Consider the following 121,896-nt stretch of genomic DNA (forward strand, 5'->3'; position numbering starts at 1 on the left):
CTTGCTGGGCCGTGAGCGCGCCCGCCCCTCCGCTCGTAGCACCAGCGGCGTGCGTTCGGTCGCCCGGGCAGGTCGGTGAACTCGGTGCGACGAACAACCAGACCGCCACCGCGCCGCCTTCCCCACCCGATGTAACCGTGGCCTTTCGCCCGTGAAAAAAAATCGCGTATAATACGCGCGTACGTGCGAATACGGAGGACGAAGGCAAGGAAGAATATAATATATATATATATAAAGAAAAATATTATACCGTCGTGTTCGCACGCTCGGCTCGGCCGCAAATATTATTAGGTATACCGCGGTGTATCTGGTTCGTTTCGCATCTCCACCCGTCGCGGCATCTCTCACATCGCAAATTCGTATGTCACCCTCGTATCGGAATCGAAAAAGACACCGATCATGGACAGTTATAATACCACTGCTGCAAATGTGTTCTTATATCCTCTTTGAAGCCGTCTACGAATCCGTTTGATATTAAATATATTTACTGTAAATTAAGTGTTAGAACTGAAGAGAAACGCGGAACAACGTAATGATCTTTTATTGAAAAAAATATGCATTCTTCCTAATTGCATCCAAGTCAAAAAGACTTGAAAGAAATACAACTTAAAAGTTCTGGTTAGGTTAGGTACAGGAACCGATATAGGTGCAACTCGTTCATTTGCCGGCGGCGTGACAATGATGTCGTGTTGTGGCGCGGCGGCCGCCGCCGCCGTGACCTCGTCCATTTTGTATATTATTATCGTCGTCCCACGTATTTAATAATAATAATAATAATGATATCATATTGTAATATAATATATGTATGTATATCTCATCTGGTTTGTGCGGGTTTGTTTACATCGTCAACTCGCCTGTCGTGCGCGTTACCTCAAGCCGGAACGCGTTGTTGATGGCTAGCGAGCTTGCGTCATCCGTTCATATATACAGCAGGCGTATCATAAAAAAATTATATTTTATTACAATGTTCTTAATCCAACAACGTACGCGTACCATCGAATATAATATGATGACGGAACTGCTGTCGGTAAAACGATTGCGTTGCCTAAAACTTATTGAATTTTATTATTGAAAACCGTTTGAAGGCTTTGGACGTTTTGGCTCACTGTACGATTAAATATATTAATTATAATATTATGTCTACTGAGTGATTGCCATGTCACTAAGTTTTTATAGAAATTCCTCATCGCTCGATCTCGAGCAGCGCAGCCGCTAATGGGGAAACAGGTAACGAAACTGGGAGTCGATGTCAACAGTGGCGTGCGCAGGAATTTGGTATGGGGGGGGGATGTCATAAATAAAAATGTATTATGTTTATGTTGATGAACTAGAGATCCAAAATCCACTCGTTAGAAGACTAAAAAAAAGCCCATGGGGGGGATATATCCCCCATCATCCCCCCCTGCGCACGCCACTGGATGTCAATATATACAACAATATAATGACAATATTATTATTATTATATTAATGGTATTATGTATTGAAGTATTAACGACAACGAATGACGATATGGTAAATCGAAATGAGATATCTGGAATGTCACTGCGGAATTAATTCGCTGGATAAACAATTGATATTTTACGTCATCGGTTTATATATATTTATGGGTAGTTTTTTCATCCACCGATGTTGCTGTTCACACGGCACAATAATTAATAATCATAATTTTATGTGTACCGTTGTATTTTATATTATGTTACGTAATTAACGCACGCGAAGTAAACTCAGTCATGGAAATCATTGTATACAGTTTTTCCGATTTTCATATCTACATAATATTATGGTATATATTATTATAATGAGGACGTGTCTTAATAATTTCGCATTGGATTGTAGGATAAACGTAATAAATTACTCTACACAATATTACGTTTTAGACGAAAAAATTAATAATCTAAACGACTAACTAACGACGACAATCGTAGGCACCGGCCGTAAAAATTGTATAATATTTAGGTGCGCCGCGCGTTCGTTTTTCGGTCCGTATATACGCACGCATTGTTGTTATACGCATTTTTATATATTATATTTTCACGAGTTAAACGCCTCCGTTACGGGTGTTTGTATAATTAAAATATTATATATGTACAATATAATGTTATTTACACGTCGGCGCGGTGATGGCGTAGGAAACGTGGCCGTATGCGCGTATTGGGCGTGTTTGGAATCGCGAGGATTCGGCGAGGTCGTTGATCGCGAGCCCGCGCGGAATGCTGAAAATGAGAGGAGAACGAAAAAAGATTGGACACGCGTTTGATGCTGCGCGCCGCGTATAGTGTCGCGGCCGTATACCCGATGTTCGCGAGTGACGAGATGACGTTCGGTGTCGTCACCGTCGTCCGTCGGCTGGCTAAATGTGCGCCAAGTTCATTGGCCTGTTCGCGGCGGCGCGGAGGCCGTCCACGACTCTTGCGTCGCTCCATTATGCGTGCGTGCCCGCGTGTATGTGCACAGATATGTAAATAATATATAAATAATTATACGCGCGCGTGTGCGATTGTCTGCAGTGGTTTGGGCGCGGACAAGGTTGCAGTTGTGTGGAACAATTAACGCGCACAATTTAATATGATATAAAATATATTATTATAATTTGCTAGACGTGTTCCCGGAATCGCGAACTCTGTTATTATAGGCGAACGCCCGAGCCACCACTGCCCCCCCACCGCTCGACTACTGCCCCACGGACCGCAACCGCCGCTGTACCCTGCTTAGTGCGCACCCATCGGGTGAGATCACGAGATAAATCTTCATTATGGCTATATAATAATATAATGTAACGCCCCCCCCCCGCCCCCACACCTTATTTCGAGGCCGAAATCTTCGCGGACGAAGTCCGAAATCGAACGACTCGTTGCGGTGATGGACGAGCGCGCGTTTTAGTTACAATATAATCATCTATAATATAACCGCAACGAACGCACACCATAAAACGCTCACCGCCATAGCCATTCACTGCCGGTCAACGACCTATGGAGGACGTGCGGTTTTTTGCGATTTTCGATGGTTGTTTTTTTTTCGATTTCGTCCTGTCCGTTCCTCCTCCTCCGCTCGGCCGCGCGTTTCGAGATTTACACGTAACCACATCACAACTACGCACGCTCATTTACATAATATTATTAATCGTTTGGGAGCACCGAACATTTTTTAAATTTTGAATAGGTACCATTTTTTTTCTTTTTGACGTATCCTTGGTGATCGTCGACGGTGGCCCACGGGTAACGATTTTCAGCAGCTGTGCGACGCATCGCCGAGAACGATTAGTTTTGCATTGATGCCGCAGTAACTTGCGGATATTTTGGGGCTTATCTCGATCATATTACAATATTTTATCTCATCATTAATATACCGCAGTAATCGTGATGTCGATTTGCACATAATTGATTAAATAATAAATCTTTGCCGTTGCGTTAAGTTCCGAAAAAATTATATATTTATTTGAGAAATTCTGGCGCGTCAAGTGGCAAATTCCCACGTGACGTGTTACGATCATAATATCTATAATATTATGAACATTGGTGCTTCTTCTCAGTGCCTATGGACGGTTCACTGTATATATCGTCTGAGTAATGCGTATATTGTGTATTATTTCGTCGGCATTTCTCAATTCTCGGGAATGACCGTTCCTTGCAGTAAACCTATATCCTTTGTGTGATTGTATCTTTGTGCGAAGATCTAACGAGAAGCCGACTACATTTTTTGGAATTACGCAATATAGACCTATAGTACAAATAATACTGTGCGTGTGTCTGTCCGAAAAGAACAAAAATGATTCGACCGCACTATATTATGTATTATATTGGTAACTTTCTATTACACCCCTACGCACACACTGCACCCTCATCAACTCGGAACATTATTGTTGTTATTGTTGTTGTTGTTCTAGCAGGTAGTCGTTTTAGGTTTTCATTTGAAACATGACATTGTACCGTAATATTATATTATGATATTTTACGAGCACCAAAGTCACCAGATTGCGTAGGTACAGCCACAAGAATAACCACTACATGCAGTGGCGTACATTTAAATTTGCTCTGGGAGGGGTTTAAAAAAAAATTATTAACACTAAAACCTACCTTCTCTTTAAAACTGTCTATCTGTAGTTGAAGATGAGTACTGAGTGATAGGTGTATCTGATTCAGATAATACAGTTAATGATGAACTAGAGGAACTCATAACTGTTTGAGTTGGATTCAATGAATTCATTATTGAGGATGGTTTTGAAAAAAAATATTGAATTTTCGATTGTTTTTTTTCAGGCAAGATATATAACTATTTATTTTACCTTCAAAACCTAAAATACGAGTATATCGAATGATAATGACAATAAAACATTATTGCCCATATATTAATATATTATGCTATAATATTATTGTTATCGACGATCGACGATGCACAACGTCGTCGTTTCGGGAAAAAATAAATACCAATACTAAAATCTAAAACTTCTGTACTTAAAAATACAATATGTACTATATTATGTAAAAAATCATTAACTCACCCAGTCTTGTGTGTTTATAATTCATTTTAATATTTTAAAAGTTTAATGTTTTGTTAATAAACAATTTTAATGTTACAAACTCTAACTTACTAATCTTATTTAAATACTTACCTATGGTTTATGGAGTTCAATGAATAGTTATTAGTTTTTCACATAAACTTCTCCAACGGCAGAATATAACAGAATGAACGAAAAATTCATAATATTATTTAACGAAAATGTTTAACATGATCATTTACGTAGTGCTATAAAAATAGAATCCATTTCACCGCATTATTGTTTACGCGAAATTCAATGATTATAACGTAATCGGTTTTTTCACCGTTGTCCAATCGAGTCGGCCGAGATAAGGACAATATTAATATGTATTTTTGTCCGCAATCAACTAACTGATTGTGTACGACCAAAATTTGATGACATTTAATGTCTATTTTGATTGATAATATACGGTACCCATAATTTCGTAATGAAATCTTTTTTCGTTATTGGTAAAGTATAGTGTATACTCAATAATATGATGAATTGATGACGTATGTTTATGTGTACACGGATGAATAATAATAAAAAGTTAATTAATAATATCAATTTTTTTTTGGTCCTGAGAGGGGTGTGAACCCGACCCCCCCCCCCCTTATATACGCCACTGACTACATGCAATATACGTAGGTCGATACCAATGATATCGCCTGACTGTAATGTGTAAAAAAAATTAAAATTATCAATTTTTCTGCCGATCGATACATGTAATATTATAGAATTACGAAATACAAGACATTATATTATTACATTATTTTGCCCACGGCGATACGTTTGTATATTATATGCGTGGATATAGATAACAGCCACATTGGAGGAAGTGTAAACAAATTTTTATGAATTCATAGGTATTTCGTTACGATTAGATAGCACGCCGGTTTCAGCTGCAAGGTCACACATGCAACTTTTTTTTCACATATCGTAAAAAAAAATGCGTGAAGTGCACGCACAATAAATGCATTAATATATTAAGGTATATTTATATATTATATATTGTGTCATTATTGCATATTGTATATTATCTCGTATCATAATTGTTCATTGCGTTATTTTACATTTTATTGTGGGAATCGAATATCAACAACAGACGTGACCTTCCGTACGTTATTATAAAATGCGCTCCTTCCTCCTACTTCTCCTTGATTATAGTATTGCGGCGTGTACACGAAAAAAAATTAATCTTTTCTAATATAAATCTATACCGAAGACGACGATGACGCCGATGACGGTCTCAGTTCGACATGCACTGTCGTCGTCTTTTACATTTTTGTGAGCTGGACCGCACCCCGTGGCGTAACCCACTGTCCTTCGGGTGAACGATATCCTTGTCCTTGGAAGTACCGTTTCCGAAAGAAAATCATGGCTAGGGTGGTTTTAACGGTATTGAAGGTCAATAGACACATTTATGTATTTATTATCATTATATTATAGGGTATATAATATAGCTGTATAGAGATACCCATAAAATAACGCGTATCTTTGACATTTTGTCGAGGTCAACGTGTACGCGCGTGTTACATATTATTATTATTATTATTATTATTATATTGTCGTGATTTTATGGTCAGTATATATCGTTGCGTTGGGGTGTCGTACACACAAAAAGACGCCGTCAATAACGGTCATATAATATATTATTATAACGTCCCGGGAGGTATACGCGCACACATGTAGCATGTTTTTGTACTTTTGTGTTTATATATAATATGTACTCGTGTATACATTATACATGCGTGTAACGATATGTTGACTGTGGGAATAGAAAATTTACCGTCGTGTCTATATCATATATTAATATCGTTATACATGCCACAGCGCCGGTGTAGGCTGCAGACGATGGGTTCGCAGAGACGGGGGAAAAAAATTGTCCGCTCAAAGCTTCGGTTCGTCGAAAAGAAGAGTGTCTGCGTTGTCGCGTCCGGTTTGTTCCACTTACAAGGAGGTCATTAGTCCAGGCGTCGGATTCCCGTCGCGCGCGCGAGCGCATCGCTTTTTCTTTCGTTCGACGTTCGCGAGCGTCTTGCCTCAATTTTTTGGCAATTTTACAAATATTATCCTCCCCCTCCCCTCTTTAGCACATGCCCGTACACGTCGGGCACCACAGTTTTTTAACGCGGCGATTACACACGGTATCCCGTCGGCCGGGGGGGGGGCATTTATTGCAATTTTGGAAAACTCATCCGCTGCCGTCGCGGTCACTGTACCTATATATGGCTAAATTATACTCGTTACTCGTATATATATATACATATAATAATAATAATAATAATAATATACATTGTTATGTACGGCTGCCGCGCATAAGAGTTCAACGACCGGTCACCGCTGTGGCTCTGGTGCAGTGTTGCCCGTAAAAGTCGTCCGCGTCGGGAAGGGAAGAACTACGACGATGATGATGCGTGGCGGGGAGTGCTGCAAAACGACATAAGAAATTGTTACTCATACAATTTTTTTTCTACCTAAGTTTTTTGCAATCAATTTAGTACTCACTCGAATTAATTAACACACATGCATCGTTATTACAGTTGATATAAAGGTATATAGCATACATATTATAAACGCTTGGTGTAGATATATTTTGTTGTTTTTTTTTTTATTTCGAAGCTACAAATCCATCGACCGCGGATGTACCCATATATAAATATATATTTATACTTTTTTACTGCTGCAGGCAGCAATCCTTAAATTGAAAATGTCACTGTGCACAGACATTATAAGCAGTTTTGTGCGCTTATAGAGTATATTATTATTATTATTATTAGGTACAGATCAATCGTTGTCGTATTGGATAATTTTTCAGTTTTTAATTATAATTTATCATTAGACAAACTACATATACATGTATATTTCATTGAGTAGGTGCAATGTCTAAAATGAACATTGTTGGATAATCGCATTTATTTAACTATTTTAAAATCATTTTTGGACGCCCTTTATGTACTATGCGTAAAAACAAATAACACGTTTGTTAGAATTGAATGAATTTTGAACGATAAAAAAAAATATGATTGTATTATAATAGGTGTTTATTAATATTGTTTAACGTGTTACATTTTATAGATATAACTTAAATATCAAGATCAATTTAAAAAAATTCTATCGAGTATACATACTCTGTATAGGATAACATTTACTCATTTTAATATTCTATCATGAGATTCGCAATATTATTATTATTATTCCGTTTTGATTCAATTGAAAGTGTTCAGAAATCAGAAGTGCTTGACATTTCATTTGGAGAATAATAATTTATACCTAATATATACAAAAATTATAGGTACATTATGGGTGGTCACAATATTTTAAATCTTATCTTAATTATTAATGTACTTTAATTAATATTATTTTTCATAATCAGTGCGCGTTTATAAATCAGATAATGTTCCACCTGCAATCTAGAAGATTAGATGAGTAATGAAGTACATATACATTATAACATTTATAACTATATACACAATACATAGTACGCGTGTGTTACACCGCAGCCGGATCTCAAAGCATGTTGAAAAGTGTGAACGACAACAAATCACAAAAAAAACATTTATTTAACTTAAAAATAACTCTTGTATATTATGCTATTAAAACTGTCGTAAATTTTTTTGATGATAATATGTTGTTTTACGACTATATAATAATTACATTTTCGTCCATATTATCTATTCATCACCACAGTCGCTTCCGCTACGATCCTGCCTCGAATCGGTGCGACAGTCAGTGTATAGTAATAATAATAATAATAATATGAATCGATCGTGTTAATCACCACGGGAGACACTTGATGCGGCGTTTGCGCGTAAGTAAATTATAATTATCTGTGTATATAGGTGGTGTACTTATATTATATTATATATGTATTTTATTATTATTATGTGCGAACTCCCGTGGTAAGGTCAATGAGCCGATAAATAAATTATTGATGAGAATCGACAAAAGAATCGAAAAATAAAATGCGTCAAGATTGAGGTTATGTTACCGTTACCGGCGAGTGAGCGCCGCACGCGCACGCGTGTGTGTGTGCAAGTTGGTCATTGACCCGGGGCAAGCCGACGGCGGTGGCGTCGGCGACGGTGGCTGGCGGGTTTTGTCATGTCTTTTCACGTCGCGAAAATCGTTTTCCGTCTGGGCGGCCGAAAACTATAATAATATAATAATGCTGCGCTCACAGCTTTGCAGCTTTATAAAGCTGCTAATGATTATGCGAGAAAGGGGAACGGAAAAATAAAAATATACAGTGCGGAAACCATAACAAACCCTTCAAACTCGCTGTATCGATGGTGACGGGGGCGGAAGGAAGTACGAAACGTTGCAGCGGCGCCGGCGCATTAACTAAGTGCAATACAAATGTAGTGTGTTGTATAGGTATATACTCGTGTAGTCGTGTATATCTTCTAGACAGACGCGAAATGTATAATAATAATAATAACACTCCCGTTACGTCAAAACGAGCGGGAGATATGTATAACGCGAATATTCTGAAGAGAAAGGAGGCGGCGGCGGTGAAACCCCTACGGCTGCCTGACCGACTCTTTCGTGGTCGGGGAAGGAGTGTGTTGCCACTGCTGCTGCTGCTTCTGCTCCTGCAGCAGTTTTACTGCGTCGCCAACACTGTGCACATTATATATATATATATATATATATAGTATATTATATTATTATACTATATTATATATACTTCCGATTTTCATTCGCTTATACCACGGCCTCCACTAGGTCACGCCCACTGACCGAACGTCCTCAATATTACGCGCTGTCGTTCATCGCCGCCGCTATCTCGGTGACCTGATGAACTTTTGTCCGCTATATTCCTGGCTGGGAGGGTATTCTCACTATATGCACTAGAACTACACTGCCGTTCCCGCTCCCGTTACGCTTTCCTGGTCGATTTCTGTTTTTCTTCCGTTATACACAAGCGTATTATTTTCCGTTCGTTTGTTATTGTTGTTGTTTTCCTAAAAATGTCCACATAATCACGACCACCTTCACATTATTTCACACCCCCTCTTCGGGCGAACGACAACCATCCGTACCCGACTACTCAACCCCCTCGTCATATTCGCTTACGCTTCGAGCTCCGTTGCAGCGACCCGCAACACTCGCTCAGAGCGTCGGTGCCCGTCGCCGACGCAGTTGCAGTGCTACGTATTGAAAATCAACGTAAACGATTACTAATTTGTTATTTATTTCGCGTTATATTTACAAGTTGCGATAGTGATTGACCCAGTTATCGTGTGCAATTCGCGCGCGCGCCGTCAACAAGCGCATTACGTGATGACCTTGATGCACATTCAGATACATCGAATACACCGCGCGACACTATTGAAAACCCACGCACATTGCGATTACACGGTTTTTCGTTGTGTTCATAATAATACAATGTACTCCCACTCCGAGTGCATATAATATTATAATGCATGTATACGCGTATCACTTACGCGCGTATTGCACTCTATTGCATTTATTACGACAATAAAAAAAACTCGACTTTAATAAGATCGTACCACTGCCACTGACAGCCACCTTGGATACGTCGAGTTAGATTTCATTCGAATTATATTTGATTGATTGCAATTCATAATATACAATAATATGTACCATGGAGGAACGTATTGATTTATTTTTATAATTCTCCAGTATATTGTACTGTTGACGGACGCGTACATCAAACATGCACTACGTTTTTATCCGCAACGTTAAACAACCTAAATATAGAATCGCAATGTTGTGATGTATATGTCTATTCCAATGATATATACCTTGGTATTGCTGCCTATATATAATCATTGTAGTCTTTGTTTTACAATCCGTATGAAATGCACGCGCGCTCGCTCGTCAGTTACAGTTGGTCGACATTTTTAAAAGTAAATGGGGTACATAAATAATAATCGAAAATTCATATTGAGCGTCGTTCTTTAAGTTATTATGGGCCACAGGTTATGTTAGGTATACAACTTGAAATATGAATTTCGGAACTATTGGAAAACGCGTCGTATACACACACTGCTCTTGCATAATACAAGTGTAACGCCAAATTGCCGTTGACCGTTGACCGAATTTTCATGTGTGTGTGTGTGTTTCTGTGTGTGTGTGTGCACGTATGTGTGAGCTTGTGTGTGTGTCGTCGCTGTCGGTTTGTATATTATAATATGCGCTGGCGAAAAAGCGAGAGTGTGTCCCGCCACCGCTGCCGCCGACGCTGACGCTGACGCCGACACTGCTATGGTGCTGCTGCTCCGCGTCGGCGTGCGCTTGCGTCGTCGTCCTGATGCACCAAGGCGCATGCGGAAATGCACTCGACGACCATCCGCGCGTTTCGTTTGGCTTGCGTGCGGAGAGGGAGTGATGTGCAGCGGGTAAACGAGCAAAGCGCGCGCGCCAGGGACCAGACGTCGGCGTCGTCGACTACGGGATAATAGCTGAGTATGGTGGGTAGGGTGGTGTGGCAGTGGGGGAGCAGAGCGCATCCTCGTCGTGCAAGCCAGAATTCGTTGCACACAGACCGTTATGTTGCCTTAGGTCAGTACAACGCCTGATTGCTTAGAACATACTTTTTGTTTATCAAGCTCCACACTTTTCGTTTTCGTTTTCAATCGCAGAAACAGTCCAGGCCCGCCGGTCGTCTGGGTAAGCATGGTTTGCGCATATTATTACTTTAGATAGGTACACGTTTAAATATTTTAACATTTTTAAAATTATTTTTTACCCTTTACGGATTTTTACATGTTGTGCGTAATATTACCAAAAAATCAGAATTAAAACATTTCTCGAAGGACTAATAATTAAATTACAATAATTATATCATAGTATTAACCAAGTTTAAATTGTACGATATTTATTATTATTATCACATAATCTGGTATAGAACGAACAGATCGTTATAATGAAATCACGAGCCGCACGTTTTCGTGTAGTTCAATTAATATAACGTGTAGAATATTAGTTTCTTGGCTATCGGTATAACGCATACTTGTGAATCGTTTCCTTGTCATTTACATTTTACAACTCACACGTTTACATTACGATAATAATATGTCATAATTATTATTATTATTACGTTGGGACACACACGGAGATCGAATTTTGATTGCATTAAAGCGCATAATATGTGCAACGGAAAAAACGCGAGACCCAAGGCTGCGGCCATGAACATCATTAATCTAGTAATTGTGTATGCCTCGTGAGCTTTTTCGTGTATTTCCACGAAACACGTTCTCGATAGTTTTTTCCGGTAGATCGTTGATAAAATATTACATAATTCTAATTGAGTAAGAGTAGTCTTACCAACGCGTACTAGTAAACGATTATCACTAAAATAAATTTGATTATTGTTTGTTATATTGTTCAAAAATCAATATTATGTATTGATACAAAGTGTTGTAATAGGTTCTAATCAGTTGTGTCTAATATAATAATAATAAAAAAAATGTGCTCACTAATGATATTTCGGCACTATATCGAATAAGTTATTCGATCAAGAACACGTTCTGTTATTATATACAATGATCTAAAATTATGTAGATACGCTGTCCTAAAGAAAAATAAATTTTTTATCGAAACAGCTTTATTTTAATATGGATAATGTATTATACCTGTAATATAAACTACTACTATATTTTATTTATTAAGATAAGCTAAATGTTTGTATTGTTAAGAGAATTTGTCTTTTGAATATTGAAAAAAATAATGTATTAAGTATACCTACCCAATTGTAGATATAAATAAATGAATCACGAGACTATTTTTGCTCAGTTTTTATTAGATTAACACGGTTTTTTTTATTTGATAGTGTTAATCAATACTAGAGATTATAGGATATAGATTAACTATTTTTAAAAAAACCGTACACAAATAAAAACAATATCATTCATAAATCATAAGTGTCTTATGTTTTCTTAAAAATCATTAGAATCTCTAAAGATAATCTAATTTTACAATCACTATTTAATCATATTTTGTTTATATTATATACATTTCTAAAAATGTATTGTTTATAGCATATATAACTGTTCAAGTATATTTTTTAAAAACACTTGTTGAATTTTTTTAATCTAGCATTTGGTATATCCATAATTTAGGTATATATGAATATAATATATCATATTTAAAAGTGAAATTTGATAAAAATAAAATTCATTTTATTCTGATCACTCTTTTACCGGCTGTTTTATGGCAAATTGTATTATAATAACAGTTTCCAATTCCGTATTACATATACATCAATTTTCATGCACCCTTTGTCGCTTTTTTTAATAATTTCACATAACAAAGGTGTTACAAATTTCAAGATTTATAACCGTAGTTTTATGAACACATAATAATTGAACACGTACCTATTTACTCCATTCTTTTCCAATTCATTATTATTATTATTGTTAAAATTATTCGTAATTTTTCAAGTAAAATTAATTTTCGATAGGCGCACACCATTAGTTTGTGTTTTTGTATACTTTTAAGTGTCAGATGCCTGTGCGCGTTATATATATATGTGTGTGTTCTTGTACAAATACTAGGATACACCAGAGCAGCTGTTTCAATGCAAAATTACAATTTGTTTTTGTTTAGCATTAAATATTTGTGCAATTTGTTAGGTATTATGGAGGGGGGAGGGTTAAAACACAAAGAGCGCTTATGTGTTTATACACAGCAGTGACCTGGTAGTATATACAAGAAACCTCTGCTGCTGTAGCGTAAAAAGTAATAATTATTAAATTACGCATTGCATAAACTATAGGTACCTATAATAATAGTACCTATCTATATTTTTGTACAGTACAATATATAAGTCATCTATATATTATTAATCCTAAATCATGCTCCGTCAATCCCGTTCCGACATCAGATCTGAAAATAATTTACTGATGAGTATGAAATGTCGAAACTTAATTTCGTTGCATAGTATTCCAATGGCCAAGTCTCCAATTGAATGCATGAACGTAACATTATACCCGATAACGCGAGTTATTAACGAGTGTTTTTTTTTTTAATATATATTATTTTAAATTCTTATTACTACCTTGACTCTGATAACAAGATGAAGGACACTTAACTATTATGGTTGTGCAAATCTTTCGTATATTATTTGTGTACAGTGTACACACGACAACAACAATAAAATTGAGTTATTGAAAACTGAAAGAACCAATAAAACTAGATTAATTTTATTTACTTTATAATATTATACGATAAACTCGTATTTACTGACGTGGTTCACGGAATGGAGCGATGTATGATATAGAAGAGGCATTGCATGCATTTGTGCGATAATCGCTAATACGTCCTTGACCAAAATGCACAATGCACTTCTTATCAGTTAGGTACATTTGATAAATATACATATTATAAACGCGTAAGGACGATACAAATTATTATGATGCAATTAAATATTAACTATATAGGTTTTATGGTATTTGACATCAATAACAGTAATTACTTATATACGAACATTTTGAATGCACATAATTATTGGCTTGTTTTTTATTTGTTAATTGAATAATAAACGTTCGATTCTAATTCGTTAAATCGATCAAATTTTTGCTATTATTAGAACTGCAGTAAAATACTTAAAATTTTAATAATTAATAATATGTAATGTAACTGAATACAATTATGCAAATGTATTACAAACATTAAAAACGTGTCATTAGATAAAAAAATATTCATTGACAAAATCTTAATATAGTATACATTATTATAGTACCTACCTATTATATAGTCAAACGAAATGCGTTTAATTTAAATCTCAATGTTATTGAGGGAAAAAAATATTAATTTAACTACCTATTGATATACTTTTATTTATAGTTTCTCCGAATAATTTAAAAATATGGGAGTACACCGTTGATTTTATAACTAGGATATATCGATTAAGTTGAAGTAATGACTATTATTGAACATTATAATAGAAGTTTAAAATATATAATGTAGGTAATAACTTACTTAGTGGTTAGTTTCCATTTCAGATTTTTTTTAACAAAGCTATTGCAGTATAGGAACTATATAATATAGTTCATGATTTTTAGCAAAAAACAACGTAATATCATCTGAGTTATTTTTTTTATCCAACTATACAGCTCTTGTGAATTTATTTTAAGAACAATTAGACAAAAGTATATGTTACAAAATATGTATTATGTTTAATGTCTGCAAATTTTAAGTATAACACAATGATCCCAGAGAGAAAAATTAAATTTAAGTCATTAAAAAATGTCTTTCGATATTATTAAACATTGTAAAATTATACGTAAATCAATGAAAAAACAATTATGATAAAATGTATGATTCCAAATTCTAATTTATATTATAGTTATCTGTTTAATATTTCTTCATAATCATTTTAGTTAAAGGTTTCATTCATTTCCTTATCATTTTGCTAACAAGTTGTATTAAAAGATGTACACAATACACAAGCATTGACAATAATTTACGTAATTAAAGAAATTTATGTTTATTTCAGTAAATAATTATCATGAAATATAAATACAACAAGGGTTTTTGTGCTGACTGCATTAAATTTTAGCAAAATAATATTGAAATTTTGAAACTTTTACATACCTATAACTGCTTATCATATTGTGCAATAAATATAAAATTGTAAAAGACTTATCTAACCGTTACATTTTACGTTTTGTTTGGTAAAAAAATTCAATTTAAAGAACCTTATCTTTTATTATTATATTATTAATTACTTTAACAAAGAAAAAAAACATATTAATTGCATAATTAAATTTAAAATATGGCCATTTGTTGTTTTAATTTTTGTTGGTATTCTGCATTTACCTGTACCGATAATCATTTTTCTTTAGAATAAAATTCAAGCAATATTTAGTATATTCAAGAAAAACGCATCCGTGAGATATGTAATTTAAAAAATAAAAAACAATTTTTTAAATATAGTAAAACGCTTATAATAACGCACATAAATAAACATATAGCTATAATTGTCTCGATCTTATCAGTGTTATTAATTTATTAAATGATATATTATACCTACCTCATAGAATGCTCAACCCATCGGCTAGTTGTGTTCAATCGAGCTGATAACAATATAATATTAGTCATTTTTTACTCAACATATTAATTATATTACTATCTATAACTGTGTAGGTTATATACCTACACACACACACATATATATATATAACATATAATATTATGTGCTCGTTAACGAACAACATTTGCATTTGTTCAGGTGGTACATAAACGAGTACATTTATCTAGGTATTATTTATACACTTGAAAAGTGTCGATGTTTGATTTGAAAGATCGCGAGAACCACTTCAGTATCAGTATATGCAAATATTTTTGGAATTTCATGTGCGTGTATAAATAATTTGAATGGAGAAAAGGGACAAAGTGAACTTCGATCGTCGGTCGTCTTAAAATAAGCCGAGACATGTGTTATACATATACCCATATATTGAACGAATTTATTCGCTGTTTAATTTGAATGGCAAACAAAACTCTGTGTATTGTAGATTTTAATTTATATTTTTTTCTCTTTATAGGTTATACAATTTCAGAGGATCTATGGAGGACTAGTAAATCATTAAAAATCACAATGAGACAGGTAAATTTAATACATTTTAATAATTTAATAATTGTATAAGTGCAATTCAGAAAGCACGCAATTTTTTTTCACACATTCAATAATTGAGCATATAGACATGTGTGTTATACTGTTATCCCTACAACTGTAATATAATATTATTATTTTATAAATAAGACGTGAAATAAAACACACATTTTAATATTTTTTTTAGTAGGTATTGTTTTGACATTAATAATTGTGGAATGTGCGAACATACATATTAAAAAAATATATATACAAACATCTATAGAATTGCAATCATATTTGGTTTTATATCAATACAGCATAAAATATAAACAGAATCATTGTATGCATAAATAATATTATGTACCTACCTATACTTCAATAATTCTATTTACTTAAATAACGTCCTCAAATTATTCATACAAATTCAATTTTGCACGGTTTATTATATTTGTTAAAAGTTTGTTCGAGTTCAAACGCCAGACGAACTTTTTTTTCAGTCTACAATTCTCCAGACATTACACCATATATATTGTATAGTGCTATCGATCCTGTCTGGTCTGTTGGCGGTTACCACGGACCTCCGACAATTATTTGGTTATTCAGTTTTCTCGAGTCGTTAATTTTTTTTTTTACTATTATGTTTGTCTACATCAACATTGGCTCAGTATTTTCTTTGGTTCGCTACCCCTCCTTTACTGTGAAGCCGCCGCCAATCGATTGCTTTCGCAGCCGTCTAGAACTGCGTTATCGAACTTTCCGGTCCGCCATTTTGTCGGGACGGATTTACACTAGACAGCAGCCGTAATCGGATACTGCTCCGGGGCAAAAGTTCAACAACCTTTTATTGAAATGCTTTAAACATTTTTTTTTATCTTCTGTAATTTACTTGAGATTTACACTAGTATAATAATCTCTATAAGTTCGTTAAGACTCGTAGGATAAAACAAAATGATTTTAGTTTTTACTTTCAATTTGATTTTAATACGTTTTTATTGATCTAAAAAAAATTATTATTTTAAGTTATATGATATTAAAAAACTTGGGTTGTTTTGGTACTTATATTGTATGATTACATTACAGTTTTTTCGAATGTGTTAAATTAAAATGCAATATTAATTTAAAATTACGAATGATAAAATCATTTAAGGCTATGATGGGCACATATTATTGTATCCACGTGACTATACATTGGTATTTGGCAAACACTATATGATTCGGTTTCATTATTGCTATTTTATTGTGTCAAGTTATTCATAATATTAGCCTTCCAGTTGTTCTAATAATACAAATCTTAAGGTCACCACTTGCAATCTATATTTAATTTCATTTGGGTTTATAAATACAGAACTGCTTCAAAGTTCACACATTTTTTCATTTCATTTTCTTTGTTTAAAATTACATGTTTGATAAGTAAATGAGAGTATAAATGGGCTTCTATGATAAACAAAATATATTTTTACTGACAACATGAACTGCATTTTTATTTGGCTAACTCGTCATAATGAAATACTGGCACACTGAGAGTAAATATATATGAATTCATCAGTACGATCGATAGTGCAGTTTGCAGGGCTCTCAGTTGGCACTAGTGACCCATATTTTAACTCCTCCTTGCCTCTATCCTAAGATACTACTCATACTCAGCCCTAAATGCACAGCGCCTGACCTCGATGAGCATCGGGACGTGTGCTTTAAACCGCTGTAGTTATCTTTTTGGCCATGTGATACGAATGAAATGCGCACATCTAGCTAAAAATATATCCGTCTCAGAAGGTGAAATCAATAGACCAACATGACCCTGAATAATCATAAATATTTGATTCTATTTGTGAACGTGTTAATTTTAAACCATAATATTTTTGTCCATTCAGGAAACACCTCCGATGGAATCCGATTTGCCTTTTGATTTCAACTCAATCAAAGAAGAAGAATTTGACAAATTTGTCGACTACATTGTATTAGACCAACCAGCAGATCCGAATAACCCAAATCGAGCAGAGAGTTCATTACCCAGAAATCTCAAATTGAAAAAAATTGGAAAAAAAGTATGCATTTATAATAATATCTAATTTAGGCGTTTATAGATATATGTTATTTTCTAACTGATTTTTATTATTTTTATTTACGCAGATCATTGGCGTAAAAAGTGCCATATACATTCCATTAGGCACAAGGTTCGGCCCATTAGTGGGAGAAGTGTGCGTTAAAGAGCACGCGCCAAACGGAAAGCGGAAATACTTCTGGAGGGTAAGTTTTGTTAATAATCACTACAGCTCTTTCATAATGCTTCTAAAGTAACTAACTATCCGGTTTAATGATGCTTTCTTATCTACAACTCTGTCCGTACTTTTTTATTAGGTCCAACTCATGCTAGGTCAAGATAATTTCTGGCGGAAAATGCGCCAACAGGTAAATTTGCTTTGGCTACTTAGATAATACCTTTCTTCTAAACTATCAAAAGCTAATATTTTAATTCTTTCCTTCCATTTTTTTCATTTACTTAATATCGTGTACCGTTACAGATTTATAAAGAAAACAAACCATTCTATTACATAAACACTTACGATGAAACGAAATCCAATTGGATGCGGTACGTGAGTGCCCCGTATTCACCACAATCACAGAATTTGATCGCTTGTCAATGCGGAGTGAGTGAAAATTATAATTTAAAAAGTTATCTGATAAATGTATTATATACATTTAAAATATGAACACAAAAGTCAAAAACCGCATTTGTTTATTTATTATTTTATTTTTATAGACTGATATATTTTTTTACACTATTCGACCAATTTTTCCAAATGAAGAACTTCTTGTTTGGTATTGTCGTGAATTTGCTGAAAGGCTTAACTACCCATCAAGCGTTGATCAGATGATACAACGAATGCAAGGAAGTAAGTGAAACAAAAAATATATAATGGACACGAGATTAACTTTACTTTAATAATATTACGTTATACACGCAAGTGTCTTGCCTATCTAATACGCCGTGTTATATGATTATAACAAATATTGTATTGTACACAATAATAATAGTGATCAACTGATAACCAACCAACGCCGTACGAACTCTACGTAGATTAAATAAAACGTAAAATAATTTAAGAATATTTTGTATTTTATTAAGTACCTATTAAAACTTTAATACCATTTAACAATTTTTGAAAATTCGTTTTATTATTAAAACTGTACAACAATAAATTAATTTAAAAAACAGGTTTTATATTTTGTTTTTACAATTTTAACTAAAATGCAAAGTTAATTTTTAATTTTTAACTTTATTTTACAGAAATACAAACGTCCACGTCTCCTACGCTACCCATGCTAACCGACGGTGCAGATACAGTATCATCATCTTCGACTCCTTCAACACCTCCACCACTGGCTGCAGATAGTGGTGATGTCACACTCAAAACCGGAAATCGAGTACATTGGCAGGATGATGATATACGTAATGAGTTTGATAAAGCAATGACTAACAATGCGACATCAATGCGCCGTGTAGTGATGAGTCCGGTCAAAGAGTACATAGACAATGGAAATGCTGACGTTTTGCGTTTAGATGGATTACGACTAAGACCTGTAGATGACGAAGGAAAAGCCCAAGGGTACGCTCAATCTCATTCAGTACGGTCTGACGAAGGATATCACAGCCACACTTACCACGACGATGCACCCACACCACCTGAACATCTATCCGACTCTGATGATAGTTCCAACTGCATTTTGGACTACAGGTAAGATATTTCAAACAATTTTCTATCAGGTTCGCATCACAAAATACAACTTTCCTAGTTACGTTAATTATTGTGTATTATTCAACTAAAATAAAAAATGATTTGTTTGTTTAGTAAAAAATCGAAATTACCGAAACCCGACGAGGAAGCAGTTGAAGTGGAGACTAACGAGTTTCTCAAAGTGAAAATTAAATTACGCAAAGCATCCCAGTACAGAAAGGAATCGGATCAACCACCAAAAGAGCAAACTCCGCCACCGATCTTGGTCGCCGAGCCAGTGATCGTCGTCCGTTCTCAGTCACCCAAACGATACGCAGAACCGTCGTCGTCCAGTGCGCCATGCAGCAGTGACACGGTCGAGTCGCTGCCGAAAAAACTCAAGCTCGATGCACCCGTCGTGCCACCAACGCCTTCGGTCATCTATCAGTATCCCAGAGACCAAAAGTCGCTGTTGGAGAACCTTTTGCTGCAAAACAAAGATTCGGGCCCACCAGCCGCCCCTGCGCCAATCACCCCGTCGATGACGCCTCCACCGCAAATGCCGGTCGTCGACCCAACGTACATACAACGCAGTTATGTCAACGCGTCCGTCAGTCCAGATTCGTCTACCAAGGTACTGTCGCCGTTGCACCAGATGCACCGCAGCCCACCACCGCCGGCAATACTCGTCTACCCGACTCCCGCTGGCCAACAGATGCAATACATGCCGTACCACCACCACCAGACGCATTTATTCCCGCCGCAGAATGGTGGCTACCAGTGCCACTACTCCGGTAACCATCCGGTGGAATCCAGCGCCAGTCCACCGGCAGGCTCCATGTCACCGGATGACGTGTCACCGTGTGGAAGTCCCGGCAGCACCAGCAACTCGCGCGGGTATAGATCCCTGCCCTATCCGATCAGCAAGAAAAACGGAAAAATGCACTACGAGTGCAATGTGTGCCGCAAGACGTTCGGTCAGCTGTCCAACTTGAAAGTGCATCTGAGAACGCACTCCGGCGAAAGGCCGTTCAAATGTAAGACGTGCGGCAAGAGTTTCACGCAGTTGGCCCATCTGCAAAAACACAACTACGTACATACCGGTAAGCGAATTCACCGCGTTTTGAGTGCATAATGCATAAAATTGTACGATGATAATAGTGATAACAATAGCTAATTGTACTGTCTGTTTAATTTTACAGGAGAACGTCCGCACGAATGTGATGTGTGTCAAAAGCGGTTTAGCTCCACTTCTAACCTTAAAACTCACTCGAGGCTACATACCGGTGACAAACCGTTTGTTTGCGAGATATGTTCGTCAACGTTCACTCAACTGGTGCATTTAAAATTGCACAAGCGCATCCATACCAACGAGCGACCGTTCACCTGTCACTGTTGCCAAAAATCGTACATTAGCGCCAGCGGATTGAGGTCAGTGCTCATTTTTAATGCCAATTATTTCCGTGACGGTGTTTTAACGCGGAAATAGTCACTAACGGTGCATTTTATTTTTTTTGCCGACTTTAGGACCCACTGGAAGACCACTTCTTGTAGGCCACCGTACACGGGTGGCAAGGAAGACGCAGCCGAACAGCAGATTTCTAGTCCCGATTACCAGACGTATCATCAAAACAATTACTCTAACGGTATGATGGAACACGCTGACGACACGAATCAAAACATTTACGGTGGACCACACGTTGGTGATAAACACGACGACGACGATGACGACATGTACGCTCATCTGCGACCACATCATCATCAACCGACAATAACGCCCGTCCAACCGGAAGAGGTTCAACGACCATCGGTTATCGAACAGAGGCACTTTATCGAATGCACATAAAGTTAACAGACAATTATTGCATTCTCTGACTAAGGATATTAACTGTGTAATATATGATTAATTGCAATGGCCGCAACAAAAGAATTCGACCACCATTATCATTAGTGGGCCCCCTCTCACTCACACAAACTTAAAAGGCTAATTATTAAAGACGTAATTTATTTTCTGACGAAAATTGATAAGCTCAATGAAGCCAAATATTTATTAATATGAAATTTTTTCTATATAAAAAAGAAATTCTTTTCTTAGAGCAGAAAAAAAACTGCATTTGAATTTTTTTTTTTATTTTAGCGGTCAATTTATAGACTTAGCGAAATGTACTGATTGTTAATTTTGTATAGATGTTTAGTTTTGTACTTCTAAAACAGATATTATTAATATGTTCCTAATTATGTTTCGAGTTTTTTTCTATTTATGTAGACTGTAAAATGTAAAAATATAAATAAATATATACATAATACATATATTATATAATAATTAATTAAATTAATACTATTTAGCTATATTATTGTATGGTATGAATGATGTTTTGTTGATCTCAGTTATGTTTTGTAGATAACGATTGTGTTGAATATTGGGAAGGAATATTTTGGTTGTAATATTTTTCTTTGTGATTTGATAATGAGGGCACTAATTTTTCAAGGTTATGTTTTTTTCGTTTTAGTTATGCAAAAATAAAAAATAAATCACAGTTAAAAATAATATTATCATTATGCCTACATTATAAAATCGTAATTTTCTAATACTATTATGTGAACTGTTATTTTACCTTTTACTATATAAATACAATATAATATAATATAAATTATTATGTTGAATAAAATACATAATGTGTTTTATTTTATTTTGTTTACTTTTTTATGTTTAATATAAATTTCTAAAACGGATACTACCAAACAGAAGTTATGTTGTCCGTTTTAAATTCATAAGCAATAATGAATAATTTCACTCCAAAAAATGATTTGAAGTAAAGATAATTTTGCCAAAATGTTTTCATAAAAAAAACACACACACACAAATAGATGCATGCACTTATAATTCAAACTTTATTTTAGTTAAATTATTTTTGAAAACTTAGAAAATGTTGAAAAATACCATTTCAAGTAATTTCATAAATACGTATATTTTTTTGTTGCAATTTTTTGGTACAAATTAAATATTGTAACCATCCCATGATACCATCCACTTAGAATCTACAAATTACATTTGTATTTTAAGTAATGGAACGTTTAACAACATTGATTATACAGACAAAACAAAATATGCTACGTGGTACATAGACAATATCATTGAATCGATGCTGTGATAAACATATTATATGAGTACTTTATTTTCAGAAACTGTTTTTATTTACTGTACAATACCATAAATTGAAAAACGTTTTACTCGACTTAATAAAGTTTATGTAGTGGGGATAAAACTATATAACGTAAAATATGTTAATTAGACATGCACTTGCGTTATAAATTGTCAAAAACTTATTATATTAAATAATAATTATCAAAAATTGTATATGTTATAATAATAAATTGGAGTAACCAGGTACTTATTAATACCTACTCTAAAATGTTTCATTTAAAAAATAATAATAAAATATTTGACTTTTATGAATGTAGAAGATAATTTTAAAAGTACCTATAAATACAATATGAACAAGATAATTTTAATTCGAAATTCGTATTTATGCATATATATTATATACATGCAGTACAAAGCGGACATTATATAACATATATAACGATAAACAATATATTATTACTTTCATTTCAAGTTTCAACAGTTAGTATTGACGATCTGGTTAAAATTAAACTTTGAACGTTCATTATTTCACTTTTATAATACTATATATAGATTATTTATTTGTAATATTTTATCGTTTATGTAATATGCACTATTCAATTATAATAAAACCAAACAATTTTGTAAAATTATTACCAATAGCTGTTAAACAAAATTAACGCAAATTAATGAAAATAAAACCTATACAATTTGAATATCTAATAATGTAATATTTTAGTGAATATCCAATAAGTTATGTAATTTTATAGGTTTAATATAATGTGTGGCAATTGTATTTTATTTCAAAAACAGTGAACTTGCGCTAATTCTATTTTCCATATAATAAGTTATTGGTTTTAAAAATTACCTTTTTTCGTATTACTATTATATTAGTTTATAATCAATACACATACTTATTCATATTCATACCTACTATGTGTAGAATGTGGGCAGTGTGGCTAAGATAGAAATATAATCAAAATAAAAACTTTTAAATCTATGCGAGTAAAATATTTAATAAGGAACATAGTCGCGCATATATAGACACCTATTTATAACCTATTAGTTATAATTTAAACTAAGATTTTAGACAATTTAAAATGTCCAGTTGTGTAACGACGGATCACTATATATGTAATACTGTAATAGGTACCTATACTTAGTCGTAATATGATATACGAAATAAAATATAAGCATGATATCCAATAGCAAAAAAATAAAACGAGTTAAACATAATTTAATTTACAAAATTTACACACATAACATAATCGTTTTCTTTGTTGCTGAACACACAAGGTTTTTGTGCGCGTTTATTTGAGGGTGGATGCGGGGTCTTGACACAATAATGGACGTTTATTTTGTAACGTAATAATTGTGAAAATTATGTGTAGCGGACCTATCCTCCGGGGCGTTTTTATTCCTTCTCATTCCAGGTCCACCCGAACACCATTGTTGAAGCGGTGGACCACTTTCTAATTCGTGTTCGATTCGACTTCGCGGGGACGGCCGACTGCAGACGTCGGAAGGTGGGAATACAAAGTCGTGAACATTCGATCGACGGGCCGCGCAGACCGCCGCGAGTCGCAACCGCATACCTATATAAATTGGAGGACCCGTCGTCAGAGGACCATTCACTCACTGCCACCGCACCTCCGCACAGTGCGACGACAATATTGTTGTTATTATAGTGTGCGCAAAATCGTTTAGCAATAGAGATAAGTTTTCTTCAAGATTTTGTTCGCAAATTCCGTTTCGCGTCTACCCTGTTGTTTCTGCACAATCGACCGCGTCCATATAAAATGATGATCGCACAGGCAAGTGATTTAATATTTTTTTATTTTATCGTTTAATATTAGGTGCCTGCGTGTTAGGCACTGAGTTAGGCACATTCCCATTATGCATTCCAATAAACTAACGAAAATTCTATGTACTGAATTGCATCTTGTCTACGGTGCAGTAATCGATACTGCACTCTCTTTTGCTGCGGTTTCTATACGTTTTAGCTTCCTCAGGCTTGTTCTCGCACCCTCAATTCCAGTCGTCTGCCTCGCGTATAATGTATATTTTAATTAATCATATATTAATCACTTTACAGTGTCTTCTGTTGGCCGGAATCGTGGCAGTGGCTGTATCCGTGCCAGTCACCCAGGAAGAGTACGCCAGGTACATATCTCAACAACAGGCTGAAAAGGGCCAACCGATCCGCAGACCTGTTCTTCTGCAGGTTGTCCCTGCTGGTGGTGCAGCTTACCAACAACCGGCGACGGCGTCACCTCGACCAGCTTACCAACAATCTGCCGCTTACCAACCACAACCCGCCGCTTACCAGCCACAACCCGCCGCGTACCAGCCACAACCCGCCGCGTACCAGCCACAACCCGCTGCGTACCAGCCATCATCCTACCAGTCACCCCAGACCTACCAGCAACCAGAAGAATACCAACAACCAGAACAACAGTACCAGCCATCTCCCAGACCACAAGCACTGCGCCCAAAGGCTCCGCCCAAACCAAAATCTCAAAACAGGCCCGAAAAACCGGAAGACGAAGAGAACGACAACAACGTAAGTGGTTTTATTTTTTGATATTATATGGCTTAAAATATATTATTACATATGAAAGAGACGTCACATTAACCCAGAGGTATTCAAACTGTGCGTCGCGGCTCCCATGGGCGTCGCGAGAGTTTGCCAAGGGAGCCACGCGTCAAAGCACCAAAAACCAATATCATACCTAGGTCTTGTATAATTATTATAAATATTATTTGCAATCATTATGGAAATTAAAACGACACACCTTACGATTCGACCATTTGAAGTCTTATTTCTAGTCACTGTTATTATCACCCATATAGCATATTTCCCATATTGTATCCGTGTTTTGTTTTAATTTTTTCATAATAATTTGGGAGCCGTAAAAATATTGTGAACACCCAAAGGAGCCGCGTGCTGAAAAAGTTTGAATACCTCTGCATTAACCTATAAATACTAGCTGGTAGATAACAAATTTCAACATGAATGGGAATGTAAAAATAGTTTTGACACATGAATTATATTGAACTAGTTCCCATATAATAATTTATAAAATATCTTCAATTTTAAACTGCATTTATTATTCTACTTCGATGGATAAATTTAAAATTTGAAATCTAATAATCTTACAAAAAAGTAAATTTTAAGTTTTTTATCAATTGACTTTGGGTATCTTTTATACCTTATGAATGTTTGAATTCCTATATATTTAAATTGTATGTTTTTTATAAGGATAATAATATGAAGATTATTGGTTTTAGTGAATCATAAAATTCTTATATTTATATAACAAATATAAATAATTTAATATAAAAGTGTAAATCATAGATTAATAAATGTATAAATATAGAATATGATCTAATACATTAGTAAGCCAATAGGTAATATCATATGCGCGTAGTAATGTATACATAATATTATTGTAGATGAATAATTTAAACTTTTTTTCCTAGGCAGTGATATAATTCTAAGAAAGTTATGCTGATGTTATTTTTTAAAATAGAATCTCCATAATCATTATATTGATAATATAGACGGTTATTCAATCGGCTGTAGGTACTATAGTCACTTATATAACTTTCTTTCGTTATTATGCGGGGATACAATATATAGGTAACATAATAATAATAATAATATATTATACCACACACAGGAAAGCAAAATACGTAGTTTGTAACGCGTTATTCGAAAGTGGTGTAACTTGCGGGGGCGATTGGGTCGAAAAAACTTGATCCAGTTACGATGCAACAAAAATTAAAAAACAAATAAATAACGTATCGTTATTAGAAAGTAGTTATATTTATACGTATATAGGGGAGATCATAATGTTGTGGACTTATTATTTAATAGATTAATGTAGGTATAAGAGAGTTATGAAATATTGCATAGGGTTTATTATAACACCGATGTGTGTATTATATTTATATACCTATAGGCGCATGTGAAATATGTTATAAAGAAATATTGAAATAATAAAATTTAAATTATTACCGGACATGTGCACGGGAGTGCAGTTGTCACGACTTAACCCGACCGTATCGGTTGCATAACATCAAAGCTAAGCAGTGCCTCTGGATCTAGACGATCATTAAATCCGTACCGTGCGTGCAGCAAATGGGAAGACGTTCACTTTTGTTTCACAACAGACAAATTGTAACAACCGATGTATATAGACAATGAAAAAACTTGAGAAACGCTTACGTGTATAATATAATAAATGTGACCCAACAGATAATGTTACTACCATTATCGGGATGAAAAGTTGATAGTAATTTTAAAATTGTCCTTATTTCATTAATGCAAAGACTTTTAATCGTAATGGTTAGTAACTATTACTGCTGTGTTTGTGGGTGTTCGTATAATATAATTGGATGACTATAAATCTAATTTTAACAAAATAAAAATATCAATTTATTATTAATATTGTCATTATAGGTAATTAATAAAAATTAGTTGGTACTCATATACATACAAATCATGACGTATTAGTATCGATCGTGAAGCATTTTTGAAATATTACAACTTATACCTTTAATTTTTAAATGAAATTTAAAAACATGTCATAAAGATTATAGGCTTTTAGATACTTAATAGGATTTTTACTTTACACGATGGACTAGTAGAATATATTTAAACATAAGAATATTAGATTATATCCAATGAAATGATTACCGATCACTTATTAGACTTCAGCATGTACATAAATTATTTTTAGTTTTATTCTGAGGATATCATAGACAAAGCTTGAAATTCATCTATATAAATAGGTATTTATGTAACTATGTTGAACTAATAAAATTGAACTAAGATAATTTAATCATATTATAATATATAATATTACGTTTATTAATTTATCTTATTATTCTTGTTTGTAATATTTCTATTATTCCTATGTATTAATGGTACTCATGTTTTTGTGAATATGAAATACAATCAGGAAACATTAAAAAAATAAATAATTTAAATAATCGTACGTAATATATTATGCACAATGTACATCAACAATTAATCTCAATTTTGAAAATAATAACGAATAATTATGCATTTTAAAATTATATTAATTTTATTATAGCCTAATGCTCAATACCAGTTTTCATTTGACATCAGTGACGACGAGTCAACCAACTACCATAACCGCAAAGAGCAGAGAGATGGTGAAAAGATTTCTGGAAGTTACAGCGTCGTCGATTCAGATGGATTTATTCGTACAGTCACATATACTGCCGATCCTGAAGAGGTATGTATGACAATCGACAAGTAAACGCGTACTACCAACACGTTTTTCGGTTTATTGAAAATTCAACATATTTGAATTTAAATGAGCTTGATTTAAATAATGAATATTGGTGAGAAATTAATTTTTGATTTTTTTGAGAATGTTATCTTTTCGTTACGAAATCGTAATGACATAATGAGAGTCCATAGTAAATTTACTAAATTTACTATATATTTATATGCACGGTTTATTATAATTATCTAAATAAGCTTATATTTAATTCTGTGATTATATCTAAAATCAATAAAAAGTCTTTATCCTTTTCTCGTTTCGAATTCGTTCGTGTTTATTAAATATAATTTGCATATTCTATTTAACATTATTAATAATTAATTAAATATTACAATTTATGTTTAAATGTATCATATTATTATAAAGAAAACTATGTTTATAAAAAGAATGATAAAATTATTTTTAGGGATTAAATTTAAGAGTTTTAGGGACTGGGGAAATTCAGTAGCCTCTATAAACGTGCACTTTTATAATATATACCTGAGTTTATTCTAAGCTATCACATTGTATAGACATTCGACATTAAATTTTCTCACTTAAACTAAAAGATATTTAGTATAAACATTTTTTAAACATATATTAATTGTATGTATAATATGATAAAATTATCATACATATTTTAAACGTATTATACAATGGTGTGATTATTCAATAACTTGTCGATTAAACATACTTTTTATACCTCATGAAATACGACACGTACATTATATCAACTAAATCAATCATATCGGACGTACGACGTAATTAATGTATAAATATTAAATAATAATATTATGTTATTTTATTTTTAATTATAATTATTAATATCGTACTTAATTAATACAGGGATTCAAGGCTGAAGTAAGCCGAGAGCCAACCAACATACATGTAAAGATTCCCACCCCTGCACCACAAACGTCGCCAGCACCACAATACAGATTGCCGGAAAGAAAGCCACAGCAACCGCAATACATCACAGTCCAGGTACGTGATAGAAATACAATATCAAGGAATAGGAAACAAAAAATTGACTAAATAAAAAACCGTTATGCATACTAATATTATTCATTGGTATAACTCGATAATTTAATGGTCGGTGTGATTAAAATTGATCAATATAATTTTTTTGATACGGAGACTAACCCAAAATGAATCGATTTCTTGTATTTTTATTTTTTAAATAATTATTTTATTTTTATTCTATATACAATGCTTTAATCTTACAATTTTATAAATATATAATCATAAATAATAATCATACATAGTTATCAGATCCTGCAAGTAGTTATTATTCACCCTCTCATCCTGCAACATACACATCACTGCATATAACAATATCCGATTAAAAAATGTTTTTCTTTTAAACACCATAAAAACGATATATATCTATAAAATATAATGATAATAATACTATGAATGATACTATAACAATAATATATACTACAACAATTAACGGTTATCACTCATTTATCAGCCGCGCGAGTCAGATCGCGATGTCGATAATAATATAAACATTGACGATTTGTGCTATCTTTCCCGCACAGGCCAGCGAACCCGAGTCCGCGGTGCAACCAGCCGACCCGATTTCCGGTTACTACCGCAGTCCGGCGCCGCAGCAACAGGTCAAGCAGGCGCCGGCGTTGCACCGATTCGCCGCGCCCAGGCCACAGTCAGCTGGCCACAAAGCTAGCGCATTGGGATATGCCTCGGTACCGACCAACCCTTCGCCGATCATCTATCAGGCGTACGATCAGTAATAACAAATGCACAACAACAACAACAACATCAACAACAACAACAATTGTTATGTCGCAGCGGACGAGCGGCTAAATCATCTCATACCCGGAACACGCGCGCCTCGGCGTCCCAACCGCAGTCGGCCATCAATCCGTCCTGGTCAGCACTCATGTCCAGTCCGTACACGTAGTCGGAATGGTTTTGATGGCTCTCCTGGGGTTCCGACGACACACTGTAATCCCATATCCTATACATAATAATTATTGAGATAAATTTAACGCACGAAATATCATTAGTACAATATATTATTAGTATTATTGTGAAAATAATTATAATGTAAGTTGAAACATGTGATGTAGCAGCATATCATAGTAAAATTGCATTTGTTTTTATTTCATACATTTACCGTATTATTATAAGTATTTGTCTTTAAAAAAAAATTAAATATGTAATTTTTGTGTATACATACTTTGTTGTGCAATCAAATGAAGCCGAAACCAGCGAGGACCAGTGGTGAGGAGAACACTGTACTCGCTTCACTGCGTCCTGGCAACCCTGTGGTTAGAAAAACATTTTTCAAAAATCTGTTCTAATCGTTACGAATTCACGACGTTTATTGTCGTAAATAAATCGTCTATATTAAATCGGAAGTATATAATGACCTCGAGCTGGAATATCGGCGTCAACAGTTTCCGTATGTCCCATATTCTGATCAACCCTTCCGCACCGCCGGTGGCCAATACGAACGGGTAAAACTGGTTCCACGAACAGCTCAATATCTCCGCTTGGTGTGCATTTATTTTGACACTCGGCCGCAGCGGTGACGAACAGTCCCAGATGTCCAACATCCCGTCGCCTTTAGGTATATACATTTAGTCAAAATTACAAAACAAAAAAAATAATAATCGATTTCGTAATCGTAAATATAACGTATAATATATATTATTATATATATAATTTAATATTCCGATTAATGGCCCATTTTGTTAGGGATGTTTTAATTGTATACTAAAATATAACTTATGGGGAGGCTTTATATGCACTCTATACTATTGTTCAGTCATTAACCACCATAATCTTCGTATTAATGAATAACACAAAATTTGAAATAAAACACCCATAACATGCATTATGACAATACATATTATATTTTGTAGAAATCTGAAGCATAATTAAACTTATTAAACAATAAATAAATACGATCGATGGGAGATAAGGATCATTTATCACCTAAAACAACCCCATCCCTGCTATGCCACTTGATCCTATATCTATATGACAAAACGATATTCATATATGCACACGACTGCACCGTTTTACGACCGATAGCGTATCATTTTGCACTGCATATACCTGAAACTGACGCAAAACAGGAAGACAAGAACGGAGACCACTTTGCTTCGTAAACCAGTCTGTCGTGTCCCTTGTACGTCGTCAGCGAACAATACTTGTTGGGGTCCCACTGGAAGAAAAAAAATAAAACAATTATTATAACACTAACACCATCATTGTTGCACCGAAAACGATTATGGTAGTAATATTTATATGTTTTGTTTTATTCACGTACAAGCTTTACCGAACAGTCCCACGACGCGGACAACAAAAAATCGTCTACGGAGTTTTGACACCAATCTACGCCGCATACTTCTTTCTTGTGTTCGTCGAACGTTCTGACAGGTTTCTGCCGGACAACCGCGATACGATATTAGTGTTATACTTAAAATTATCTTTGATTATATTATATTATGTTTATGATATTATATTATGCATTACTTGTGATGGATATTTATAATTCCACATCTGCACGCTTCCGTCTCCGCTGCCGGTCACCAGTAAACTGTACACCGATCTGCTCCACACTACGTCGAACAGACCGTCTTCCCAATGCATTTCATATTTTTTGGTTATCAGACATCTATCCTCGTCATACGTCACCAAAAACAAAGTTCCACCCCCTTTAAAACCGTAATATTGTGACGTGGCTATGGCTAGGAGGTTTGATCGATTCGGTGAAAATTTTACCGAATAGCCGTGACGGTTTTCAGTCTTAAAAGTGGACATTGGAAACTTGAATCTAAAATCATTTCAACATTACCTTAATATCGATCGATTATAATTAAATGTTATACATTATCAGCATATTTCATTGATAGGTATAACTATATTTAAAAGCAGTGATTTGTATTATTTTATTCGCGTGCCGCCGTGCCGGGCGTGCAGCTAAATAATTATACGATTCACTATTCATTAGCTTCGTTTCAATTGTATAATAAATACTTCAAAATGAAACGAAATCGAAAATGATAATATTAGGACTACAATTTATATCACATAATCACATTCATCATCAACTAATTATGATCAATGGATTATAACGTCTCACGTGTGTAATACTCTCAAACAGCTCTAGGAGTAAATGTTTGTCTAATGTTTGTAATTGTAATATTAATAAATAGATATGCTCAAATGCTCAATAGCTATTACTCAATATAATAATGTGTAATAATACAGTAACAGTGACTTATGAAGAATATTGAATTGAATAGACAAGTGTGAAGTGGGCTAAAAATCTAACCGGCTAAACGTAATTATACAGTTGACGAAATCGTGATAGTTAAACAATCTATGAAAAAATACTACATCATAATGTAATGTCAAATAGTTGTGAGCACATAAGTCTTACATTATTGGCTACCTACATAGTTAATTAATAATTTAAATACTTTATATTTAAGATAATTTCATTGTACATTAATGGTTAAACAACAAAAATCATGTTGATTAGCATAGTCATAATCATGACTACACATAATTGTTTATTTTATGTTTTGCTTTGTAATATATTAATGATAGTATATGATACCAATACGACGTGTATAATTATTCATAGTTAATAAATTATATGATAATAATAATAATAATAATATATAATAAGATAAAAATATAAAATAATTTTTTTAACATTTATTAGAAAAATATATTTTGGCAATTAATACTTAACAGTAACACTCGACTAATATTTTAATTAATTGATCCAAAAACTGGTAGGACTTTTTATAAATGAATTTCTATTAAGATCGGATAAGGTGATGATTTTTTTCGCTTTGTATCAATTACACACCTCAGAAACAGAGCATATACATATCATTTTTAAAAAACATTTGACAATAATACATTTTAATACAATATATTATACATATTAAACCATATTATTAAAAATTACTCACAATCATTGATACAGGTACTCAAGTATTAAAAGAAATGAACATTGTTTTTAATAATTTAATATATCAAAGTTTGCAGGATTTATCTAGTTAAAACATACATAATTAAACCACATACAACCGATACCTAGTAATATGTACTTATATCTATACATGGCTAAATAATATACTATATATATTACAGTGGCGTATTTATGGGGGGAGGGGGGTCCCCCCCTAAAGAATTATTGAATGCGTTTGGAGACCTTAAATTTTAAATATTTAAATATTATAATAATAATTATATTTATAAATTATTGTATTGTGATATGACACCCCCCCCCCTAATCAAAAATTGTAAATACGCCACTGATATATTATAGATTATTTGAAAATTTAAATGCTTTGATCATATTTTTATCTTATTCTAATGTTTTATGAAAACTTTTGTATGAAATCGAATATTTTAAGATGTATGTATACAATTTATATCTCATACATTAAAATTACAAGCGAACTGATTATAAACGTAAAAATAATTTAAAACGCACGTCATGTATTCGTATTATGAAAGAAGCCACATATTTGCGACACTTGGTAAGTCCTTTGGCACATCCGGCAATTATTTTTTCAACATGTAGACGTCATTCCCTTTAAATATCTGATGAGGATTTCCCAGTAGAATTAATTTAAATAAGTATGTAATAATATAATGATGACCCGGTATTGATTATGATATTATATAGATATTGAGTCAACTACACACGAACATGAATACGCAACAATACTAGACTGAAAGAAAATTATATTAGTAAATAGTAATATACCAATCATTTAAATACAACTATATTTAAGACAAAACCTATGTTTGTATCGAAACATCAATGATTTTACAATTACTTTTTTTTCATTAAATTCTTTCATGTGCGCTTTTTTGAATTGAAGGTTGCATAAAAAATATTCGAATGATCAATTAAAAATATTTAATATGCTAAAAGGGACAGCTTGTATTTTTAATCAATATTATTTTTGGAGTAGAAATTAAAGTCTATAATGTCTAAGTTCTATTACTGCACTTCTACAGGATTAAAAGTTTATGTCTATCAGTGATACTTTGAATAGCCTATTCACCATTCTTCAAATTGCTCAGAAACATCAATGTAATCTAAGCATGCATTTGATTTTAATAAAATATTATTCACTATTTTTAGATAAGCTATCAAACGTGCTTCGTCATCACATTTGAATTTTGAAATTATTTTATAAAATTGTTACCATACACATTCAAAATAAAAATATACAAATACATAAAAAGGCTTGTATCGGAATGAGCTAAGTGATATAAAAATATAATGATAATATGTAATTTATTCTGTACCCGTTGGAATGTTAACAGTTTTTATTAAGTACTCGATTTTATTTACATATTGTTTAAAAATAATTTATTATTGGTATCTTGGACTTTAGTTTAGTTTGTTAAATACCTTCCTAATTAATTTATAACAAATGATTTATGGCTTCGTAACATATTTTTCGTTGAGAATATTTCATTAGTTATTAAACTAACTATAAACAACCAAATAGATTTTTTAAATTACAATTCAATTAGGCTTATTAGTTATTAAAGTGTTTTACATAAATATTTTTTTAAACGTATATTAAATCTTGTGAAAAATATTTTAAAAATTTCGTGCTTTAAACATTGGTTTGTTTTAATAAAATAAATCAAATGTTGAAATTAAGTTTAAAAAAAAAAAAAAAACTATGTAGTAAGGAATAAATTATAATATGCATCAATATTTTAGAAATCAAGAAAATAATAACATATATCAGGTTAACAGTTGTATGTAAAGTAGTTTAAAATGGCTTCTTGAATAGGATAAGAAATCGATGGTTTTTAGAAAAACTTTACGTGTTTGAAATTTTAACGAAGACATTATTTTTTTTTTTGCAGTGACAAAATATCAAAGAAGTTCCGGGTCTTCATTTAATCCAATTATCATATGACGATATAATTGTAAAAAAGAAACCCTATGCGGGAGTTTGAGTAACATCGATCAACTGTTTAGTCCGACATTAGACGGGTCACATTCAACCAGACCCTCGATTCAAGTGTTTTGTATTTTGTCCATCATAAATTATGATACCTTTATTATTTCTTTATTTTATAGCAACGCTAAAAGTTTTTAAAAAAACTACACCAAATGGTAATTCAATGTCAACCAAAAGTAACGAATGAATATTTGATTCGAACACTTGATATTTACTTTTAGGAAAAGTTACTATATACATCAGTAAACGAGATTTCATTGACCATTTGGACAGTGTAGATCCAATTGATGGAGTTGTCGTAGTTGAAAATGACTATTTACAAGGACGAAAAGTGTTTGGAATGGTAAAAGCTTATTTAACAAGTCTTATTGTAATCTGCATAATGCTTTTTCAGGTTTCTACGACTTATAGGTACGGTCGCGATGAAGATGAGGTAATGGGTGTAAAATTTAGTAAAGAAATGGTGTTAGCGTGTAATCAAATCGTCCCACCAATAAAAGATATCACAGAATTAAGTCCTATTCAAAAAAAATTGGTCAAAAAATTTGGTAACACTAATGCATTTCCATTTGTATTCAATTTCCCTCCAAATTCCCCATCTTCGGTGACTTTGCAGCCGGGTGACGACGATAGTGGAAAACCTCTCGGAGTTGAATACAATATTCGAACTTATGTGTCAGACAGAGAAGATGATAAAGGAAATCAAAGATCATCCGTCGTCCTTGCTATTAAAAAGGTATGTATCTTTCAAAAGTAGTCAATTTAACATATAAATATGTAAATACTCAGTTACAATACGCTCCATCAACAAGAGGTCAAAGACTACCAAGTTCGCTAATTAGCAAGGGATTCACGTTTTCTCATGGAAAAATTAGTTTGGAAGTCACACTGGATAGAGAAATTTACTATCATGGAGAAAAAGTTGTTGCAACAATAATCATAAGTAATAGCTCGAGAAAGTCCGTAAAAAATATTAAGGTATGACGAATATATCTCATTACGTTTACACGCAGTAATTAGTAAAAATGTATTATCAGTGGGTATCTAACCACAATATTGCCTAATTATAATTATAATTTAATTTAATTTTACTAATACAAATAACTAATAATATTGATTTGCATTTTGTATTTATAATCAATGCTTACCTATATTAATAAATATTATTTTTATAATTATTCCTATAGGTGTATGTTGTTCAGCACACCGAAATTACAATGGTCAACGCGCAGTTTTCGAAATTCGTCGCCAGTTTGGAAACCCGAGAAGGTTGTCCCATAACACCGGGAGCCGCATTTACTAAACAATTCTATTTAGTTCCACTGGCCTCCAGTAATAAAGACAGGAGGGGCATTGCATTAGACGGACATCTTAAGGTATCAACAATTTTCGGCACGTTGTCGTACCTACATTGAATTAAATGCATGTGCAATATATACTACAGGACGACGACGTAAATTTGGCATCGTCTACACTGATATCGGGAGGTAAAGGTCCTAGTGACCAAACTGGTATCGTCATTTCGTATTCGGTCAGGGTAAAGTTGAACTGCGGTACTCTGGGAGGCGAACTCGTGACCGACGTGCCATTCAAACTTATGCATCCGAATCCAAGTAAATAAATCGTCATACGTTTGTTTCACATGTTAAAATAAAAATAATTTTCAACTTCAGCATCCGAAGACTGGACTGCGCCGCCCAAACAACCACAAAAAGGAGTATTGAAGAAGACCAAGAGCTCGGATAGAATGAAGTATCAAAAGAGCTTTGGGGACGACGACGAAGACAATATTGTTTTTGAAGACTTTGCAAGACTTAGGTTGGCCGACGAATAAATAAAATCCATTTGGAAAATTGGAAATTGTATAATGTCTAAAAATTGTTTTGAAATGTGTTCTTTGCTTAACTCGCATTGGTAGGAAAACCGGGGTATGTTTAAACTAAAAATTATTACTATTATTATTGCAAGATTATATTAAATCAGTTTATCGCCGTCTTCTATATAATATACAATATATAATATGTATTCGATATTTAAACTATATTCCGATAGCGTACTAATATAACCTGAAATACAGGATTCGATTCCCAGCCGAATATCCCTCATAACAATGACGTCGAACGATTTTAGGGAGAATACGTCATCGGCAATAACCATTACCGACAATCCTGAACCGGAATATTCAGTACTGGTTCGATTTCCGTTTTTCACACCTTTGACCCCTCGTAGCTAATATTCACATACATATCCTGTTTGACCGATACCTCACACGACTATACGAGGGATTCAATAATATCGCATGCATGTAAGTTTGGTACTATAGATGTTTTTAATTCAGAATATAATGCTCTGTATTACTTCCGATTTAGAAAAAAAAAACACTCGTAAAACATGTTTATGTAACCTATACACTATACAATGTAATTTAATAACTGCTATCGACGGGCAACAGAATACAACCAGAGTAAATATCCTCACTTAATGTTATAAAAAATTCATTCTTATTATTTGCCTAAAAAACCGAATATAATATTAATTTATATAAGTAGATATTAATATTATTTAAAGTGACGGTATTATTTGAAATTGTATATTATGTGTTTAATTTATATTAATAATTATAATGTACTAAGTACATGTTATGTAAATAACATAAATTAAAAAAAAATAACCATTTTATAATTAATTTATAACACAATATTAATATAATATATAATTATCCATAATATCATAACAAATAAAATATATTATGTTAAAATCCATTAAAACAATAATATAATATGCATATTAATCATACATTCATAACAATAAACCGTTAATACTTAAAATAATATTATGTTTTATACTAATAAATTTTATTATTCAAATAATAAAGTTAGATCCCAAACAATATCCTTATGCGTATTAACTAAACAATCTTTTCTATCATATGTAAGTAGTACATACATAGGTGATTAATATAGTTGTAGTTATGTAAAATAGATTTAAACTATTTGTTGAAAAATTAAACCACCGCAGTTCATTTCATAAATTTACAAAAATAATAAGTATACTGTATACTTGAATTAATAATAATAATAATAATAATAACAATAATAATATTATTATTAATGATAAACGTATATACTATCTAGTATTTATATCTAATAAATATATATTCCCCCAACTATAAGCACATTTACACCGATGCATCAAAAACTGACCAAAACGTAGGAATATCTATAGTAACCGAAGATTCCACAAATACCTACAAACTTCCTCCCAAATGCTCAATGCTCTATATATACAATCGAAGCAATATATACAAATCAATAGTACAAAATAAGATCATAAACAAAGATTCGTTGCATAATAAATATATCATACTAAGTGACTCTCTTAGCAGCCTAACAGGCAAAAATAACCTGATAAATCCAACAGACATATCCATACTAATTCAAGAAAAAACCGACGAACTCAACGAAGCACGTCAAAAAGGAATAGAGATTTACTTTCTATATTATAGTTTTAAATTTATCATATCTGTCCATTATCGCGTCGATGGAAACATTTTTCTAGTTTGTATTCTGAGAAGTATCCTACTCGTATTTAGTAGTTAGTAATTCAATTATAAACGAACATATTCGTAAACGTATTGTTTCCAACGCAGTTGAATTATAAAATGTCTCGATAAACGTAATTACAGTGCATCAAAATCCAAACAAGCTAAAGTAACTGATTTTTTATATAATTTTAAATAATAATATGTATAGGTACCATTAATATTTGCATTATAAAATAATAGAAATATTGAAATATTATTGATTATAAATATTATATAAATAATAAATGTTGTAAATATGTAATTATTAATTTCTCAGAGTTATTTTCGAAAATTTACCCCCCCCCCCCACCACCTTCTGAATATCGGGCATCTCTAAATCACAGACAAAATTACGGCAACCAAGCGTGTACGGTATTTAGAGTTTTCACTGTACATACTTATAATAGTAAATTCCTATAAAGACATCATTTTATTTAAATCCATCACATATACTTAGGTTAGGTTTATATGTTACACATAGGTCCTTAATAGTTTAAACATAGTTTGCCATTAATAAATTTTACACTCACAATACTCACATGCAAGTATTAAAAATAAACGATACATTAAAAGTAAAAACAATGATAAATGCGATAAAATTTACCTAAATGTAAGTAAATTTTATCTATCCTATAATTTCCCGAGACAAATATCTGGTATCCGATACTGTTTAAGGTCATTTGGTAGAACTAAAAGTGGTTATTTATCAAAAGGTTGTACTACTAAAAAAATCAGCTGTTATAATACCTACTATTACAGTCTACAGTATGCAAATTACAAAGTGATCCATTTAATTATTTAAGTGTATACACTCATTAATTATATATTTGAATAATTCGAAAAGTTTATCTTTTAAAATATATTACTTAGATAATTTGATGTCATTATAATATATTAAATTATAATAATATTGTATATAAATTTACCACTCAAAATATTGGTTCATTAGGTACTTCACTTATCTAAAGTTTGAAAACTTTTAACAAATTAACTATCAACTCGCTCGGAATTTTATTTTTATGTATCGAAGTACTCCAAACAATATTAGGTTTTGGAATATGAAATTAAAAATGTATATAATCGTTAAAAAAAGAGTAATAAAAAAACTATAACTTTGAAGACTGTAAAACATATATTTTTCCTAAAAATGTAAACAATGATGGATCACTTTGTAAATATTAAATATTTGAAATTTAAACTTTTAATGCTATAATAATTATTCCCTTGAAAATTAATACAATAATTATTACTTACTTTAAAAGGGAACTCCAAGTGTGCTCCTAGGCCTGTTATTGAAAACTGTTGATTTCTTAAAAGGTGTGGTCTCAAAAGTACTGTAAAATGAATCCCCACCTAAAAAGGGTTAGCGTTGTGTTGACCCAATGACCAAAGGCGGCCGGCTCTTCTGTTAGGGTTGGGATCCCCCCAATGCCTGCGCCCCGTAATTTTAAATTTATGCTTGTGGGCATTTTTATAATTATGATTTACTGTTGCGTAAACCCATCAATCACCCAAGAAAACGGCCGGTGATATTTTAATGTTTATACAGCCGGACATATCTTTACCTCTCTCTGTTTTTTTTAACCACCGTGTGATATCATCATTTTTATTGAAAAAAAATTCTCACAGAAATGTGTTGAGTCATGTAAATTATGCGAATTGATAATAATTTCATTAAAAGTTTAAAATGATAAATATACAAATACTAAATGATCAAAATGGCTTCAAGGTGATATTATACTTTTATCATGAATCTTAATAAAAGACAACTATATATAGGCTTTGTATACACATCTAGAACTAACAACTCCAAGAAATAGAAAATAGTACAGATTTTTCCAAAAATGCATTTTTAAAAAGTTATTATTAGTTGAAAATTCCTGCAGTTAAAAAATACAACATAACAATGTGGTTTTTACTTTTTAGTCACTTTTCGATATTGTACAACATATCTGCATAATAAAGGAACGTTATTGCGATCTATGAGCTGTCGAGCTGTCTATACTACTGTAGATTTTTTTCTATTTGAAGAAGTTATCATTAAACATTTCATACACAGATGCGATCGTATGTAAATTTACTTGCTATATATGATTAAAAAAAACAGGTATTTGCGTGGTACACAAATAATAATATTTATTATTAACTATTTATATAATGAGAACTATAAAAACCAAAAAATAAAAATAAATTCGGGAATTATAAATTCAGTAAAGGTTTTGCAGTAAGGATCAATAATAGGAAAGTAATTATCATAGTAAATATATAAAAATGAAAATATTTAGCAAAAAAATAAAATACAGGAATTATTAAATATGACAATACATACATCAGGTGAAAATTTTCCCTAACCTTTACCCGGTTTACAGTGGTTTAGCACTTCAAATAATAAATTTCTCAAGCCCCCTTATATATACCATAAAAAAAACTAAAATTGTAATGTTATTTATTATTTTATAGCATGCGTGGTATGTAATATTTAAAATATTTGTAATTATTTAAAGATGTGTTTTTGATCTGTTTTTTAAGACAATTTAGTTACCTATTATGCGTTTTGGACAGCTTGTTAAAAATAAAAATAAAGTTATTCTATAAAGGCTAAGTGTATTCAATATAAATCAAAATAATCAGCATATTTTTGATTTTTCACTGTTTTCAAAATTGTTCATTTATATAATTATTACATGTTTAATACTTGTGAGCACAGTGCACTTATTGTTTTTTTGATTTTACATAAATACAGAGATTTTTGATTAAAGAAACTAAATATATAATATATTAAAAACATATTGGTAGGGTTGTATTTGGTTATGCAATCTTGTTAGTTGTTTCCCTCTTAAATGTAATAGATATTAAAAACAGAATCGACTAATCTCCGTCTATGCGACTATACTTTGCAGTAGACTGAGGCGTATAGTTTCAGTTTTCCTCCCTCTTAATAACTCCGACTATGTCGATAATCCGCCTGCTTCCCAAATAACGAATAAATGTGTTTTTATGACACAGCATTTTCTGATAACTCTCTACACCTACTACATGCATTATACGTCTGTACGTATAAATGTATCGTAGATATTATAACATGTTATAATACTGAAACAGTAAAACAGCTATATCACAAACTAAAATATAAAATAATAAATACTACGACAGTGCCGTTGCGTGTGTTCGCGGTGTAAACGGAGAGAAAATAAGACGTGAGGTGTAACAAAAAATTACGACGATATTATAATATGTTGACGGTGTAGGACATACAATATTATTATATTATTATTATTGTCCTGCAATAGCCACTATCGTCATCGTCGTGCTGCGCAGTGTCTGATGACACTCGATTAGGTACCGCACGTCCTGCAAGTCGGAATCGGACACCCCACACACACAAACCCACACGCTCACGAACCCTTTTCTATTCTAATTATGCAAAGTCGAAATAAAGCGCAAAAGGGGGAGCCGCCGCAAGTATAATAGTGTTACGGTTCCAGTGCCGAGGCCGTTGTTTGGTGATTTATTACAGTGGCCGTAAACATTGAGGCTTCACGCGTTTCTCTGCATACACGGAAACCGGTTTCCGGTGTTTTCCGCGACGGTCGGCCGGTGCCGTCCGCGGAAGGAAACGCTGCTCACCATATTTTTTGTCGTTGAACCAGTACTGTGTGTGCACGCACAATACCCTCCACGCGGACTCGCGTGTGACCAACGGTCGCGCAAAACAAGGGCCGTAAGTGCATTGTAATCTACGAGGGAATTACCTAAGCTAGCGTAAACATTGAAAGGATTTACAAAACGATTTTTTTATTCTTCCTCCTCTTTTCCTGTTGCACTCTCTGTCTGTCCCATGTACGGCCGACGGTCTTACTGCCACAGCGGTGGAAATAATAATAATAATGATAATAATTGTCGCGTTAAAAAATAGCGGGCAGCCGGATCAAGGACTTTATTTGGGGATTAAAATGAGACGAAAATAACCGAATAGGTACGTGATGTTTTACGGCTGAGCTGGATATGCTTTGAGAAATCAACACGTGTTAGCATCACAATGATACCAGGTAATCAATGTGTGCAACCACAGTGCCTGTGGCGGTAACGTCGAGAGGATGAACTACATTGCAAAATCCGATTCGTACAATCCACCAACGCGCAAACAATTTCCCTAGGTTATTGATTATAAATATGTATATACATTATACCTGCAACGTGATGCAACCCACAAATGACGATGTACCCGGGGATTTTTATTCCGCTTACAGGCTATATAGAATTACAGCAAAAATTAATTCAATGCTACAATACTGCATTTGATTAAAACGATATATATATATATAGGTGTTTATTCAAATATAACCTACGCAAACACTAAATGCAGCAACTACCTAAACCAAATAATCAATATTTACAATATATTTTTTTTCCTTGTACTACAGAATTAACTCTATAAGTGTTGAAAGCAGTGCACACGAATTGCGTCCCAATGTAAAAACATTTTTTTTCTTCCCATTTTATACAGACTTGTGAATGTCGGTAGCAAATTATTACTATGGGTATAGGTTAAAAATAATGAATTTTGTCATTGTTAAGCAATTAAAGTAAGTAAATTAAATTAGTAGGTAAGTTTAAATTATTGGAATGTAATATAACAATTATAAAAAAATATATGTACATATTATAAAATAAACAAAATAAAAAGACTGGTATAAAAACTTAAACGATACCTTTTTAGTATCTATTATACATAGATACGTGCTAGTTGGCTATTTCCATATTTTGTCTCAAGAAATCTTCTTTTTTACATACCACCCGTCTGTTTTTAATTTCGCGTTTAATATTTTAAAATAATTTATATTTAAATATATCGTGTACCTATAGTCGTTTAGATAAAACCGAGCGCAATTCATATAGTCGTTTCACGTTTGTATAAGGCCGGACGAAATTCGTATGCCCACTTATCGATACTTTTATTTTGGGACGCAATTTGTGTGTAGTCACTTAAAGGTATACCAAATCTAATTGATCATTATTTACGATGATAAATGCACTACGATATATTTTTTTTGCCATCTTCATATTATAATGTAAACCAAAATATATATTTTAATGTTTAACAACGACGAACGACAGTGATGAATATTAATTAAATAATATATAATTTTATATTCTGTCGAATAAAACTTTTGTATGATGTATAATATGTTATACTGTTAACAATTTAATATGTATTATCATTTTAATTTAAAAATATTTATTACTACCAACCAAGAAATAATTTAATTTAATAATTAGTTTGTTCATTACATACAAAAACCATACATATTTTATTTTATATTAAATAAAATATCTGTTTTTTTCAGAATATTGAGAAAGTAATGATTGTATATTCATAGAATATCTTCGATTTCTTGATGTATCAGTACTTATTAACTATTGATAATCAAATATATAGGTAGCTCTTTATAATTATTCCACTAAGTGAAACTGATATTTTATAAATTATATAAGCATATATAGTTTATAGTATACCTATAAATTATAATGGAAGTATGTGTTTCAGTTTTTAATAATTATTATCGTGGAATTAAAAATTATTTTATTTTGACGATCAAATAACAAACAAAAATTTTATAATAAATTATGGTGTATTTTATGCCACGATAAAAATGTAAACCGCAAATAATTAAAGGGACAAAAATAATAATTATAGGTAATAATATTATTTTAATTATTGTTTATAATGATAGCTTATAGAAAAAGCTTATTTTTTTTTTTCTTTATTATTATTACATACACAATCTGTACCTCGTGGGTACATAAGAAAAAGCTTATAAATTATAAATATTGTACCGTGTAACCTAGCAAGAAAATAAATAAAATAATTCGATTTGAAAATTGTTCGCACATGTTTTTTCGTTTCGTACAAGAATATAGTAAAGTTGGCATATAATAATGTATACTGTTGATATTTTATAGCCTAATTAAGGACCGGAGCGATAATTAATGATCGTGTTACCTCCAATGGTCAACATAAAGGGGATTATTATATCTGCACCCTACTTCGTTCCCATCGAAACCAGTTCTGGACACTGAGTATCCTTTTCCCTCGTCGAGTATTTAATTAAGAGTGCTAAACTGGTTAATTGTCTTTTGTTCGCCGTGCATTATAAGCATATACCGATGTTTGTTTAGCGGCTACGGGAATAAAAGATGGATATATTTTGTCCATCTCAACCCCAACTATGTTTATGTTAATTAGCTTAGCCTTTACTATGTGTATGAAACTTGATCTCATTATAACTATAAAAGATACATATTTTTTTTTTTAATAAGAAGAGAAAAAAATAAAGGCATATGCATGCATTTAAAAATGCTTTTTTTCTTAGCATAAATAGTAAAATATTGAAGTGTTCATGTGTTAATAAAAATAGTCAAAGTTTTCAAAAATATAAATTCTTCACTGTAAGACTTAGTGAGTCGCGCTTGAAAAACTAAACTGAAACATTTAAGAAAATTAAACATTACCTATACCTATAGTTTATGTTAATGAAACAAGTGCAGCGTGTTACTTTTGTTTAAATCATGTTTTATACTTGTTGTTTGTGTGTCATTTTTATTTTTATTTGAATTAAATTTCTCAATACTTTTAAGACTCCGGAGTATTGAATATTTACGAAACGTCGTTTTATTTTTTAAGTTTTATAATACTACAATACAAGTTAAGATTTATTATTGAATGACATGTACCTGACTTTGTATTACTGTTTAAATGGCCAATATCAGTAAATATCTTCAAGAGTCATTAGAGAAAGCCGTTGTTGATTATAGATTAGGTAACTTTCATTGGACTATGTATACCTGCACATTCTGAATCCTGTATAATTTTTACTTACTTTAGACAAAAGTTATCACTCAAATCATTTTTATAGTGAAATAAATTTTACAATGTACGATAACATAATAATATGTTTTCAGATTCGAAATGTAAAATTATCTATTTATTTAATCCATTATAAGATTGTGATTTATGAACCGTTTTTATAAGAGACTTCTACAATATAATACACATTACATACCTTCGTCGTGTTTATTATTCCTTCGTATAATTATATACATATTATACATTCAGATAAAATATAACTTTACAGTTTTTGACATGTCAAATTTACGTTCCTGCAGATGTGACAAACGACAATTTGACATCACGTTCGTATAATGTCATAACGTAATGGTATAATGAGTAATAACTAAGAAGTGTCTACAATCTTTGGCGGTTCGTAATAATAATGTTCACACAATCACCTCGCCGGAAACACATAATTACACATAACATAATAATATATAGTTTATAGGTATAATAGGTAATACCAGGTACCTAGCTATAGATACCTTATATAGGAATTTATCGCAGTGATATAATTTGCATTCATTTAACCGGCCAATGATTATTATTCATATTCTTGAGATGACTGAAAGAAAATCCTTAGCATTTTTTGGCGTGTGATCTTAATATTCTTAACGCACTATATTTCGATAGATATTATATTGTCTAAGTCCAGGCCGGCAGATCGAATGGTGTCTCGGCGTTTACAAAGTAACATTCTAAAATAAAAACTAAAAAAAAATACTAAATAATATATAGTCATATCATATGGACCGCTATTACTGTTATAGCATTGCACTATACTGTTGCATACGATGCATATAATATAATATTATGCATTGCAATACACCATAATTATAAGTAGGTACACGTAAAGCAATTTATGGTATTGTGTGTATTATAAGCTACCTATATGGACGTTTGATTTTAATATGATACATTGATACTACAGCTACAATTGTACGAGCAGCAGACCGCACAACCACAACGATTGGAGTTTTTGAAAACCGCAAACGCGGAAAAAGGCGCGGGTCGTGTACACTCAGCGGGCCCCGTCGGAAAACTACCGTGTAACAATAACAATATAATATTTATAACAATGCGTTTCAGTTTTGCGAATGGCGGTGGCTATGCCGATATAATATTATAATAATATATGTGTTGTGCCCAACGAGTACAGTACGATAATATAACAGTATAATAATCACAATATATAATAATAGTCATGTCCAGGCCGCGAGACACGCGGAAATCCGACACGTTGCTGATAATCGGAACGGATTTCGCTACGATCGATTTCGGCGATTTCTCGTGCCTACCTCGTCTGTGCAGTGCACGTGAACGTCAATACGAATACGATATATGTTATACATACAAACGAAACAAATAACCATATCGAAATCGCCGAGCGCGAGCGGATAACACAGCGAATAAGACCGTCGCGAAAACATGACGTTCCTGCCCTGGCCGATCCGCAGTCATCGTTATTTTTGTCTGCTGTTGATATCGGTGAGTATTTAATAATAATCATCGTCATAATGTCTGTGATGTGTGTTGCTGTAAAACATTCGTAAGTACCTATTATACGTGCCTTTTTACGCGGGAATGTGACGACGGTAGAAACCGCTCACCATCGAGTCAGACAAAAATTTCTTACAGTCCTTAAATATTATCAGTTACAGTGAGAACTTATACTCAATACCTAATTTAGAAGACGGGATCATATAATTTTGTCGATATTTAGTATATTATATAGTGGATACTTGTTCAAACAAAAATCATGAATAATCAATGAAAGACATGGGAGGAGGGGAGCCACATATTGATGGCACTTTCTATTATTGCAGGAAAATTAAATTCAGAAAATAAAATAAAATTTATTAAATATAATATGCGAACATATGGTATAGGTATTCACAAATGGGACGAGGTAGATAAATTGTCATCGGTTCTAAAAATATTTTTGATTATATTCTGATGTCTATTAAATTTAAATTCTATCTGAGAATTGAAAATTGCAAATAATTGAAGAACATTTTGTTTTTTAATCACATTTATATAGGTATACCTGCACTATACGAGCGAGGCCAATACCCTCGCCTATCATTTTACATGTAGAACTGCAGGGCTCGGCAACCACGCCTGTATGTTGTCCTCATAGTAATTATATATAATTAATATATGTGGCCGGTGAGTAAAATGTATAATTTGTTTAAGATAATTAAGATAGTATCGACAGGAGACTGTGGATTAAAACGTGATTCGCTTGTAGATACAATGTTAAATGACAGTTGTTAACATACAGTATAATGAACTAATAAACTACATTTGATATGATTAAAGATTACATATTTTTGTTTAAAATAAAATTAGGTATATTTATATTGTGGCTCGTGAAATATATGAATTGATTTTTTGGCCGTTGATGTCTAAAAGGTTGCCGGCCCTTGATTTAGGGAATACGCGCTAAAGAAAAACTAGAAAATTGAGTTTATGTTGTACCTATATCTTTATCATATATGCTAACTTAACCTATAATCTTTCCCCACAATACACCAGTTCTGGATAAAATACCTATGTATGTATAGTGTATATACTATGTACACGTGGTGGTGATACTACTCGTTCGAATTTTGAATTAGGTATATCAATATTTTCAAAACAACTACTCGCTAAATAATTTACAGTAAAAAGGTTGATTTTAATTTAAAAAACAGAAGCTCGTATCAATACAAGACATTTTTTAAGTATATATAATTACCATGTATATGAAAAAATTCCGGTAATTAGAACAGTAATGAATTCATTATATTTAAATGTGAAAATCGGAGATCAGCATTGAGCGTGCTTGGTGAAGTATACTCTGTATATTATACCGTAAACGGATTATGTATCATAAAGTAAGGCATTTATAGTAAATGGTTTTACATTTTTTTTTTTTTTGCAGACTTGCTATTATTATGGCGTCACTACGGCCATTACTGTAGTCGATCACGAGTCCAAGGATCGATACGCAGCCGGAGGTAAACGCTACAGCGACCGACAACAATAATGATATAATATTATACAAATAAATATCGAATTATAATAACTGTGCATAACACGCTAAAACGTATATTTGTTAACAGCTGGCAGCAATAGGGACACAGTTGACGACACTCAGTTGCAAGAGAAAGTGGAAGACGAGGACGCGGAAAACAAGCATTTCATGTAAGCAGCCGCACTGATTCATAATTTAGTGTATAATATAGGTATACCTATTTATTTTGAATTAACGTGTCGGAAGTCCCGTGGTACGAAATGGCGTTTTGGTGCAGTTATTGATATAAAATAAAAGTGAAATAGCGGCTGAGAAAATCCTACGTAACGATCAGCAAACACCGATAGAATATTATAATACGTTATTTTCATGCTAGGATCGCAGATATGGCTTCACTAGTTCACTATAATCTGTTCGTTTTCAATTATTTGTATATATTATATTATGTTCGTTTGATATTCATATATATAATTTGGTAACTATTATATCTACGTATTTTTAATAAGTAAACGCTGTTTTTCCAAAAATATATAATAATATACTAATATAAAATTTTTACAGTTTTTTTTTTTTTAAATTCAATAATTATCAATAATTAGAAGTTGTTACATTACATATAAATTGACATACAAATTTAGCAGGCCCGTATACAGGGGGGGGGATTTAGCCCCCTAAAATTGATCCTGGATACGTGCTTGAAATTTAGTGTAACCAGTAAAATCTATCACCATGTGTATTGATATATGATATACCTACAATTATACTGAAATACATGAAAAATTGGTTTTTATTATGTCGTTCAACAGATTATTTCTTTAAATTTATCTTCGGGTTTTAGGGACGTTTATTCGTTACAAAGCGGGCCTCAACAATTGGAGTTTGGACATGTGTTCGAGGATCCAAACGTCTGGGAACAGAGATATGAAAAAAAAGATTTCGAAGCACAACGGCACCAAGGAAAGGCGAGTTCGCTATTATTAACTAATAATATTTAATTGATAATTAATATTTTTAAGTAAAATATTGAATGTAAAAGATACTATAAATATTTCAAAAATTACTATTGTTTTTGAATAATATTCGTATTACGTAACATTAAATTGTTACATTTATTATAATTTGTACATTTTTTATTCTCCATTACAAAGGAGAAAATTATTTATGAGTATATAATATCTACTTAGATACATAAAAATCAAATTTTGGATGAGTATTTTATAACCAAGTTATATTGTTATAAGTATTCCTATTTAAAAATTAAAGTTTATATGGACGAAGTGAAGTGATACATGATTTGACATGATGAGTATACCCTGCTAAATGTTAATGTGCTACTATACTCATATCTAACTTATAAATAGATACTATTATTATTTTTATATGTAAAAACTAACAAACTACCTGCCGACAATTGATTTTTATAGATTAAAATATCCCAAGTAATATTCTGCTGGGAAAAAGAAAATTAAAAATGGGATTTTTCGAAAACTGTGTAACGACATAAAATATGTAAATGAAATATTTCAAAAAACGTGATTTATTGAATTTATGATTATCTTACGTTAAATTTATCATGCCGTAAAACGTTCAATAGGTATGTGTTTTATATAGGTGAAATGGGGTGACAAAGACGGCAGTTACGGTGAACAGTATTGGGATTTAAACCACGGCGGCACTGGATACAACGAGAACGTGAGATTATGAAAAAATTAGATGTTTCATTAAATGTTGTTAAAAATAATAATTGTAATATGTGTTTTATTTGTCATATTGTTTTTTTTAGGAAAACAATGAACAGTACAAAGAACCTACTCCGATCGAATACGGACAGGTAAAATCAACAATAATAAATAAATACTGCCATAGGTTCAATTTATGCATTTATCTTTATCGTGCAAATTTTATTTATTTATTAATTAATTTCGCAGTTTAAAAATTCAGGGATTCGTTGCATTTTTATTATTTTAACCTGTAGGTCACCAAATATCGGCCTGCATGCTGACAAAAAAATTTTTTTTTACATAATTATTTTTTGAGATGAATTAAATAAGTTTTCATTAATTTTCGTTTCATGTTTTATTTTTTGTCATACTTTGGATCAGCATCATGTAAATAACATTTTGATGGACCCAGAGAAAACTACAATAATTTCTAGTTTCCCACCAAAATATTAATTGGCAATCCCTGTTTATAATATAATAAAATCCATCTGTTAAATTTAGGAGAGCCGTCAAAGACCCGTGATTTATAAACCAATGATGATTACACTCCTTAAGAATAAACCCAAGAAACCCGTTAAAAGTGTACGGAACCATCCGAAGCGATTAATAGAACCGCCAGCAGCATCGACAAATATAGGAAGCTCAACTAAAAAAACAGCTCCCGTTTTAGTTTTTGATATGAAGACTGGAGTAGTCATGGATGAAGCAACGGGGAATAAGTTCATTTTGAAACAGATAAAAAATTAAGAATTTAATTATATACGTTTTACAATAAAAACCTGTATCAAAGTACTTAAATACCTATAGATGGGTTATTACTTAAATTGTAATAAAACAGGAAACGTAATTATTTTGGTGTTAAAATTATGTTATACTTCAAATATAATAATAATAATTGTGTTACACCAGTTTTCTATCTGCACAATTAACTACACCTATATTTGGATGTACCAATTATTGATCTATTTAATTAAACTTTTCAATTTATTTTATAAAACATTCATGCTTCAGAGCACATTAAACAGATAAAATTTAGACAACATTGAGAAAAAACAAATATTAGATAAGTAAAGTAAGTAGGAATAATTATCCAGCAGTAAGTTATATGCAATTAAACTAAAACGGTTTGTAAAGTTTTCTCTTTTTAATAATCACTCAAATTTTGAATAATGAAATAAACAAATAACTTTGAATTATTAGTTACTTAACATAACGTAAAAATTGTGAAAGGTATTTTTTAATTATGAGAAAATCTAAACATTAAAATATAATTGGTATTGATTTCTATGTTTTATTAGAATTAAATTATTTGTTTTCTATAAACAGCAAATAACTAGGTATTCATAGTTAGGTTTGGTTATAATAATATAAAATAATATAATATATAAAACCTATAGGCTATAATAAAACCAATAAAGATATAATTATTATTTTTGAATACTGTAATGTAGAGTATCATTGTATTGAAATACATAAGTTGTTGTGTATGTATAATGTATAATGTATATACACATATATATGTGTGTGTGTCGTCTATCACTGACCACTGTATACTGTAATCTTGTAATCTCCCACTTTATTTAATCGTTTCCTCGCATTTTAAAGATATAAAAATTGAATGAAGAAGAGCCATGTTTGATAATTGACTATTATGAAAAATGTCAAAATTTACTAGAAAAAAAAGAAGCAAATAGGTGATCCTAATAAATTTTAAATATAATAATATATAAATATATAAAATATATATAATATACATACATTTATGTATAATATAATTAATTCTGAAAAATAAATTGTTTATTTTTTTTTTTGTCAACTTATATTTTTATAATACATAAGTATATTCGGTCATTTGAGAATATTGACAGCCAGTAGACAAATAACCCATTGAATTATAATAATATGTTTAATACATTATTATATAGTGTAGAAAACTATAACATAAAAATGATGAAAGTATCTAGAGCAATACATTAAATTATTTTAAAATATAATATAATATTTAGAACCTTCAGAAGACTTGGTCCATTACATAAACATCTGTCAAAAACTTAGAAGGTATTGATTGGTATTTTGTAACGACTATTGTATTATATTATTATTATTACACCAACCGTCTATGCGGTTATGATGTTATAGACGACATTGTTCATTCGTTCATAATTTAGTTACACATAATAAGAGCAATACAGATATAATTATGTGACTTGGTCGTTTTATTTTGTAAGAACCTTATTTGATGTAGTTGACACTTAAAAAATATAGGTAATAGGTACCTTATTAATGTTGTATCGGTCAGCCCATGCTCTCCGTTCAATTTGACTCTCTTTTCCCACGATGGAAATAAAAGTAACTTTCACTGAAAAATTTAATTTAATTTTGTATTAATGTGATTAATTCTGATCTAATAATCCGTATCCGCAAGAATAATATCGCTATGTATTATTGTATTACACTATCATATGGTCCAAAAATCAATTACTCTACAAGTCTTTAAATTGGCATCTATAGATATATACAACATTAATTAAATTTTTTATGATTACAATGTACAGAAACATCAATTATAATAGTTATAGGCGTATACACTGAAATTAATTCACATGAAACTAGAAAATAATATGCACGTTAAGAGATATAGATACATTTTTTTATGAATTTATTTCCTTAGGTACAACGACTTTAGCGGGAGATTATAATATCATTATTAATTGTTATAGACACTGGTTTAATAATTAGAAAATAGAATAGACTAAATCTAATATGCGTTCTGAACGTGACAGGACATAATATACCACTTTAATACTTATACAGAATAATTATAATTATAATCGAGTAACAAATATAATTTCATATGAAAAGAATGCTAAAATATTTTTTTATGTACACAACAACAATATTATTGTTTTACACTATATTCATCATTTTAGTAATTAGACCAGAAAGATGAAAATTACTATTTGACACTAGTGAGCATTATTTTTTGAATCTAGATTTATGCACCTATTATTTATGTTTTTACGTGACATGTAGCCCATGAAGGTAATCAAAATATTAAGAAACTTTTGATGAAATTATTATCTAAGACTAAAATTAGGACCTAAATTTATTAATTGAAATTCTTTCGTCATACATCTCTATATAGGTATAGGTATATAAATTCGTTATTTTAATAAGGTACTGAATTTATTGTCATTTTTGTCATTTATCGTCTATCTATAATGTAATAATGCGTTTAAAACTAATCTACATGTAATGCGTTTATCTTAAAATCAAATTAAACGAACTTTATCGATTAACTTTGTGTTAACAAGTAACAACACACACGCAATCATCATTACTAAATAAATCCTATATAGGTAGATCGGCGTCTTTGTGCTAACAATGTACGATTTGACATTTGAATTGGTCGTTTTGTAAGAGGTGGGTACATTATAATTGTAAAATAATATCATTTCTTTCATGATAAAATACAAACACAAATAAATATATTTCTTTTGAAACGTAATAGGTGGAGGGGAATAGGAGAAACCAGCCTAGACAGTTCTAATGTCAACCATAATAAAAAGTCAATCTGTACGTTGTAGCCACACGTTGAAGCAACCGAATAATAGTGATCTACTCCAACAACATTAATTTATAACTTATACTTTATTTTAATAACAACATAGTAATACTGTTTAAAAAATTTTATATTTTATTTTAACTTTTTTTTAGTTTTAAATTTTAATCACTTTAACAATGCAGTTTTTATATTATTGTTTGGTAAGTAAATACATTATTTTTCCAAACTTAAATTAATATTTGTCGTACAAATTATTAATATTGGCCGTACTATTAGTATTGTATATTTGTATACCTATGTATGGAATTAGTGTATTTCGTGTACATTTTTATAACTAGTTTGTTAGTATATATTATATTTTTATAATATTCATATGAAAAAGTGTATATCTTTTATTTTTTAATACTGTACAAATAATATACAATATATAATACAATCGGTATTATAAATTTCCTATAAAGTAATACCCCATCGAAATTGGATGGTTTATTAAATCGACTGTTTAAAATTCTAGGGTTCAACATTTTTATAATATACACAGTAGGTACATCTGCAGATATCTATCTCATAATATAATAAATAAATAAATATTACTTGTATAGTTATTATAATGTAATTTCAAATTTCTCACTACTCACACTATTTACAAAGTATCGGATAACTTAAATTTCAAGAGAATTTGGGCTTAAAATTGAATAATTTATAAAGGTAATAATAATTAGGATTATATTTTTAACATACTGCAGTCTATAGATGTTAACTATTGGAAATAACTTAATTGGTTCTCGTTTAAATCCATAATGATCCCAATATTCAACTACTTGTTGAGTTGGTTCCCGCTTTTAATTGTTGACGCACATTTTTCTTACCAATTTTAAAGGCTTAGTACTGCGAGCTTTAAAGTAGTCATGATTTAAAACATGCGTTGGCCATCTTTGAAATGGGAGTCACGCTTAGGAGCTTAGGTATATAAAATAAAAAAATATATAAAATATAAAATTGTTCAGCTGATAGGGTTGGAACTAATCTTGCAAATTTACAACAAACTTTTTTCAAATATTCTAATCAAGTAAGTTTTCCATTAATGTAACAAGTCATACAGTTTTCCAAGTATTGACTGTTTTTTTTTTGTTTTCTGCAAGTTTTCTTGTATTAATTTAAAATTCAATATAACTTAATTTTTGAATACTGGTAAATTCTTTATAGTACCTATGATTTCATATCGTGAAAAATTGCTAAAAAATTAAAATTTTACTATTTTACTTGAACGTAAACGGGGACCAATTCAGTTTTTCTTAATAAAATATCTTCTATATATGGAAACTAATTCGGCATATGGGGCAGAGGCTCAGGAACCAATTTGGTACTAGCCTGGCTATTAAGTAGGTACTTTTTTATTATTTTAGCAGACTTGGAAAAACCATTAGCCTCAACAAATCAACATTATTTTAATAAAGTTTTTGGTTGAAAAAAGTATACATATGTATATACAGATGATTGATTACATTTGAAAAAAATACGTCTTATGTTTTATTTTAATTTGAGAACAACTACTATCTATTTATTGCATCCAATATCGAAATCAAAAGTAACAATAAGTTAATTTTCAACTTGACATAATAGTGCTATAGTCAAAAAGTTGTATCGATGTAATTTGTAAATTAAAAATCAATTTAATATGTAAATAATTGTCTTAAGCTCAGAAGAGAATGAAAAAAAAATGTGCTTTGATATTATTGTGTGCAAGAGTTTATTGGCGTCATTTAACTCACTAAATGCCAATATTTGTACTAATTTACAATTGTATATTTTTTTTGCCATAGTTTTTATTTTTTTAAATTTTATCCGCTAACATTACATAGATATTTTACACATTCATGTAAATTCAACTAAATTTCGAATGTTGGTTGTATCTTACTCTGCAGGTGTTTACAATTTACATATAAAAACTGAAACCTAATACTTATAGTTTTAAGATATAACATTCACGAAATCGGAGGTGATTTCAAACTCGTCTAATATTGTCCTTCCCCATTTCATACACGTATTTATTTTTACACTTATATATATATTTTGTTCACATCAGCTATGATATATCATATACAATATATATTAATTTATATATTTATATCATAGATACGTTATTTATTTTTTTTATCATTTTGTCACATTGATGGCACTTTCCCTCGCGTATCGGCCCAATATTAGTGACGGTTACCAAATGAAAAGAACACGGCGGGGACATGTAGGGAAAAAACGCTCTAGGTAATCAACGGACAATAAAGAAAAGTAACATGTTATATGTTTTCTTGGCCTCATTTTCTTTTTGATCCGCTCGGGCATGTGGATACTGTTGCGCAATCAAAAACAAAACGAAAACATATAATATAATATAAAATCACAAAAAACACATTAACAATAATGCTGGTCGCGTTGATCTCATAAGGTGCCCGCCGTTGTTCAGATGTCACGTTTAATGAAAATCAAACACAATATGTATATTTTTACAGGTGTTCCTCTCGACCGTATCCGTTGCGGTATTATTCGAAGTCAAAAAGATATACGTCATCGAACGCGATTTCAAGACAGGTATAACTAAACACATTATATTATTATTAATTTTTTTTTTACTGTACATAATCATTATCGCTATATGTGTCATAGATAATTATATAACAGATCCATTATATATTATTATGATATTCAATATTGAAAGAAATAATAATATGATCTATACCTATATATATTCACAGGGTAGGTATATAATATTTAAATTGTATTTCATTGCAGTTGATATGCATATTAGATCGAAATGGGCGTTATACGAAATGTTCCAACCTACCTAAGTGTCATCACTAATATAAACTTTGAATTTTTATGTTCTTAAATGACCTTCAAGCGATAAGAGGACGTCGCACTTGCATATTCTGTTGTCTCCATCGTGTTACACTCGTACGACATAGCAAATTTTCGTTTACTAATTCCAATAGTGTGCTGTTAGTTCTTATAGTTGTGTTATTATCAATTGAATTAGCCTATCATACAATTTAAAGGTGAGATTATTATCTAGCGCCCCATTTATATCAATAAAAATCTATTTGGTGCTCTAGATAATAATCTAACCTTTAATTTTCAATTCAGTCTAATATCAAAACTAACAGCACAATATTGAATGTGGTAAATGAAAATTTGGTGTGCCGTACGTGTGTAAGATAGAGATAACACATGCGGGTGCGACGACGTCCACAATGCAATATTATTATGTTATTCGTTGGAAAGTATAGGCGTATACGATAAGCATTTGATGAAAACAAAAAAATTAATGTACCGATATTTTAGCTACACCGATTGGCTTTAAATCAATATCTAAAATAATTTAAATAAATCTCGTACGTTATTTTACCTGTACACACCATCACGTCGTAAACCAGAAGTCCCAGCCCCAGAAGCTATAAAACTCGGTCGAATACAATGATCGGCTGCATAATATACCTAGTTGTGCGTACGAGCAATAAAATCTGACAATTCACGTTTATGGGGTAGTCAAAAAAATTCGTGTTGTAAAATAAATGTCCAGTTGTTATTGCGTATATACTGCGCAGGACTAGGTATGTAACGGTCGTGGCAATTTTCGCAACGTAAAATAACGTATAATATAAAATCATATATATTACGTGTATGTACCTACGTAAGTCGTACGTACAGGCGCGATTTGGCGAGGTTTACGTCCATCGCTGTGACTGCAATGTATATATAGCACACGTTCTACGATTTATTGTATACGTAATAAATAACAATATAAAAATAAGTCGGTTACGAGCCATGATAATCGTTTCTTGGTTGTATAATGTATGGCCGTACGGGTATATAATATACTATTTTTAAACTTCAGAGCCTATTATAGTAATCGATCAAATAAACTAGGCAATTTCGTAAAGTAGTAAAGCAATATAAATACTGAAAACATATTTAAATTGGCCATCAAGTCTAGCTGAGATCGACTTCCTCACATTTTCGATTCTATTCTTCTAAACATCTAAACCCTAAAAAACTTTGTATTAAACAGTACCTAGATATTACAATTTTAGGAGAAAAAAGTTCAAAAACATAAGAAAGTGGTAGAGACGTAATATCACAACAAGTAGACTTCATATGAAAAATCTGCTACATTAAAGTTTTTTTCTTCCTTAATTTTATCATCGCCCCCCCCCCCCCCCCTTTGGCGTGGCTCTCGTCAGACGACAACACTGTTTAGTAATCCTTTTATACATTTCTTTTACTAATTTTTAAAAGAATTGAGTGCCGATGTTGAGGTTGTCTGTTTTATTTCGTGCAACATAGTAAAAAACACCAAAAACTACTCAATTTTGCGCCCCATGTAGTGAAACGATACGTATTATAAAAAATATTTGAAAACATTTGTGCACAAAGATAAGATAATCAGAGAGAAAATAATATATATTACATATACCGAGTTAATATTAAATTTGACGTACGTTTGATAGGTCTGTTGAGAGCTCGCCGACAAAACGTACCGGTACAGTCACACACCGTGGCCAGGATCGGAGGCCTCCAGGACCATCACCATCACCAGCATCAGCAAAATAATATGTTCTCAGCGGCCGCTGTGTCACCACCGCCACTGCAATCGATGTCGGCGGGTGGTCAGCTGCAACAGCCGCCGGACTTGGCGTCCACAGTAGACCTGACAGCCGACAGCCGGACTCCTATCGATTATCTGACGCCACCGCCGAACGCGGCCGACTTCCAGTTACTGCAGCAAAGCTTTCCGGGCGGCGAACCGACGACGCTGAATCGGCCGGAGTCGCACGTCCAAAACGTACAGGCACCACCGCCGCCGCCACTCGTACCGTTAACTGCACCGTCGGCGCCCGTAGCAGTGCACACGTCGCCGTTCACACCGAGTGGAGGCACAGGTGGCGGCGGTGGCTTTCCCTCGGCCCAGACTCAACCGCCACCGTCGCACGGCACTACGTCACTCGGTTCACTCGCGGTACAGACGTCGTCACCCAGTAACCAGGTGCACAGCCTGACGTTTGCCAACCCACCACTGGAACAGTTCACTCCGTACACACCGTCACTGCAGGCGAACGATCCCGCGGCCAACCACCAGCACCAGCAAAATGGGGGTCGCTGGGAACTGGGATTTGACGCTAGTGAGATACTCACGCCCCCGTTCTTGGGCGGCCCGGAACAGCCATCCGGCGGCAGTGGCCAGACGTTCTCCCATCAAGATTTTGGTCAAGAGACAGCTAGTTCGGTACGCAACAACAAACAGTATCCGGCCAACGGTGGCGGATCTTTATTCTTCAGCGGAAGTGGTTTCGACGCCTCCGCTGCGGCCAACACCAAGTTCACGCCGCTGGATGCCGTCATACGGCCGTCGTCGTCCAACAAAAACGTGTACTGGGGCACTCCAAAGACCGCTCAACAACAGCCGCTCAGGCCACCATCGCCTTCATTCGCCGAACCGAACGCGTTCCGGTTCAACAACAACAACAACAACTATTTGCACCAACTACATCATAACCCACACCATCACCACCAGTACGTGGACGCGTTCCAGATGCCGTTCACTGGTCAGTTCGACGGGCCGCTGTCACAGGGCACGGTCACTGACCACGTGGTGCACAGTTCATTCAGGATCAAGCGGCAGCTACGGGACGCGAGATCCCCGCCACCGGAAGCGCGATCGGACTCGGCCGACAGGCGCAGTGACGATGATCGATTCGGTGACCGGAAACCCGTTTACAGTTTTGTCAAGACGGACAGAAACGGAAATTTTAAATGGAGCGTACGACACGGGTATTAATACCCATACAACATATAGGTCACCATCGCCACTCGCTCAATCGTTACAATTACCTATATTATATTATAATACGATGGTATTGTAATAATATTAAAATGTCATACCTATATTAATATATTATACATAACGCGTCCCGTGTAATTATTTTGTATTAAACGTATTCAAAATGAAAACAAAAACTATTTTCATATTAAAATAATAAAAAAAAAATACTTCTACTTGTGGTTCACATTTTATTAGAAGTCAGAACAGAGTTTATCAAACAAGTATAACAACAACAGCGCAAGCAAGCACGTAGGTACCTATTTAAAAAAAAAACATATTATCATTCATTGCGCATGAGAATATAATTACGATGTTTAATTTTCTAACGATATGTCATTGTTGGAGAGGACAGAGCTGCTCAATCCGCAATATTATATAAATGTAAAAAATCTTAATATATATATGATTTTCATAAAATTAAAGAATAAATATTATGTCAACAGTGTGATTGCTGTGAATTTGAATTTACAGAACAGATATTTAAAACCATGCCAGATATATCTATTGTATACAAATTGCATTTAGAGTCAAGGTTTGACCAGATTAATATATATGATTGGTTACAGGTAAATTATACCTAAGATTTGGTATTTTATTTATAAAATTAATTTAAAAAATTTTTCCATTACATTTTGTAATATTATTTCAACTTATTAGCTAAAAATTGTTTGATACTTCATTAACTCTTAATAATTGAGTAATTTAGTAATCTATTAAAATTATATTTATATAACTACTATCTAGGTTTCAGTGTATTGGTTGTGACGAGATCAATGTGGATAGTTTAGCCAGTGTAAGTAGTAGGTACACTTGAAATGGCTAGATGGACAAGACTACAAATAAATATGAAATTGACGTAGATAAAATTACAGTGTCGAATCCTGCCTTCAGATATTTTGCAAATAATGAAATAACTTATTTTAACATATTAATAATATTTCGTTGCCTATAGTTATTTTAAAACTACGATATTTTTTACGGCTTTTTAAATAGCAAATTCATAAATTTATTAAAAATTCTTAAGTTCCAATTTAACCTATGGACTTCCTAAAAATGTTATATAGCTTTTAGTCTTCCTTGATAAATGGACAATCCAACAAAAAAATCATTTTTAAATTCGAACCAGTAGTTCTTGAGATTAGCCCATTCAAACTTTTTTAACTCTTCAGCTTTATTAGCTCTATTTATATGATATTAAGTAGGGATTTGTTTTTATTGCTTTTAAAATAGATAGGTACCTATAAGTGACTTTAAATTTCTAAATTTGAAATATTATTAAGTACCTATGTATATTGAATATTTTTATTCGTTACTACGTAGCGTCAACGTTTTTGATAAGTACCTGTATTATAGAATAGATTTCGTGAACGACCCATATACCCACTTCATTGTTTAACACTGTGTAGTATTATAGTTTATTGAAATTGAAAAAAAATAGAGTTAAGCACCGACCAGAACCATTTGTTATAAATTATTATACGTTCTATATAAAGAGCTTTTCATTGGCGTGTGAGGTGTTTATGATAGGTAGGTACATGTATCTAAGTGATTTATTGACTCCTGTGTATGTGTGTATACTTTGTAAAAGTAGATACGGTGGATCGCGGCAAGGTGACGGAAGTCTTTACACGTAGGATTTCACACATTGAAATAAAATGTGTGATAATTTTAAACGTAGTTGTAAACCAACTTTAATAGGTAAGTCTAATATGAATATAAAATATTTTATAAATGTATAATAATATAATATTCTTAAATTACTCGCATAAGTGAAAATTGAATTACATTGATGAGAGTTTTTTCAAGATAATTCCGCCGATTTGAAACCACTGGATTTGTCGGTAAAGAGTTCTTTGACGTCGCGTCATGTCAAGTCAAAAAAACCGTACAAATTGTTTTGCGAAGTTTGCGCAAAGGGTTTTGATAGACCGTCACTTTTGAAAAGGCACATAAGAACCCACACAGGTGAGACAACAAAACTATCATAATAGCATGCATGATTTTTTTTTCCAGAAAAGAACTATTAGATTTATTATACAAAACTATTATAAAATAAGCAAGAGCTCATTAAATTGTATTCTTGTTAGAATACGTCATTAAATGATATGTTGAATTTATTTAACTAAAATTACAGGTTTCTAATAGAAATTGTTTTTTTTTTTTTGGATTTCTGTATAATTCAATGAGTATATTTTACACTTATAACAGTTATAACCCTGAACATCGCAGGGAAATAAACTGCTTAATATAAATTATAAATACAATATTAATACCTGCAGAATGGCTATAAAAGTTAGGTACTTATATACTCGCATACTTAGGTACCTACCTATCTAAGCTTTTCATACATTTTTAAAGATCACCTATGCTGAGTGGCATGACTTTTCTAATAGTATATTATACTCATTCAAATGAATTACCGGGTGGTGCCTATACATAATATTAGAAAAAAGTCCGAGAAAAATTATTTAAATATAAATTTATTATTATTATGTTAAATTTAAGTAAATTATAAAATATATTAAAATAAAATTAGTTCGTAAAAAATTATTTGACAAAAATGTTTTAATAAGGTTAAATATCTTTTTCAAATAATGTGTTAATCACCTTGTATACTCAAATGTATTTATTATAGACGGGTTATATACAATGATATATCAATTTGGGTCTAGGGGTACCTATTTCCATTAAAAACTAACATGTTATATTACTATTTTTTTTTTTATACCTACGATATAGTGCACTATAGTAGTCAACCACGTGTCATAGGCCATAACAGAGTTAACAGTAATAGTGTAATACATATATTTTTATAAAATGGATACTAGTGTAAATTTAATAAAAAATGGAAAAAAATTATTTTTGGTGGATTTACATATACAATCCAGCATAAACTAATAAAAAGTATGAGACGGAAATGTTCCCAGAAGTCTTCGAAAAAATGTCCTGGTACATTAACTACCAACAGAAGTAAATACATATGTTTATAATATATTTACATTTTGTAATTTACTTATTTATTTATGAATGTAAAAAGAATATATTTATATATGCAGATTTAAAGAATCCAAGCTTAGATGTAAAGCATTCCACCAAACATGCTGGTGATCTACACGTCGGCATCGTTGAAAAAGCAAAGGAAGAAATTTAAAACCTATTTAAAATGTCAACAAATACACTTTCTCAAGTTTTTGAGGAAGTAGTCAATAATTTGAGAAAAGAAAACACAGTAAAAAGAACATTGCATAATTATAAAGGAAAAGGACGAATGTATCCAAAAAACCTCAAAATCTATCAGAGCTAAGTATAACTGGTGATTAGACACTATATAAAAATGAACGCTTTTTATTGTACGATGGTGGACCAGATTCGGATGAACGAGTAATTATTTTTTCTTTGGATGATGGTTTGCGATATATCACTGATGCCAATAATTGGTTATGAGATGGAAACTTTTCTTTGAGTACTGAACATTTTTTACAACTGTATGTTATAAGAGTAAAAAAAGAGAATATTTATGTACTACTGGAGAACTTTGATTGTACATACGTCACAGGTACGTACAAAAAAGTTGGTTCGGGAGAATGTTTAAAACTACGTCGAATTAAAGCGTATAGTACCCAACAGAGATATGGAACGTGCACGAATCAACATTAAATGGGGAACATCGAACAAACAATATTTGTGCGAGAGCTGGAATAATAGATTCAAACATGTGGTGGGGCATAACCATCCTACGATATGGAAGCTAATTGATAAAATGCGACCGGAAATAAGTGTCGATATCGCAAAAATAGAATTAAATGAAATTGGGTTAACATCTAAAAGGAAACAAAATACTTTGGAACACAGTCTTCAAATGACAAATACTATGTCAAAGATCTGCAGATAACGAACCAGTCGAACTGATACTACAAAATATATCGCATTGTTTACGAAAAAAAATTAGGGAGTAGTAACAATAATGGTAAATTACACGTGACAATTAACTTATATATTATGTATCTACATGTTAGTTATAATAATGATACATAAAAAAAAATGTATGTACAATGTAAGTATATATATAAATTTCTTAATATAATAATTTGATATATAAGTAATTTTAAAATAATGATAATAATTAATGCTTAATTAATAATTACGTGTATCTAATAAATTATATTATTTTTAAATTACTTTTTTCTCAGACTATTTTTCCTCGGACTTTTTTTCCCCGGAATTTTTTACCGTTTACCCTATACATTTAGTATTGATTATAGGTAAACTTACAATAAAAACTTGAAAACATTTTCAGACATCCGCTAAATGTACCTATAATTTAAGAAAAATATCGAACACTAGCTGTGAAAATAAGCCAAACAATATTAATACAATCACATAATATACCTACTATCAACCTTAATTAATATCATTACAATCGAATTAATCGATAAATCCAAATGGTATTTTTGCCATGCGGCTGTTCACAGGTGAACGTCCACACGCTTGCGCCGAATGCGACAAAGCGTTCTCCACGTCCAGCGCGTTGAACACCCACAAGCGCATACATAGCGGCGAGCGGCCGCACGCGTGTCCAATTTGCGGCAAAACGTTTACGGCCAGTTCGAACCTGTACTATCACAGAATGACACATTCCAAAGTAAACGGACGGGTCAACACCCATTAGAACTTTGAGTACATTAATAACTAGTAATAAGTATATAGCAACAACTATGTACAGCTATAAACGTAGCGCGTATGAAATGAATATGTTAGAAATATCAGTAGGTTTATTGTTATTGTAATCGGTGACGTACCTAACCTGCAGAATATTACGAAATGGGAGGCAAAATTATGAATTGAACCAAGTTTTGTCATAGTTTATGTAAGCGTAAATAATTCATATTTTATTATGGAAAAACAGCAATGAAAGGGGGGGGGAGGGAGTACGAGGGTTAAACACCTAAAACGGCTAAAACCCCTCTAGCTACGCCACTGGTTGTAATACCGTGAGGGTTGTAAGTACTGTATGGCTGTATTTTAGAGTTTAAACAGAGCCGACAAAACAGAATAATGACAAACACAAATTGTAAGTTTAACTCAACAGACAACAGTAATAGAACATAAACTTTCCATTAATACGAAGATAAAAAAACAAAAAAAAACAAAATGGAAGCATAATATATGAGACAAAATTTTACGTATTATTATAAATACCTATATGTATACAGGGTGATTCTTTTAAGTGGGTACACTAATTATCTCGAAAAGTATTTACTTTTTTCAAAATATTTTTTTACATGGTTTCAAGTTGTTAAAAACCAACGTTTTTATTAAAAAATTATATTTTTTATCCTTATCATTTTTTAAGTTTTTTACTTTTTTGTATGACAACATAGTTTTAATTTCATATTCCAAAGCAGAAAATTTTTCTAAAAATTCATAAAAATCGAATTTAGGGCTACCTAGTAGTTTTTGAGTTATAAGTATTTAAAGTTTAGATTGCCAGAGTGGAGTGGTACGGGGTTACCCCGCAAAATGTTTGTCCACTACTCCACTTGTCTAAACTTTAAATACATATAACTCATAAACTAGGTACTCGTCCTAAATTCGATTTTTATGAATCAAAATACTTAGAAAAATATTCTGCTTTGGAATATGAAATTAAAACGCTATGTTGTCCTTCAAAAAAGTAAAACACTTAAAAAATGATAAGGATAAAAAATATAATTTTTTAATAAAAACGTTGGTTTTTAAACAACTTGAAACCATGTAAAAAAATATTTTGAAAAAAGTAAATACTTTTCGAGATAATTAGTGTACCCACTTAAAAGAATCACCATGTATATATTTATAAATACGTACAATTTGTCGGATGTTGCGGCATAAAAAATACTCGCTGTAAATGAATATATTGGAAAACAGAAAACCTATGTCTTTTTATCGCTTTTAAACGTAGTTGAAAATTTCCCCAGAAATATGAACATCATCACGTCGTCGTCAGTTAGGATAATTAAGTCACGGAATTGTTTCAATATATTAATTTTTCTCCCAATCTATCAAGTCGAGAAGTAATGTTGCTCTGTTGCGGTTTTGTCGGCTTAGTGCTAACTTGACATAATGGCGTACTGCCAATCTACATGTTAAAAAATAAAAATATCTCACCGGAATAAATGACTCGGATTCGACATCCTGGTACGAATATAAATAATAAATTATTATTTTTCAATTTTAAATAGGTCATTAAGATATTATATCGTACATACTTAGTATTTAAATTTTAAAATTTGAATACGTACATTCTTTATTATCTCATTGGGTTCGAAAATATAAAATAATATGCTATCTACAGCACAGAAACAGAGATGGCCCCAAATTGATTTTGACAATTTAAAAACTAGTAAAAATCTTTCACAGTTTACTAGTTCAGTATGTATTGTGTGTTTATGTATTTAAGTAGTAGATACACAATACATTGTACTTAATAGTTATACATTAATACTGTCAAACTTGGATAATTCAAAATTGTCAATATCTAAGACTTTTTCCCGCCCCTAGAATGTCCTATTTAAAAAAATTTTTGTTTTAAAAATAATAAATATTGTAATAAAAATATGCAAGTATTTCACTAACTTTTGTTTTAAATACAAATTTCAATTTTAAATTAAATTAAAATTTTTAATTTTCTTGGATAAGCTACATTTTGTCAGAGGTTTATTCAACTTTGAGCTTAACTATTTCAACTGTATGGAGTTATATATTTTGTCAGCTTAATCTTAAATATTATTCTGATAAGATTTTTGCTAGTGAAGTTTATAATATCAAATTATAATGCCGTTACCTATGGATTATAGTTTATTATTTTATACGATCAATGTTGTAGATACATTTATTCTGTTATTTTGATTGGATTTATTTTTAGATATTTTTTGACCAACTATAAAACCCATAAATACACAATAATCCATTATACTTAAAAACATAACATTCCAAGGTGGGACAATATGATTTCAGGTGAAACCACACAAGTGTAATACGTGCGACAAGTCTTACCCAACACCGGGTAACTTACGCGCCCATATGTCATCACACTCAGGCGAATGGACATATCACTGTAAAACATGTGGCAGAGGATTTGGAAAAAAGATCAATGTAGAAAGGCATGCTAAGACATGCCGTAGATAAACCTAAAAATAAAAGTCATAAATTATGACTCATAACAAACTAATTAGATAATATCATTATTATATTTCTAATAGTAAATATAAAAATATTGTGTTTTAATTTAGTCTTCCGTTGGTACATCAAGTCTTATTTTTTTACTAGCGTTTTCTTTTTCTTCTGTACTTTGAGTGTCCCGTTTATTGTTATTTGAAATTTTGCACAATGATGCTTGTGTGTGTGACGAAGTATCTTGTTTGGTTATTTGTCTTACAACCATTGTAGCATAATTGGAGGGACGCAGAGAGAATTCGATCGACAATGATTTGAAACAACCATCTATAATAAAGGATTTTCTTTTAAATATTAAAATCATATTATACAATTTAAATATTTTATATCATTTGATCACTCACCTGGTACAGAAATGAATGGTTGCTTATTATCTAACAATTCAATATCAGATAATAACAAGTCATCATTTAAGTCGTTATGATTAATGGTAGTCCAGACTAAATCTTCAGCTTTAGATACTATACACCTATAAGTGCCTTTCAGTGAAAACAGTCTAAAAAATAAACATATTATAAAATTAGACAGTAATAATATTATATGGAATAAAAAATTTACTTATTTTTCTTTGAAAGCTTTTCAGAAGTTAGGTCATCTTTTGCTAAAAGATCAATATACCATTTTCCTATTTCATTGTCTGGATAGCTGACATCACAACCTGGCAACGGATATACAACATCAAAAATGGTATACTTGGATAAATTTTCTTCTGATATTGATTCAACTTCTGGAAATTTTATATTAGTTTCTTCTTCTTCGTCTTCTTTGTTTTCTTCTCCATCAATAACTTCAAAAGCTACTTCTTTTGATTCATTGTCCTTGAAAACCAAGTCTCCCACAATTGGTTTTAAACCAAACTTTTGAATACGCTGTGATACAATCTTGTTCCATAATAAACTCTGATAAGAATGAAGATACAATAACACCAAGTTTCTTGGAATCTGCAACATTTATAATAATTTAATTAAACATTATAATTTATAAATATTACATTATACATTACATTTATTAATTATTAATTTTCTTACAATTTGAAAAGCATTGACATAGGCCTTGGGGCCATTAAAAGCTAATGATCGAATTATTTTTGCTTCAACAGAGTAATTTTTTTTTGACAGTTGTTTTAACGCTAGATTTGGGTCTCTAGTTTTCCACCATACTGATCTGGCACGATCAGTGTCATTTTCAAATGCACTCTCCAATGGTCTAGGTTTCAAAATATGCTCAATAGCCTAAACATGAAAATTAAATACATTAATATAAGATTATCATAGTTTTTTTGGTAATCGGTCAAAAAGTCTGGTATGGAAATAGTTGGACAAAAAGTCCGAACACATTTTTAGTTTCGGACAAAAATTTCGAAAAAACAAAATTGTCTAATTTGTCATAATTGTGTAATTACAATATTTTATATATAATATATATATATTTTATATTTTCTTATTCTTATTATTTCTTATTCCTAACATAAATACAACAGAAATCTACTGGATTATGATTTTTAAGATAACATATTATAAAACATCGATAATAATTATAATGAAAATAATAATTTAAAATGAGTTATATGTTTAAAAAAATTGTCAATACAAACATTGATCCAAATATAATAATAATAATAATATTTAAAAAAAAAAGTTACCTATCAGATATATTTACAGATATAAATTAATAATTTGATCTATGCTACGTTTGCCAATACAATAATTATATATGAACTGACTATATACATATAATATTACATGTACCTACATAATAATATTATATAATATAAGGCACATTATAATTATAAATGAAAATTGAATAGACAATTATGTATTTTCGGACTTTTTGTCCGACACTAAAAATGTGTTTGGACTTTTTGTCCGACAATCAAAAAATGAATCCGGACTTTTTGTCCAACTATTTCCATTCCGGACTTTTTGTCCGGGAATCAGTATTTTTGATATAGTTAATTCTAGTGGCTCATGCTATGGTGCATTTGCAATATTTATATATTTAATGCATAGGTATCTATTAAAACTATTTGTGCACCACCTTAGGTGAATCTCACAAGTTGTCACTTATAATAAACAAAATTGTTGATATATATATATATATAAATATATATACCTCTTCACAGTTACCACAAGCCAATGATTTTCCAACAACATAGGTGGGAGACACTACTGAACTACCAAATCTTTGTAAACCATAGTAATTAATAAACCCATGAATTTTTAACATTTCAATAGCATTAGATACTTCTTCATCATTTCCATTGATATTTCTAAAATAATAAACGATCATATAAGATTCTTATAATAAGAATATGATATTATAAAAAAAAATAATAACAAAAACCATATGTTATCTACCATATGTTATTGATAGAATTATTTAAACATCTTAAAGTACAAAGATTATTAGAAAATTATTATTTATTAAAAATTTTTTTTTTATGAGTAATATTAATTTTCAAATATCATTGTAAAAATTACCTTAGGACAATGCGAAATCTATTTCCTTTTAGATCACCTAATTTAAGGGTAGAATCTTTGTAAACATAGTTACCAGTCCATATATTTCTGGCATTAAGTTTTGCTACATTATTGGCATCTAATTTTCTAACTGATAACATTTGAGTAGTGTTTCCACGCTTATCTTTAGTGCCTGCATGTTTAATTGTATTAACTTTCACTCTGAAACAAACACCAGATTTATATAAAATAAAAGGTTGGTTATACATTACAACATTAAAAATTAAATTTTCACAACACAATAATAATATTTTAATTGTTTATAAACAACTAAAGCTTATATCATACAAGTTGTATGTATAATTTTAACCTACTAAGATCATAATTTGAAATATTTTATAATCTTGTATAATAACATCTAGTAGATACAATTTAACATGCCATTAGTACCCAGACGTGATGATTCTTTCTTAAAAATAAACATTAGGAAAATTTTGGATCAGAAAAATTAATTCAATTGTTATTATTGATATTACAGAGGCCTACTATCGAAAAATAAAAGCAAAAATATTATCAAGTGTATCTCACAGAGTGGTATTGTTTTAAAAAGAGTTATTAGTAATAACTGTCAAATATAAAAATTTTAAATGCTCATACTTACTTTGAAATTTAAATAAAAATACCCTAGATAATATTTTTACTTAATAAATTTTGCCCCAATAATATTGAAACTAACAACACACAATAGATTTTGCTACACACATATTTATTACGCTGAACATTTTTAAGACACTGACAATTTGATGTGAGTATGCTGTTTCCTCAATTAAAATTAGTAATTTTAAATATATAAGTTCTTAAATTTTCAAGTACTAAGTAAAAAATGTTGCATATTAAGAGGATCTTATGCTTGTGTGCACCTAAACATAAGCTACCACCGAATTTTACCAAAACATTTTTAAATAATAAACAGAAATAGTTAAATTCAAATAATATTTAATGTTTATACAAAACAAGTCTTAAAATTAAATCCAAATATTACCTTAATTGTTTTGAGAGAATGCTCACTACATTTGTAGTGTCCATGTTGCATTTGTGTAAAGCAAAATGGAGATATTCAGGTATAGATTTAGGCCATGTTTGTCTCTCTGGAAAAAAATGATATGATATTAAAAATGATAAGTAGGGCTAGGATTTATATGCAATAAAAAATTGTAAAATATGCATATTATTTAACAAAATATGCAAAAATGAATTTTTATTCTTATATTAAATTTTACTTCATATTATTATGTGCTAATATTACATATTATTATGTTATGTTGTTTCAAATTTTCAAACATGATTGATAAGCAATATAAATTTAGAATAGATTTCTACTAATTAAAACCTTTCCCGGTCACACAGTGTTATTATATTTAAATGACTCAATTGGTCTTAGAGATTAATATCTTCTTCCATTTCATCTTCACCATTTATGACGCTAAAATTTTTTAAAAGATTTTTGAATCCCTTATTCTTCTTTAGTACCAAGTCCAAGCATTATGTTTAAACATGGAGACAAAAATGATTCTATTTAATAGAGAATAAGACTGTGAACATATCTGACTACCAATCAATTTAGACTAAAGGAAAAACCATGCAAATGCATATAAATCCTAGCACTCGTAATAACTAATAATACTACAAAATTAAAATTAATCAAAGTAATCTGATTTTACAAATATCTTTGACCTAATATTTACTTCAAAGTAAAACATATTAGATTATATTCATGTAATCCTATACCATAACTAACCATTTTTAACAAGTTTAGATAATCTAATGACAATAAACTGTTTATCTTGATCATTCTTTTTAGTGTTAGTACTAACTTTAGCGCCATACTTGAATTTTAAAAAATTGTGTATTGATTTGCGCTGTTCTTTAGTTAATCCATCCACCTGAAAATGATTTATAAATAAGTAAAAAAATATATTTATTGTTTACTTTTATTACAAACATTACATCAATGTCAATACTTTTGGTACTATGTAACTCTAACAGTTTTTCAATATCTTTAGAGTATTTTTCACATAAACCAGTTTCATCAATAACATCTAAACATAATCAAAAAGTTAATAGTTTAAAGAGTAAATGAAACTAAGTTATTTTTGTTATGAATTACCTTTCAAAGAAGTATCTTCGGCTTCCTTTTCTGGAACAGTACGGCTTGTAAGACGAACAACAGTTCCATCCAACGCAATTTCATTTACTTGAAAATCAGACAACCTAAAAGGAGCATTGTTATATTAATTAATGATAAATAAAAAAAAATAAAAAAAAATAAAAAAATATTGGTGTTCTATTCACCTGTGCTTCAGTATACCAGAAATCCCAGGAACAGATGTTGTAAATTCTGTAATACCTACATCTTTTTCTTGAAGTCCTTCATACAATACTGTCTTTACAGGACCTGAATATAAAAATTAAAATTTTATGTTATATTTTAAATGAATTCAACTCAATGATAGTAGTAAATGAAATATGTACGAGAAATTTTCAGGAACGAATCGTCATTGGCTTCATTAGTTGCTTTGTTACTTTTGTCCAATTCTTCGACAACAGAGGTACTCATTTTAAAAATGTAATAAAAACTTTGTTAGACCGACGAATGTATTAACTGTTAGGTATACAAAAATGGAAAAAGTAAAATCAGAACTAAAATGTTTCAAAAAATCATAACACTGTTTGACAACGTTAAAAATATTAAAATAATATATTTAAAATAGAAATACTCAGATTGATATTATGATTTTTCATAAAAATCATAATATAACGTAAAGCAGTGTGGTTATTTTTTAACACACGATGTTCTAAATACTATGATGTAGTCATGTCTCATGTAGAGAGTCATGATGCTCGTTCACCAGCTATCAGTTATCTAATATGTACCCATTCTCCCTCCTGATACAATTTGCGCATGCGTAAAGACTTTTCCGACACGATATTGTTATTACTGTTATCAATAATGTGAGATTTTATATAATCCCGCATAAATTGAAAATTAAGCTTTGCCTTTTGGGTACATATTAAATAATATTAATATGTACCCGGTGTCCAGGACTCTAACCACAACGATAAATAATTTGTAAAAATGATCCAAGTATAAAAATACTACATCTTGTGTGACAAATAATTTATACATTTATAAAACCATTTTTTAAGATTATCCTTACTCCTTAGTGTAAACATTTTATTAGGTACCTAAGTACCTCAGAAATTTCTCATTAAATTTTGATTTAGATTCTTCCACATTTTTAAGAAAATCAACCACTAAATAATTTATAGTTTAAAAGAACTGTAAATTAAACCTGTGTTTATATTATTATAACGAAGTTTTTTGAATATTTTTCAAAATTATCAGAAAATATCTTTTTAAGTGAATATTTGTAGATTTGTTTCTAGAAAATATTAGCTTATTAATATTTCAGGTGTCATAAGTGAACATAAATCCATAACTTATACATAACACAGGAGTCTTCTTATTTTCTAATTTTCTATGACATTTTAGAGTTATTATTATTTTTTATTAATATTTGACATATAAGGTACCTACGTCACATTCGTGAAACTAAATATTCCCATCAAATACGATTATAAGTGTGCGAGATGGGACGAATTGCACGAATTGAATTAAGAGTGAACACTAATAATTATATTATATATTTAACGTTGACGTCTCACCTTAATCCCACATTATTGTATAGGCTAAATGTGTGCGAGGCAAAAATTATGAATACGTATCATTTGAATATGTGATTGAGTATTTTTGGCACAAGTTCCGGATCTATGTCTCAGGAGACTTGGGTTCAACTACCAATAATGTAAGACTTTTGAATTAAAAAGTAGTTAGGGTTCGGATATACGCGTCCCGGTCACGGTCCAATCCCCACTATTCGGCATTCATTATAGTAGAATAGTGATAATAACCGTATTTGATTAAAGACTATAGCTGTACTATTATTGTTCTAGGGTTGTACTTACGACTTACCACATTTAATACATAACAAATTGTCAGATTATAGACAAAAAAGACTAAAGTAATCAAGTAATCGCCAATCACTATTCACTAATCAGTAATCAGACAATCAGTGCTCATCAGTGGTCACCACCAGTTCACCACTCGGCAGTCGGCACTCACCATTTAATCGTCTGATCCAATTCTACTATGCATCTTCGCTTAACTTGGTAGTTCCATTTAAAAACTGTTTGTCTAAAAATACTTAAATTGTATTTTAATAACAATCAAATATATTATAGTTGTGAATGGTAATGTCTTTTCCAGCCCAAAACGCTAGAGGTATTTACACAACTATTTTAATATATTTTATAATTGTACTGTAATAATTCATATTATAGTACTTTTTCCTCATTTAGGTATTCAGAATCGAAAGATACTTGAAGACTTGGAACTGAAGAAACAGATATTATTAAAAACCGGTGCTGTTCCAACTCCTCCAACAGTTTCTCATCCTACAACCCCGGTATGACAATGTTGTTTCACTTCACATTGTTAGAACGATCAAATAATGTTCAATAATGTTTCTTATACAGTGTACAATTTTAATAGATGTCTTATAATTAATTGTTAAACATACATTTTTGAGCAAAGATAGAATATAATAGTATAGTCACACAAAAATATAGGGTTAGAATCTAAAAGTTAATGGTTATAATTATCTTCTATTTAGCTAAATTTAAATATCAACACCAATGCAGGGGTAAATAATGTTTTGAGTATACAACATATTTTCCATAACAAATGTCAAAAAATAAATAAATACATATTACATAGGGTGTAGACTTGTTGTTTAGCTTATACTTGTAATTAACTAGCTATATAATAACCACCTATTAGATAGTATCTATATCTATAATAATAACTCATCAATATTAGATATTTATAAATATAAAAGTTCAGTTACTTGATAATAATACATCTAATTTTAAAATTTCAAAAAAGATTGATACCTAAGAATAAAAGTTATTACATAATAAGTCAATTACATATTCACATCTATCAATTCATTATATTAAATCTTATTTAATCATAGATGTTGATAAAAATTTTTTCTTTTTTATTTCCTAATTTTAATATCAACATTATGTTTTTAGGGAACATCTGATAGTCATTTTCAACGTGCTCAAGCCTTGCAATCTGCGGGTTTCTTCATCACTACTGATTCAGCTTTTGGTAATTCTATACTACCTGTCCTGCCACGCATTGAAAAATAATACTCGACCGCCATGGCAACTATGAAGTTAAAGAAGTTACAGCATGCACTTGAAGATATTGAAACATTTGAAAATCCAAAAATTGAACTTGAACAATACACTACATCATCTCATATTGCAGCTTGTATTCTACATACAGCCCAATTTGTATATAACGACATTAGTGGTAAATGTGTTGCTGATTTAGGATGTGGTTCAGGAGTATTGAGTATTGGTGCCGCTTTGTTAGGTGCTCAATATTGTGCAGGTTATATACATTCTACAATCTATAATATGATATCAGAATATTTCGAAATAATCATGTATATCCGTTTTATTTGTTTCATAGGTTTTGATGTAGATCCATCTGCTATTTCCTTGAGTGTAGAAAATGCTGCTGATCGTGATGTTTTAAGTCAATGTGATTTTATTTTATGTGATGTAAAAAAGATTGATAAAAACATGCAACTTAAAGCATTTGATACTGTCATAATGAATCCACCATTTGGGACAAGAGAAAAGGGAGCTGATCTAATATTCTTAAAAATGGCTATAAGTCTTGCTACTCATGCTGTGTATTCACTTCATAAAACAAGCACGAGAAAACGCGTTATGTCCATGGCAAAGGAATTGGGTGTCCAAGCTAAGGTTATTGCAGAGTTAAGATTTGATCTACCAGCATCTTACAAATTTCATAAGCAAGATTCTGTTGACGTGCAAGTCGATTTAATACGTTTTGCAATACCATTTACTATTAAATAATATCTAAACTAATATTGTATAATTTACATTTGTATAAAAGGAGAGAATACAATTTACCTCTTAACATTTGTGACTATTACATGTTAACACTATTTGAATTGATGAATTTTATAAATATTATCTTATACAGAAATAAACAAATTAACAATAAGTATCTGTATATTATATATTTAAATATTTAATTATTTTCTTTTGTCTTGAGTTTAATAATAATTTTAGTTAAATCTAATTGTCAGAATATTTGGATAGTTTTGTCAAGCCAAATTGTTGTTCATGATTTATACTGTAATTGATTAAATATATTTGTGCATGTGCACCAATCGCATTAAACATAGGGTCCAAGTATTGCCAGGCAGCACCTTAAATATGAGTGGAAAAATAGAATTTATCAGTAGGTATGTAATTATATTTTGAAGGGTAGGTCACCTAAAATTATTTGGGTGATACCAATTTTTTATTTTTAAGTATATGAAACAAACAATTGGCATTTAATTTGGTCCCTGTGACATATTGAGAATTAATGTATACTACATATTATATAAGTATTGAATTACGATCAGTGGGGACTGTCCATCGGTCATAACTCATAAGTGAACCAATTTTACTGCACATCATTACAATTTATACAGTTAACAATAAATTACTATTAAATAAATTTGTGTTATTATTCATATAAGTAATCCACGATAATCCCTGTGTATGAGAGTATATGTAGATTTAATGTTTTTCATTAGTTAATCAATGGTTTATGCAACATTAAAATATTATATTACATAACAGCCAACAGGGTTAGGTCTTAAAGCATTATTTGCATATTATTCTTACAGAATGTAGAAAAACAACAGAGAAGTATAAATACACTACACAGTTTGAAAAACAAATTTTATTTTGTTTAGTTCTGTATTTTTTGGGGATTTTATTATATTTTTACTTAAAAGAATTTAATACTTTTAGTAGTGTAACTAATATGTTTAGAACTCAATATTCAAATTATTTACATTTAAAATACAGTTATAGAAACTATTATTGTTCTCTAATTAATAAATAATATAATCTTTAGTAAAATGAACAACAAAGTTAAATAAAAATTACTGCATATTAATATATTATTAACTTATACTATTGATTTGTTATGAAAAATATTTGAGTTCAAAACACATTTATTTCAAGAAAGGTAAAATCATTCATGTGTTATATTATTAGATAGAGGTAAAAAAGTACTAGTACACCTGATATCCAAAAAACAAATATAAACTTAATTTCAAATGATTAAATTATAACTTAATTGTCCTATAATCTTAACAAATAAATTTATGCAAATATTAATGCATGATAATATAATTAATAGTTAGTACAAAGTAATGGTGGGTACTAGGCAGTAGTTGATAACTAGTAGCTATGTACTTTTCACTGCATGTAAAGCATAAGATAAATCAGTCGAGTCAGTCCAACTCCATCGGTTTGTAAAAGGATCATATGACAGTCCATTAATTGAAATAGTATCACATCTACCTAGATAAACAAAGTTAAACCAAAAAATTAAATATAAGTATTTCAACTATAAGTTGATATTCAATATTTGGTGATCTTATAATATGTATGCATGGTTTAGGAAAAATAAGAACATTGTTATAGACATTTAAAAAAATTTTTTATCGCAAGAAGTTATAGAGATTTATCAAATTTAGTGCGATGGTTAAACTCATATTTGATTATGTTTGTTGTGAAACTGAAAAATATTTAAAAATTCTTCAAAATTGAAATACTAATATATTTTTGTACTACATGCATGTACTTACAAAATAATGCTGACTAAATTGTAATATAATTAATAGGGAACAGATTTAAAAGCATTATGTATCTTGTATAATTTTTTGGGTAGTAAAAAAAATTGCTAAGTGAGACAGATCTGTTTCACATCTAAAGATTAAAAATACACCACTTTTATTTTGCATATTTTTGCTTATTTAGGCATTTTTATAAATAAATGCATATTTTAATATTTTAATATTTTATAGGTCATATTATTGTAAATAAAATATATTTAAATTTAAGAGCATATTTCATTGTTTTTTAGGGCATATAAATCCGTCCCCTAACAATAATTAATAACAAAAAACATAATGTTGTATTTCAGTATATGCGGACAATGTTAATAGTAACATCATTTGGAGCCATCCACAGGTTATAAGTTAAATTACAAATTTTACAATCATTTTAAACTTACAATTTATTTCTAAAATTGACTGCAATTCATGAGTACAAATGAATTTTTCCCATTCATGAGTACCTTTTGGTATGAAATTAAATGTTTCTCCAATCACTATAACACTCAACCATGAACAAACCGTTCTATTGGGAGTTGTTATAAACAAAGATCCTCCTGGCTGTAAAAAAAAAAATAAAAGAATATATTTGAGTTATTTATTAAAACAGTAGTCACAGCTTAAATCAAGCCTATTCGTTTTGCCACAATTTGAACAAAATTAACTAGTAAGTGGTAATTATGTATTAAGCCAAGGGTTAATAGTATATAAATTATTACAATATTTGTTGAAACGTAAACAATTTAAATATAAATATCGGGTGCATAAAAATCACAAAATGTTTTTTTGTGAACACAAACTTTTCTACATTATCTTTCATGATCCTAGATAATTTAATCATGATTTTAATATATTTTTTTGAATATTAATTAAGTTTTAGACAATCATAATTTCCATTCTCCTTCAATAACTATTGATGAGAACATGACGTAATTAAAACTATACATAAAACACACTAATGTGCTATAATGTCTTCAAACAATGGGTCGCTATATGTCTACTGCTTAAAATTTAAAATATCCATATTTATAAATATTATATAATAGTATGATTTATTATGTATGTATGTATGTTAGGAACAATACGAAAAAATTATTTCATATGACATCGGATAAAAGAATTTTTGAGTAAACCGTACTATTTTATATTTGTAGAAGATAAGAATGGTCTTAAAGCCACAGCGTTGGGTAAACCATTTGACGAGTATTTGCCTAAAGATCTTTGTATAAATTATGTGTAGATTGAAATACCCATTAAAGTATATATAATGGCAGAAAACATGTCTACTGACCTAGTGACCTAGAAAACCAATAAATAGACCTGTCTTGAGACAACAAACATAAAGAAATTTTCAATATTTTTTAAAAATTATTTGGGAATCTTAATGCGCAGGAAGTTTTGCAAAACTAACTGCTAAAGCCATTTCAATCCTTCTAATATTTCCAACCACATATCTATGTGAAAAAGGGTTTTCAATTATAACAAATTTGAAAATGTCAAAAAGAAATTGACTTCAATCAAAATATGATTTGCGGAATTGCTTTGAGTGAAATTGAGTCAATATGGAGTATTTTATGCAAAAACAATCAAGCTCATAATATATCTCATTAATTTTTGTTAGTATTAAAACATGTACATTTTTTTCTGTATCATTAGATGTATTTTTTTCTTGTATCATTACTCATAATAAAAAATCAAATATTACCAAGAAAAATTTAAATTTATATTTATTTAATTATAAAAACTCTTCTACAATGGCATACTAGACATTAAACAATTTAAACTTTTTTTGGCTAACATAGGTTAAAAAATGTATGGTAAGAAATTTGGATTTGGAGTTTAAAAGTTTGAAGACCACTGTATTAGATAATACTTTGCAATGTACAGTTAATTTCCTGTCATATGATATTGGAGAATCTAAGTATTGGTAAATTTGATTGACTGATAATTCAACTATTAAGTTAGTATGGTGCACTAAAATAATTTAGATATACCTTTAAACATTCAACACATTTTGTTAAAAATCCATATTTATTGGATACATGTTCTAAAACTTCTGAAGTTACAATTGCATCATATGATTCTGTGTTTGATAATGCATGCTCTTCAATTGATTCATTTAAATACCTACAAATAAAAATGAAAATTTCAAAAATAATTTTAGTGAACAATGTTTGGGTCTAATTACTTAATATTTTTGTTTCTAAGAATTACAGAATGATTGTTGGCAATTGTTATTAGTTCTTTACTGGGATCTATTCCAGTCACATTTCCATTAAGACGTGCTAATGCCTAAATATAAATATAAGATTTTAAAGTTTTAAAATAATTCAAAAATTTTAACATGTAAGAAAAATTGTAAACTATACCTCAGTTAAAAGTCCACCACCACAACCAACATCAAGTATTTTTATATTTTCTAAGCTTCGACCAGTGCCAATGTTTTTCGTTTCAATTTTTTTCATATTTGTTAATCCGTTTATAATAAATGAAACTCTAACACAGTATTAATTATTACACGTTAATACTTAATTACTATTCAGTTAGTTATAATTACCTTAATGGATTAAAAGAGTGTAATGCATTTAATGGCCCATCACTGTTCCACCAATAATCTTTCATGTTTGAATGATGTTCTACTTCGTGAGCATTAACCGTTTCCTTTACATAATTTTGTGTTAAGGATCTGAAATTAAAAAAAAGTTACAATATAACATTAACTGATTTTACTTTAAATGCTGAACATAATATATGAATACATTCTATTAGGTTATAATTTCCATACAAAACACAGATATACTACATACAATCTATAAGTTGATTATTAAAGTATTTATCACAGTAAATTAGAATTTGGACCAATTTGGTCAACAATTTTTTAGATATCTCTATTTAAAGACAACTTGACACATACATAATATAAGCTCTAATTTGAATATGAGTGTTTTCGATTTTGACTAAGTAACAGGTACTAACTACAGGATCTCAAATGGACTTTGCTTATCACATATACTCTATTCAAGTTAAGAAACATAGCCAATGGCCGACTTGTGCATAACTTGGTGTGACAATACTACACACCAGGTAAACAAATAGTTTAAATAATTGGGATGACAAATGAGATTGCCTGACTAAAACTTGTTGCTACCAAGTTTCTTAACCTAAACAGAGTACAGAACCGAGATAATTGAATTAAATATGTAATTATACTAAGGTAGTTTAACATAATACATACTAAATAATACATAGCATGTCTACAATTAATTTAATACTTAACACCTACATTAGACAAATACATACAAAATAAAATATACATTCAACTTTTAGATGTAATTATCATTATACATTTTTACCTGAAAATAAAGAAAGAACTTGAAATATTTGTTTTCTTTGCTATTAAATTCATATTGAAATATTAAGAATAATCATAAAATGTTTTAAATATTCAACTCAAATTAAATATAAAAATTGGAATAAGTTAAAACTTAAACTTGTATTTTGTCGGGTTGCATTGTTTACCTCGAACATTCAAAGTTACGACGTTCTATTGCACCGAATTTGTATGATAACGCATGATAATGCAGTTACTCCGAAAAATCAGCTGCTTCGAATAAACACATTCCACGGTCTAATGTTACTTCCAATTTATAAAATAATTACAATAATTACATTTATGAATTATTATCCCGATATGTCAATACCACTATATCATTTTATTACGTGGAACAAAATAAAAGGCCTCGGTCTCGGTGCAATAATCAGGTGTGTCCACATTTTTTCAAAAATCATTTTTTGATATAGAAATATTCAGAAATAAAATCTGTACCGAACAGTCCAAAAACCAAATACCTATGTCCTGTGTGCAATAAATAGTGTTGTAATAAAATAATAAAAACAGATTTTTAAATTTCTGTTGTGGACAATAACCATGAATGTCGGGACCATAGGCGCCCGCAGAAATTTTTCTAGGGGGGGGGGGGGGGCAATGTCAGGATTTGAGGATAAATATTATAATTTTAATAGGTGTTTTAAAATAATAACCTTTTTTATTATACTCGTATACAATATATTATATTTTATACTTTAAATTTGTTGTATAGTATATAGTAATTTATCTTAAAACATTCAACTAAAAAATATATTTTGAAAAAGCCAGGGGGCAAATGCTCCAGCTTGCCCCCCACTGCGGGCGCCTATGGTCGGGACATATCTGTTAAACATTATACATCCATTTTTTTTTTCATGGACTCAAAAACCAAATACGTCCGGACATAACTGGTTACTGGTTGTTGCTCCCAACACTTTTATTCAAATTTTAATATTGGCATGAACATTAAATTTAAACCATAAGGAATGGGTTTAATCGGTTTATCTAATTATTATAAAAATAATAACACCACATTCTCAAATTTTGGTTCAATTGCCAATTTTTATATAGTTTTTTATGTTTCCCATACATTTTTAAAAAATGGATCTACCCGTGTTTTGCACTGGGGCCTTAAAATTAACTTTGGCTGCCCAGCATTTTTTAAAAACATTTTTTGCTTGAAACATACGTACTAAGAATGATGGTGCAAAAACAAATTTGCAAAATACCATTTTGGAAGTTATATCCTTCCAAAATTTGCGATTTCACGTTGATACACATACACACAACTTTGCATTTGACAGCAGCACGCTGCCCCTTTAACAAAAATTATCTAGAAAAATGTACAAAAAAGAATGTATATATATAATTAACACCTCCTGGACAATTAGGTATAATGCATTAATGTATAGTGTGATATTATTTGAAATTTAAATCAATATTAATTTATAAGCCTGTACTTTAAATGTTATGATTAATGGCGTTCACAAATTCACAATGACCTTAAAGGCAAATTGTTAGAAGAGGCTTTACGATTTTAAAGTTATGAACTTCATGAAAGATGTTCATGACATCTCAATCCGGTATCCACTAACAAGTAAATTGTACAGCAAATAAATAATAAATAAAATAATAAAAAATAAATAACTCGTCGTTTTATTTCGTTCATCCGTAGTCATTCAGCCTGTCTTCAGAGTATTCTAACTTTCTAAACTCTTCGTACTTACAAGTATTTTTAAATTTTTTTACTGTGAGTGAAAACGTGGAAATTGAAAAGAGATATTGAAGACGATGAAGATTTATTTATGTTGGGTGCTGGGTATATTTACCTACAGTTACAAAGTAAAAAAAATAAATAATAAGATTAAAAGACGTTTTAATTATATAATAAATATATATTTATAAATAACCAAATTGGTACTGCCCGCGAAATCCCGATAAAAAATATTGCCTGTTGGTTGTTTTGAAAACACGTCCACACACGTTCGACAGTGTTCGCAAAAACAACAACAAAACCAAAACCTTTTGATGTTTACCGACACCGCTCGGGACACGACTTTGTTTTTCAAAACACATACAATTTGTTGGAAAGTACAAAATTGTTTTAAAAATGTTTTGATTTTGTCGAAAAACACAGAGTTTTTGGTTTGTTTTACTTTTGTCGTCTCTGTGTGGACCCCCCGGCATTAGAATCAAAATTAAAAAAGGCGGGTAAGTCGTTGATGTCGCTCTGCTGTACAGTAGGTTTACAAGTGAGAGTTACTGAAATGGATGGAATTAAATTTGAATCCAATGATAGTATATCATTGTATACGAAAAACGATTCTGAGCGAAGACGGTTTATCTGTCTAGAATATATTATAAATTATTAAAAATTTTCAAATCTTAGATTTAAAAAGAAAATTTTTTAAGAATTTCTAGTTTACACACATGTTGTCAAAATTCAAACTTTGAATTCTTGTAAAAAAAAAATTGTGCTAATATATTTCTTTCATTTTTCATCTGCTATTGTGAAAATATGTTAGGAGCCTTATATAAAATTTTAAATTCTAAGATATAAAAGGAAAATATTTTATGAATTTCCAGCATAAAATAATTTACGAATTTTCGTGATTTTTACATAATATGTTGTCAAAATTCAAACTTTGAATGCTTATAAAAAAAAATTGTGACTATGTATTTCTTTTATTTTTCAACTGCAATTGTAAAAATATGTTAGGAGCCTTGTATTAAATTTTCAAATCTTAGAATTAAAAAGAAAAACTTATATGAATTTCTATCTAAGATAATTTGAACATTGCCGTAATTTTTACGTATCTAGTCAAAATTTGAACTTTAAATGCTTATAAAAAAAATCGTGCCTACGTATTTTTAATATTTTTTAACTTCTATTGTTACAATGTGTTAGAAGCCTTGTATTAAATTTTCAAGCTTTTCTACAGAACAAATAGTTTTTTTATCGATATTTATAGAAAAAAAAACTAAAAAAGTTGAAAAATTAAAATGTCAGTAAACAGCTCAAAACAAATCTAAATATTTTGAAAATTGTATCAAATATATAAAATGCCTATATAAACATTCAGTCAAAATTTCAAGTATCTGCGGTCATTTTTTTTAGAGTTACACCAAAATAAGGAAATCGCTAAAAGTGAAAATCCAATATTGTAAAAATTTAAATTTCAAATGCTCATAAAAATTTAATTTGAATTTCCGGTGGACTTTTTATTTGTGATAAAGATTGAAAAACTTGTAAGGAATCTTGTATTAAATTTTCAAATCTTAGATATAAAAGGAAAATTTTTTTATGAATTTCTAGCTTAAAATAATTTGTGAATTTTCGTGATTTTTACGTATTTTGTCAAAATTCAAACTTTGAATGCTTATAAAAAAGAATTGTATATATGAATTTCTTTTATTTTTCAACTGCTATTGTAACAATATGTTAAGAGCCTTGTATTAAATTTTCAAGCTTTTCTGCCTAACAAATACATTTTTATCAATATTAATTTTAAAAAAACTAATAAAGATCGAAAATTTCAAATGCCTATGAATAGTTCAACTTAAGTCGAAAATTATTGAAAATTGCATGGTGGACAAAATATACTTATATAAACATTCGGTGAAAATTTCATGTATCTATGGTCATTTGTTTTAAAATTACATCAAAAACAAAAATCGATTTTGTCGAAAAATGAGTGTGCGTAAAATTTCCCGTTTTTCCCTTAATTTTTAGTTTGTTTTTCTCGATTATTTAGAAAAGTAAATTTTTCAATTTTGACCCCCCAAAGTACCAACTAGATTCACTTTCTGATCGAACGAAGTACTGAAGTCAAAAATCGAAGCACTTTAACTGCCCCAAAACGTGATGACAGACACAAAAAAAAAAAAAAACACATATCATGGTAAAATCAATTCATTCATCGCTCCGCTCAGAATCTAAAACTATTAGATTCTTGAATAAAATGTTCAAAACACAAATTAACACATAATAATAACTAGGTAAGCAGGGTCAAAATTAAATATTATTTATTGAAATGGTTATTTTAGATATTTATTATCTGTAATGACTAAAAACTCATAGGTCATAAAATATTATTGAACTTTTTACTGAGTGCGTATAATTTCAGAAATGGTATTCGCCAGTGAAAATTTGTCAATGAAGAATAAAATATCATATTCAGCAGTGTAAAATGCGTCAACGATACAGTATTTTGAAGATTATGTTTCGGACATCATGGTAAAATCAATACATTCATCGCTTCGCTCAGAATCTAAAAGTGAGACATATTTCTAGATGATTCAAATGTAAATAAAATTATATTTTCAAAATATCATAATATGCGTACCTACGTAGTAAGTTACCAACTAATAATATTGTGTGATAAGTCATAAGTGTAACTGCGAAAGCAATAACTATTAATAACTTTTGTAATAGGAAAAATAATGCTAACCTAACCTCAATATACAACCCGACATTAAGGTTTATATTTTAGGATACTCTACCACCTGTAGCTATTAATATATAAATATTAAATTATACGTGGCAATTGATACCATATTTTTAGTCTGTAAATGCCTAACTAATAATATTATAATAGTTTTTATTTAATTGATTATCTAATATTTAATATTCTTGCTTTCTGTTTTTAGTTTAAACTGTTTAAAGGCTGATTGCTTAGGAAAGGACGTAGATATCGTAGACAAAAAATACAGACATTTAAATAATACGAGTATATGAACATTATTAAAATTATTTAAGTCCAAAAAATAACATTAAGCTGAATAGTCTGACACTTTCCTAGCTGTAGCTATAAAATATATCTACATTCTACATATTAGATTATACGTTAATTTTTTTTAATAATAAGATACAGTCGCAAATACATTGTTAATAATAATGTTTTTACATATTTTTAACCTATCAGCAAAACTAGAATAGAATTTAAATAATAGATTTATTTAGATAAATTCATAGTATAGCGGTAAATTACATTAAAATAACAGCTTTTATAATATTGAACTTTATGAGTCTTTATTTGAGTATAGCGGGATATTACATAGTGGCCAGACTCGAATAGTATCCGTAAAATAAATTTATTTTATGAACCCTAACTGAATTTGGAATCTATTGGCCAGTCTCGAGTAGCATCCGTAAATACGCACAGCGATATTATCAATATTCATTGTATTTAGGCATTATATTTCAAATGATTTATGTGATGTTTATCAAGACAACTCAATATTAAATAGTGACCTAGTTAATCTGTACATTTAGTAGTATATCCTTAGCTAAATAGGTACATTAAATATTTTGTTAGTTGTTATTAATATTATTACATTATAATTATTTTATTATATTAAATTTAATTAAATTTATTATATTTTTATAAATTACAAGTAATAACTATCTGTAATATTGACTGGATGTTTAAACATTAAATGCGTTCAAACATAATAAAAACATACTTAAACTATAAAATTATTATGTGAGATGCAATTTAATTAGAAATGATAATTAAATATTTTACATTCAAAATGCATTGTTCACACTTAGCATTACAATATTGAATATTCTGCAATGTTAATAATTGTGATTTATGTAGTTAACCTTAATAAAATTTTCTAAAATAGTTTGCAATAGTTATATTATATACAAATGTTACAAATTATATTGTTTAAAAATATAAATAAAATATAAAAGCATTATCTACCAGAAAAATATAATAAAAAGTATAATTAAATAATAAAATTAATTTGATTTATTAACATCACAGTTATAAAACTATATTATATCTAAAATATTTTTAGGCAAAAGACTAGGATCTGCAGCATCTTCCATTTCTTGGTCATTAATTTCTATTTTAATTTTAACTTCTGGTACTTCTTCATTCTCTTCCTCATCAACACTTAAACTAGCCATCTCTTCCAAAAGGTCGGGATCAATTTTTAAAACCTATCAAATAGTACAGATATTAAATTAATGTTAAACATGTTTTAATTACAGTCAAGCAAATTAATTACATACCCCATCAGGATTTAATGTCTCGTATTGATGTTTTAATGTTTGCAGTTCAAAATCACTGGAGCTACAAGCCGCCTTTAATTCATTTAACAATACTATTTCATTACGCAGGTCATTGTAATTTTGACATATTTCTTCAGTTGGAATGGGATTTAATTCTAAAAAAAAAAAAGCAATAACAAAAAATGAATAATAACAAATATTATTTTAAATAAATTGTAATACATACTAATTTTTAGTGACTCTAGAGCCTGTTCAACATTTTTAACTTTTTTTTGACTAACATTAGCTGGTATTTTCATTCTTTGTGAACGGGTAGACACACCACTATTTTTAATATCCGGAAATTTAATAGTAGTAGCTTCAAAGTTCTAAAAATGAACATTTTATTAAAGATATAAGTTTAAAATAAATAAATTATCAAATATTACATTTGGATCAACTCGGGTTGGTCTGACTGGAACAGTAACACGTTTACGGTGATGAGTTGTTTTCTTGTCAATTTTCAAACTTTTCCTACTATCATTTTGTTTATCAACAGCACTTATTAACTTTTGTAAATCTTGTGTTTTACGATCTCTATCACGTTTCCGTGCTTCAATCTTACGCATTTCTTGTATTAACATTTGTTCCTCCTCAATCTAAACATTATCAATCAAATTATTATAATAAATACGCACAAAACTGTATAATGTTATTGTTTGTGTATAATATAAATACTTGTTTGGGAGTTCTACTGTAAAGCCTTTCAAGTTGTTGTTTTCTACGAGTTTCGTGTTCGGCATCAAACATTTTCGATTCATTTACAGTCCCTCCTCTAATCTAAATTAATAAAAACAAACGATTAGTAAACATGATTTGAATATTGTGTTTTGTCTACAACCTTTGTTAGTGTATTACACACTGAATAATATCTATCTTTAAGATCCTCAATAGATCGCTTAACAGCGTTCTCATATTCTCCGAGGTTCCATCTAGCCTGGATGATTATGAAACGTAAATCAAACCATTCACACATGTCAAATAGACGATCAGTCTCTTCTCGAGTCCATGTTTCCGACACTAAATTTTCTTTGTATTCAATATCCGTGTACTTGAGTATTTCTATTTTCTAGTTAACAATAATAATAATACATATATACATTGTGTAAATGAACAACAATTCAATCTTTACAAATAATACCTTATTAAATTTAGCAAATGGGTACTCTTTACCCTCATCAGCAACTCTCCGCCAATGAGAAAAAGAAACATTATCTGTCCGAGCTGGGTTGGTAAAAGGAGCCCATACCCAAGGACGAACACGTCGCATACCCAATCTAGCTTTTTGGAGCTTATAAGTGGGACCTAAATAAATAAAGGTAGATAATTAACAATCTGTAGTAAAATCAATTAGATAAAATAATTACCAGTTTCGGTTTCAATAACAGGCGGCACATCCTTCTTATCATTATACAATAAGGCAAACACCTCACGAGCCATTCCTTCTGGTCTACGGGTCTGACGATTTCCCGATGGTAGTGAAATTTTCTTCTTGGTCTGTGTACCAAGTATGTCTTCTTTAGATACCTGAGGAGCGGATCCCCTTTCTATGTCCATAATATCACGAATATCTTCAGTCATCTTGAACGATTTCAGTTGCCGAATGTCAAAATGTGAAAATTAAGAAGTAGTCACAATTAAAGTACTATAGTCGGTTAAGTACTCTTAATTTAAATTATAATTTTAATTTAATAGTGTATAAACACTATGAACCGTATGCCATATGGCGCATGATAAATTAAATTTATCATGGTATGGCGTATTTACTAACTAGTAACTTTGTGATAAACTGATAATCTCGTTTGTATCATGATAATTTATAATATAATTTTTCAAATAATATGTCGGAATTTATATCCGACGACCAACATTCGTGAGCGTAATTTCTATACCTATTAGAGTTGTGAGCACAACTTTCCTGATTGGTTCAAAATTGCCGCGCAATTTTTGAAATATTTAAATACATTTAAATATTTAAAAATAAGGTATATATAAGTATAGGCGCCCGCAGGGGGGGGGTAAGCTGGGGCATTTGCCCCCACCTGGCTTTTTCAAAATATTTGTTTTAATTGAATGTTTTAAGATAAATTACTATAATATACTAAACAACAAATTTTAAGTATAAAATAAGTTGTAATATAATAAAATATAATATATTGTATACGAGTAAATAAAAAAGGTTATTATTTTTAAAACACCCAGTAAAATTATAATATTTATTCTCAAATCCTAACATTGCCCCCCCCCCCCTAGAAAAATTTCTGCGGGCGCCTATGTATATAAGCTATAGCTAAGGTATATTATAAGCTTATGAATTATGATTACCTAAGCTAACTATGATAAAAATTATATATTTGTGTAATCATTTGTTAGAGAACGTTTGTATTTTACTCATAATATAAGAATTATGAATACAATTTATATTTTATACTGTAATAATATTGGAATCATGACGCAACCATTTTTATTAATCCTTAATTTTAGGGCTATTTTTTGAAATTTTAAAACTCGAGGAATAAAATGTTGTAATTGCTATTAATTACGTATTAAGATTGAATATGTTGTATTATATTAATTAGTAGATTTTTGATATAGTTATAACCATTAAATAAATTAATATTTTAGACATTGAATTAAAAATAACACTAAAACCAGGAACAGATTTTACAGACTAATGACTATATTATGTACAGGGCGATTTAAAATGGATTAATCGTCTTTTATAGAATAATGACGAACCTAGGAAAAAAACAACAAATATATTTTACTTTAAAATTACAAATATTAGCTTAAATATTGTATACTATATGCCATAAGCCCATAACTGTCATAAAAAAAAAATTGGAACGTTTTTTCCACTTAAATATTCTTCACATGTTTTTAATTTATTAGTACCTATTTTTTATGCCATTAGTATTTTAAATATGCCATGAAGAATGATATATTATGTGCCCATGGGCTATTAATTATTATATTATATTATATACTGTAATCATAGACAACTATACATATCATACTTGTATGAAAATCAGAGGTGATGCAACATTGTTATATTTCTTCTGACAGAATTGAAGTAACCAATACTATAAATTTTAGAAAAGTGAACATAGTTAAGCCTATTTCTCAGTAATATATAATACTGCAGAATACATTGTTTATATAGGAACACATAACGGACAACTAGTGATCTAAGATATTTAACAGTTAATTATTATTATACTGTAGGCTACCATTCACAAGGCTAGGGATTAATATTAGTATTTCGCTAGACTAATCCTCCTGACTAATTGATAGTACTGATGTAGTTCTAAAATAAGAAGGCTGGCCAGAGTTTTAAAATTAGATACTTAAAAAAGTTTTTGAATTTATATATTTTTACAATTTAATAAGTTCTCTTATTGATTAAATACCAGAAATAAAAGAAATACCAGTAATTATTAAGTGATCTTTTAAATTGAATTTAAAAAATTTCTTTCAAAAATATCGTATAACAAAATATATCTTATTGAGAAAACTGTATATTATTACATTTTATTAGGATTATATTTATAAAGACAGTCTCTAATGATTTTTATTTTTAATGGTTCTTCGTACTTTTCCATAAATGTTGAAAGTTGATTGTCATTTTCAATACATTTTGATAAGCTCTGGACACATGTATTAGGTAATTTTAAACCATAATAAATATAAACCTAAAAAAATATGGTATAACATTTTATACATAGAAGTACAATATTAAATTATAAAGATGCAATTTTTATATGCATTGTAAAATTATTTTTTATCTAAAATAATGTAAAGGAATTTTTTTAGAAGTCTAATTATTAGTCAATATACTTAAGACTTGCATCCAAAATATTATTAAGAAAAAAAAATGTATACCTTCTGTGAATTAGTTATAAACACAAAACTAGGCATAGATTTCGTATTTGGTTTTACTGTATACATTCCACAACAAAACGCAGAAACAGATTCTTCAAACTTAAATATTGCATGCTGACTTTTCTGATCCAAAATAAGAGTATCTCCATTCAATGAACATGTTATTAAATAATCAGGACCACCATCTGTTATAGACAATTTACTTATGATGAACAGTTCTTGATCAATGTTTTTACTCCTAGAAACCCAACAAATTGAATATACATTAAATATTAGCAGCTTTGGGTAGAAAGTAGTCAAGTAACAATAGTTCCTTGTTATTTTTTTGAGTAACAAAACCAACAACAAAACTAACATTTCTAAGCTCAATACATATTGCACTTTTTATGTACTTAAGTAGAAGCTATTTATAGTATTGCTGGAGGTGTTAACACCAAAAATTAATAAATAATAAGTAACCATAATTTTAAAGATACATTATTATACCTAAAGGATAAATATTAAATAGGTAAAGAAAAACATTTACACGCATAAATCAGGGTCAGTCTAATTTACTGAACTGCTGAATTACTGTATTACTGAACTGGAGCCTAAGCGGCCATAGCGTGGGTTAATAAAGTCCGAATAGGGTAAAACTCCAGAAATACCATTGTAATACCCCCATACAGCTCCCCACCAAATTTCAGATTGCCCCGTCGAATTTTACCTCAAGGTTACCCGTCGCAGAAATATCCAAAACCTAAAAACTTACCCGAAAATTATGAAAATTTGTACACGGCATGGGATGTACCGTACTTAGATACGGTGAAAATTACTAGTTCCTACTGCGAAAACCCACCCAGTTATAACGCAGTTCAGTAATTTCTTAATGTACGCAAATCAGTAAAATCACGGCCACCGTTCAGGAAAATTGCTGAACCGCTCTCAAACCCGTAATACTTTACCGAAAATTATTAAAATTTGTACACGGCATGGGATGTACCGTACTTAGATACGGTGAAAATTTCTAGTTCCTACTGCGAAGACACACATAGTTATAACGCAGTTCAGTAATTTCTTCATATATGCAAATCAGACCTACGCGCGAAATGATAAGAATCATGTATATTTTGTTGCATTACAACATTTCTAGGGCACTTACTAAAATAAAGCAACGTATTACAACAGTCAGTGACTTAGAATTTATCCAATTGACCAAGGTAAGCCGTTATTTAGATTTTTTGAATTGTTGAATGAAGCAGTATTTTGTACAACTCAATGATTTTATTATTTATAATACATTATACTTAAGTGCATTCTTATGACAACTGCTGAACTGCTCATATATATTATATTTTAAATAAGTTTTTAGAGCATTGCATTATTCGCCTACATCATAATGTGTCTTAACATAAAAAGGTCTTAAGATCGAGCCACATGTCCTACAAGATATCAATAAATGCATATCAGTTGTACCTTTTTGTACCTGTAGTGTATTGACATTGGTATAAGTGTCAATTTTTGGCTCCCAACGTTGTGTGTTATGTATTCTTGGAAATTAATTATGAGGGTTATAGATAGATAGTTACTAAAATAAAACAATGTATTACACTTGAGTCACTAAGAATCCATCCATATAGATACCTGAAATTTATTGTATAATTGAAATGAAGGATTTGCCATTTGTGCCTGAATGGTAACACATAAAACGCATGAAGTTGTATGTATTAGTGTATCACCTCATTTAAATCAGAACTGTCATACCCAAATCAGTATAATTATTAATTCATCCTTCTTTAGGGTGTCTCACAAAGAAGGATATTTCTGCGACGGGTAACCTCTTGAGGTAAAATTCGACGGGGCAATCTGAAATTTGGTGGGGAGCTGTATGGGGGTATTACAATGGTATTTCTGGAGTTTTACCCTATTCGGACTTTATTAACCCACGCTATGGCCGCTTAGGCTCCAGTTCAGTAATTCAGTAATTCAGCAGTTCAGTAAATTAGGCAGCACCCATAAATCATTTGATTTAAATTTTGTCATTTTATGTTAGTTTAGTTTTACATAATTAAAAAAGTGGAAAGTAACATTGTAACTAATTAATAAGATTGAGTTCAAAAAAATTAGGTAACGCAACCTATTACTTTTGTATTTTTTTGGAGAAAAGTAATATATAGATACCTTTTAATTAAGAAGCTAGTAACATAACTTACCCAACAATGAATATAAATTAAAAACTATAACAATAATACAATATTAATTATCAATAAAATATTACCACAAAATTGTATCTTTTTTTGCCAACATTACTAAACCATTTAAAGAAGCAATTCCATATAAATGATCATTTTTATCAAACAGTTCTTGATCACATTTCTCATCTACTTTGAGATCTCCTACCATTACTGAAGATATTAAAGGATTAAGAAGTTCTACGGGCAATTCATTTTCATTTTCATACTCAATTGTCTTTTCACTGTAATAAAATAAATTATCAATAAAACTATATATAAACATGAATTATTTTAGAAAGGCTTACATTAATTCTGGAAAAGCTATGGGACAATAAAAACGCATTGCACTGATCCCAGGTTGAGAAACAAGTAAACATGGTCGATTTTTATCGTCTTTAATCAATATAATAGATCCAATTTGGTTAGCACACTCCCATTTATGTAATGGTACTAATCGTCCAGCAGCCGCACTTTGACTCCAACGATTGGAACGTACCACTCTGTCAGTTAAACCAACAATTAGTTCCAACATTCCATCAGAATCTATATCCCCTTGTAAAATCACCTACAATTATTATGAATTATAATACTAAAACAATTTTAATTTACTACATTTTCAATATTTACCTTAGTGTTAACTGGAATTCGCTGATCGTGAACAGGTTCAAGTTTCAATATATTCATCAGATGGATCTAATTTAGGTACTAAATTTTAAACACAAATAAATATGACACCAGCCATCACCAGATACAACAATTAAAGCGTTACTGACAATAGCTATTGCAGTAATTATGCCTAATCCAGAAATTTTTTGAATCAGTCGATTACCTTTAAAGATGAACAAATCACCTTCCACACTGCCAATAACAAGTTCAATTTCATTGTCATTGTCCACATCACCTAATGCAATGGCACTGTTGAATACATTTCCAGGCAATTCAAAATCAAAAAAGTCAACAAAAGTTGCAATATTCATTTCATTGTCATCCATTATACAGAGTCTAAAAATAAAATAAATGTTATTTCTATAAGAATTAGCTAGAAGTTAAATGTAAATTATATACATATTGGTTACCTACATAAATAAATGAAATAGTGGTTCCTATTAAAATATTATTAATCATATATTACTAACTAGTTAACACATTTACAAGACTCAATGCAATTATAATAGAATTTTAAAAATGTAATTAAGAGGACACTACATAGGCATTTGAAGTCTCCATCTAAAAAAATGCTTAACACATCAAATTCACACTCAGTGGATCATGTTTAGTTTTGTTAGTTCAAAAATTATAGTGAATCGACCTATTATGAAACTTGATGGTAAGAACATAATATCTGTGTTTCAGTGTTTGTAAGTGGATTTTTTAGGATAGTTCAATTTTTTGTTAAGCTTTTTGTACATGATATAACATAAATTTAAAATTTAAAGTGCTCATAACTCACTTACAAACTGAATTAATATGGAGACAACAAAATATGTATGTCACTTAATCTTAAATGTTTTAGTACAAAAGATTCAATATGATAAACATGCAGATTTTTAAAACAAATTTTTGAAGTAATATTTAAAAACCATAAAATTTATAATAATTTATACCTCATACACAAAAATAAACTGTGTCATAAATTAATATTAACCATTATTCAGAAATAAATTACTTTATGATAACAACCAATCCAAAATAATGTGAAATATAAATTCTTGATCACTATAGTATCTACAATATGTTCTATAGTTCAATATTACATATTATTAATGTTTGTTTTCTTCAGTCACAATTACTACCTATGAATATCATATTTTATCAAAACAATTAGTAAAAACATTTAAATTCAGCAGGTTAATAGTTAATATTACAGTATTAACACTTCATTGATAATTTGTTGGACTTGCTCTTAGATCTTACACAATCAATTGATCAGCTATAATTCTATTGTTGAAAATATGCTGAATACTGCTACAGAATACTGAAATACTAGTGAATTAAGTATTTAAGTTTTTCATTCCAGAACCATAGATAAAACTGCTATTATAATAATATGTTAAGACTTTAAGAGCCTTGTATTAAATTTTCAAGATTTTCTACCTAAAAACTAAATTTGTATCGATATTAATTTTAAAAAAACTAATCATGATCGAAAATTGCATATACCTATAAATAGTTTAACTTAAGTCAAAAATTTTTGAAAATTTCATGGTGGATAGAATATACTTATATAAACATTCCGTGAAAATTTCATGTACCAATGGTCATTTGTTTTAAAGTTACATCAAAAATCAAAATCGATTTTGTCGAAAACTGATTGTGCATAAAATTTACAGTTTTTCTTTTAATTTTTAGTTTGTTTATCCCGATTATTTAGAACAATATTAAGAATATTTTACTTTTGATCCCCCAAAGTATCAACTATATCCACTTTCTGATTTAACAAGGTACTGAAGTTTAATTTAAAATTCAAACGCACTATTTTTCCTATAATGATACTTCGAGTTTTCTCTATAGCTACTTGAAGGAAAACTTATGGAAAACTTAGTGTTGTATTTTTAATCCTTAGTTATAAATGCAAAACATTTAATGATTTTTCAACTTCAAAATTAATTGCAAATTTTCGCGTTTTCGACAGATTTCGTAAAATTTTGAACTATAAACGCTTATTAAAAAAAATTGTTACTTACGAATTTTTTTTAGCTACAATAAGAACAACTCATATGGAACCTTATATTAAATTTTCAAGTTTGTTTGGCCGTCCAACATTTTTTAACCGGCACTTCAAAAAAAAATTCTCAAAAAAATTGAAAATTTCAGTGGTCTATAAATAACTCAAAAATAGTCAAAAAATTTTGAAAATTAAACTATATATAGCTAACACTAACATAAACATTTGGTGAAAGTATTTACATAAAGTATTTACAGTGATTAGTTTTTGAATTACAACCATATAAAAAAATCGATTTGGTCGAAAACTGAATTTGCGTAAAAACTCCCGTTTTTCTGTCATTTTTTTTTTTGTTTTTCTCAACTTTTTTGAAAACTTGGAAAATGTTTACTTTTGACCTCTATAATGCACCAAGGATCTTCAATTTTACATAATCAGACACCACCCCCAAAGTTTGAAATCGAAGCATTATTTCGACTAGTTATGCTGTACACAGACACAAAAAAAAACACACACACATCATTGTAAAATCTATACATTCATCACTTCGTTCAGAATCTAAAAAAATTCAATGATAATAATAAATTATAATATAAATAAAAATTCAATAATTTTAATGTTTATCTATAAGCCTTGTTCTGATATTATGACCAACTTTATCTAAGAATTTTTCAAAATGCAATGATAATAATTATAATATATGTATACATACACATACAATAAGCAGTTACAACATATTGCATGCAATTATGTAAAGCTATTTATCTAATTGTGATTTTATTGAATTTAAAAAAGATTTTTAAGTTTTTTAAGGCATTTTTTTGATATTAAGTTGTATTTTATAGGTTATTTTTCTTATTTTCTATGGCATTAAAGTTTGTTCCCTATTCATCAGTACCTACCTATACAGCAGCTGAGTAAAACTGTCAACTCAACGTCGCACCGGCAGCACCTCGAAAAATGATGGTGAGTCCGAATACTCCGAATCGCATGCTAAAAAAAAAAACATAAATTGGAATGTCCAAATTGCATGCCACCCCATCGAAGGGTTTGTCCAAATTGCATGCCATCAGATTATCAGGTTGATAGATTTTTATTTATTATAAACTTATTATACTAGGTATAACTTAAACTTTTTTCGAACTTTTCTAATTTAACTTATTTTTCCACTGAAAGAACGGTCTTTTGCTACATTTAGTTCTGAATGTATTTTACAATTGTACATGGTATATTTTAAATAAATAATTACAATAATAATATAAAATTTAGTAATTAATATAATAATATTAAATTTGGTCGAGTTTTTTAAAAAAAAATAATTTAAATAATAATATAAAATTTGGTCCAGTTTTTAAAATAAATAATTATAATAATAATATAAAATGTATACTATAACAAATACAGTTCAAAATAAAACTTAAGCTTAAAATATTTCAATCTACAAACTAACCAGTTGTAACAACCATATCATAGAGCGTTTCTATACATGCGGTTTTTTTTTTAAATTAGAAAAGTTCAAAAAAAAGTTTAAGTTATACCTAATGGCTAATATAATAAGTGTATAATAAATAAATTGTTGCTGATACACGACGTGCAATTCCGACATTTTTTTTTGACATGCAATTCGGACGCAGTCAAATATGAAAATTAAAGATAAATATATATGTTATGTCTTCCACTTCCACCCACAATGATTAGGAAGAAAATATTTACGAAAATACAATGGTTTAAATTCATTTAAAATTAAGGATAATAACTTTTTATGGATAAATATAACTAGATATTATTGATATGAACATTAAAAAAAAAATATAATAATATATTATATTACGTACCCATAACTAATAGGTATCTATATTATATTTACAGGAAAAGGTGATATAGTATATTGTGATAAACAGTTCCCACCCATTCCTGTTTTATGAATAGGAAAAAAATAACCTATTACATAATATATAAATTAATGATAAATAAAATTAACAATATCTTTAATAAAATAAAATGTTTACTATTATATCATTGTTTAAAAAGTATATTGGTTAGTACACAACATATCACAATTTACTCATATCTACATAGGTGATAGGTTAATTAGAAAATAATTATAAATTAAAAAATTATATGACAGTTTTATTCTTTAGGGAACATATAACATATACTTGGTTGTCTTACTTAATTAGTATGTATAATTATATTAATATGCCAATCCTGAGCTAATTTTTTTAATATGTCATTTATATAATTTGATATTTTATTTTTTTCCCAATAAATTACGATTAGGTATTTTATTGGCACAATAATGATTAATCCTCAACTTAAAAGTACCAACGCCATATACACACGCATTTATTTTCGACTTCTTAGTTTACCTAGTGGATATCATAGCAAAGCATGTTTAACTGCGTTAGTTTAAAATTTAAATATTATACATACCAGTTTAAATTGTGTTATGTTTTTTTTAACAGCTATAAATCGTACATTTGTACAAACTTTTTTATGACAAAACTATGCAGGTAACCTACCCAGATTCAAAAATAACACTTTGACGAAATTAAATATTTTAATAAAAAAATAATGATTACAGTTGCCTATTTTGTTGTACTTACAACAAGTGCCTATACCTATTTAAAAACAATTATTTTTAATAAACACAATGCCGTACATTATTATTTACTAAACACAGTGAATCTATAAAAATAAAAACATAATATAGTACTTACATATAATAGAGTATAAGATTTATGGAATTTTTATATTGTATTATACATCATCTATGGCAAACTCTCAATCGATGACATTCGTTAGAGACGATTAACGATTCTAATCATTTCATTGACCAAAAAGGCCACCAATAGCCGGACTAGTCGTTAAGCAGTAACTTTAGTACAAAAAATATACTCGCATAATTCGTTCCGTTCAGGTTGTTCTCATAAAACTACTCGATACTTTCAAGTCTCGTTACGAAGTGAGATGAAGACGGATGAAGATAGCTGCTATTTCTTTGTCGGTGGTGTAGGACGTGTAGGGGTACTGTATATAGATACAGCACAGACCGGAAAAGTCGTAAGTTTATTTTCATATTATTTTTAGGCTTAAACCTTACGTTTACTTTTGAGTATAAATATAATTTCCTATTTATTACCTCGATTATACCACTGATAATCTCCTAACTGGGTGACGTGAATTCATGCATTGTTTTTATTCACAAATGCACAATGTATATAAAAAACGCGAGCTCAAAGGTACAATACAAAGGTACAATACACGGGCGTTCTTATGTATCGTGAAATTCAACAATCGTTATAATTTTACTTTTAGGTGCATTGTAGATACGTAAGTATTCTAAGCCCTTCAACCACAATTAACTCAAAATCCGGTGTTTAGACCTGAGGGGTGGGTCCTTGTATAGTTGTATCATTCGGTTATTGGATTATGATGGGCATCTAATAATGAGTATACAGCACCCTTATTTAACGGTTACACGCCTGCAGTTAAGAGAACGCAAATACGACCTAACCTAACCTAACATAAATCATGGATGTGTATAGATTCTAAAAGTAAATTATCGAATTGTTTTTTTCATATATTTAATATATTTTATTTGATCGACATTTAACATTCGTGTTTTAATGTTATTGCAAATTCAATATTTTTTTTACTATCCATAAGCCTTTTATATAAATTTCGATTGCGACGAAATCTCTACAAACACTATAAACTATTATTGAATTATTGTATTATAATATATTTTAATCATATTATACTAATGGTATTCACTTATAACTTAATGTTGACTTACGGGTATCGTATGTAATGGTATAAAATAACAGGAAAATGTTAAAATTGGAATTTTACAAACTACTTGGAATAGTCGGTATAGCAGGTACTGTATATTTGCGTAGATATTTATTGCATACATTTGTGTTAACTCTAATAATTAGTAGTAACCACATTTATTTATATTAATATATTTATTCAATGAATCATAAAAAAATATGATCGTGCTATTCTAATATTTTTACACCATATTAATCAAAAATAAAATAAATATATAAAATAATACCAACTTAATATTATGTTATATCTAATTCTAATTTAAAGTTGTAAATTATTTTGGTTATTGGTATATAACGTTTTATTATTTTAATGAGCAAATCGTAAACACGAACCTCTTTGATGTAAAAGTTGTATTATAATATTTATATATATCTTTGAAATTATCTTATTGACGTAATGTAATGATATAATCCATGGCGATTGTCAAAGTCGTCGCAGAAGATGCGGTCGATTAATGATTCTAAAATTTCAATTAGCAAAGCAGACATGAACGAAAACCTTACAGCATTCCGTATGATTTTTTTTTTCATCAATTATGTACAATATTTTCAGATTTCAATTCAGTATCAGATGCGTTTCTATTCATCACCATCGGAGTGCAAACACGTCACGCAGATTTCGTCGAAACCCGAAACAGTCGATGTTTAAGGTAAGTTTGTTTTTATATTCTTTTGGGGAACAAATTAATATTTTAGACTTCAAAAAAATATTTAATGTCACGAAATAATATATATTATCCAAGTGTCATAGATAGACGCATACCTACTTTGTTTCTGAATTGTTTAATATATACGCAAGATTGAAGATTGAATAATTCAAACACTGTAGTCGTTTTTTCCGGTCGCCAAGCGTAGAATAATTGTAATTAAAAATTATAAGGGTTTTGTAAATATACATTTCGAAATAACAAATAGAAAAACCCGTGGTTATAACTGATGAGTCATTAGAAGATACGACACAATTTTTAATTATGACTGCTAATATTTTCCAAATCCAATGTTAGAAAACTATCTATTTCACAAAAATTGTATTGTTATTTTAGGTATATTTATAGTTATTTATAATTCACACCTAATATCTATATCATAGGGACTTATAAGTTTGAACACTTAAAAAAATAATATTCTCCGGGTGGTAGTAGATTGTATACCTATCACTAGTGTGCGCGTTCATGCATTTTAATAATCTAAATTAATCATATTTAAATTAATTATATTATACATAATTATCGTATAGGTATTTATATAAATAATGTAGTACTTACAGATAGGAGTTCTTATCTTAATATATTTTTTTGACTATTCATAAGACTAAAGAAAAGCCTTTTTAATAAATTTCTAGTGCAACGAAATCTCTATCGTATATAATGGTGTATATAATTAATTGTAGTTACATAGTAAGAAAAGATTAAAATTAGCTTAAATATTTATTTAAAAAATACATGTGGAATCATGTGGGTATTAGATTTTATAGGTTTTTGTAAGAAAATATGATTTATCAATACCAACTTATGGGGAGTAAAATAGACAAATTAAAAATATTCAATACGTCTTTTAGATAGCTTAAAGTCATAAAATATAATATTAATTAATTATAATTATTAATTTTATGCACGGTAATATTGGGATAAAGTATATATTTCAAGAATTCACCCTAAATAGCAGTAATTTCATTAATAACTTATTTTCATGAACACAATTATTATTCAACAATTTCTAATAATTAATTAATTAATTTTGTACTAAAATAAACTATTATCCATAAAAATTAATTTATTAATTATTTAAATTAAAATCCATTTAAGTGTTTATAGTTTAAATTAGATCCATTTGGTTATCATGATTACGATTTAGATTTTAAGTGAATCGATGAATGTATTGATATTGTAATGATAGGTATGTGATTTTTTTCGACTGTACACGATAAATAGTCGAAAAAATGCTTCAATTTCTTACTTCAGCATATTCTCTGGAAGATAATTTTATCTAGTTGTAACTTTGGTTTATGCGAAATCAGTTTTGGACATATTCCTTTAATTTATATTGGTGTTCCTATAAAAATCTAATAACCGTAAATAATTTAAAATTTGAATCACAACATTTTCGATTTATAGGTACACTGTATACTATATATCTAGGCATTGATTAGCTTTTCTATGTACAGCAACAAAATATAAACCGGTAACAATAAGACACATATCGTCATCATAATTCAAGAGACCTTTGTCAGTATGTCATATCTTACTACTGCCTACTAACTGTACGATACATTCAATGTCCGCCTTGGGATGATTATTGTCAAAATTTAATTATCTCAATTATATATTCGTTTTTAGTAATGGGAATACCAATTATTTAAATATCGTTCATTAGTTGTTACTGCTCAGAAAGATTTATATTTATGTATCTAGGTTCATATATATTTTTTATCTATTTCATTGATTTTTTCTTCAAGCGATTTAGTTATAGTAAAAAGATCTTGCGTTTTTCCCCGTAATTATCCAACTTTTCACAACAAAAATTAACAGATTTATCTTATTCAATATTAGTATTCGATAATACCTCTCCAACTTCAATAATGACATAGAAATATCAATTCTAATTAATATAAGGTAATAATAATAAAAGGCTCTTCTATTTCATTAACAATATTATTTCTATTTGATTCAATTTTTCTAGACGTTACATTTTTTTTTTTTTTAATTAAATCTTTCCCAAATGACTCACATATCCAGTTTTGAATGTCAGTGTGACCTAATGTAAAGTTAGGAACATGAGAATTATTTCCACATAATGAGTATTAAATTATTTTGTTGGCGAAACCTTAGTCTTGTATTTATTACTTGGAATTATGAAATAATAGATAACAGAGCAGTGAATTTTATTAACTAAACCGTACTAGTCGAACACTTAGTAAAATCTGAAGGAAATAGGTCGTAGGAAACTAATAATTTAGTATAGAATTTTTTTTACTGAAATATCAGGCAAATTATAGTGATATATAACCATTGTTGTTCACCTAATATCTATATATACCATAAGGACCTATACCTTGTACACCTAAAAAAATGTATTACTTATTTTTTTAAATACGATATTACAAAAATTAACATACAATTAATTGGTATAAAATTTAGATATTATTGAAATAAAATAAATACAACAACTAATAAGCAATAGTAATTAATACTCAAATCATAAACTATTATTAAAATAAAAATTAACACCCCAGCTCTGGTAGGTAATAACTGACTCCTCATGACCAGTAAAGAAATTTTATATTTGTATATATAAAAAAACTAATAGATTCTTGAATAAAATGTTCAAAACACAAATTAACACATAATAATAACTAGGTAAGCCGGGTCAAAATTAAATATTATTTATTAAAATGGTTATTTTAGATATTTATTATCTGCAATGACTAAAAACTCATAGGTCATAAAATATTATTGAACTTTTTACTGAGTGCTTATAATTTCAGAAATGGTATTCGCCAGTGAAAATTTGTCAATTAAGAATAAAATATCATATTCAGCAGTGTGAAATGCGTCAACGATACAGTATTTTGAAGATTATGTTTCGGACATGGGGTAAGTAGATATTTTTCTATTTTTTAGTAGGTTACCTTTTTTATTGTTAATTGATCTGAGGATACATATTTTAAAATTAAATGTATTGAAACCACTGATATAACACTATTCCGAAAATAAATAAAGTCATGATTAAAATATTAGAAAATTGGTGAGGTATAAAATTTTTAAATTTGTTTTTTAAAATTATTTCCTCAATGATATTTAAATATTTTCTCCGATTATCAGGTACGATGACTTGTAGGTACTATAGTGACTGGGAGTGTGAGATTGGGAGTTGTAGTGTGTGAGAAAGGAGATTAGAGAGGATTTGGGAGACTGCAAGGGGGTGAGTGATATGGGGTGAGAGATAGTTAGGGTGTAAGAATGAAGGTAGGGAGAGTTTGGGAGAGAGAGTGATAGGGTGAGTGTGAGGGGGTATAGAGGGATGGGGAGAGAGATAGATGGATAGGTTTGGTTAGGTGGGTGAAGGGGGAATAGTTAGGTAGGTTAGTTATGTTAACAATGTGGAATACGTAGGAAAGGATCTTTAATTGCAAAGGTAACAGACTCTTTGGCAGAAACCACCAAGTCAATAGGTTTACAACTTTCGACTTATTGGATAGAATAAAAAGATAAGGTTGGTTAGGCCGATTAAGAGGATGTCGGTGTATCTTTTCTTTCTCTAACCCACGTATATTATACCAACATTTTCGTTTACAATAATGATAAACGTAAAAATTTGGTATATTGTGCGTCGGTCAGAGAGAGAAAAAAGAAATTCACTGACATCTTCTTAAATGTTATCAAGTTGAATTGGCTATTGATTGTTGACTGTTTGTATTATAAGAGTTTGTAGGAATGCCCTGTTACAACACAAAATGTAGCCAATACGAGCGCTGTCTCCACACTCGACATAATAATGACGCCATTATGCCCAAAGTTACCAATCGTATTTTAGTAGTTTTGTAGTTTTGGTAGAAGTTTTTGAAGTTTAAAAATTGACTTATAAGTCTAGAACATAACGAATATTTACAAACCTGATATCAAAAAAACTACAAAAATAATATATACAATTATACTCAACATTATTGTACAAAAGTATATCTTCATAATAAAATTATTTAAATTAATGAATCTAAATTTACCAACTTACATTAATAAAAAAGTTGACAGGGTAAAATGCTTACTTTAACTCTAGTAAAAGACCAACTAAAAAATATGATTGGTCATTACTCATAATATATGTTTTGTTAACATATTCGATCAATCAAATTAATATTTTATTCAAATCTTTAAAATAACAAACATTTTATTTATATTTACAACGTTATCAAATATATTACAGCTTTATATATTTAAAAAAAAAAAAAAAAAACTATAAAATAGGAAACTTTAAATTATTATACTTTTATATTTGGAAAAAAAATTCAAATTCTTTAAATAATTTAAATATTTTAAAACAAATACATTTTTAAAAAAAAGAAACAGAACATAAACTACTTATTTAGATTAATACAAAATGTATTCTTTTATGAAATATATAAATTCTGTAAAAGCTTTATTACAATTTTATTATACTTAACACTATTGAAAAATTAGGTAATTATATTAGGGCATGATGGTGAATTATTATATTCACTAAACATAAAATAACTTAATATTTATCATTTAAATAGTATTTGTATACTTTTATTAAAGTACTTTACAAGACTGGACATTAATTATAATTAAAATAATAAACTTGAAAGTAGGAATAATTGGAATTTGTAAGTAGTATAGTTAGAACTGTAGAGCAAGATTTTTTATGCACTAAGAAATTATCAAATGCATGCTATTGAATACGCCCTATTTATAGGGTTAAAAAAATACATACACTTAAACCTAAATTTCAATAAACATTTTTTTTGTATGAATATACAAGGGTAATTTTTTTGCAATAAACTCATGCATAATTTGTTTATGGAATGTGCAACATTAATAATTACTTAAATAATAATAATAATTTTGGCTGCTAACGCTAAGTCCCTACCCTCCATGCCACGCCAGATACGCATATGTAGGCGTTAAGAGATTAGAAGCAATTTTAACGACCAGTTATATTACATTTATTCAAATTTATAATAATGGAAAGAAATGAGATCTAGTGATAGGTAATTATTTTTTCATATAATATAGTCTAAATTTCAGAAATTTAGCTTTTTGACAATTATAATACGTTTCTAGTAGGATTGGGAAGGAGTATTATACTAAGCAAATTAACTTGCTAAAATAGATGGAATACAAAAATTGGTTATATAGGTAAATGGTTTTAGTAATTTTTTTTTTTAAAAATTATATGAAGTTGTCGCGTAATTTCATTTGTTATTTAATATTTTAAGTGACAAACATGTTGTAATTATTATCTATTTATCTTGTATCATAAATTATATTATGGCTTCTATATGAATTAAAAAGTATTTTGGGGACTTATGGTGGACCGAAGTCACATGTTCGAGGTTATGCATGGATCGGAGTTGCTAGCTCCCGGATGGGTGACCACCTGGGTTCTTAGTGATGATTCCTCGTCCTATTTACATGTGTTTCAAACCAAGCAGTGAACTCAGGCTAATAACCATGCAGTTGACGCCTTGAGAAATATGTATATTCCTTTGGCCTGGCATATAGACACTGCAATAGTAGATATTCTTGTACCAATACCTAGAATAAAATAAATGGGTACACAAAATGTGCATTTTGCGGCGCGGTGTAATGGTGCCGTGTTGGTTGTTATCTAAACTGAGTAAAGCATCGTCCGGCGTCGCTAACTCTCGGATGGGTGACCACTTGGGTTTTTAGTGACAAATCCTTGACAAATATGCTGAAGTGTTTCTAAACAACCTGTAACCTACAGAATGATAATATAGCCATAGTTAAAGTTGCTAATGTTAAAAAAAAGTCTATTATGTAATGATAAAAATAATTAGAATACAAATTGTACATTTCTTAAATCTATAAGGTACTATAGTTAATAATTCACAAAACGTAAGTCATTTGAGATATAATTTTCTTAGGGACACTTTATCATTATTATATAATACTTCAATATCACATAAAAGAATAGAGGGACTGTGATGTATAGACTACTATTTATCACATGAACCATTTAATTGAAAAGAAAATTTGTGAAAAAAAAATTTTTAGATCATTTACCTTAAATATCCAAAATTGTAATATTTAATTATTTCTGTTGGGGAGTGTCGTTTTACTAGATACCATAAAAAAAAAAAAAAATAAAGAGGCTAATCTTCTTAATATTTTTAAGAAATATTACGTTAAGCTAAAAAAAAAATATTTATAAACAATTTAAAAACTTATATTTAAAAGTTGTTTTGCATAATAGAGCAAATTTTGCACCTTTCCAAGTATTCATTTTTACATAGCGATAGGGTTTGGAGCCATTTATGTATGGTCTAAGTTGTAAGAGGTGAACAATCAATATATCAACTTGATAAGCAAACACTTATATCGGAGACCAACTAAGGATCTTTTTATTCAAAGTGTCCTAGGGTAACTTCTGTTAGTCACGCGATAACCGAATACTATTTATTGTTCAAATTGATTCATATTAGACTCAGTGACGTAGTATAATCCTGGCTACGGCACTGCCTTCCCCGCGTGACTAGCAGAAGGTTACGTAAGTCATAAGAAGGTTGATAAACCTATAGTGACTATGGTGAGTCGAAGCTATGGTGATGATAGATGACTATCATCGCTTGTCGTTCCCTTAGCAATGATCTTTTCCTACTAACTATCAAGGTATTCGACATTGTGAACATAACGATGAGAGGAGAAAATATATAAATATGATTGAGGAAATAATATAGTATGTTTTAAGGTCATTATATCGGGTGATTCTTTTATCACTGAACACTCATTATTTCAAAAATTATTAATGTTTTTGAAAATATTAATTTACATAGTTTCAAGTTGTTAAAAAACCAACGTTTTTATTAAAAAATTTTATTTTAAAATATTTTTTATCCTTATCATTTTTTACTTTTTTGAATGACAAAATAGAGTTTTAATTTCATATTCCAAAGCAGAATATTTTTCTTAGTATTTTGATTCATAAAAATCGAATTCAGGACGAGTATTTTATGAGTTACCTATAAGTATTTAAAGTTTAGAAAAGCGGTGTAGTGGACAAACATTTTGCGGGGTAACCCCGTACTATTCCACTCTGCCAATCTAAACTTTAAATACTTATAACTCATAAACTACTCGTACTAAATTCGATTTTTATGCATCAAAATACTTCTGCTTTGGAATATGAAATTAAAACTTTATTTTGTCATTCAAAAAAGTGAAAAATTATAAGGATAAAAAATATTTTAAAATAAATTTTTTTAGTAAAAACGTTGGTTTTTTAACAACTTGAAACTATGTAAAAAAAATTGATAATTTTTGAAATAATGAGTGTTCAATGGTATAAGAATCACCCGGTAGTGTTATACCAGTATTTCATGAAAATTAATTAATGATATAATTATGAATCCTCTGATCATATGATATCATTTATTAAATCAAATTTAAATAAAAGTATTTAGTATAAAATAAATAAAAATTATTATTAAATTATTAATCCGCGGAGTCCCATGATTCCATTATCATTTTTTTTCTATTCATTTAAACATCGGTCATTTTTTATTTTTATAATTCAAACATTGGTAGCTTTGAGTACTCAAAATTATAATTTTTCAATAAACTAATTTTCGGATTAATAATTTGAATACTACAGACTGCAGTATGTAGTGTTTATTTCTAATCAATTTTTTTAAAAATTTTTTTGCTCTTTGAAAAACATTTGCCTACGGGTTCCGGGCCCCCCTTCTCATTTTTTTTCAATTAATTTAAGTATGCCAACTTTTGGAGTAGGTCCAAAATTTTATTTTGCTTCTTAAAAAACATTTGCCTGCGGGCTCTAGGTCACCCCTTCTCATTTTTTTCTTTAGTTCATTTGTTGTTTAATTTTGTGTAAGTTCAATATTTTTTTAGCTTCTTAAAAAACATTTGCCTGCGGGCTCCAGGTCACCCCTTCTCATTTTTTTTTCAATTAATTTAAGTATGCCAACTTTTGGAGTAGGTCCAAAATTTTATTTTGCTTCTTAAAAAACATTTGCCTGCGGGCTCTAGGTCACCCCTTCTCATTTTTTTCAATTAATTTAAACGTAGTTAATTTTTTGATTTTTATAATTCAAAAATTGGTAACCTGTAGTCCTCAAAATAATCATTGTTCAATAATCAAATTTTTACTAATAATTTCCCGGATTAATAGTTTTAATATTACAGCTGCAGTGTGTAGTGTTTATTTATAATCAATTTTTTTAAAAATTTTTTTAAAATTTCCCTAAACTTTCGGCTAATAATCACTTAATATTTCGGATAATAATCCCTTAATATTTCGGATAATAATCCCTTCATATTTAGGATAATATCCCTTCATATTTCGGCTAATATTCCCTTGATAATTCGGCGAATGGTCCCCCAATATTATCCACAATATCAAGGGATAATTATCCGATGAAGGGGGATATTATCCGAAATATATAGGGATTAATATCCGAAAGTTTTGTGAAATGTTATCCGAAATATTAAGGAAAGTGTTTTTTGAAAGATAAGTCGACTATTATCCAAAATATAACCTAACCGAAATACTAATGGATTATTATCCGAAATATTAAGTGATTATTAGCCGAAAGTTTAGGGAAATTTTAAAAAAAATTTTAAAAAAATTGATTATAAATAAACACTACACACTGCAGCTGTAATATTAAAACTATTAATCCGGGAAATTATTAGTAAAAATTTGATTATTGAACAATGATTATTTTGAGGACTACAGGTTACCAATTTTTGAATTATAAAAATCAAAAAATTAACTACGTTTAAATTAATTGAAAAAAATGAGAAGGGGTGACCTAGAGCCCGCAGGCAAATGTTTTTTAAGAAGCAAAATAAAATTTTGGACCTACTCCAAAAGTTGGCATACTTAAATTAATTGAAAAAAAAATGAGAAGGGGTGGCCTGGAGCCCGCAGGCAAATGTTTTTTAAGAAGCTAAAAAAATTTTTGGACCTACTTCAAAAGTTGGCATTTTTAAATTAATTGAAAAAAATGAGAAGGGGTGACCTGGAGCCCGCAGGCAAATGTTTTTTAAGAAGCTAAAAAAAATATTGAACTTACACAAAATTAAACAACAAATCAACTAAAGAAAAAAATGAGAAGGGGTCACCTAGAGCCCGCAGGCAAATGCTTTTTAAGAAGCAAAATAAAATTTTTGACTTACTCCAAAAGTTGGCATACTTAAATTAATTGAAAAAAAAATGAGAAGGGGTGACCTGGAGCCCGCAGGCAAATGTTTTTTAAGAAGCTAAAAAAAATTTTGGACCTACTTCAAAAGTTGGCATTTTTAAATTAATTGAAAAAAATGAGAAGGGGTGACCTAGAGCCCGCAGGCAAATGTTTTTTAAAAAGCTAAAAAAAATTTTGGGCCTACTCCAAAAGTTGGCATACCTAAATTAATTGAAAAAATTGAGAAGGGGTGACCTGGAGCCCGCAGGCAAATGTTTTTTAAGAAGCAAAAAAAATTTCAAAAAAATTGATTAGAAATAAACACTACACACTGCAGCTGTAATATTAAAATTATTTATCCGGGAAATTATTAGAAAAAATTTGATTATTGAACAATGATTAGTTTGAGGACTACAGGTTACCAATTTTTGAATTATAAAAATCAAAAAATTAACTACGTTTAAATGAATAGAAAAAAAATGAGGAGGGGGACCTAAAACCCTTAGACAGAAGTTTTTCAAGATGTAAATTAAAATATTGAACTTACACAAAATTAAACAACAAATCAACTAAAGAAAAAAATGAGAAGGGGTGACCTAGAGCCCGCGGGCAAATGTTTTTTAAGAAGCAAAATAAAATTTTGGACCTACTCCAAAAGTTGGCATACTTAAATTAATTGAAAAAAAAATGAGAAGGGGTGACCTGGAGCCCGCAGGCAAATGTTTTTTAAGAAGCTAAAAAAATATTGAACTTACACAAAATTAAACAACAAATGAACTAAAGAAAAAAATGAGAAGGGGTGACCTAGAGCCCGCAGGCAAATGTTTTTTAAGAAGCAAAATAAAATTTTGGACCTACTCCAAAAGTTGGCATACTTAAATTAATTGAAAAAAAATGAGAAGGGGGGCCCGGAACCCGTAGGCAAATGTTTTTCAAAGAGCAAAAAAATTTTTAAAAAAATTGATTAGAAATAAACACTACATACTGCAGTCTGTAGTATTCAAATTATTAATCCGAAAATTAGTTTATTGAAAAATTATAATTTTGAGTACTCAAAGCTACCAATGTTTGAATTATAAAAATAAAAAATGACCGATGTTTAAATGAATAGAAAAAAAATGATAATGGAATCATGGGACTCCGCGGATTAATAATTTAATAATAATTTTTATTTATTTTATACTAAATACTTTTATTTAAATTTGATTTAATAAATGATATCATATGATCAGAGGATTCATAATTATATCATTAATTAATTTTCATGAAATACTGGTATAACACTACCGGGTGATTCTTATACCATTGAACACTCATTATTTCAAAAATTATCAATTTTTTTTACATAGTTTCAAGTTGTTAAAAAACCAACGTTTTTACTAAAAAAATTTATTTTAAAATATTTTTTATCCTTATAATTTTTCACTTTTTTGAATGACAAAATAAAGTTTTAATTTCATATTCCAAAGCAGAAGTATTTTGATGCATAAAAATCGAATTTAGTACGAGTAGTTTATGAGTTATAAGTATTTAAAGTTTAGATTGGCAGAGTGGAATAGTACGGGGTTACCCCGCAAAATGTTTGTCCACTACACCGCTTTTCTAAACTTTAAATACTTATAGGTAACTCATAAAATACTCGTCCTGAATTCGATTTTTATGAATCAAAATACTAAGAAAAATATTCTGCTTTGGAATATGAAATTAAAACTCTATTTTGTCATTCAAAAAAGTAAAAAATGATAAGGATAAAAAATATTTTAAAATAAAATTTTTTAATAAAAACGTTGGTTTTTTAACAACTTGAAACTATGTAAATTAATATTTTCAAAAACATTAATAATTTTTGAAATAATGAGTGTTCAGTGATAAAAGAATCACCCGATATAATGACCTTAAAACATACTATATTATTTCCTCAATCATATTTATATATTTTCTCCTCTCATCGTTATGTTCACAATGTCGAATACCTTGATAGTTAGTAGGAAAAGATCATTGCTAAGGGAACGACAAGCGATGATAGTCATCTATCATCACCATAGCTTCGACTCACCATAGTCACTATAGGTTTATCAACCTTCTTATGACTTACGTAACCTTCTGCTAGTCACGCGGGGAAGGCAGTGCCGTAGCCAGGATTATACTACGTCACTGAGTCTAATATGAATCAATTTGAACAATAAATAGTATTCGGTTATCGCGTGACTAACAGAAGTTACCCTAGGACACTTTGAATAAAAAGATCCTTAGTTGGTCTCCGATATAAGTGTTTGCTTATCAAGTTGATATATTGATTGTTCACCTCTTACAACTTAGACCATACATAAATGGCTCCAAACCCTATCGCTATGTAAAAATGAATACTTGGAAAGGTGCAAAATTTGCTCTATTATGCAAAACAACTTTTAAATATAAGTTTTTAAATTGTTTATAAATATTTTTTTTTTAGCTTAACGTAATATTTCTTAAAAATATTAAGAAGATTAGCCTCTTTATTTTTTTTTTTTTTTATGGTATCTAGTAAAACGACACTCCCCAACAGAAATAATTAAATATTACAATTTTGGATATTTAAGGTAAATGATCTAAAAATTTTTTTTTCACAAATTTTCTTTTCAATTAAATGGTTCATGTGATAAATAGTAGTCTATACATCACAGTCCCTCTATTCTTTTATGTGATATTGAAGTATTATATAATAATGATAAAGTGTCCCTAAGAAAATTATATCTCAAATGACTTACGTTTTGTGAATTATTAACTATAGTACCTTATAGATTTAAGAAATGTACAATTTGTATTCTAATTATTTTTATCATTACATAATAGACTTTTTTTTAACATTAGCAACTTTAACTATGGCTATATTATCATTCTGTAGGTTACAGGTTGTTTAGAAACACTTCAGCATATTTGTCAAGGATTTGTCACTAAAAACCCAAGTGGTCACCCATCCGAGAGTTAGCGACGCCGGACGATGCTTTACTCAGTTTAGATAACAACCAACACGGCACCATTACACCGCGCCGCAAAATGCACATTTTGTGTACCCATTTATTTTATTCTAGGTATTGGTACAAGAATATCTACTATTGCAGTGTCTATATGCCAGGCCAAAGGAATATACATATTTCTCAAGGCGTCAACTGCATGGTTATTAGCCTGAGTTCACTGCTTGGTTTGAAACACATGTAAATAGGACGAGGAATCATCACTAAGAACCCAGGTGGTCACCCATCCGGGAGCTAGCAACTCCGATCCATGCATAACCTCGAACATGTGACTTCGGTCCACCATAAGTCCCCAAAATACTTTTTAATTCATATAGAAGCCATAATATAATTTATGATACAAGATAAATAGATAATAATTACAACATGTTTGTCACTTAAAATATTAAATAACAAATGAAATTACGCGACAACTTCATATAATTTTTAAAAAAAAAAATTACTAAAACCATTTACCTATATAACCAATTTTTGTATTCCATCTATTTTAGCAAGTTAATTTGCTTAGTATAATACTCCTTCCCAATCCTACTAGAAACGTATTATAATTGTCAAAAAGCTAAATTTCTGAAATTTAGACTATATTATATGAAAAAATAATTACCTATCACTAGATCTCATTTCTTTCCATTATTATAAATTTGAATAAATGTAATATAACTGGTCGTTAAAATTGCTTCTAATCTCTTAACGCCTACATATGCGTATCTGGCGTGGCATGGAGGGTAGGGACTTAGCGTTAGCAGCCAAAATTATTATTATTATTTAAGTAATTATTAATGTTGCACATTCCATAAACAAATTATGCATGAGTTTATTGCAAAAAAATTACCCTTGTATATTCATACAAAAAAAATGTTTATTGAAATTTAGGTTTAAGTGTATGTATTTTTTTAACCCTATAAATAGGGCGTATTCAATAGCATGCATTTGATAATTTCTTAGTGCATAAAAAATCTTGCTCTACAGTTCTAACTATACTACTTACAAATTCCAATTATTCCTACTTTCAAGTTTATTATTTTAATTATAATTAATGTCCAGTCTTGTAAAGTACTTTAATAAAAGTATACAAATACTATTTAAATGATAAATATTAAGTTATTTTATGTTTAGTGAATATAATAATTCACCATCATGCCCTAATATAATTACCTAATTTTTCAATAGTGTTAAGTATAATAAAATTGTAATAAAGCTTTTACAGAATTTATATATTTCATAAAAGAATACATTTTGTATTAATCTAAATAAGTAGTTTATGTTCTGTTTCTTTTTTTTAAAAATGTATTTGTTTTAAAATATTTAAATTATTTAAAGAATTTGAATTTTTTTTCCAAATATAAAAGTATAATAATTTAAAGTTTCCTATTTTATAGTTTTTTTTTTTTTTTTTTAAATATATAAAGCTGTAATATATTTGATAACGTTGTAAATATAAATAAAATGTTTGTTATTTTAAAGATTTGAATAAAATATTAATTTGATTGATCGAATATGTTAACAAAACATATATTATGAGTAATGACCAATCATATTTTTTAGTTGGTCTTTTACTAGAGTTAAAGTAAGCATTTTACCCTGTCAACTTTTTTATTAATGTAAGTTGGTAAATTTAGATTCATTAATTTAAATAATTTTATTATGAAGATATACTTTTGTACAATAATGTTGAGTATAATTGTATATATTATTTTTGTAGTTTTTTTGATATCAGGTTTGTAAATATTCGTTATGTTCTAGACTTATAAGTCAATTTTTAAACTTCAAAAACTTCTACCAAAACTACAAAACTACTAAAATACGATTGGTAACTTTGGGCATAATGGCGTCATTATTATGTCGAGTGTGGAGACAGCGCTCGTATTGGCTACATTTTGTGTTGTAACAGGGCATTCCTACAAACTCTTATAATACAAACAGTCAACAATCAATAGCCAATTCAACTTGATAACATTTAAGAAGATGTCAGTGAATTTCTTTTTTCTCTCTCTGACCGACGCACAATATACCAAATTTTTACGTTTATCATTATTGTAAACGAAAATGTTGGTATAATATACGTGGGTTAGAGAAAGAAAAGATACACCGACATCCTCTTAATCGGCCTAACCAACCTTATCTTTTTATTCTATCCAATAAGTCGAAAGTTGTAAACCTATTGACTTGGTGGTTTCTGCCAAAGAGTCTGTTACCTTTGCAATTAAAGATCCTTTCCTACGTATTCCACATTGTTAACATAACTAACCTACCTAACTATTCCCCCTTCACCCACCTAACCAAACCTATCCATCTATCTCTCTCCCCATCCCTCTATACCCCCTCACACTCACCCTATCACTCTCTCTCCCAAACTCTCCCTACCTTCATTCTTACACCCTAACTATCTCTCACCCCATATCACTCACCCCCTTGCAGTCTCCCAAATCCTCTCTAATCTCCTTTCTCACACACTACAACTCCCAATCTCACACTCCCAGTCACTATAGTACCTACAAGTCATCGTACCTGATAATCGGAGAAAATATTTAAATATCATTGAGGAAATAATTTTAAAAAACAAATTTAAAAATTTTATACCTCACCAATTTTCTAATATTTTAATCATGACTTTATTTATTTTCGGAATAGTGTTATATCAGTGGTTTCAATACATTTAATTTTAAAATATGTATCCTCAGATCAATTAACAATAAAAAAGGTAACCTACTAAAAAATAGAAAAATATCTACTTACCCCATGTCCGAAACATAATCTTCAAAATACTGTATCGTTGACGCATTTCACACTGCTGAATATGATATTTTATTCTTAATTGACAAATTTTCACTGGCGAATACCATTTCTGAAATTATAAGCACTCAGTAAAAAGTTCAATAATATTTTATGACCTATGAGTTTTTAGTCATTGCAGATAATAAATATCTAAAATAACCATTTTAATAAATAATATTTAATTTTGACCCGGCTTACCTAGTTATTATTATGTGTTAATTTGTGTTTTGAACATTTTATTCAAGAATCTATTAGTTTTTTTATATATACAAATATAAAATTTCTTTACTGGTCATGAGGAGTCAGTTATTACCTACCAGAGCTGGGGTGTTAATTTTTATTTTAATAATAGTTTATGATTTGAGTATTAATTACTATTGCTTATTAGTTGTTGTATTTATTTTATTTCAATAATATCTAAATTTTATACCAATTAATTGTATGTTAATTTTTGTAATATCGTATTTAAAAAAATAAGTAATACATTTTTTTAGGTGTACAAGGTATAGGTCCTTATGGTATATATAGATATTAGGTGAACAACAATGGTTATATATCACTATAATTTGCCTGATATTTCAGTAAAAAAAATTCTATACTAAATTATTAGTTTCCTACGACCTATTTCCTTCAGATTTTACTAAGTGTTCGACTAGTACGGTTTAGTTAATAAAATTCACTGCTCTGTTATCTATTATTTCATAATTCCAAGTAATAAATACAAGACTAAGGTTTCGCCAACAAAATAATTTAATACTCATTATGTGGAAATAATTCTCATGTTCCTAACTTTACATTAGGTCACACTGACATTCAAAACTGGATATGTGAGTCATTTGGGAAAGATTTAATTAAAAAAAAAAAAAATGTAACGTCTAGAAAAATTGAATCAAATAGAAATAATATTGTTAATGAAATAGAAGAGCCTTTTATTATTATTACCTTATATTAATTAGAATTGATATTTCTATGTCATTATTGAAGTTGGAGAGGTATTATCGAATACTAATATTGAATAAGATAAATCTGTTAATTTTTGTTGTGAAAAGTTGGATAATTACGGGGAAAAACGCAAGATCTTTTTACTATAACTAAATCGCTTGAAGAAAAAATCAATGAAATAGATAAAAAATATATATGAACCTAGATACATAAATATAAATCTTTCTGAGCAGTAACAACTAATGAACGATATTTAAATAATTGGTATTCCCATTACTAAAAACGAATATATAATTGAGATAATTAAATTTTGACAATAATCATCCCAAGGCGGACATTGAATGTATCGTACAGTTAGTAGGCAGTAGTAAGATATGACATACTGACAAAGGTCTCTTGAATTATGATGACGATATGTGTCTTATTGTTACCGGTTTATATTTTGTTGCTGTACATAGAAAAGCTAATCAATGCCTAGATATATAGTATACAGTGTACCTATAAATCGAAAATGTTGTGATTCAAATTTTAAATTATTTACGGTTATTAGATTTTTATAGGAACACCAATATAAATTAAAGGAATATGTCCAAAACTGATTTCGCATAAACCAAAGTTACAACTAGATAAAATTATCTTCCAGAGAATATGCTGAAGTAAGAAATTGAAGCATTTTTTCGACTATTTATCGTGTACAGTCGAAAAAAATCACATACCTATCATTACAATATCAATACATTCATCGATTCACTTAAAATCTAAATCGTAATCATGATAACCAAATGGATCTAATTTAAACTATAAACACTTAAATGGATTTTAATTTAAATAATTAATAAATTAATTTTTATGGATAATAGTTTATTTTAGTACAAAATTAATTAATTAATTATTAGAAATTGTTGAATAATAATTGTGTTCATGAAAATAAGTTATTAATGAAATTACTGCTATTTAGGGTGAATTCTTGAAATATATACTTTATCCCAATATTACCGTGCATAAAATTAATAATTATAATTAATTAATATTATATTTTATGACTTTAAGCTATCTAAAAGACGTATTGAATATTTTTAATTTGTCTATTTTACTCCCCATAAGTTGGTATTGATAAATCATATTTTCTTACAAAAACCTATAAAATCTAATACCCACATGATTCCACATGTATTTTTTAAATAAATATTTAAGCTAATTTTAATCTTTTCTTACTATGTAACTACAATTAATTATATACACCATTATATACGATAGAGATTTCGTTGCACTAGAAATTTATTAAAAAGGCTTTTCTTTAGTCTTATGAATAGTCAAAAAAATATATTAAGATAAGAACTCCTATCTGTAAGTACTACATTATTTATATAAATACCTATACGATAATTATGTATAATATAATTAATTTAAATATGATTAATTTAGATTATTAAAATGCATGAACGCGCACACTAGTGATAGGTATACAATCTACTACCACCCGGAGAATATTATTTTTTTAAGTGTTCAAACTTATAAGTCCCTATGATATAGATATTAGGTGTGAATTATAAATAACTATAAATATACCTAAAATAACAATACAATTTTTGTGAAATAGATAGTTTTCTAACATTGGATTTGGAAAATATTAGCAGTCATAATTAAAAATTGTGTCGTATCTTCTAATGACTCATCAGTTATAACCACGGGTTTTTCTATTTGTTATTTCGAAATGTATATTTACAAAACCCTTATAATTTTTAATTACAATTATTCTACGCTTGGCGACCGGAAAAAACGACTACAGTGTTTGAATTATTCAATCTTCAATCTTGCGTATATATTAAACAATTCAGAAACAAAGTAGGTATGCGTCTATCTATGACACTTGGATAATATATATTATTTCGTGACATTAAATATTTTTTTGAAGTCTAAAATATTAATTTGTTCCCCAAAAGAATATAAAAACAAACTTACCTTAAACATCGACTGTTTCGGGTTTCGACGAAATCTGCGTGACGTGTTTGCACTCCGATGGTGATGAATAGAAACGCATCTGATACTGAATTGAAATCTGAAAATATTGTACATAATTGATGAAAAAAAAAATCATACGGAATGCTGTAAGGTTTTCGTTCATGTCTGCTTTGCTAATTGAAATTTTAGAATCATTAATCGACCGCATCTTCTGCGACGACTTTGACAATCGCCATGGATTATATCATTACATTACGTCAATAAGATAATTTCAAAGATATATATAAATATTATAATACAACTTTTACATCAAAGAGGTTCGTGTTTACGATTTGCTCATTAAAATAATAAAACGTTATATACCAATAACCAAAATAATTTACAACTTTAAATTAGAATTAGATATAACATAATATTAAGTTGGTATTATTTTATATATTTATTTTATTTTTGATTAATATGGTGTAAAAATATTAGAATAGCACGATCATATTTTTTTATGATTCATTGAATAAATATATTAATATAAATAAATGTGGTTACTACTAATTATTAGAGTTAACACAAATGTATGCAATAAATATCTACGCAAATATACAGTACCTGCTATACCGACTATTCCAAGTAGTTTGTAAAATTCCAATTTTAACATTTTCCTGTTATTTTATACCATTACATACGATACCCGTAAGTCAACATTAAGTTATAAGTGAATACCATTAGTATAATATGATTAAAATATATTATAATACAATAATTCAATAATAGTTTATAGTGTTTGTAGAGATTTCGTCGCAATCGAAATTTATATAAAAGGCTTATGGATAGTAAAAAAAATATTGAATTTGCAATAACATTAAAACACGAATGTTAAATGTCGATCAAATAAAATATATTAAATATATGAAAAAAACAATTCGATAATTTACTTTTAGAATCTATACACATCCATGATTTATGTTAGGTTAGGTTAGGTCGTATTTGCGTTCTCTTAACTGCAGGCGTGTAACCGTTAAATAAGGGTGCTGTATACTCATTATTAGATGCCCATCATAATCCAATAACCGAATGATACAACTATACAAGGACCCACCCCTCAGGTCTAAACACCGGATTTTGAGTTAATTGTGGTTGAAGGGCTTAGAATACTTACGTATCTACAATGCACCTAAAAGTAAAATTATAACGATTGTTGAATTTCACGATACATAAGAACGCCCGTGTATTGTACCTTTGTATTGTACCTTTGAGCTCGCGTTTTTTATATACATTGTGCATTTGTGAATAAAAACAATGCATGAATTCACGTCACCCAGTTAGGAGATTATCAGTGGTATAATCGAGGTAATAAATAGGAAATTATATTTATACTCAAAAGTAAACGTAAGGTTTAAGCCTAAAAATAATATGAAAATAAACTTACGACTTTTCCGGTCTGTGCTGTATCTATATACAGTACCCCTACACGTCCTACACCACCGACAAAGAAATAGCAGCTATCTTCATCCGTCTTCATCTCACTTCGTAACGAGACTTGAAAGTATCGAGTAGTTTTATGAGAACAACCTGAACGGAACGAATTATGCGAGTATATTTTTTGTACTAAAGTTACTGCTTAACGACTAGTCCGGCTATTGGTGGCCTTTTTGGTCAATGAAATGATTAGAATCGTTAATCGTCTCTAACGAATGTCATCGATTGAGAGTTTGCCATAGATGATGTATAATACAATATAAAAATTCCATAAATCTTATACTCTATTATATGTAAGTACTATATTATGTTTTTATTTTTATAGATTCACTGTGTTTAGTAAATAATAATGTACGGCATTGTGTTTATTAAAAATAATTGTTTTTAAATAGGTATAGGCACTTGTTGTAAGTACAACAAAATAGGCAACTGTAATCATTATTTTTTTATTAAAATATTTAATTTCGTCAAAGTGTTATTTTTGAATCTGGGTAGGTTACCTGCATAGTTTTGTCATAAAAAAGTTTGTACAAATGTACGATTTATAGCTGTTAAAAAAAACATAACACAATTTAAACTGGTATGTATAATATTTAAATTTTAAACTAACGCAGTTAAACATGCTTTGCTATGATATCCACTAGGTAAACTAAGAAGTCGAAAATAAATGCGTGTGTATATGGCGTTGGTACTTTTAAGTTGAGGATTAATCATTATTGTGCCAATAAAATACCTAATCGTAATTTATTGGGAAAAAAATAAAATATCAAATTATATAAATGACATATTAAAAAAATTAGCTCAGGATTGGCATATTAATATAATTATACATACTAATTAAGTAAGACAACCAAGTATATGTTATATGTTCCCTAAAGAATAAAACTGTCATATAATTTTTTAATTTATAATTATTTTCTAATTAACCTATCACCTATGTAGATATGAGTAAATTGTGATATGTTGTGTACTAACCAATATACTTTTTAAACAATGATATAATAGTAAACATTTTATTTTATTAAAGATATTGTTAATTTTATTTATCATTAATTTATATATTATGTAATAGGTTATTTTTTTCCTATTCATAAAACAGGAATGGGTGGGAACTGTTTATCACAATATACTATATCACCTTTTCCTGTAAATATAATATAGATACCTATTAGTTATGGGTACGTAATATAATATATTATTATATTTTTTTTTTAATGTTCATATCAATAATATCTAGTTATATTTATCCATAAAAAGTTATTATCCTTAATTTTAAATGAATTTAAACCATTGTATTTTCGTAAATATTTTCTTCCTAATCATTGTGGGTGGAAGTGGAAGACATAACATATATATTTATCTTTAATTTTCATATTTGACTGCGTCCGAATTGCATGTCAAAAAAAAATGTCGGAATTGCACGTCGTGTATCAGCAACAATTTATTTATTATACACTTATTATATTAGCCATTAGGTATAACTTAAACTTTTTTTTGAACTTTTCTAATTTAAAAAAAAAACCGCATGTATAGAAACGCTCTATGATATGGTTGTTACAACTGGTTAGTTTGTAGATTGAAATATTTTAAGCTTAAGTTTTATTTTGAACTGTATTTGTTATAGTATACATTTTATATTATTATTATAATTATTTATTTTAAAAACTGGACCAAATTTTATATTATTATTTAAATTATTTTTTTTTAAAAAACTCGACCAAATTTAATATTATTATATTAATTACTAAATTTTATATTATTATTGTAATTATTTATTTAAAATATACCATGTACAATTGTAAAATACATTCAGAACTAAATGTAGCAAAAGACCGTTCTTTCAGTGGAAAAATAAGTTAAATTAGAAAAGTTCGAAAAAAGTTTAAGTTATACCTAGTATAATAAGTTTATAATAAATAAAAATCTATCAACCTGATAATCTGATGGCATGCAATTTGGACAAACCCTTCGATGGGGTGGCATGCAATTTGGACATTCCAATTTATGTTTTTTTTTTTAGCATGCGATTCGGAGTATTCGGACTCACCATCATTTTTCGAGGTGCTGCCGGTGCGACGTTGAGTTGACAGTTTTACTCAGCTGCTGTATAGGTAGGTACTGATGAATAGGGAACAAACTTTAATGCCATAGAAAATAAGAAAAATAACCTATAAAATACAACTTAATATCAAAAAAATGCCTTAAAAAACTTAAAAATCTTTTTTAAATTCAATAAAATCACAATTAGATAAATAGCTTTACATAATTGCATGCAATATGTTGTAACTGCTTATTGTATGTGTATGTATACATATATTATAATTATTATCATTGCATTTTGAAAAATTCTTAGATAAAGTTGGTCATAATATCAGAACAAGGCTTATAGATAAACATTAAAATTATTGA

The 121,896-nt window shown here is 29.8% G+C and overlaps 13 protein-coding genes, 1 long non-coding RNA gene and 1 pseudogene across 24 annotated transcripts in view; 9 read left to right on the top strand and 6 right to left on the bottom strand.

The window, feature by feature from the left end:
• Blimp-1 (PR domain zinc finger protein 1) overlaps nt 1-22,491 on the top strand; it is a 24,117-nt gene extending 1,626 nt beyond the window's left edge. Inside the window, exons 1-11 of one of the 3 annotated variants that reach the window (XM_015520466.2) lie at nt 11,042-11,155; nt 16,036-16,097; nt 17,957-18,130; nt 18,216-18,332; nt 18,444-18,494; nt 18,608-18,733; nt 18,847-18,979; nt 19,375-19,822; nt 19,937-20,904; nt 21,004-21,232; nt 21,329-22,491. In XM_015520466.2, the coding sequence (XP_015375952.1) occupies nt 16,089-16,097; nt 17,957-18,130; nt 18,216-18,332; nt 18,444-18,494; nt 18,608-18,733; nt 18,847-18,979; nt 19,375-19,822; nt 19,937-20,904; nt 21,004-21,232; nt 21,329-21,647 (2,574 nt within the window). In that variant the 5' untranslated portion in view covers nt 11,042-11,155; nt 16,036-16,088 and the 3' untranslated portion in view covers nt 21,648-22,491. Of the gene's footprint in view, nt 1-11,041; nt 11,156-16,035; nt 16,098-17,956; nt 18,131-18,215; nt 18,333-18,443; nt 18,495-18,607; nt 18,734-18,846; nt 18,980-19,374; nt 19,823-19,936; nt 20,905-21,003; nt 21,233-21,328 lie in introns of those variants that run through there. The other 2 variants (XM_089220137.1, XM_089220138.1) reach the window with 2 other exon arrangements.
• A 2,050-nt stretch (nt 22,492-24,541) lies between these two features.
• LOC107170367 (Cuticular protein 66D) lies at nt 24,542-30,423 on the top strand. The gene is made up of 5 exons (XM_015520463.2): nt 24,542-24,739; nt 25,021-25,488; nt 28,028-28,192; nt 29,069-29,206; nt 29,767-30,423. The coding sequence occupies exons 1-5, from the start codon at nt 24,725-24,727 to the stop codon at nt 29,977-29,979; spliced, it is 999 nt and encodes a 332-aa protein (XP_015375949.1). The 5' UTR covers nt 24,542-24,724; the 3' UTR covers nt 29,980-30,423.
• Pex7 (peroxisomal biogenesis factor 7) lies at nt 30,059-58,622 on the bottom strand. Of its 2 annotated transcripts, XM_089218937.1 has the most exons (7): nt 58,491-58,622; nt 31,733-32,033; nt 31,527-31,640; nt 31,313-31,421; nt 30,622-30,815; nt 30,429-30,514; nt 30,059-30,206 (listed from the first exon to the last, which is right to left on the bottom strand). In XM_089218937.1, the coding sequence occupies exons 2-7, from the start codon at nt 32,018-32,020 to the stop codon at nt 30,059-30,061; spliced, it is 939 nt and encodes a 312-aa protein (XP_089075063.1). In that variant the 5' UTR covers nt 32,021-32,033; nt 58,491-58,622. The 2 variants fall into 2 exon arrangements, with proteins under 2 accessions (XP_089075063.1, XP_089075062.1); XM_089218936.1 differs by lacking the exons at nt 30,059-30,206; nt 58,491-58,622 and adding an exon at nt 40,052-40,144 and having other exon boundaries at nt 30,375-30,514.
• On the top strand, nt 35,212-37,239 carry Arr2 (arrestin 2). The gene is made up of 7 exons (XM_015520461.2): nt 35,212-35,369; nt 35,436-35,557; nt 35,609-35,950; nt 36,004-36,192; nt 36,402-36,590; nt 36,659-36,827; nt 36,888-37,239. Exons 1-7 carry the CDS (start codon nt 35,303-35,305, stop codon nt 37,046-37,048), a joined length of 1,239 nt encoding a protein of 412 aa, XP_015375947.1. The 5' UTR covers nt 35,212-35,302; the 3' UTR covers nt 37,049-37,239.
• LOC107170368 (uncharacterized) lies at nt 46,981-51,279 on the top strand. 3 transcript variants are annotated; one of them, XM_015520464.2, is made up of 7 exons: nt 46,983-47,177; nt 48,616-48,691; nt 48,797-48,878; nt 49,547-49,670; nt 50,320-50,400; nt 50,492-50,539; nt 50,931-51,279. In XM_015520464.2, exons 1-7 carry the CDS (start codon nt 47,118-47,120, stop codon nt 51,174-51,176), a joined length of 717 nt encoding a protein of 238 aa, XP_015375950.2. In that variant the 5' UTR covers nt 46,983-47,117; the 3' UTR covers nt 51,177-51,279. The 3 variants fall into 3 exon arrangements, with proteins under 3 accessions (XP_015375951.2, XP_015375950.2, XP_089077531.1); XM_089221405.1 differs by lacking the exon at nt 46,983-47,177 and adding an exon at nt 47,682-47,858; XM_015520465.2 differs by lacking the exon at nt 50,492-50,539 and having other exon boundaries at nt 46,981-47,177.
• LOC107170365 (uncharacterized) lies at nt 53,897-60,500 on the top strand. Its single transcript, XM_015520460.2, has 3 exons — nt 53,897-54,194; nt 56,505-56,583; nt 58,500-60,500. Exons 1-3 carry the CDS (start codon nt 54,171-54,173, stop codon nt 59,825-59,827), a joined length of 1,431 nt encoding a protein of 476 aa, XP_015375946.2. The 5' UTR covers nt 53,897-54,170; the 3' UTR covers nt 59,828-60,500.
• A 972-nt stretch (nt 60,501-61,472) lies between these two features.
• LOC107170356 (uncharacterized) lies at nt 61,473-67,110 on the top strand. The gene is made up of 4 exons (XM_089220547.1): nt 61,473-61,570; nt 61,679-61,837; nt 64,345-64,514; nt 66,869-67,110. The coding sequence occupies exons 1-4, from the start codon at nt 61,528-61,530 to the stop codon at nt 67,037-67,039; spliced, it is 543 nt and encodes a 180-aa protein (XP_089076673.1). The 5' UTR covers nt 61,473-61,527; the 3' UTR covers nt 67,040-67,110.
• Nucleotides 62,153-63,529, top strand: LOC149058639 (uncharacterized; annotated as a pseudogene).
• Pus7 (pseudouridine synthase 7) lies at nt 67,083-72,439 on the bottom strand. Its single transcript, XM_015520457.2, has 12 exons — nt 72,079-72,439; nt 71,899-72,001; nt 71,714-71,817; nt 71,554-71,645; nt 71,345-71,489; nt 70,589-70,694; nt 69,568-69,768; nt 69,200-69,356; nt 68,116-68,319; nt 67,646-68,028; nt 67,432-67,583; nt 67,083-67,354 (listed from the first exon to the last, which is right to left on the bottom strand). Exons 1-12 carry the CDS (start codon nt 72,161-72,163, stop codon nt 67,140-67,142), a joined length of 1,947 nt encoding a protein of 648 aa, XP_015375943.2. The 5' UTR covers nt 72,164-72,439; the 3' UTR covers nt 67,083-67,139.
• A 1,078-nt stretch (nt 72,440-73,517) lies between these two features.
• LOC107170359 (SOSS complex subunit C homolog) lies at nt 73,518-74,870 on the top strand. 2 transcript variants are annotated; one of them, XM_089219995.1, is made up of 4 exons: nt 73,518-73,776; nt 73,849-73,888; nt 73,948-74,072; nt 74,704-74,870. In XM_089219995.1, the coding sequence occupies exons 2-4, from the start codon at nt 73,855-73,857 to the stop codon at nt 74,821-74,823; spliced, it is 279 nt and encodes a 92-aa protein (XP_089076121.1). In that variant the 5' UTR covers nt 73,518-73,776; nt 73,849-73,854; the 3' UTR covers nt 74,824-74,870. The 2 variants fall into 2 exon arrangements, with proteins under 2 accessions (XP_089076121.1, XP_015375942.1); XM_015520456.2 differs by having other exon boundaries at nt 73,520-73,776; nt 73,966-74,072.
• On the top strand, nt 74,836-76,219 carry Mettl5 (Methyltransferase like 5). Its single transcript, XM_015520454.2, has 2 exons — nt 74,836-75,070; nt 75,152-76,219. Exons 1-2 carry the CDS (start codon nt 74,836-74,838, stop codon nt 75,562-75,564), a joined length of 648 nt encoding a protein of 215 aa, XP_015375940.1. The 3' UTR covers nt 75,565-76,219.
• Nucleotides 76,220-76,706: 487 nt separating this feature from the next.
• Nucleotides 76,707-81,040, bottom strand: Coq3 (ubiquinone biosynthesis protein COQ3, mitochondrial). 2 transcript variants are annotated; one of them, XM_089219994.1, is made up of 7 exons: nt 80,910-81,040; nt 79,948-80,076; nt 79,760-79,886; nt 79,579-79,682; nt 79,385-79,517; nt 77,792-77,951; nt 76,707-77,076 (listed from the first exon to the last, which is right to left on the bottom strand). In XM_089219994.1, exons 2-7 carry the CDS (start codon nt 80,010-80,012, stop codon nt 76,961-76,963), a joined length of 705 nt encoding a protein of 234 aa, XP_089076120.1. In that variant the 5' UTR covers nt 80,013-80,076; nt 80,910-81,040; the 3' UTR covers nt 76,707-76,960. The 2 variants fall into 2 exon arrangements, with proteins under 2 accessions (XP_089076120.1, XP_015375945.2); XM_015520459.2 differs by lacking the exon at nt 80,910-81,040 and adding an exon at nt 80,744-80,903.
• Nucleotides 81,041-86,236: 5,196 nt separating this feature from the next.
• Nucleotides 86,237-88,586, bottom strand: DMAP1 (DNA methyltransferase 1 associated protein 1). The gene is made up of 8 exons (XM_015520458.2): nt 88,189-88,586; nt 87,963-88,126; nt 87,663-87,890; nt 87,500-87,601; nt 87,211-87,420; nt 87,009-87,150; nt 86,783-86,937; nt 86,237-86,710 (listed from the first exon to the last, which is right to left on the bottom strand). The coding sequence occupies exons 1-8, from the start codon at nt 88,400-88,402 to the stop codon at nt 86,540-86,542; spliced, it is 1,386 nt and encodes a 461-aa protein (XP_015375944.1). The 5' UTR covers nt 88,403-88,586; the 3' UTR covers nt 86,237-86,539.
• A 1,759-nt stretch (nt 88,587-90,345) lies between these two features.
• On the bottom strand, nt 90,346-96,570 carry LOC107170364 (KICSTOR complex protein ITFG2-like). The gene is given in 8 exon segments (XM_089218244.1): nt 90,346-90,513; nt 90,704-90,941; nt 92,961-93,158; nt 93,222-93,481; nt 93,544-93,595; nt 93,597-93,616; nt 93,618-93,918; nt 96,484-96,570. Coding segments are annotated over 7 exon segments (1,227 nt in total). The 5' UTR covers nt 93,909-93,918; nt 96,484-96,570.
• An 8,148-nt stretch (nt 96,571-104,718) lies between these two features.
• Nucleotides 104,719-121,648, bottom strand: LOC149058640 (uncharacterized). 4 transcript variants are annotated; one of them, XR_016190067.1, is made up of 5 exons: nt 121,535-121,648; nt 119,438-119,580; nt 118,015-118,111; nt 115,072-115,180; nt 104,719-105,876 (listed from the first exon to the last, which is right to left on the bottom strand). It is a non-coding gene; the product is annotated as an uncharacterized LOC149058640 (long non-coding RNA). The 4 variants fall into 4 exon arrangements; XR_016190065.1 differs by lacking the exon at nt 121,535-121,648 and having other exon boundaries at nt 119,438-119,773; XR_016190066.1 differs by lacking the exon at nt 104,719-105,876 and having other exon boundaries at nt 114,866-115,180.
• Between the last annotated feature and the right edge of the window lie 248 nt (nt 121,649-121,896).

Source organism: Diuraphis noxia, unplaced genomic scaffold, assembly GCF_037042655.1.
Source record: "Diuraphis noxia isolate RWA-SAM2 unplaced genomic scaffold, SU_Dnox_SAM2 contig0002, whole genome shotgun sequence".
Classification (NCBI taxonomy): domain Eukaryota; kingdom Metazoa; phylum Arthropoda; class Insecta; order Hemiptera; family Aphididae; genus Diuraphis; species Diuraphis noxia.

Coding starts and splice junctions, on each gene's coding strand:
- LOC107170367 (XM_015520463.2), top strand. Junction 25,489..28,027: donor ACGAAGAGAACGACAACAAC/GTAAGTGGTTTT, acceptor ATTTTATTATAG/CCTAATGCTCAATACCAGTT. Junction 29,207..29,766: donor CGCAATACATCACAGTCCAG/GTACGTGATAGA, acceptor TTTCCCGCACAG/GCCAGCGAACCCGAGTCCGC.
- Pex7 (XM_089218937.1), bottom strand. CDS start 32,020: ATGTCCACTTTTAAGACTGAAAACCGTCACGGCTATTCGGTAAAATTT. Junction 31,422..31,526: donor GGGACTGTTCGGTAAAGCTT/GTACGTGAATAA, acceptor TTTTTCTTCCAG/TGGGACCCCAACAAGTATTG. Junction 30,515..30,621: donor CGCCGATATTCCAGCTCGAG/GTCATTATATAC, acceptor TTCTAACCACAG/GGTTGCCAGGACGCAGTGAA.
- Arr2 (XM_015520461.2), top strand. CDS start 35,303: ATGATACCTTTATTATTTCTTTATTTTATAGCAACGCTAAAAGTTTTT. Junction 36,193..36,401: donor AGTCCGTAAAAAATATTAAG/GTATGACGAATA, acceptor TTATTCCTATAG/GTGTATGTTGTTCAGCACAC. Junction 36,828..36,887: donor ACTTATGCATCCGAATCCAA/GTAAATAAATCG, acceptor TTTCAACTTCAG/CATCCGAAGACTGGACTGCG.
- LOC107170368 (XM_015520464.2), top strand. CDS start 47,118: ATGACGTTCCTGCCCTGGCCGATCCGCAGTCATCGTTATTTTTGTCTG. Junction 47,178..48,615: donor TTTGTCTGCTGTTGATATCG/GTGAGTATTTAA, acceptor TTTTTTTTGCAG/ACTTGCTATTATTATGGCGT. Junction 48,879..49,546: donor GCGGAAAACAAGCATTTCAT/GTAAGCAGCCGC, acceptor TTCGGGTTTTAG/GGACGTTTATTCGTTACAAA.
- LOC107170365 (XM_015520460.2), top strand. CDS start 54,171: ATGCAGTTTTTATATTATTGTTTG. Junction 54,195..56,504: donor AGTTTTTATATTATTGTTTG/GTAAGTAAATAC, acceptor ATATTTTTACAG/GTGTTCCTCTCGACCGTATC. Junction 56,584..58,499: donor CGAACGCGATTTCAAGACAG/GTATAACTAAAC, acceptor TACGTTTGATAG/GTCTGTTGAGAGCTCGCCGA.
- LOC107170356 (XM_089220547.1), top strand. CDS start 61,528: ATGTGTGATAATTTTAAACGTAGTTGTAAACCAACTTTAATAG. Junction 61,838..64,344: donor GCACATAAGAACCCACACAG/GTGAGACAACAA, acceptor GGCTGTTCACAG/GTGAACGTCCACACGCTTGC. Junction 64,515..66,868: donor ACAGAATGACACATTCCAAA/GTAAACGGACGG, acceptor ATATGATTTCAG/GTGAAACCACACAAGTGTAA.
- Pus7 (XM_015520457.2), bottom strand. CDS start 72,163: ATGAGTACCTCTGTTGTCGAAGAATTGGACAAAAGTAACAAAGCAACT. Junction 72,002..72,078: donor TTCGTTCCTGAAAATTTCTC/GTACATATTTCA, acceptor TTTTATATTCAG/GTCCTGTAAAGACAGTATTG. Junction 67,355..67,431: donor ACCATTCATTTCTGTACCAG/GTGAGTGATCAA, acceptor CCTTTATTATAG/ATGGTTGTTTCAAATCATTG.
- LOC107170359 (XM_089219995.1), top strand. CDS start 73,855: ATGGTAATGTCTTTTCCAGCCCAAAACGCTAGAG. Junction 73,889..73,947: donor TCCAGCCCAAAACGCTAGAG/GTATTTACACAA, acceptor TTCATATTATAG/TACTTTTTCCTCATTTAGGT. Junction 74,073..74,703: donor TTTCTCATCCTACAACCCCG/GTATGACAATGT, acceptor TTATGTTTTTAG/GGAACATCTGATAGTCATTT.
- Mettl5 (XM_015520454.2), top strand. CDS start 74,836: ATGGCAACTATGAAGTTAAAGAAGTTACAGCATGCACTTGAAGATATT. Junction 75,071..75,151: donor AGGTGCTCAATATTGTGCAG/GTTATATACATT, acceptor TTTGTTTCATAG/GTTTTGATGTAGATCCATCT.
- Coq3 (XM_015520459.2), bottom strand. CDS start 80,796: ATGAATTTAATAGCAAAGAAAACAAATATTTCAAGTTCTTTCTTTATT. Junction 79,518..79,578: donor CTTAGAAACAAAAATATTAA/GTAATTAGACCC, acceptor TTTTATTTGTAG/GTATTTAAATGAATCAATTG. Junction 77,952..79,384: donor AATGTGTTGAATGTTTAAAG/GTATATCTAAAT, acceptor TTTTTTTTACAG/CCAGGAGGATCTTTGTTTAT.
- DMAP1 (XM_015520458.2), bottom strand. CDS start 88,402: ATGACTGAAGATATTCGTGATATTATGGACATAGAAAGGGGATCCGCT. Junction 87,151..87,210: donor CAACCCGAGTTGATCCAAAT/GTAATATTTGAT, acceptor GTTCATTTTTAG/AACTTTGAAGCTACTACTAT. Junction 86,711..86,782: donor AGACATTAAATCCTGATGGG/GTATGTAATTAA, acceptor ACTATTTGATAG/GTTTTAAAAATTGATCCCGA.